Source organism: Perna viridis, chromosome 8, assembly GCF_037379345.1.
Source record: "Perna viridis isolate PV_CMFRI_1.1 ecotype Kerala chromosome 8, ASM3737934v1, whole genome shotgun sequence".
Lineage (NCBI taxonomy): Eukaryota > Metazoa > Mollusca > Bivalvia > Mytilida > Mytilidae > Perna > Perna viridis.
This window is the reverse complement of record NC_142452.1, coordinates 26,043,306-26,187,484: the sequence shown is the minus strand read 5'-3', so window position 1 is coordinate 26,187,484 and position 144,179 is coordinate 26,043,306. Positions and strand designations below refer to the sequence as shown.

General features: G+C 32.8%; 3 protein-coding genes, 2 long non-coding RNA genes and 1 pseudogene across 14 annotated transcripts; 2 read left to right on the top strand and 4 right to left on the bottom strand.

The window, feature by feature from the left end:
- Nucleotides 1-14,646: 14,646 nt before the first annotated feature.
- LOC148610003 (uncharacterized) lies at nt 14,647-16,301 on the bottom strand. Its single transcript, XR_015914700.1, has 3 exons — nt 16,155-16,301; nt 15,402-15,475; nt 14,647-15,083 (listed from the first exon to the last, which is right to left on the bottom strand). It is a non-coding gene; the product is annotated as an uncharacterized LOC148610003 (long non-coding RNA).
- Nucleotides 16,302-24,836: 8,535 nt separating this feature from the next.
- On the bottom strand, nt 24,837-34,750 carry LOC148610002 (uncharacterized). Of its 2 annotated transcripts, XR_015914678.1 has the most exons (7): nt 34,421-34,750; nt 31,520-32,968; nt 30,448-30,522; nt 29,809-29,901; nt 28,537-28,637; nt 28,022-28,056; nt 24,837-26,545 (listed from the first exon to the last, which is right to left on the bottom strand). It is a non-coding gene; the product is annotated as an uncharacterized LOC148610002 (long non-coding RNA). The 2 variants fall into 2 exon arrangements; XR_015914677.1 differs by lacking the exon at nt 29,809-29,901 and having other exon boundaries at nt 24,839-26,545.
- A 19,770-nt stretch (nt 34,751-54,520) lies between these two features.
- On the bottom strand, nt 54,521-74,769 carry LOC148610001 (uncharacterized). Of its 2 annotated transcripts, none has more exons than XM_088541813.1 (9): nt 74,637-74,769; nt 68,593-68,663; nt 67,983-68,318; nt 67,014-67,067; nt 66,598-66,702; nt 61,802-61,879; nt 55,705-55,749; nt 55,091-55,139; nt 54,521-54,870 (listed from the first exon to the last, which is right to left on the bottom strand). In XM_088541813.1, the coding sequence occupies exons 2-8, from the start codon at nt 68,633-68,635 to the stop codon at nt 55,099-55,101; spliced, it is 702 nt and encodes a 233-aa protein (XP_088397939.1). In that variant the 5' UTR covers nt 68,636-68,663; nt 74,637-74,769; the 3' UTR covers nt 54,521-54,870; nt 55,091-55,098. The 2 variants fall into 2 exon arrangements, with proteins under 2 accessions (XP_088397939.1, XP_088397940.1); XM_088541814.1 differs by having other exon boundaries at nt 68,001-68,318.
- LOC148610000 (uncharacterized) lies at nt 74,576-101,935 on the top strand. Its single transcript, XM_088541815.1, has 5 exons — nt 74,576-74,788; nt 75,735-75,802; nt 76,084-76,389; nt 99,800-100,151; nt 101,569-101,935. Coding segments are annotated over exons 1-4 (402 nt in total). The 5' UTR covers nt 74,576-74,786; the 3' UTR covers nt 99,826-100,151; nt 101,569-101,935.
- Nucleotides 101,936-113,734: 11,799 nt separating this feature from the next.
- LOC148609998 (uncharacterized) lies at nt 113,735-140,775 on the top strand. Of its 8 annotated transcripts, XR_015914664.1 has the most exons (8): nt 130,287-130,370; nt 130,794-130,967; nt 133,025-133,112; nt 133,952-134,281; nt 138,383-138,514; nt 140,140-140,211; nt 140,414-140,458; nt 140,735-140,775. XR_015914664.1 is itself a non-coding variant. In XM_088541789.1 (7 exons), exons 3-7 carry the CDS (start codon nt 133,034-133,036, stop codon nt 140,767-140,769), a joined length of 621 nt encoding a protein of 206 aa, XP_088397915.1. In that variant the 5' UTR covers nt 113,735-113,824; nt 115,582-115,684; nt 133,025-133,033; the 3' UTR covers nt 140,770-140,775. The 8 variants fall into 8 exon arrangements, 5 of the variants coding, with proteins under 5 accessions (XP_088397915.1, XP_088397911.1, XP_088397914.1 ...); XM_088541789.1 differs by lacking the exons at nt 130,287-130,370; nt 130,794-130,967; nt 140,140-140,211 and adding exons at nt 113,735-113,824; nt 115,582-115,684; XR_015914666.1 differs by lacking the exons at nt 140,140-140,211; nt 140,414-140,458; nt 140,735-140,775 and adding exons at nt 134,615-135,194; nt 135,936-136,506.
- LOC148609999 (uncharacterized) lies at nt 114,967-119,369 on the bottom strand (annotated as a pseudogene).
- Nucleotides 140,776-144,179: the final 3,404 nt, after the last annotated feature.

Genomic DNA, 144,179 nt, shown 5'->3' with positions numbered 1-144,179 from the left:
GTTTTTATTAAGCGCAGAAGGAATGTCAAGCTGCACGCGTAGAAGGGCAATTTCTTTTGAATGCTTTAGTCGATATGCAGATTGCGTGTTGTCATATGAGCAATTTGATTCACTGTGGGGTTCAAGTCTGGAAGCAAAATAATTTTTAAAACTTAGACAAAATGGAAGATTTGACACTGGGCGGTAGTTTTTGAACACTTCCCGGTCTAGTGTTGTTTTTTTCAGCATTTCGATTAACCAATAATTGTTTAAATTTTGATGGTTACAGTTGACGATGTGTATGATAGCTGGTCGCAATCCATTCGAACATGATGTCAACAAATGTGTAGACATGGGATCAAGTTTACACTGTTTTGATGGAGCAGATTGTACGTTTTTTTTAAAGTTCCGTTACAGATGTTGACTCGAAAGATGATAAGTAGTTGCCTACAAACTTCTTGTCGAATCACATTACTTCGCACATAGCTATCGAGTTGTGGTTATATGCACTAAGGTTAGACCGAATCGTTTCAATCGTGTGCAAGATCCTTTTCATTTTCATGTGTTGGTAAAATTGTCTGATGTTTTTCTCCTAATAAAATTTCTTTCTGAGTCCTGATAAGGAGTTTGTTTGCATGTAAACTAACATCCTGATGCATTTGTTTATGACTTGACAAGTTGTTTTGCGCATGATACGTTTCATCCTGTGCCATTCCTATTTGGCGCCACGGAGCTCTTCTCAGTGCCATTCGGAATTCGGTCGAACTTCTTGGACACTAACGGTGCATGTTTGTCGCTAAATTATTATGTATTCGTATCGTACACATTTATCAGGTATCGAGCGGTTCCGTCGCATTTAGTAATGGAGTAACAGATTCAAAAAGAGTAATCAAGGCAACCAAGGTTATAGCTGCAATCAAAATAATGTAATTCAGGGACAAAGACCAGACATTGAAAACAGACATACACAACAAAGAACATAAAGTAACTAAAATCATACATACAAAAAAGCAAAAGTAATGAGCAACTTGGACTCCACTACAAACTGGGAACATGGGCCAGATGCACCGATGGGTAAGCGTCTTCTGCTTTTCTTGAAATACCCGCCGAGTTGTATCCGGACTAGACGAAAGAAAAAAGGAAAACTATGACACGTTGTACAAATCAGTGTTCATGGTGCAGATGGAAACACCATGGCGATCTTCAAAATCAATATCTCGGTATTTCCGGTAAGTCAATTTTTTCGACAGTTTGGTGGTTTTGAAATTTGAAGATTCGCAATAAGAACAAATTTGTCACCGGCAGTCTTTCCATTTTTATCACATAAACCCGGATCTTCCACTACATGTTCATCCTTCAGAATCAGACTGTTTTTGCGTGTAATTATCACGTCTAGAGTGTGTCGTAGGTTTAATCTAGGGCTGTAACTTATTACACAATGTATGGTAGTACGGTTATATTTCATATAGCCTAGCTTGCCGAGTGGTCAAGGGCACTGGACTTTGAACAAGCGGTGTTGCTATAGATGTCACAGCGGTACAAAGTTCGAGTCTCGTTGACGGAACGACCAACAATTTGCTTCCCACTCGGCCAACTAGGCTATAAAAATGCAGCCTTTGCCGGCCTGGGTCATTCCTTCTCGTAGGATCAATATAGGGATGCGACGTAGTTCACGATGTATGGTATTACGGAAAAGCTCAATTAGGTGTTCTTATTTAGGATGGAGGATCAAATAAACGATACATGTCACAATCAATATACAAACGTCTCAGAATGTGACGACTTAATTCGCGTCACTGCTCCATTAGATTGAATTGAAACAGGGAATATAATTTAAGCACAGAGGGTTTTGAAAAAAAAATCCTAACAATGTTAGAACTGTCAAATTTACGAAGCAAAATTTTGGTCGTTTTCTCCGCGGGACTCGAAATCGTACCGCTGTGACATCTATGGCAACACCGAAAACACAAAGTCTAGCGCCCTAGATCACTCGGACAGCTTGGCTATATAAACATAAAACTTTCGCTGGCCGGGTCATTCCTTCCCTTGGGATAAATCTAATAATAAATGAGTCGTCACTTAGTACACGATGTATCGTAGTACGGAACAGCTCATCTGGGTGTTGTTGTGTAGGATAAAGGATCAAATTCACGATGAATGTCACAATAATGTAACTTTGATCATCGATCCTACATAAAATCACATTGACCTTCTATACTGGAAGCCTAGTTTCCATCTTCACAGTATGAAGACAATTTAGATATTTAAAAATGACAACAAAAAAAATCATGACATCCTGTGTATTTGCTTCTTCGGGAAAAATTATTTTAAAAAAATCAAATGAATGTGAATTAAATCTATATCATAGTTAGCTTTGCATCCCATTAGACATTAGTAATGTCCGTTTTTATACGCCATGACTTATGGCATTATCTATAGATACATACTGCAGGGAGCAATTCTCATTATTTATTAAGTCATTCAAACTAACATTGTTCGGATATTCATGGAGTTCAAACAAGGCTATAATTAACTTTGTCTTTTTTAACTATATCTTCCATAAGCAATTCCAATGAAAGTTGTCTAAGGAATATCTTTATAAGGAACAATCTTATAACCTTTTCTCAATTCCTCTTCTACAAAAAAGATGTATTTTCAAGTTGTAAATCAGCTGATATAAAGTTCTTACTATGATTGAATTTAATTTTCCTTAGCTGTGTTGAAATAATGTCTACGAATGGTTAGGATTCTGGTCGTTCTTACCACATTCGAGGACTGAACTGTTCAAAGCTCTGCACTCCGACTTAAGAATGGAAACGGGTCCCAAGAAGGTGAATGTCGACTAACATCATCTGCTTTTGTTTTTTTTTCAACGTTTCCTGTTGTTGCGAAATTACTATATTGGCCTCCGTTTCTTGATCTATTACGCTGAAGTCGTTTTTTCTTTCATTTACAATATATATGAATATTGTAAATATGTCAAAAAGACAACAACCCTACCGGAGGAAAAATGCCAGATCAAGGCCACCCGCGGGTCTTCAATGAACAACGAGGAAACCCTCAAACCACAGGACAGAATGCAGCTAGGCCCAAAGCAACATTATACACAGGTAAACCGACATAATTGCCCCTTCATTAACCAGCAACATAAAAGAAGACTGAAACTGAAAACGTAACAAGACATACAGTGATCAAAATTTATGACTTGGGACAGATCCCAAAATACAGCAGAATTAAGGAACTTTGGCCTGATTACAAACACCTACTAAATCTGGCCACTGTTGAAAAAAAAAAATATTACACAATTAACACACCTAATACCAGTTATTAAAAGTCTTAGGCCCCTGTTTAAACAGAAATAGAAAATAAATATTACACATTACACAAATAAAAGGACTACTAGCAGTTAACTGACATGCCAGTTCCAGACCAGTTTAAACCTACTGAAATTATGTCCTCATCGTACGTAAAGTTGTTAACTGTACCACATGAATTACTTACATTGGCCTGAAATGTCTGTACCCTGGGGGACAAACTCGATACCACTATGACGAATGTTTGTATCTGCTGGTGCCTATTATTGTTTTAAAATATTGGATTATTGCACCTCAACCCAAACACATTCCGAAATGATTGGGCTTAATATGAATTTGAATTGGATCTCAATGAAAGGCACCTAAAACTAATAACATTTAATATGGGGTGGGTATTGTCTAAATCAGCGAGCACCATGAGCTTTACCATACGTGTACAGCTTGTGCGAGACCCGTAAAATAATAAAGAACATGATAAAATGGGAGTATCAGATAAAGGTTTTTGCTTTGCAATTGCAATATTTTTATTTGTATTTAAGCAGCCAGCGAAAGGAACATTTTTTTTTGAAAATCTGCCTTGTTAACTAATTGGGGAGTTTTTTTCAATGAATGAGTAACCTCAAAAAAAAAGTTTTTTTTCCAAAATCAACCCTGTATCCCCCTTTCCCCTTGCTTTCAAAATGGTCGTTAACTTTATAGCACTTCGCAATATTTCACATTTTTAACCCGTGAAATTATCTCTAGCAACATCCTTTTCAGTGTTGGCCGGTCAGATCAATCTGATACCGGAAATATTACATTTCTCCACGGATTGTGGGAATATTTTACACATATTATGTGACGTAACCAAAAATCAGACGCAACAGACCGCTGCATACAATTCAATAATTGCCTTTCCTATCTTAAAAAAGTTATGCTTTGATTTGGATAATACCAGTTATATTTTTTTCCTAGGCGGGTTAGGTTCTTGACAACAGCAACAGTAAAACAGCGGAGATACATGTACATGTACTTACATCCACGTGTTTCCCGAAGTTTTTTTTTTAAACATCACATTCACATTTAAAAAAGTAAACAAAATAGAAAAAGATTAAAATACTATCAAAAAAGATGAATTTATTTTTACTGAAACGTACAACTGTAATCTTGACCTTTATTTTTTTGTTTGATTGAAGGAAATGATGAATTTTCTCCGTAAGGACAGTCACTTTTTTACGGGACATGAATTTTATTTCGTTAGTGTATTGGGGAACCTTAAGGAAATTTAAAAAGTATACGCAATAACCGTTCAGCTCACGCCGCTTCGTGGTGCACGCTATACACACATTTTTCACACGCAATTACAGTATAAGTTACATACGAAATGAACGTTTCCCTTTAAAATTCAGGTACTAGTGTATACTGCCTATCTCTATCAGGCTTTCGTCAAAGTCTTTACACGTTCCATTACTATTAAGTATATGTCCGATATTATTTCATAGGGACCTGCAAATCGTCTATGAATAAATCCCCAACATTTTGAAAAAATGGAAAAGTAGATTTTTTTAACAAGATGCAAATAACAAATAGAGCGTTTGTTATTGATTAAAAAGACATATTCAACCTCGGCATCGGCTTGAGGTAAAAGTGGTTTTCACGGAGTTATAAATTACACTATCAGTTTTACGTCGTTATGTAATGTAATGCTAATTTAAATCAATATGGTGGTAATGTGTTGTTGAATCATCTTACGGTAAAGGCTTGCAAACAGTGTCAAAATGTAAGTGTACACGACTTTTAAACTCAGTCAGCCATTGTACTTCTATTCACTCTAGAAAAAAAGTCCGACATCAATGCAGTATTTTATTCATATTGCTGTAGTTTTTATTAGTTTAAAAATGATCAGAAAAACTCGATATATATTTGTTTATTTTAGGTGCTTTGGCATTGTGTGGAATAAAAATATGTCTTAACTGGAAAGTTTCATCAAATACATTTACGTTTGTTTGCAAATTACATGACCTTCGTTTCTCGGTTTTATTCAAAGATCCATCAAACAATATAAAGGGAGCACTGTTGAGCAATATACAACAACAAATGAGACTACTCTTAAAATTATTGGTAAAATCAACACAACCGTAAATGGTTATTGGACATGTGAACATGGCACTAACACTGACACAGCGACTGTCGAAGTAACAGTATTCGACGGTAAATATTTTTATAAATGCCTAGCTTTGTCTTTCAATGCCAGTGTAGAAAATGGCATATGATAAACGTGATTCATGGCGCAGAAAGACCGTTTGACTTTTATAACTACATTGGACACAGAAGAAAGCTGTCAAACAAACTCTTTGACTAATGCACGTGTCAATTTTATTTTTCTTTGAATGGCTTGAGAGTATAGTACTTTTGTTTAACAATTCATACATTCTTTTCAATAAATTGAAAGAGTTACGTTTTCTTTCAAAAAATGGTCGAACAACGACTAACACTAACTCCTAGGAAAATATTATGTTATGTCGTCATATCACAAGTTCTACTGTCGTCACCAAGACCTGACTGACAGATATGAATTTTCCGTTTCAATAATAATTGCGACCTCCAATTATCTAATTAAATGTGATCGAATTCTGAAAAGAATATTTTTCAAATTCAGTGATTTCGAATATGATCAAATCATTTTCTATAAAATGTGATGAAGTCGAGACTAAATGGATATGCCAAATGTTCATCGGATGGGAAAAGATTTAAGTCGCCATATAATGCCTGTTCCATATACGATCAGCCATTTTCGACTTTCACAGATGTCTTTTTAAAGGTCTTGACCTAAAACAAATAGTAAGTCTGGTGTCTTCCCAAAAATTGGGAAAGTCAATTCTACCGCGAAAGCACTTATGTTCATCATACTGTTTTTTCTTTGTTTGTTAAGTTTGATGTTTACGGCCGGTATTACTACTTCTCATCAAGGTATTTTTATCATTGGCAAAGAAAAACAATCGATGCTGTATTGTATATTCCCAATTTTGCACAAACAGTATGTTCTAAGTCGATATTTGTCGTGAAATGAACTTGTGTTTGTAGTTGGTGACGGTCATTCTAAACGGATAAACACCACTGAATTATGTACTTTTGTTTCTAGAGCGACCTGAAGATAACTCGCAAGACGGAAAGCACGGTAAACAAAATTAAACTATGAATAATACAGAAAGTCAAGAAATTATTATATCAGATACTGGATCGCAGCAAACAAATATCGCACAATTTTCATAGTTCAGAAATATGAGGAAAATCAAATTAAAGATCCGATGATCAGCTCTTTTAAAAATAATTGTTGATTACTGGAATGTCAAACTATGGGAATTCCATACAGTCTGGACCTCTGAAAAAATAGGACGATGAATAACTCAAGCATTATATTTGAACTAAAATGTACACATAAAAAGGGCGGAACAAACCTCACTTAAGCCGGAATTTGTTACAAATGTTTGACGATCCATGTTCGGTAAAAATTGTAAAATATCTTTAAATATAAAAATGTTTGTATTACATGCAAAGAGTTCCCGAAGTAGACTTTAAAGTCTTGTGACAACGTATCTCTTTTGCAATATATTATTTTACAGAAACTTTAAAACGACTTGATACTCATAACCTATGACATAGCCTCAATAATTACAATCTGTAAACTGGTTATCCGTCTCAGTTATAGTTGCTGTATGCATTATTCCAGCGAAACACGTAACATTTTTCCAATATTTATGAAATAAGAAAAAGTGCAATGAGTTCAAAAAAGCGCAAAAATACATCTGAAAAAGTAAAAGGTCATTTACTCATGACCCAGAGCATATTAACAAACTTTTTCTGCAACGTGTAAAATTTTATGTACTACAGAACTTGTATGGGGAAGGGAAGTTAGGGAACGGGGAATAGGAATGGTGTAAAAGGGTTGAATTTTGAATGGGGAGGATAGTGAAATTGTTTTTTTTTAGTATTTGTTCATATGAAAAAAATGTATCAAATCTAGTTAAATTAACAGTTTGAATGTAGAAAAAATTGTAAATAAAATTTAATTTGACAATACTAGTATTTGATAGGAAATATGCAATAGCAGATGGAGATTTTCATTTGGGTAATTTGTAGTTTTCAATTGGGAATGGGAATAGGGATAATGGGGAATGGGGATGGTACATGGGTGTAGATGGGATGTTTATACCATTCAAGAATGGGGATGGTATATGGGTGTAGATGGGAGGTTTATACCATTCAAGAACCGTAGTTTGGTAAACACACATGTGTTCGACTTACCACAATACTAAATACATTTAAACTGATATAAATATACTTAAATGTGTCTGGTTTAGGCTTATTTTGATTTTTCAGGCTTCCTTTAAGGTAGGATTCACTCTATAACAGCCTGATGTTTTATACTTTACAGATTGCATAGAGCACACAGCAATAAATGGGATATACACGTTCTTCGTGTCCATGTTTTGTTATATTTTCTGCTTGAAAGTTCAGCCCAGTATATTATCTAGACTTGACTGCATTAATAAACGTATAAAAGGTTTGTTAGTTATCACATTTAAATCATATTAATGTTTTCCTCTGCCTCCAACTGCATGTACTATATCTGAAGATGTGTTAACCATTATTTCTTATGTATGATGGTATAAGTTAGAAAACCACAAGCAAACTAAAACATGCTAGTTCCTCTACATAGTGGTACAAAAAGTAATCAAGGGAACCAAGATTAAAGCGGTAATCAAAAGAATGTAATCCAGGGACAAAGTCTACACATGGAAGAGTAATCAAGGGAACCAAGGTTATAGTGGTAATCAAAAGAATATAATCCAGGGACAAAGACCAAACATGGAAAACAGACACACATAACAAAGAACATAAAGTAACTAAAATCATACATACAAAGTAACAAAAGTAAATGAGCAACTCGGACTCCACTAAAAACTGGGAGCATGGACCAGGTGAACCGGTAGGGTAAGCGTCCTCTGGTTTTCTAGAAACACCCGCCGAGTTGCTCATAAAAAGTCAAGTCCGGGGTAGACAAACGAAAAAGGCAAACTATGACCCGTTGAATAAATCAGTTTTCATGATGCTGATGGATACATCATAACGATCCACGAGTTCATGATATGAGTATGATGTTCATGAAAACAAACATTCAAAACAAAGAACAAAGATACAAATGCACGATAGTCTTGGCAAGTCTCTGGCATAACGTATGAGTTGTGATATGAACACTCCATACGCAGGCGCTGAAGGGATGTTGCCATAGATGAAAGGAATGTTGACAATTTTGAATGAAAAGTTATCACGTTTGTCGTAAAGTTTGGTCAATAGTTTTCCTTTACAAAAAATATAAACATAACATACAAAATCTGTTAATACGGTCTTATTGGCATTACATAGAAGATATAGTCACCCCAAAACAAGAACAAAGAGGTTTCTCCACTTTGAAAAAATTCTGGTCATATTTTATTTTAAATGTACGAAAACAGATTATTTGGGATATGGGCCACTTAACAAAAATTGTCAGCTTACTACAGATGATAAACAAAAATCTGATGCATTAAATAGCCAATTTAAATCCGTCTTCTCAACACAAAATAATACTTAAGAATCTGAATTCAGTGGTAAAAATTACATGACAGATGGACAAACTTATCATGTTATGAATGATATTAAAATTACTTGCATAACCAAGCTCTTACAGAATCTAAACCCATCGAAAGCCTGTGGACCTGACTAGAGCAAACCTCGTGTTCTCAAAGAAATAGCCATTGATATATCACGAATTCTCTGTCTTATTTATCAAAAATAATTAAATGCCGATGAAGTACCTTCTGACTGGAAAACAGCACATGTCTCTCCAATTTATAAGAAAGGGTCTAAATATACTGAAAATTATAGAGCAATATCCTTGACAGTCATTTGCTGCAAAATCTTGGAGCATGTTGTAGTTAGTGCCATCACTAACCACGCAGGTGAAAACAATATTTTATATCCACTTTATAGCCTTATATCTGGTGCACTTGGAAGCAGGGATAACGATTGCAGGGGTAAGAAAAAAACATTAATAATGAATTATTTTACACAATCTGTATTATGTCCGATTCAGTACAACAAAAACTGACATTATTTTCGAGTATAAGATGTTTAGTAGGTTTTATTTTGTTCAATATAAAATTGAACGTGTACGCCTCTTAACTATGGTTTAGAATTGGCACATACTTTTGTTAATGTTGATAAACATGCATATTATAATACAACATTCGTTGTAACTTTGGACAACATCGTAAATATCAGGGTATTAATTTCATGGAGGTCAATTTTGTTTATTTTTCTCATTAATACAGGTTCCTTTAACCTTTAATTGTTACAAGCATAGATACAATTAGCTGTTGAATTAGAGGAGATATATTTTGTATTTGACAATACTGAGGCGTTGACCGTGGATTATGACGGTGGCTTAGTTGATTTACTGGCGACGTGTCAATCCGAATTGCACCAAGAATTTGTTGCAATCGTATTATATGTTATTTTAACTTCTTTTAAGGTGCTATCGCTCACAATTGCATGATATCATAAGAACAAAACATATAGATTTCATGGGTCCCTATGATCGAAAATACATCGAACACTCGTCATTCGACAAGGCCACAATGAGACTCACTTATTGTTAGTTTTATCGTAAGTGTTATGGTTTGTTTTGTTTTTTTTTCAAAACGGAACATCTGACTGTGGATCCAGTGAATCTTTAGTGTATGTATTCATGTAGAAATTAAAAATGAATCGAAAGTGTTTTAATAATATCAAGTATTAATAACACCGACAAAAATATTGCAATTATTTTTTTTTAGAAAATTCTTTAAGTGAAGAGAAGATGTGTCTTGTTCAAATGCTTTTCAATCATGGAATAAAATGTTAACAAATGCATTCAGTATAATATATAATGTTTCTTCTGTTTCAGCAAAGTACGTACTACTTGCAATTGGAATTGTATTAGGACCTTGTATGGGAATCATTTTTATCAAGGCGACAGGTAATTTGATACAACGTAACTATGGTTTAATTTATTTTCTTTGAGGGGCTCAATTGATAATCCACTATCGTTTTTTATTACATCCCTGATGTCTGGACATTTGCGGAAATATGCATGACTTTCTTGAAAATTCACTAAATGCCTGAGTTCAAATAATCACTTCTGTCCATATTCATGGAATGCAAGCCATTTTAGGAAGATTTTCAAAGGGACGTAACAACCAACAAACGACAAACTTGTTGGCGGTCTCAATGGAGACAGGAAATACAATAAAAAATTTTATTTCAAACATTAACTTTTTTCACTTCCATTAGTACCTAAATGGTTCGAAATAAGTGTTTTAAAGTATCCAAGTACTTGCCGCAGCCCCAATAAATCAAACATTTGAATTAAAGTCTTCTCCTGTCCATTGCTCAAATCGACAGTCTGTTGTGTTGGAGAGAAACACCGTTTCCTTAAAAAATTAAAATCCGATTTGAAAGTCGGAAATATGAAAAAGGATTATTGCGTATCCATTCGTAAAACTATTTCATGTTCATGTTCTGGACCCTTTTTAGGCATGAAACGTGGCTGATGCTTCATCCTTTGATTTATTTTGTTAGTATTCAGATTTGTATGAACATAGGACAATCACTCGGTATTTTATCAATTTCCATAAAAATTCACTAGCAAGTGCATATCATAAGAGTAATCAAGGGAACCAATGTTATAGCGGTAATCAAAAGAATGCAATGCAGGGACAAAGACCAGACATGGAAAACAGACATACACAATAAAGAACATAAAGTAACTAAAATCATACATACAAAGTAACAAAAGCAAATGAGCAACTCGGACTCCACTAAAAACTGGGAGCATGGACCAGGTGCACCGGTAGGGTAAGCGTCCTCTGCTTTTCTAGAAACACCCGCCGAGTTGCCCATAAAAAGTCAAATCCGGGGTAGACAAACGAGGAAAGGAAAATTAAAATAGAAATAACTTCCAAATGTTAAATTGATTTTTATGAAATATGTTTTCATCTTGAATTTTATTTGAAAAGAAGTACCAATATTGTACCAATTGTAAAACACTATGCTTCAAACCTAAAAAAATCCACTTATTAAGATCATGATACGCATGTTTTTTTTGACACAATTATCAAAACTAGCATCACATTTATTCATTCAAATTCATTTTTAAATAGCATTAACACCGTTGAATATGAACATTTGTGGCTTTTGTTGTGTTGTTTATTTCATGTAGTAAACGTAAAGGTATTGGTTAAAGAATTGACGGTATATGTACGTCTACAAAAGAGTAAACTTTTAATCAAAGGTGATATTTCCTATGCTTTACATGTATTGTTTTGTTTTGGTGCGAATTCATGAAGTGTGCTTTGTATTAAAACTGTATACATGTGTAACATAACATACTAAGTACATTATTTATAAAAGTGATAAATTAAAGACTGAATTACTATTGTTAGCATAATATGATCATTTCGGATTACCTTTACATTTATGTTTTCTTATATCTTCGTTGATTAGTGTGGGGATAATATTGAAATTACTTTTCCGTTCGTCCGTATCACTTTTCTGTAGCAGACATTTTAGCTTCAGTTGGATGAAATACTTAGATACTTCGTATATTGTTTTTGTATAATGTATTGTAATGTGTACCCCCTTTTTTAGATTTCTCACTGATCTGTCTTTTTACCGGTTAACTAAGTAGTTGTAAGGTGATTTCTATTGGAGGGTAAAATGAGATACTCGGTATATTGATTTCGAATCATGACTTGTTCCCTAGCTGTCTTTTTTTTTCAGACAGAAATGGTTGAATCTGGGAAAATGAGGTGCAACATCTTGTTTTGTTTTGTTTTTGTTTTTGTTTTTGTTTTTGTTTTTCGTGTTATTTTTATCGAGAACTTATGTGAGTTTACTCCTTGAAACATGTGTACATATCGAAATTGGAAATGTATGTGATTGATTTATATTTATTTGTTTCGTTAGAAAAGTTTGAAAGAAAATATGTCTTGTAACGAATTGGTTATATGAATAAGAACTTTTTTTTCAAAGATCTGAATAAACACGTCATATTTTAACATTATAACAATTCTATTTTGTATTGGAGTCCGAGTTGCTCATTTGCGTTTGTTACTTTGTATGTAATTTACTTTATGTTTTTTGTTGTGTATGTTTGTTTCCATGTCTAGTCTTTGTCCCTGGATTACATTCTTGTGGTTGCCGCTATAGCCTTGGTTCCCGTGATTACTCTATAGCGACGAACTATAACTTAAAAAGCTGAAACCATAAAGACCAATTCAGTCGACGAATGATCTAAAACATTCCTTTATACTAGACTCCTGTGCTGTTATTGACTGATAAGTTAGGTATCAACGACATATTTTTTTGTTAATGTGTCACGGGCTGTCTGTCATAGAAATACAGCAAAAACGGACGAATTATATTGTTTTTTACCTCAATATGTCTTTTCAACCACTGTAAGTTTATCGAACAATGCATTACTACAAACTGCTTAAATTTGAGAACAAGCAATTTAGTTTGACCATCATAGATCGTTGATAGGTAACCAAGTTATTCCGTATTTAATTTGTATCAGAATTGCCCAACACCCCATCCCAACCCCTGTAGGCACAATATGTTGTGCTCAATATTATCAATAAAATCCTATTGAATTGTTGGAAGTTGTTTTATTGCCCCAAAACAACTGCATTAGTACTGTTGTCTATCCCATACTCAAACTCCTTTATTTGAGCAACTACCAATTTTAGTTTTGAATACCTGTGATCACTCATGCACAACAAAAAGAGGGTAGCGCAAGACGTCAGTTAGCAAGGCAATATCTACCGAAAGTGGTAAGCTGTCGAAATAAGATTCACATTCTCATAACAGTCAATATATAATGCCAAATGTTGTCTTGATAGAATAGGCTTCTATGGTTTGAATATATAAGTTGTTGACACCGACGACCAATACCTCCTTCAATGAGAAGGGTAATACAAAAGGCTAATTTAGCAGATAATACACATTTGGTTTAATTTTGTACCAACATTTAAATAATTACAGCATTTTACGTGGACAACTAAAATAAATATTAGGGTTAAAATATAAATGTTATTTATAGTGATAAAAAGAACAACAGCAACAGAGGATGGAGAGAGATCAGGAATATTAAAGGCTACAGTTGCGTTATGTTCTATCGTCCACTCAGAAACATTATTTCGATTAGCAGTGACATGCCAACAAATTCCCTAAATCGGAAATAAACAGTTGTGCAAATAAGAGGTATCATAAGAGGCATACACAAATCCTTGGCATTCCAAGAAGCAAAAAGTCGAAAGTCAAAAAAAAAAAAAAAAAAAAAAAAAAAAAAAAAAAAAACATATTCACACTACTTTCCATGCGTAATTTTATTTTGAATTAAAAGTAAGCGGCAGCGTGACCTATGTTGTGAAGGTTTCCTAGTCGTTCATTAAAGACCTATGGTTGGCCCTGAGCTAAATTTTATTTTTTTTCTCCCCGGTGGGGTTGTTGTCTCTCTGACATATTCACCATTTCCATTTTCGTTATAAACATGTAAGATAAATGACAACTGAATGGAGCTCGAAAAGAAATTGTTAACGGACTTGTAGATAGTGCATGTACCTGTATACAAGTATATGTACATGCGTATTGTAAAAAAAGATAATCTGAGTGATATTTTTGCTATTTACTAAAAGCTATTTGTACCTCGTTACTAGTTCCAGATCTATAATAGCTACAAATTGCAGTGATTGCAATAAACAAAAATCCTTCTACACTAATCAGTACTCAAATGCCCTCATTATTATATGCATTAAGTCGATAGAACGTACTTGAAAGATACAGTAGTATTGGGATGATTATATAAGTTTCTTAAGTAACATTTTTCAAATTCAATGTACACAAATGTATTTATTATGCATCATTTGTACCCTTCAGGTTAGATTGAAATAGATAGACAAAATGAATAAGTTTCTAATTTGAGACAATTTATATTTGCAAAACACTAAATTGCAAAGCTTGCGCCGCTTTTTCTTCAACCTACCATGTCATGAGAGTAACCATTGGATGCAGATTTGCATGGGATTTAACAAAATGCATTTTGTTTTACAATTTTTACTAAAATAAATTTGTAGTTACAATTTGAAATTCACGTGATTTTTCATTATCCCATTTGATTTAATGAAATCCCATGGGATTTTTTGGTGTCCCACGGGATTTTTTTTTTCTCCCATTGGATTTTTTTCTCCCATGGGACTTTTTTTCTCCCATGGGATTTTTTTCTCCCATGTGATATCTTGTGTTAAGATACAATGATAGTCATAGAGAGTGTATGCCTTACATATTCACTTAGTGCATTTTTCTTCTGTGCAGTATGAATAAAAAAGCTGAATGACTAAAAGAGATAGTTTTTTTGTATTGTTTTGGGATGTTTTTGAAGTTTTTAATCTTTCATAGCTTTGAAATGGAATCACTTTGAAAATTCAATTATCAACCACAAATGTAAAACAACGAAATAGAAAAAAAAATATTCAAAGACACTCTGACTATAAATATGCTGTTTAAGAATATAAACTTAGAATGCTGTATGAGCAGTATTTTTATCTTAGTATTTAAATAAATTATAAACATTCTAATGGAAGTCTAAATTCAGGTCCATAATCAGCTTTTTGGCACTTCTTTTTCTTCTTGGTCAGCTTCAACCCATGAAACATGCTTCCTTTCTCGTCTCTGTAAAATAAAACAAGTAAAAATCTTTATGCAAATAAAATATATAAAATATTTTACAATACCATTTTATTTGTAATTAAAGTGATATTATTTTTTTTTACTTGAAATATGTTCATTTCTAATATCAACAGCTGAAATTACTTGCAATCAGACATCTAAAAGATAACATGAAAAGACTACCAGACACGCAGATAAAGTGCTTTCTATATAAGTTTGTGGCAGCACTTTTGATTTGTGCAAAGTATGAAGAACTGATGGACAACAGTATGCCATAATACGTCCCGTCTCAAAAAGCAGGAGTACAAAAATTCTGGATACCTGATATGATTAGCTATCAATTTTGCATATACTGAATTAGTCATTCACCATAGAGGCAAGCAGGTGGCTGGTCCCTGAAATGGTGAAAAACAATTCTGCATGATAATTCATATGGTACCCTTCAATTTAGTTGAATTAATTTTCATTGCAAGCATCCTTAAAGCAGTTATCTTGTAATGCACATAAGTAACATTCAATGTTAAGTCCAACATGCTGGGGGTAAGTTTAATCAAAATTAATTACGAGATTGTGGAGAAAGCTGTCGTTGAACTTTCAAAAAATGTAACAAGTTTAGTGTAGTCTGATTTGCTCATTTGTTTTTGTTAATTTGTGTGTATGATTTTATTTACTTTATGTTCTTTGTTATGTATGTCTGTTTTCTATGTCTGGTCGTTGTCCCTGAATTACATTCCTTTGATTGCAGCTATTACATTGGTTCCCTTGATTACCTTTGAAACACGAGGTATGTTAGTGGTGCAAAGAGAAGAGCTTAACAAATAATGATCCAGTTCAACTATAATTTAAGAATAGGACTTGACAAACTCTATTTGCAATTGAATATTCACACAATAAAGATATTTGTTTTTGGCTTAATCATATAACAAAAGCATCTGTATATAAAAAGAAATATCTCCTGATAGTAAGTAGTAGTGATTTTTACAAGAACTTAACATCTAGCTAGAGCTTGTTTATTTTTCCTCAGACATAGTTGATTTAATATTTAATTTTGCAAGTTCTTTATACGTCACTCACCTTTTACGAGTCATTAATAAGAATCCTTTCATGTATCCTCTAATCTCTCTTGAGCAACATAGAGCACCTTCAAAACAAAATTATACTTATTATGCATTATTTCAAAATTAGATAACTTTCAGATTCTGTATATAGACAGTAAAATGGAGTTATGAACATGTAACTGAAACAGGGGCTGCACTGGCTTCCAAAACTCTGTCACCATTTTTTTTAATCAATGTTCAGAAATAAGAGCAAAAAATGGCGCCAAAAAATATTCCAATTTTTTAAAAATATGACAGTACTAAGTCCACTGATGAAAGTCCATGAGAAGAAAAAATGAAATCAGTACAACTTATATGCCATATATATACAATTTCCAAATCGTAACACAATTTCTCTACAAACACAAGAAATCTTACAACCCAATTCCCACTAATGAAAGCTTGCATTCAATCTTCAGTGTGTGATGGACAGGTTGAAAAACTAAACTATTATTTTTATATTTAAAAAAATATATACAACATAAACAAGTTACATTTGTACCCATAACTATCCATATCTACATTTTAACAAAAAAAAAAAAAAACAACATTTGTACTGTATCTTATGTGATAAAGTACCTACCTCTATCTAGTCTGTCTTACTGCGTGCACAGATAAACTTATGGAACATATACAAAATGTATTATCACAGCATTCAAAAATGTCATTGCTTATACTGTTTTAGTCACATTTTTCACTCAATATTTATTCCATCACTTGTAGAAGAATTATCATTGCAGTACATACATAAAAATCATTCCTTAAAGTATGTAAACTATAAAGTTTGACTGCCACATTTGCCCAAAAAATGGCAAAATATTGAAAAAAATTCCAACAAAAAAGGGGGGTCTATCCAGACCATAGCCTTTGAAAAGCCATGATTTTTACACGGTTTTAGTAAACATTGTCTGGAAGTGAGACCTGCTCTTGTTGTCCAGTACATGCAGCCCAACTTGTAGCACTAAAATGGTTATGACTCAGTGATCCTTCAACTCGCGTTTATTTCCGTTTAATAAACGACAATATCGAATACTCGGGAATGAATTATACTAACCTGTTTCTATCTTGGAAAGAACGAGTTTAAAATATTAATTGCATCCAAGATTTTGAAAGGAGTGAGAGTTCTTATTCTCGCGTGCTTATTCTCATGCGAAGAGTTTCTCAATGAGTTTGGAAATACAGGGGAAAGAAACGAATTATGGTGTAATGTGACAAGTTATGGTTTGATCACGGACCAAAAGGTAAGAACAGATGGAAACGTTCTATCGTGCACTACATTTTACACTCCTAGTATTTTAATCGTTAGTACATTTTTATCAGGCTTTCTAAAAATCAGACAGCACGTAAAAAACCAACCCAATTTAATTTTATTTCTTGTTTAGAAATAGTTACTGATTACATAACCAGTATTAGTTTTTTTTTATTTGTTTGTTGCGCTAAATAGAGAAAAAGTATGTACAAAAATGTAGATTGTAAATGAAATTTGCACAGAGGCATCGTTTGTTTGGTAGGTTTTTCTTCGCCGTGAATTACTTTTTAGCCAACATGAATCACTTCTCCATTAGCAGTGTCTGAATTTGATGTTGACTGGTACTTAACATTTGATCTAAACGGAACCTTTCAGGGCTCTCCTAAGTGTTTTTTGTACAAATTTGTTGTTGAATATGTACCAAGTCTGCAAAAATATTTAACAAAACGGACTTATTACAAAAAATGCCTTACTAGATGAAAACTAAGATAATCATCACATTCCTTGTTTGATGAAACTGGGGGTTACTATGGTATAGAGATGTCAAATAGATAGTGTGCTCTATGCATAATGTAGTATAAAATGCATATATTTCAAAATCATTGGAAATTTCAAGGTGATGCGTAATTTATGTAGGTTTCTTTTCCATGTATTTACAGTCTTAACTTAATTACTTTAATTATGATTGTGTATTTGCAATTGTAACGTATATTATCTTCTGTTAAGTTGTTAGAATACTGGTATATGTACTGTTGTTTGTTGTAACATTGTACTTACTTAACTTATACAGATATTGATCTGAATTGATCTTTACAATGAATTTAAAAAATCAAAAAAAGAGGTGTGTCATAGTATAATATTTCCTCATTTTCCCCAAAATTTTGCATGAAATTATCCACATTAATCCAATTACATCATTTTTAACACTTCTTTTTTTAATATAACAACCAAAGGATTTTGATAGGCTATTATAAAAGCCCTTGTATATAATCATATTTACTGAAAGGATCTTCTTACTAGTGAATGAGTTTTTTTTTCTTTTAATTTGTATAAGGTTTCTATAATTTTACTAGCGAATTAAAACCGTACATGTAACAGGGAGTTATAATGAATTACAGGTCTATGCGTGTAACTGTCACCAATGATTTTACAGTCCATGCTTTAATTTACATTACAAAACAGAATTACTGCAGCTCGTGAAAGAGGTTCGCTTGCATGGAAGTTATTTTCTGATATGGCACCATCCTATGGACGAACGGAAATGCCAGCATCTTATGTTAGATCTGGGTATTAAAATGTACACGTGCTATGTTTAATTAAGACAAAGTCCCGAGAAAGTGCAGTGTCATTCGTTAGCCCAAGGATTTATATTATATATAGCATTTACCTAAATTTAACTCCTTCGCTAGCTATGAAATAACTTTGTGTACAACTGTTTACTACGTTACTGGAATGCTCATCTTATGCGTTCCTGTATCGATAACCTAACAAGTGTTATACGAAAGGATAATTACAGAGAAAACCTCGGATATGTATTGTCAGTCAGTGGCGAAACGGTGTGACGAAATCACGCATGACACAAGACGCTTTTGTATACGGTTGATTCTCCGCTATGACCTCGTCACAGCAGCGAGGTAAGTTTTGATGCTGTAGTCGTTCAGAAACTAACTAATTCAATACAGCAATGAATGCATACGTCAAGTTCCGACTACAGTAAGTTAGGAGTTGTACTGCTCCCGAAAATCTGCATGATTTGCTCTGACTACCCTGCTCTTGAAACAGTCTCCTCCTTCCACAGTCACAGGTTGGGAACTACAGTACAGCTGAATTTTCGTGCGGTGTTTACCCATTATAAAATTAGATTTTTTTTAGTATTTTATTTGAAGGGGGGGAATATTTATTGTATCTGAAGAATCTTTCTTGAATTAGGTTCACTGTAATTGTAATATTTAATGATTAAAGTTACCGTGGTCAGGGAATTTATATTACAGGGACTGGTCACTCCTTACCAAGTTTATAATATGGGGTAGGCATTGCCTAAATCAGCGAGCACCGTGAGCTTTACTATATATGTACAGTCCGTGCCAGACTCGTATAAATAATAGTGGACATTACAACGCCGGGGGGGAGCGACCCGGATGAAAATTTTGGCTTCGCAAATGCAATATTTTTAATTATATTTCACCAGCAAGCAAAATCAATATTTATATTTGAAAATATGTCTTGTTAATTAATGAGGAGTTTTTTCAGCTATACTTATTTAGTGAGAAAATGAACACCCAGCCCTTTTTACAAATTTCTGGATCTGCCCAGCATATAGCTACTTATCTGCCAAAGAAGAATTAAAGTATTTGTAATCATATAAACCCCATTTGAACATTAATAACAAGAACAAGTCACAAGTTTTCAGTCAGTCGAATAGACTTACAATGTGTTTACTTAAAGTACAAAAAAGGCACTACCTTACAATTCTGCAAAAAGTTTTAACTGGCTTTGTTGCTTAGTATGTGTTCCTAATACATGTTAGTTCTTAAAAGTTCTTAAATAGAACTTAAAATAAGATATGATGTGTGCAAAGATTGAAATATGTTGATTGGCATTTATGTTTTTTTTTGGAGGGGGGAGGGTTCAATACCAACAAAATTTTTTCAACAGAACCATATTTTACTCAATCTTTACACATATGGCTGGCATTTTAATACTTGAACAACTATTTTTTTTTAGTTTTTTTAAAACAATTTTTTTTTATCCACAGGTATGCATTTTTTAACACAATCTTGGTGACATTGTCAATAGGCTGATATAGTTTTGCTTTGAATACACAGGAAGCTTTCATGACGAGCATTTTAATAGAAAGCACACTTAAACTCGCAAAATAGTAGTGGAGATGTTTGATTTTGTTTTTCGTTTCACAGACTATCAGAAACTTTCACGCATACTGTTTGAATGATTACAAAGTCATCTAATTTTTTATATTATTAAAATTGTAAAGTTAGTCTTTATGTAAAGGTATAATATATGCACTAGACCCATAAAGGGAGATAATTAAACCGATTGGTTTTAAATGTGAAAGCCTTGTTAGCACAGCTCCTCCAAAACCACTCAAGGTATTTAAAAAAAAATGTGAAGAAATGCATCAGTAGAGATTCAATGCAGTACTTTTAGCTTTGTATATTGTAGGGACAACCTGATAATTCCAGATGACTATTAATACATTGGCCAACTTGATGGATTGGATTTTGGATCCTGTAGTGAGAGCAATATGTGATAACTTGTAATTACAAGTATTCCTATATATGCATGGTAAAGCATTTCTTGTACATGATTTTGATGTTTTTTTTGGTAATCAGTTTACTTCAAATTGTTATTAATGTTGTACACTCTGTTAGTTAATTGAGCACAAGAAGCATATTACTTGTAGTTAGTTTTTCAACTTAGTAATAAGTAATAAGTAGTAACATTAATAATAAGTTATAAATATTTGTAAGAAACCTTTAAGAGTTGAAGACCTACAGATTGTGCTTTGCATGGCTTTGAAAAGTGAGGGGGTGGGTGTTGCCTGCTGAAACTGACCAATCACCCTATAGTAATTAGTCAGCCAGTAACACAAATCATGTTTACACTAGGTCGTTACTTTATTATCTTTCAGGGTAGGTTTTTGATAATTAGCATGTTGTTAAGCATTTGTAAGATGTATAGCCTTATACATTCTCTAGGGTTAATTACCATTGACCTTGACGCCACATTTTTGTGCTTTCTTTGCATGTTTTTTAATTAAAAATCTACCCAAGACTATGACATTTGTAGTTCTTAACTATTTTTAGGTATCATTATTGGTTGGGATTCTATGGTCAGAATAGCTACTGGTATACAGCAAAAAATTCCTGCAAAATTTTAGGAGGATTTTCACATTATGTTTTAAGAGCAACACTATCATGATCAGATCATCACTACAAAGTGTGCAGTACATAACATGAGCTTTTACTATTATTAAATTGAGAATCTTTTTTTGGTGTTACTGGAGTACAGTTGTAAAGAAATCATCATTGCTACCTAAATATGATATATGTACATACATGTACTTGTGACTGCTAATATTATTTCCACTGAAGCTAAAGTGTTCACATTCAAGAAATAGTTTAGACTTATTCACAGAAGGGTAAAATTGGAGGAAACTGTAGGGGTTTAGACATAAGCAAAATAACATGTAAATTTTTAAATAGTAATGTAGGTACACGTTTATTCATCAGAAGAAATCAATTCATTTTATTCAAAACCCCACCATTGCAAAAAAAGGTTTTAATTTTTTTAAATAATCATAAATAAATGTCTGCCGATTCAGAAAAAACTTAGAACGTACATTATTGTACCATACTACGATTTGATGTGCTGTAATGTGTATCAAGCATTCATTTTCTGTTAAAGTAAATTTATATCTGTTTACATTCATGACAATATTAGGTGTTTTTATTATGTCTATGTTAGCCAGATTGCAATAGTTTATATGAACTGTGGTTCTTGCCCATGATATAAGGTTCAAAATGATAAGTTAGACTTTGATTCAGACATTTAATTCCTGTCAAATTGCATGGGCATCTATTTCATATCCTTAGAAATTATGAAAGAAGGTTTAGGCTTTAATTTGCTCATTTTTGCCAAAATTTTGCACAAAATCAACCCAATTTTTACACAAAAGGGGGTGTATTAAATAAAGTTGATTTTGCATTTGAACACTTTTTGTTTAAGAATGGACATAAAATGCCAAAAAATACAGACACTTTTGTGTTGAATGTGGATATGGTTATGAAATGTTATGAAAGACTAACCTTTTTGTACTTCATCAACAATATCAGTATTTTTGCATTGCAAAAAAAAAAAAAAAAAAAAAAAAAAAATATATTTTGTTATAAAGCATGTTCAAGAAATAACACTTATCAAGATAATTTAGCTTCAATTCTTTTTTAAGTTGAATAATAGAATACATAAAAAAACATGCATATTCCTTATAAAATTTAATAAAGTAATAAATATACGTACTAAATGTGAGATTGCATTGGTTATTACTTGCTTATGACTAATAGAGATGTAAAATTATTTAAATTATATAGCTTCATTCAATCTACACACACAATTGTACTTTCTGGTATCTTATCATAATACCTCTTCATACAAATGTACCCATTTTTATATGTTTATAACTGTATTGATTTACAAACAAAATCCTATGGGACAACAAAAATCCCATGGGACAAAAATAATCCCATGGGAGAACAAAAAAATCCATGGGAGAAAAAAATCCCATGAGAGAAAAAAATCCAATGGGACACAAAAAAATCTCATGGGATAATGAAGAATCCCATGCTATAAAAAATATCCCATGATTTTTTAATTGAAACTATAAGTTTATTCTATCACAAATTGTAAAATACAATGCATTTCATTCATTAAAAGTGATTTCTTAGATGTACTTTTGTATAGTACTTACAAAAAGTATGCAAAAGCAATCGTAGGATACGTTGGTTCTTTTAAATTGATTTAACCAGTTTTTTTTAATGTAAGCCACCGTAATCTCCTCCCATATTGCCACTACTTCTCGGGACAAAATATTGTTCGAGTTTATTTATTTAAAGTTTTCTTTGAATAAATAACTATACGTTTTCAATAGTTTTTATGTCTGGGAACTGCACTGTGCAGGCCGACTCATACGTTTGATACCCTTTTCTGTCATAAATTCAGTTGCGACTCTTGCTCTATGGACTGCAGCATTTTGGTCATGAAATATCTAGGTGGAGTATTTGTGAATAATTGGGCAAAATGGTTTACTCTATAGACGAAAAAGGAAAAGAAAACAATGACACCGTACACATCGATTTTCATGGTGCATATGGATACACCATTTCTGCTCTACACCCGGAACGTTGTCTGATTTGTGGGACGCGGTTAAATCATGCGTTAGGGACGAACTATCGGTTGAATGAAAACAATGTAATCACGGGCGATTTAAGATTTGAATTCTGACTTACTAGTGTCTAATAATTACAATCTTATTGATACAATTAATACATTTCATTTAAAGAATACTATAAATAAAGCAACGCGTGGAACGGAAGCGAGTAGCACACACTTTACTTGACCCGATTATAATGAGCGATACAATGATCTTTATATTTTTTCTGATGTTTAAGATATACCTCACGATAGTAGTGACCATAACGCGACTGTTGCTTTTATAGAATGTCCATTAAAGGAGAGAACTGTATGGTTATATGACAAAGCGGACGAAGAGAACCTTTGATAAAAAATGGAGGCTTTAGATTAGACTGCACTCATCCAAGACGAATTAGATGTTGATAAAATGTGTCGCACATTTACTGATTTTTTCACGGGAGTGTATTCCAACAAAAGTTGTAACAGTTCGGAAAAATGACAAACTTTGTTTTAAAAATAACTTAAGAAGAGAACACGTGTACGCGACCGTTTACAAAGAAATGCGATTAAATCAAAGGTGGAGAAAGGTGTATTGAATAATAGGCGAAAGCGAAATACAATTAATGATATGAAGAAAATAGATAAAGAGCAATTCGAAATTGATATGAACAATTTTATTTTGGAAAATGCAGGAAACCCTTAAACACATTGGAAAACAATGAAAAAGCTACTGAAATCAGGTAAACTAGCACATTCAGATGCAGAATTCTGAATTATTCTTGTTTTATTTAAGAAAATGAATGACTAAATATTTGTGCAAATAAGATATGTGTAATCTATGGATACATCATATTTTCTGTAGGGATTCTACTTAACGTTTAATAAGCAAAATCAATAGGTACGGACATTTTTGAAATTTGTCCCTAAAATAGGGATATTAGAGATCATAAAATTTTCATCCATTTAAAAATTTCTTGAGCGAACAAGTTGTTGACATATAAAATGTTTTCAATGCTGTCGGAGTTTCATCGTCTATCCATGGAACTCAAGCATATCTTGATATATTTGACACCCCTGAAGGCGATTGCAAAGATATTTCCTCCAGTTAGTCATTTGTTTTTATAACAACGATATTCGTGTTGTCTAAAGTAAATTGTCGAAACCATTGATTAATTGAGTTTGGTCATTGACCACTGTTATCATTACAAGTATTTTGTTATCAATTGATTTAATTGTTATTATTTAAGCCTTTATAGTGGATATGACCATAGGCTAACACGAAATCAGAATTTGTTTTGATGAGTTTTCAGTCTGTTTGGCAATTACTTAGGAAAGCAGAAAGTGAATTATAGGCTTTTAAAAAGTTTGATCTTTTCAACATTAATATAATTTTATTACTTCTAGAAAGTACTTCGGTTTTTTTATATTTTTTTTCGATTTCATTTACATGCACATGAAATCGCAGTTATATGCCAGTTATGCCAGAGCTTGCCGAAACTACGCAGTCTTTTTGTATCGCGCTAGAACTCTAACAAATAGGTTTCTGGAACAGGGTTATGGTCGTCATTTTGAACTCGTGGATCGTTATGATGTATCCATCAGCATCATGAAAACTGATTTATTCAACGGGTCATAGTTTGCCTTTCCTCGTTTGTCTACCCCGGACTTGACTTTTTATGAGCAACTCGGCGGGTGTTTCTAGAAAAGCAGAGGACGCTTACCCTACCGGTGCACCTGGTCCATGCTCCCAGTTCTTAGTGGAGTCCGAGTTGCTCATTTACTTTTGTTACTTTGTATGTATGATTTTAGTTACTTTATGTTCTTTGTAGTGTGTGTCTGTTTTCCATGTCTGGTTTTTGTCCCTGGATTTTATTCTTTTGATTACCGCTATAACCTTGGTTCCCTTGATTAGTCTAATGATTTTATCAGATTTTGAATATTTCGAAAATTGCGTTGTATAAACTAACAGACTGGCAAATCTCATTTTTAAACGAGATTACATTTTCCTCCATGTCATTAAAGTAATGTTTTCAATTACTGGTTGGATTAAAATATAAACGACTTATGGTCGGTTTACGCTTAATAAACTGCAAAGCGGTTTATGTTACAGTGTCACCAGTTCAAAGTCGTTTATATCCCATAATCGAACCAACAATTGAAAACAATTTTTACATTTTAATTCAAAATTATCAGAAAACAATAATGAAATCACAATATCACAATATATATATAAATATGAAATCAACATTTATTTTAATGCAGATTGATACTATCGACTGCCAATCGATTGGGCTATTTGTAGTTTACATGTATGCTTTTAGTGTATTGAGATACCCTCATTGAAATATTTCCGTAGTTAGGGGCGCGGCTTAAATACCAAGTTTGGATATTCGAAATGAACGATATTGCACAATAACGCTAACATATTCAGAATTAAAAAAAAAATGAAATATTTAGATATAAATGGTGTTCATTTATCACCAAACCTACGTCCAAGGATAAAACCGTCCTTATTATTTTTGTGTTACGCAAATTATGTACGCTAGACCTACATTTTTGAGGTAACAGTTCTTCGATCGTCTTTTAAACAAACAATTGGGTAACTGACACATAAAACATTGTACCTGTACCAATTGTTACAACAGAAACGTCAAGGTAAGAAACAACCTCTTAGGAAGATTCAGCCAACAATAGACACATTACGATTTCAATAATTTTAAGTCAACTAAATAAATTGTGTTACAATTTTGGATATCAACTTTTGAATTCTGTTATATAGCAGAAATCACTTAAGTATTTTAAACGGTATAAGTCCAGAATAATTTCAAGCACTTAATCCAAGCTGCAAAGGTGTCATCAGAAATCCATTATTAAAGAATGAATGTATTCAATTTATCATTATTGAGTCAGATAATGAATACTTGTTTGTTAACAAATTCTAGAAAATTTCTATTATTGAAATAACATGTTTAAAATGTGCCATTTCTATTTTTAGAAGTAAAGATCAAACAGATCAGAATAAACAATCTTATAGTTATTACATTCATTCAAACATAATTATATATTCCTAGTCATGTGATCGTTCTCTTCCTTGTTTAGATTGTGATATAAATATGTTGCATTGTTCACCAAAGAGACTAATAAAAACACATGTCTTGTGAGTTATCTTTAACCTGCAGGCAACTTATACCCTGTAAAACAATTCATAATAGAATTAAAATATTGAATTCCAAGAAAAAAAAAAGAAACAAAATAAGAAACTTATGCTCGTAATGATTGTGTGATAATATGTTCTGTTTGCCTATGCAACATTTGCAAATGGAGTATTGTAGCATGCAAGGCGATAAACCGTCCACTACAATACTTTCCATAGAAAGTTGTGAGGTTAAAGTTTTCTATTGTAAATCAAATGCAGAAAGACCGTGTTTTGTTATTGTTGTTTAGCTCTGCTTTGATTTTGTTTATGTTTATGTTTGTGTTTGTTTTGATTTGTGTTTTGTAGGTTGTTTATTTATGATTTTCAATTGACATGTAATAAGACAATCATTTAAAACAATCATTATACAGTATTTCAAAATGAAGTCTAGTTATATCAAATGGGAAACTCTTAACATTGTTTACTATGTATGACTTAATAGATTCTATACATCTGGTCTAGTTTTTGAGGTACACAGAATAACATGCAAGGCGATAAACTGTCCACTTCAACACTTTCCACAAAAAGTTGTAAGGTTAAAGTTTTTTATTGTTCTTTTACATACCAGGTTTAGTTTATGATCTGAAGGGGTTGGCTTTTGTCGTCTCTGTTTGTTTTGATACGACAGTTGTAATCACCAACATTCCAGATGTTTTTTTTAAATCTTTGTTTTGTAAAGATATTTATGATGTAAGAGAGCAATCAAGGCAACCAAGATTCTAGCGGAAGTCAAAAGATTGAAAAATTAGGTAAAAAAAGACATGGAAAACAGACACACACAACACAGAACATATATAATCAAATTGATACATAACAAAAGTAAATGAGCAACTCGGACTCTACTAGAAACAGGGAGCACGGACCAGGCGCATTGGGAGGGTAAATATCATGATAAGAAATCAAAATGTATTGAACACATGGCAAGTTGTGAGCAGCCGTTTCAAATGGCTCTATAAATCTTTAAGGCCCCTTGGAGAATACGTGTGTATTTATCACAAAACAACAAGCTGCAATGTTCACCAAATCATTTGATTTATGCAAAAACGATTTTGTTTTAATGCATTGTTAGTGTGAATATTTAAAATTCTTAATTCATTTCTACATTTTTTCACCTATCCCCAAGGACCTTTTATTTCTTCTTAAAACTTCTGTCGTGGGAAATTTTTGTTTTTGTTTGTTTGTTTGTTTGTTTGTTTGTTTTTTTTTTTGGGGGGGGGGGAGGTGTTAAGGTACGTTTCCTCTGTTGTGGAAAACTCACAAAAGTGTATGATTAGTCATAATTTCTTTTTAACTTGATAATGCAATTGCTACATAAAAAATTTAGTTTAATTATGTACATTCTTAGTTATGGTCTCTGTTTGACTTCTAATACAAAATATACAATATTCTTCTTACCTTAAAGGGAGTTTCAAATCGTTGGTCATAAAATATATTTGTTACTGAAAATGGTTTCGCTTTCATAAACACTTACCAACGGTTGGTGTTTATCTAGGTTTATATTTGAACCTACAAAAAAGAAAAATATTGGTAAGTCCGCCTGTAATCAGTTTTGACAGGTTTATTTTGGCTATGTTCGCCGGTCTACTGCCATTACTGTGTCCAGATGTTTCATTGTTTAAGTTTGCAATTTAATAACGGCTTTTGTTTTTAATTAAATAATTCATGTTTATTCGTTCAACTTAATTCAAGGTGGTTTGACAGGCTCCTTGTACGTTTGCTCACCATTTTCGAGGTAATCAATTTATTAACATTTTTAAGTGGTCACGGATCAAGTGCAAAATGTTTATATATCGCTATTACAAAGAAAGAGAAACATGAGAAGTTTAACACATTACGTTTCAAAAGAAATGTCCAAACCTTTCTTACAGTTAAAATCATTTGCTTACTTTTGTTAATAAATTCTTTAATGGAAATGAAATAAAGGAATTCACATTTTAGCTATTTGTATTAAAAATGTAATTTAAGTTTAATAAAGGAGAACTTTACCGTTTCTCTTTTCCGAGTTTTGCAGAGTATAACAATGATGACTATTGTAAATGTGAGACATGCAGCTACAACTGTTGAAAATAGTTTGAGTTCACTGTAGCCTACAATAAATTGTGTGAATAAACCAATTAGAATGACACAACTATGTTTTACTCTTTTGTGTAAATAATGCAGCTTCAGCTACCTTGGTAATTTAAAGGCTTTTACTCTGATTTAAATTGTGTTTACAGATAACGATACAACCTATGATTGCATAACAGGCATCATGTTTTATTCAAATTACGTTATTTTTGGTACTAATCGAAATATTTCCTTTTCAGCTTATCTCAATATGATGGCAGTTTTCAATGTATACTGGGAAATTATACTTTTGAAATCTCAAAAGCTGGTGTTTGTCAATGCAATAAAATTTAGGCATCTTCAACGATACCTTTTTGTTTTCCTGAACATTGTCGAATTGCAAAAACTGAGGATTCAAAACAAAACATAGTTGTTACATGTAACTACTGCAAAAAAGCTATTTGGCCTGAATTTTGGCACCTTCAGTGAGCATTAACCCTTCACTTCAACCAACTTAAATTTTAGATTACATTTTTTTTAACCAACCAGTTGTTTATATCATGAAAACATTTGCCTGACTTACATTACAATAAACAGAGAATTATTGTTTTACCTGTCCATTATAGGGTCTACCGGTTCATTATGACTTATAAAAGGACCAGTTATTATTTTGGACAGGTAAATAATGACTTTTTTAAAACAGAAAAAAAGTATCATTATAGGTAAATAAAAACAGGTACAAGCGGTGGTTGTCAGTATCAATTTGCAATTTCCTGTTAAATGGTAAAGCAGTGAACGAAAATTTTTCATTTGAATTTGAACTGAGTATTCAGCAAATGTAATTGTTGATAGAATTCAAACACATATTAATGTAGGAATTAAAAAAAGCTGGCTAGTACAGTTTTTATATGAAATATATTCTTGAAAGACTGTAATAGTGTTTGGTATTGCATTGAACTATTGCGGTCTTTCTTTGGCCATTATAACATACCTTGGACATACGTGGTAACTCATCCTTTATGTAAAAAGTCATGTATAAAGTACAATAATATTAACTCTTTTGAAAGAGTTATCTAGGGACCAATATTCTAGCAGTAACCAAATGATGTAATCCAGGAACAAAGACCAGACATGGAAAACAGACACATATAAGAAGAATATAAAATAACCAGAATAATACAAACAAAGTAACAAAAGTCACAAATCACTTACACATCAACTGTGTCATTAGAACCTTTTGTCATAAGGACCACTTAAAGGGTATTGTAATCTGATACTAGTACATGTATAAAGCTTTACGAAACCCTGCAAAAGCATAAGTACCGTTAAAGAGTGCCTCATAATCTTGAATTAAAAAAAATCGTTTTTAGAATTATTTAAACAAAATGCTATTCAGTATTCAGTGTCTTTGTAAATCGACGAAATCAATCATAATCTGAATTAGCAATAATATTTAGCTATTGCCCTACTTTATCTCGTTGAAATTTTATGACTGTTCTTTTAGTGAAATGAAACAAAACTTTATGATTCCAGTGTATTAAAAATAGCAGAATTTGTCTTTTTGTAAATTGAATGATATGAAAAGAACAACATTTCTTATCTAGAAACTTTATAATTGAATGAATTCAAAATTGCAAATTCTATTTAGAATTTGTAAAGATGATTCATGAAAGTTGTACAACTTTACCACGACGAGCATAAACGATGATAACAATTTCTCACTGTATGTCATGATGAAAAAACACCATGGAAGCATTTCAACAAGAAGAAGAGAGGACTGTGTAAACTCATACAAAAATTCAAATATTGTATACAAATATAACAAATACAATTGTAGACGGCTTTTCTTACCGTTTTCCACAAGTGGGGTTTGCTGTGTTGTGTGTATATCTGTTGTGTTTACTTTGTTATCAAAGGTATATGTTCCTGCAAATAACATCCGATTTAAATATGATGTTTTACATCATTCATAAAAATCACGATCATTTAATATGAATAAAAATTAAGATATAACACTCCAATCGACATTCTGTACAGTTACAAGATGCATGAAATATCTGCCAAAAATAGTGGAGGGAATTAAAAACTTGAATTAGCTATATTTGTTTCATTCTTACTCAATATATTAATTATGCATATGATTTGGAAATCATGTAAACCGGGATCCTAACGGTAATTAAAAGCATATGATCCACGGATATTATACACACAACAAATAGCGTCAAAAAAGCAAATTTTCACATGCACAGAATAAAAAAAACAAGTAAAGGAGCAAGCCGGACTCCATAAAACATGGGAGCATAGATTATATACATCGGTAGGATAAGAGTCCTCCGCTCTTCAAGAAACACTCGTATAAAATATCACGACTGGGGAAGACTAAAGAAAAATAATAAACTATGATAGAGTGAACAAATCGGTTATCGTGGGGCAGATGGATACATCATCACGTTCTACACATTCAGTATGATGAAAGTAAACAAATTACAGATATGAATTTTATCTAGTCGCAGCATTACTCTGCTCCAGAAGTATAATTTTAAGAAGTCAATTCCGACATGCAAAGTACGCCTAGTTTCTGTAATGTTTGGAAAAACGTATGAGTGGTGAAATGAAAATTCCATACGTAGGTTCTGCGAAAAATAATACATTTATGTATGACTAAGGATAGACAAAAATAAGGTTTAAGGTCACACATGCAAGTTGCTTGTAGGGTATAGGTCTGGCCATTCTAAACCTTCGTGTGACTTCTCAATATTTCGATCCATATTGTACACAGTGTTAGCGTGATTATTTAATTGTATTTAATCGGATATGAACTGCCTGTATTGAATTACATGTTTCGTGCTTATTTGGAACATTAACAATGAATACGCATTAGGTCTCAATTGACTGATTATTATTAAATGTAATTAATACTCACCAGACCAGACTAATTCATTGTCCTTAATGACGGTTATAACGGTTCCCTTTTTTTTAAAACCTGCAAATAATATTGTAGTTGTTCAATAACGACAAAATATGTTTTCGTACTATTGACCATGTAATGTCATGTATTCTTCATACAAAATACTTATATCAATTAGAAAAGTCTGTCCATATTTAGAAATGCCTTAGCTCGCATGGACTAAATGTCGCAAATATATAAACATAAAGTCTAATGAGTTGAGGGTAATCTACCATCTCCCTAATAGTGTGCTAATCTATAGACATATAGAATACACGAATAAGGTACACATAGAATATTGATGTAATAAGGCACATACGTAATTATCAGCTTTAAGCTACCTCTTAAGTGTGGTATCAATCGATGCCAAACTGCAAAATTGCGATGCCAATGCCTTCTTTGCTGTAAAATCTCAGAAAAGTCTAACACTCTAGACTTCGCGGCCAAAACGGATTTCAAATATAGTTTTTATTAACCGAGTGATACTTCCTTTTCATTAAATCTAGAGATTGAACATAGACACCTGTTGTAACTGAATAGCATTTTCGATAGGTCAACCTCTGATTGTATTGGATATGACAGTAGAGGATGTTTAATACGATAGTATGTTCGACTAATAGCGATTGTGATGTCTGTTTCTGATTATAAGGAAAAACCCCGGTGTCACGCAAGGATTCGTTGTAGATCTTATTGTAAATGAATTTGTTTATTGTATGTTGCTTTGTGCAAATCTTATCAAATTGGTTATTAAATATATGTTATTCTGTTGTCCACATAGTGTATGTCCATTGTCTCCGTCTACATTTTTAACATTAAAAATATGGAGATGAATCGTTCTATTTTTCTTGCTTTGATACTTTTTACCAATATATATTAAAGTAATGTTAAGTACAGTTTATGTCTAGCCAATTAAATCTCAATTTTTTTTTCGAGTTTTTTAAATTTTGTATTGTTTTCTTTGTTTTTGTTTGTTTTTTTTTCTCTTTGTTTCTTTGTTGCTTTTTTTACCATATTGCCTAATCAGATCATATGAAATAATAAATATTTTTTGTTAAATTGTCAGTACACTTTTAAGATGTATTTTTACCACTTTTGTTGTAGTCCATATATGTAAAAACAGCATGCTTTCTTTTTCTAAAACGTTTTTACGACCAATCTCTTTCACTTCACTGAAATTGTGTACTTGTAGGCGCATAGCAAATGATTTTTTTTCTGCCGTACAGTTGCAAAATTTATCAGTACAAGTTATATTATGAAGATAATTGCCATTATCGTCTTGCCGAACGCTGGCTACTTTTTTCCTATTGATGAAAAATTCTGCAAATGGTCCATATGATGCTCTGCATTGAACATCAATGCAACTTGAACTGTTATCGTATTAACCGAGTTTGCCTTGTATTTTTAATACAGAGTCTGCCCAAATTCCTGAAATGTGCAAAATTTGAAATCTGGTAATTAAATGATTGAAAAATAAAAGAAAGTGATAATATACGAACATGTAGAATTATAAGTTTGCTTTAAATATAATGCATTCTTATTCAATTAAAACTTTGGAAACGTAAAAAGTGTTACGTAAATTTTATAATACAACGCGACATATATTTTTATATCGAAGTATAGTGGACCGAAATGACGCTACGCAGCAGCACATTTTTCACGTGACGAAAGTTGTCGAATAGGTAAATGTACAATAAAATGATCAAAAATGCAATAAATGGATGAACGATTAACATAGTGACACTTTCAATTTGGAACTCGTGCTCATGCGCTCGTCAGGATATTCCCCTTGATATTGTCAGCAACAAAATTGAAAGTAACTTTAATCGTTTATGTAAAGTGAGGAAAACAGTAGATCTTTATTTAAAACCGATTTCGGCAGCGAATTAAACACGTCCGGTTTGAGAAGCCAATATAATTTTCGTTAAGACGAAGGACAAGAAATTGTGTCAAACTTTAAGCTACACCGAGTTGATAATATTGCTTTGATAGTGTAGTTATATGTGTCCTTCATACTACAGACTCCATGTGCAAAATCATTTCAATCGGACAAAATATACAATAAAACTTGTAAACATTTTTCTTAAAATCTCTTTTCTACAGATCAATTCAAAGACACTAGAATTTCTCAATGACATTTCCGTTCTCCAAAGCAACATGTTTGTTGAAGATTATTGCAATTGTATCAAAACTTCTAAAAATATGTATTTCAGTTAATTTCTTTCTAATGAAGCATGGATATGTAATATTAAAATCACAATTATATTTAAAAGTGCGATTTTTTTCTAATGATAATGTAAATCAACTTAGATTGTATATTTATTTTGATAAACGTATTCCTGGGAAGTAATAGTGTAACTTCTTTTAGACTTCATTAAACATAGTAAAATTGCGTCCTCAGTTGGTTAAATAATTCCTTAAGAAAGAAAAAAAAAACAATTGATTTGTTCACAATCTGTTAGTTTTGTGATGATCATAGATAAATTTATCAAATATGATCAACACTTTACATGTTATATTTGTAATCGCACAATTTATTTCGTTTCTATAAATAAAAATAATCAAAATAAAAATATATGATTTGAAAGAAAAGGAAAGAGATCTTAAATAAAACAATGCACGATAGTACATTAATTTATCCATATTGTCATTTAGAACTTATGAATTACCGATGACGTAATCCGAAAATAAAATAGAAGTTTTAAGAAGTCAGTCGCTACATAGTTGTAGTAATAGGGCACAAAATCAAATTATGACAACACGTTCTTATCATTACTTGTTAATTGTCACTTTAGAATTAAAAACTTGCTGTTGATACTTGATTATAATTCTAAAACGCTGTACAATCCACATTAACTTATAAACAAAAAAAGATTATACCTCCTGTAATAGATACATTTGTTGACCGTATGCTTGGCCTTGTATGCAGGACCAAAGTCCACCAACATTGTTATCATTTTTGTCTACCACTAAAGTTATAGTAACTGCTTGTTGTGTCTTGGTAAAAGTAATTTCTTTTTTGGAAAAATAATAAAACGTTTTGTTTTGCTTCAAACATATCACATGTGTGTTTGTATTGTGAGTTAAGGTCACAGAAAGGGAGAGGTTTGGTTCAAGGTATGTTAATGTTAAAACACGAGAATCATCCAACCATGTCGTGCAATTATTAGAACCATCTTTTATATCTACAAAATATTTAATAAATACGTTATTACGGCTTCTACTTTTATTTTGTTTTACACATACACATGTTCTGTTACAATTCATTATCGCATTCTCAATCAAAATATCTAAACTTCTTTAAAGATATTGCATTGCACTTTTCAATGTGTTCACAGGGTGGTACAATTAGACAATAATTAACAAAAAACTAGTACAATAGATATATTTGCCAGTTCATTGAGTTACACATGGCTAGTTTAGTCAAATTTAAAAAGTTATCCACATTGTGAAAATATTACCCCCTCTATCAAGTATAATGCTTGCTGTTATATTTTACTAAAAAAGCCATAATCACCATTTAATCCAGTAATTTCATGCACTTGAGCCGACAAATACACCAGGAATAACAGAAAGAATGCCATGTCTGAAACTGCAAATAAACAATTAACAATAGTCCATATAAAGTAAATAATAAATAGATATATTGTATAATGTGTAATCCTAAGTAAGACAGAGAGCATTTTTCACATAAGCATTATTTCTATTCCTACAAGTCATACTTAAATCAGGATGACTGTTTTTGATTTACATTCAAAACTTACAATTTGCATTTTTCAAATGTGTTCAGTAAACATTAGGAAAACAATGTTAAAATAATATTTAACCAATAATACAACGCCTATGAAATATGTTACAATGACTCTCTAATAAATCAATGATTAGTACAAGTCATTATGGCATTGTAGAGTACTTCAGTGAGGTAGCCATCCCTTCCAGTTGAGGTTTAGGGCAATAAGGAATGGACATTGGTAAAGTGGACACGAAATTTAAGAAGGAATTATCCATAAACTAAGATTTCTATATTTTGTTGAAGATGAAATTGATAATAAAACAAAACACACATAATATAGACAGACCTGAAAATAGAACATGAGAGATTGGGAACGAAAAAATTGGATGTGCGATATTGATCAATTGGGAAATGGAAGAGTGCAAAGTTCGAAAGAAAAGCTTAATACCTTAACCGGTGCTTGAGTCATAAAAACTGTGTGAATTTATGCTGACTTAACTAATGAAATATTTTTACAAAAATACACAATATTAACAAAGTTTAATATAGTATCGCGATGCCATGGCCAGGTGTATTAGGTTTCGATATAGTAGACAACTGCAAACTTCTTTTAATAAATAATAATCATAATAATAATATATCCAACATATATAAATACCTATAAAACAAAAAAAAAAAAAAAAAACAAAAAAAAACAAAAAAAAAAATCATACCTCTATATATGAAAAGTAGTTAATCTGATATAACGAATTTTTAAAGAATTATGTAGTGCTGCTTTTTCCCGGTATTTGAACGACATTTACTGTAGTACATGTACTCTTTTTATAGATAATAAATATAATCACCGTAAGTTTGTTTTGTACTAAAACAGTGATTAAGGATGATGACATACCAAAGCGCGTAAGCCATTATTGATTTGATAATCATATCGAATCAGTACTTACTTTTTCCAAATGTATTTTCTGCGTATATTATTAAGTTCAATCATGCATTTAAATATGTTAAAAAGCATGCGCAATTTTTACGGACATTTAGCCTCAAATACATTTTTAAAATGTTTTAAGAACTTGAAGCAAAGACTTTAAAAATTATAGTTCGATAGTTATACAAATATTTTTTCTCACACAATGTATGTAGACAATATTGTTTGTCTTGAAATGGCTGATTGGTATTAATGGTAGCTTCATTCTACCGGTGGAAGAACGTTTAAAGCCGTCTGATCAAGCAGTTTGAATTACCCAATAGTTAAATAAAATGCCTTAGATATTTTCACTTTTGCATTATTATTTCATTAAATCTTACGAGAACTATGTTCATTGCGTTATTTTCTTTTTTGTAATACAACCTCAATTTGAAAATGACTCAACACACCACTCAAGAACTGGAAACTCTTAGAGATCAATTGAAATTCGACATGTTGTCGAAACAATTTAGTCGTCAGTTATATTAATACGGCGTGCTTTGAGCAGTATGAATTGCCCTCAAAATGATGAGTAACCGCATCCCCCATTTTTCAAATTGGTCTCCTCGCATGAGAAATCAACATGTAAAATGACACTGATACTGGATTCATTTACGGATTACAATTTTCGAGAAGATTCAACCGTGAACGCAAGACCGTCAGAAGTATGATAGTTATAAATAATAAATAAATGTAATATATAGAATAACTTCAAATGACATTGCTTTAATCATTTGCGATCTGATTTCAGTTTAGTATTAGCTTGATTATCATTTCTCATATCTAAGAAATCGCAAAAGATACTAGAAAAAAACCTTTTCGCAACAGAAATGGAAACTAACTGTGTTCCGCTACTTGCTGATATATCCCGTCACTCTTATGAAGCTTATTTTATAGCTGATTCATGCCAAACACATTACATTGTTTAGCCAGATTCATTGATCTCGGATTCACTGGCTATATATATATATAAACGTATAGAAAGGTCTGAAAAATTCCCAACGATGTTAGAACTGTCAAATTTGCGATGCAAATTTCTGGTCGTTCCCTCCGCGGGACTCGAACTCGTACCGCTGTGACATCTATGGCAACACCGCCTGCACAATGTCCAGCGCCTTTTTTTTTATCTTTATTGAATAAAACAATACTATATAACAATGCAAATCACAATGTCTATAAAATCATAATATTACACAATTGAAGACTATACAATTTATCACAGTTTGAATAACAACACATCTTCTTCTAACATCACAATGGGATTGTCTCTCAAGAACTTTTTATGAAAGACTGAAAGTCTGTTTGTAGATTTACAATACATATAAAAATAACCAATGTAATGTCTCAGTGTGTATTTGAAATATGCAATTAGGTTAATACTTCGTGTACCATTTTTGAACATTTGTCTTTGTTTCATTATACACAGTCTTCCAATAGACAGCAAAAAATTAACAAAGTGAACATTTACACCCTTTACACTGGATGATACACCCAACAAAAATAACGTCATATAAGTATGTTCCTGTATTAAGTTCACCTCTGATTGTACAAATAGTGTCTCTAAAATATCAAATACGAAATCATGAAAGTTAACAAGTATGTCACATGTTAGAAAAATATGAAATAAAGTTTCCTCTTTACAGTCACAGTTTTGACACACATTGCTATCTATTATTCCTATTTTACATAGTTTAACATTAGTAAAAATCTTATTGTGACATAACTTGAAATCTAGATCAATACATTCAGATGGTTTCCAGAAACTATGTATCTGTTTCCAAACAAAACAGAAATCACTTTCATGAATATCACAATGTTCACACCAAAATTCATAACATTTAGGTTTAATAAAACACTTTTGTAACAGTAACGTATAAAATCTTTTTGTTTTACACAACGACATGTCACACACTTTATTGTCAAACTGAACATAGAATTGAGACAGTTCATCATTTTTCACATTACATTTCGTCAAAACAACTTCTTTCCACTCGACAGGAATGTGATTCAATAATAACATATACAATTTTCTGACAATGTTAAAAGTAACATCTATTTCTTTTTCTCTCATCATATCAAAAATTGCATGAACTGGCAAAAATCCAGGTAAAGCTTCATATGAAATATCTTTAATTTGAACAATACCAGCTTTTATAAAATATTCCCATTCTTTACCAGACACAAACTTAGAACTATTATAAAACAGTGGTTGATTATAAACATCAGAGTCTCCTATATTAAAAGTTATATCTTTTCTAATACACTGCCATGCTTCCAACATTTCTCTGTACACATGCGGTAAACATAATAAATCCTTTTTGTTTAAAAACAAAAATAGAACAGACCTCGAAAGATTCATACAATGCACTCTTCTAAAAAAATAGCTAAAGGTACTTTTCCAAATACAATTGCATTCAGGATTTAAAAATCTCCCTACAAATTTAATCTAAATGATAACATTTTTAAATATATATCTTGAAAATTCAAGCCACCATCTTGTTTCATACCAGTAATAGTAGCATATTGTACTAAATGAGATTTAGAATTCCACAAAAAATCAATACATATTTGTTTCAAATCTGTCAACACATTTTCAGGTATTGGAGAAACAGCTAATAAATACCAAATTCTAGATACCAATAAAGAAGAAATTACAACATTTCTTCCAGATAAAGTCAAACGTCTTTGTTTCCACATATTAACAATACATCTTATTTTTCTTATCTTATCCTTCCAATTCATATCATTACATACATCAATATCTACACCAACATAAACACCAAGAACTTGAATACATTTTTCCCAAACTCTTAATCCAAGTACAGTCTTATCATCATCAGTCAAATTTCCTTTTCCAATACATAAAATTTCAGACTTACTTCTGTTAATCTTAGAACCTGATGCCCTACTATATAAATCAAATACATCAAAAGTATATTTAATAGATTTTTTATCACTCAAACATAATGTAGTATCATCTGCATGTTGAAACAAAACTGCAGTTTCATTACTATAAGGTATACGTATACCATTAATATTACAATCTTTCTTTATTGTCATTGACAGTGGTTCTGCTGATAAAACATACAATAAAGCACTAATAGGACATCACTGCCTAATACCATTTCTAACTTTAAAATATTTTGTTAAAAAACCATTACACTTGACAGTACTTTGCATATCAGTATAAAAAATCCTAATCCAATTAATAAATTTACATCCAAAACCAAAACCTTCTAATACTCTAATGAGATAATCATGACTCACTCTGTCAAAAGCTTTCTCTTGATCAAATTTTAAAATATACCCTTCTACATCATCATCATCAACCATATTTATTACATCACGTACACTTGCTATTGTATCTGCAATATCTCTACCAGGTATACAACATGACTGGCTGTTTGAAATTATTTGACAAAGTACTGATTTAAATCTATTTGACATGACACGTGCTAATATCTTATAATCAACTTGTAACAATGAAATCGGTCTATAATTCTTTAAATACCTTTTATCACCTTTTTTCTTATAAATAAGAGACAGTACACCATTTCTCATAGACCTTGATAAAGTGTTACTCTTTTCAACTGCCTTAAACACCTTCAGTAAAATATCCTTTAAAATATGATAAAATGTACAATAAAACTCCACCGTCAGTCCATCAGATCCTGGACTCTTATTTTTAGACATTTTATGTAATGCAACAAAAATTTCTTCTTCAGTAATATCACTATCACATACTCCTTGATCAAAATCATCAACTTTTACATCTATATTTTGCAACAAAACATCCATTGATTTTTTGTCTGTTTCCACACATGAATATAACTTACTATAAAACCTATATTGTAAGTCTAACAAACCATAAGTATCAGAAACAGTAGTATTATCATCAAAATCAATTAATTCTTTAATACAATTACTCTCTTGCTTGTACTTTTCTAAATTCAAAAAATACTTTGTACATTTATCGTTTTCTGTGGCCCAAAAAGCTTTTGATCTCAAAATAGCACCTTTACATTTTTCTTCTTCTAATACACTGAATTCTAACTTTAAGTTTTCATATCTTTCTACATCTACATTTTCTCCTTCTGCAATTCTCATACATAACTTTTGTATCTTATTTTGTATACAATAATACTCAGCATTTTTCTCTTTTGCAATTCTCTTACTAAAAACTTGAGAGAATTTCTTAATTCTATATCTTAAATTATCCCACCAAATCAATACATCATCATCAAAAAGAGAACATTTCTTACTGTCATCAATAATATTAAACATATTTGTTACATAATCGTCATTATCCAACAATGTATTGTTAAAAATCCATACACCTGGACCTCTTTCTACTTCATCAAACACAACTCTCATTTCCACAAAAGAATGATCGCTTAAAGAAGTATCTTTATACTTTACATATTGTACAAAATTTGACAAATTTCTAGTAATGAGAAAATAATCCAATCTTGATTGTTGTAAATAAAAATCACTAACTCGTTTCCATGAAAAAGTTTTATCACCAGGGTTTCTAGTTCTCCACACATCATATAAATTGTTATTTGACATCAAACTACAAAGTAAATTATAACTCATATCATTTCTGTGTACAGTTTTACCAGATCTATCCAGATTTGACAAAGTTGTATTCCAATCACCCGATAAAATAATATTATCATAGGAACTAATATATTGATTAAGAAATGTAAAAAACTCACACCTTTCTCTAAAAGAGTTATATGCATAAATATTCAATATGTTATAAATACAACCTTCATGTTCAAATTGGACATGTAAAAATCTACCTTCATCATCCTTTAAAATTAATTTTACATTTTGTTTAAACCTTTTATGCACAAGAATAGCAACACCTTGTCTTTTAGTACTACTATTAGAATATAAAACATGACCGTCGTACATTCTATCAATATTCAAAATAAAATCATCATCCCAGAAGGTTTCTTGTAGTAACAAGAAATCAATCCTACTATTATCAATAATTGATACATATTTCTGAAATTTATTAACGTCTCTCAACCCATTACAATTGTTGCTTACAAACAGCACCATTGTAAAAATAAAAATATTGAAACATACATTAAACATCTCCATTGTTAATATTCTTTTGGCTGGATTTGTCTTTCTTAATATTATTTACATTCGGATAAAATTTCATCTTGTTCCTTCTTTTTTTACCTTCTACTGTACAAAATTCAGAAGCACTTACATCTGAGCTCCCAGAACAAAAAAAACCAACCTCTGTTTCTAATGTGACATCGACTCCAGTGTTTTCACCACTGGAGATGGTGTCAGTGTCCATACCTTCACTAACAATATTATCTTCTTCAGCATTTTCTTTTACAATATGCTTATGTACAAAAACAGTTTCATCATCAGAGTCACCTGTTCTTGAAATATCATCTCTTTGTCTTTTCTGTCCTTTAGCGATTCCTTCAGTTGATCCATCTCCAGTAAGACCTTCACTACATTGTCTGTCAATGTTATCATCACATGTGGTCCCGAAGACCACATTAGAATCCTCTTTGGCCCCGAAGACCATAGTATCATCACCAACGCTCAGATCAAGCTTTTCACCATCCGTCATGGTCCTAAGGACCATTTCATTTCTCTCCTCTGTAGTCCCGAAGACCACACTAACCCTGTTTTTATTGGCCCCGAAGGCCAAATCATCACTATTTTTATTGGCTCCGAAGACCAAATCATTATTCTTTTCTGTGGCGCCGAAGACCACATCATCAACTTCTACATTGGTCGCGCAGACCACACCCTTTGTTGATTTTTTCTCGCCGACCATATCTTCCTCTTCAGTAACTCGATCTGTAAAATCCCCATTTTCTTTCTCGCTTTCCACTGAAACATCTGCAATTTCAACTTCGTAATTTGTTTGATCATCCTCAACTCCATTCTCATTTAGTGTTGTTTCCTTTTTTTTATCCTTAATTACATGATCACTATCTTCCTTTCTGCAAATACACCTCTCAGTTACCAATCTACATTCTTTGCACTTACATTTGCAATCTTCCTTCATCTTGTCACAAGTGAAACAAGGACAAACGCATGTTTCCTTGTTGCAGTATTGACATTTCTTTTCTTTGCAAAAACAATGCCTAAGTCTTTTCTTGCAATATTCACACGGAGGTATCTTACACTCATGCTCTTTATGACCATGCTTATCACAGTTGAAACAGACTAGTTGTGGACATTGTCTGTACTTATGACCAGGAGATCCACAATAGTTACATAACTGCCTCTGATGGTCGTGTTTAACTCGAAAACTCCTTGTTCCTAATCCTGTGTCAAATTTCATTGACCAGGGAAGGGAAGTCATCCCATGAGGAAACTGAACTCGGACATACCTTGTCCCATCTGCAACTTCAGTTCCAGGATGAACATGTCTAAAAACTTGAGATAATGGTTTACAATTCTTTTCTATCAGTACATTAAGAATTGATTCATCACTAACGTGAGCAGGCAAGTGAATAAATGAAACCACTACTGAGTTTTGAAAAACAAATAAACATTCATGAAATTTACTATCAATATTAACTCCCTTTGTTAATTTATCTGCATTTTCGTCACTGTCCATAGTTACACAGTACGAATTTTCAATTTCATCCTGGACAACTGCTAAAACCGTATTTTCACCACAAACCTCCTCAGCAGCCTTAATGATTTTTGCTGGAGTTCCAGGTGCTTTCGGAATATTCATAATCTTAACCGCACATTCCTTCTTATATATCTTCTTTCTATTTGTGTACTTTCTTGGCCTATCTCCTTCGTTGCTACCATATACAAATGGCTTTGCATTTGAAAAGCGAGTTCCAGAACTTCCTGGTGCTCTGTTCTCCATATTCCAATTTGGTTTTAGGTTGAATCAGTAAAAGCGAATCAAACGCACCTTTCTCCCCCCTATTTCCTGCACATAAATGGCAGGAAAAGGGGAAATATACGACAAAATTCGACAAGTGTCCTATCACTTTACATTAATGAAACAATATTAAGCATACAGAAATGTATCTGAACACATAGATATAGCTGAACTTACCAAAAAGACACATTCAACCGGAGCGGCAAAATGTAAACATCATCCCATGATATGTCCAACAACCAACCAATGTCTAGCGCCCTAGACCACTCGGCCAGCTAGGCTATATAAAAATATAGCTTTCGCTGGCCGGGTCATTCCTCCTCATACATCGTGTACTAAGTTACAGTCCTAGATTAATCCTACGAGTAGGAATGACCCGGCCAGCGAAAGCTATATTTTTATATAGCCTAGCTGGCCGAGTGGTCTAGGGCGCTGGACTTTGTGCAGGCGGTGTTGCCATAGATGTCACAGCGGTACGAGTTCGAGTCCCGCGGAGGGAACGACCAAAAATTTGACAGTTCTAACATCGTTGGGAATTTTTCAGACCTTTCTATATGTTTACATATCTTCCCTGTACCAATTTGATCCGATGGAGCAGTGTAGTGAGTCATCACATTCTGAGACGTTTGTATAATATTGATTTGTTGTGAAATGCATCATTAATTTGATCCTCTATCCTACATAATAACATCTAAATGAACTGTCCCCTACTACCATACATCGTGTACTAAGTTACAGCCCTAGATTAATCCTACGAGGAGGAATGACCCGGCCAGCGAAAGCTATATTTTTATATAGCCACGCTGGCCGAGTGGTCAAGGGCGCTGGACTTTGTGCAGGCGGTGTTGCCATAGATGTCACAGCGGTACGAGTTCGAGTTCCGCGGAGGGAACGACCAAAAATTTGCATCGCAAATTTGACAGTTCTAACATCGTTGGGAATTTTTCAGACCTTTCTATACGTTTACATATCTTCCCTGTATCAATTTGATCCGTTTGTTTGTTTGTTTGTTGGGGTTTAACGTCCGAGCAGCAATATTTCAGCTATATTCAGACAATGAACATGAAATGGATGATAAAATGAACATGTAATGAAAAAAAAAAAAGATGGGTCACAAGGATAATAGGGTCGACAAAGTTTGACTGCCACTGGAAAAAAGGGGGACGGGTAAGGTCGGGCAATTTAGCCTCCTGAAGCGGAGCGCAAAGGTTCCTTCTCCTATCGAATACCACATCAGGGTTCTTTACCGTGCGAGGAACGTGGCATCTTTCCCAACACAGTGCACCACTATGGTTTGCGGTCAGGTTTTCCGTATTATAGCCTGACAACCCCGGCACGTAACACGCCAGGGGTACCCCATTCCACCACCTGGGGCACACATCCCAGTTGCTCTGTTGGCAGAGCGCCTAGTCCCCGGCTAGGGTTCTGAGCAGTATTTAGTCGCCTTGTACGACAAGCTTAGCAATTTGATCCGATGGAGCAGTGTAGTGAATAGAGTCGTCACATTCTGAGACGTTTGTATAATATTGATTTGTTGTGAAATGCATCATTAATTTGATCCTCTATCCTACATAATAACATCTAAATGAACTGTCCCCTACTATCATACATCGTGTACTAAGTTACAGCCCTAGATTAATCCTACGAGGAGGAATGACCCGGCCAGCGAAAGCTATATTTTTATAAAGCCACGCTGGCCGAGTGGTCTAGGGCGCTGGACTTTGTGCAGGCGGTGTTGCCATAGATGTCACAGCGGTACGAGTTCGAGTCCCGCGGAGGGAACGACCAAAAATTTGCATCGTTGGGAATTTTTCAGACCTTTCTATACGTTTACATATCTTCCCTGTATCTATTTGATCCGATGGAGCAGTGAAGTGAATAGTGTCGTCACATTCTGAGACGTTTGTATAATATTGATTTGTTGTGAAATGCATCATTAATTTGATCCTCTATCCTACATAATAACATCTAAATGAACTGTCCCCTACTACCATACATCGTGTACTAAGTTACAGCCCTAGATTAATCCTACGAGGAGGAATGACCCGGCCAGCGAAAGCTATATTTTTATATAGCCACGCTGGCCGAGTGGTCTAGGGCGCTGGACTTTGTGCAGGCGGTGTTGCCATAGATGTCACAGCGGTACGAGTTCGAGTCCCGCGGAGGGAACGACCAAAAATTTGCATCGCAAATTTGACAGTTCTAACATCGTTGGGAATTTTTCAGACCTTTCTATACGTTTACATATCTTCCCTGTATCTATTTGATCCAATGGAGCAGTGTAGTGAATAGAGTCGTCACATTCTGAGACGTTTGTATAATATTGATTTGTTGTGAAATGCATCATTAATTTGATCCTCTATCCTACATAATAACATCTAAATGAACTGTCCCCTACTACCATACATCGTGTACTAAGTTACAGCCCTAGATTAATCCTACGAGGAGGAATGACCCGGCCAGCGAAAGCTATATTTTTATATAGCCACGCTGGCCGAGTGGTCTAGGGCGCTGGACTTTATGCAGGCGGTGTTGCCATAGATGTCACAGCGGTACGAGTTCGAGTCCCGCGGAGGGAACGACCAAAAATTTGCATCGCAAATATATAGTTTTTGGTCTCCAAGTAATCACAGATGTGGGGATTATCCGTATACCATGTTTCCAGAAGAACTTAGAAAGAGGACACTACGGACACTATGAAATGAGTCTTTTATCGTATCTTGACCTACTCTAAGAGGTCAATAAAAAGGGAAAACAATCAACAAAATATACCATTGATTGATTGAATGATGAATTGTTGGTGTTTAATGCCAAAGCAGTTATATTTCAGCTATATTTAGGCGGTGAACGTGTTGTGGAAGATGAGATGAACATTAAATGAAATGTTAACGGGATGGGAACAAACATAATTAGGTCGACATATTTTGATTGTCACTAGAAATATGGAGAGGTAGGTAAGGTTTGGCAATGTAGCCTCATGTGGCTGAGTGCAAATGCATAGCAGGGTTCTTAAACGTGCGAGGAACGTTTATCTTTTGTAGTCAGGTTATCTGTATTATGGCCTGATGACTCCATCATGTAGTATGCCAGGATTACCCCCATCAAACCACCTGGGACACATAACTCTCTTGCTCTGTTTTAAGAGCGTCCTAGCCTCCCTAGGGTTCCACTATTTGTTTGCATCTACGACAAGCTTAGCGATCGAGCGGCCTATTCGTTTGACACCCGGACCCGCACAGGGTCTTTAATACACGACAAATGCAATCACTTCTCCTTGCTTTTCCTTAACTTTCATTTTATCTTGGGCAACATCCATTCAACTCTCGATTAGCAAGTTTTCATATCATAACTCATACGTTATGCCAGAGCTTGCCGAACCTACCCAGACTTATTGTATCGTACTAGACTTTGTAATGATTAGGCTTTTGGCAGAGAAAAAAAAATGTTGGTCTTCATAATGAACCCGAGGATGGTTATGGTGTAACCATTTGCTCCATGAGAGCAGATTCGTAAAGTGTTTTATTGCTACATTTTCTCTCATGTCTGTCCCGGACGTGTCATAATATTAGCAACTCAATAGATGTATCTAGAATAGCAGATAATGCAGATAATGCTTACCCTACTGGGGCATTTGGGGCATGCTCCATGTTTTAATGGAGTTCGGTATGCTCATTAGCTTTTATGTCTTGGTACTTGTGGTTTGTTATGTTCATGTTTTTGGTGTATGCGTCCATTTCCCCTGTCTTTTGATTTACCCTTCTACGACAATTTAAGAATAATCAAGAGAACCAAGATGTGTAATTTCTTGGTAATCTGCGAACGCCTTGAGAGCTTATTTTAGTAATATACAAAAATGGAGAAATTTGTTTTGTCATTTTTTGGCTACAGAATTATGTAAGTGCATGCTTTATTTTCATCGTTATTCAAGACTAAATTAATGTATATGCTTATAAGCGAATTACATAACGGTAAATAGTATAGTGTAAACAATCAACGTCAATGTTTTAATTTCTTGAATTCATATCATGTAAGCGTAGCATTATCGTAAATATTGATCCCAAATGCAGTGAACTAATTATCGAGAAATCTCGAAAGTGTGGAAAGGAAAGAGTACGAATGCAAAAGCACTTGTTTTAATTATCATTTCTGCTATAACCTTAGTGGTAAACAAAATCAAGAAATAGTGATATTGTCCAATAATCAGATTACTGAATCCGATGATTTTCGTTTTGTTTGCGGATGGTTCTGTTGTTTTTTTTTAGTTTTAAAATTTTATATATTGGCTTAATATAATCTAGGACATTTGTGTTTTGCTGCCTGAATACCAAAATAGAAAAAAAAACAAGTTTGTTCAATGCAAGTCAATAGAAAAACGCTCCATAAACTGCGGTATTTTTTATTATTTTCAGTTAGCGAAATTTGCAGCTTCATTTTGTGTATGAACTGGAGGTTTCACCTACACGATTAACATACATATGGAAGACAAACTGTAGCTTTGAAATATTATGTTTTCTGATTAAAACATAACTGTACAAACTATATGTCTTTCTCCTATCACACTGGGATTGACAAATACCAGACATTCTGTCAAAAATGGATCACTTTTCTAAAACATCTGTACAAAGAAAACAAGATATTCCATCAGAAGCAAAAATAACGATCGTATATATATGCACAATGGACATGTCAGCATGAACCAAATCGAGAAAAGGAAGATGTTGAAGTTACAGTTTTAGAAAAAAGGTTGTAATTGTTTTAATATTTATTTTATAATTACGCAAATTTACATACATTCTGTTCATATTTGATATCCTGGAAAATCAGGGATGCATTCTCCGACCACGTAAATGTCCCATTTTTTTAATAACTCTTTTTTTCGTCATCTTAAATTTTCTAGATCTTTTTTATCAAATTTGTTGACCTCGTTGTATATGTTTTTTCATATCAATTTTCATATTGAAGTAAAGGTATTTTGGCAGACTCAAATCTGTACTAAGTACCTCATTATTTAAAGGATTTCAATCAAAAATATCTTGTAATGCCTAATAATGAAGTTTGAATACTTTTCCCAATATCAAAATTTCAATTGCACCATAAAACACTTAGTAATTCAAATATTGACAATAACATTTCACGCTTTAATTATTTTACAATTTTAGGTTTAACCTAAACCACTAATAATATTGTACAAATATTTGTTTTGTCTTGTATTAAAATTTAAATCGTTAGACTAAGTCGCTTGTTTACAAGGTATGTACCTTGCGTGCATGTCGTCCTTTTAAAGACAATAATAAAGGGGTTGATTGTGAATGTGATTACTATACCTCTATTTGGGATATCCAAAAATGGTCGACGTTGTTTCGGCTCGTGTTCTATCGCTGATTTGATCAAAATAATACATTACTATTGAATTAATTCATGTTATAATATGACATAAAAGGATTTTGAACTGAACTATTAAAAGAATTCTCAAAAGCCAATTGCTAAATGAAGAATCATCCGTAAAATAAATAACTGAAATGGAGACTATCCATAATTTGCATGAAAATTAATTGAAATATTAGATAAAAATGGAAAAAAAGACTGCCACGTTAACTTGATTTGGGATTCTGAATAAATTTATAGAAAGTCGTTTTATACATATGCTAGGGTAACAGTTGAAATACAGAGATATAATCCACATTTGGTTAGAAGAAACATGCTGCAAGGATTATAAGAAAAAAATACAGGATCGTTTTTTTTTGTGCTAATATATTATTAATAATGTATCAAAACAACCAATAATGTAGTATCTTTTTCCCTCAAAACAAATTCGAAAAAAAGTAGGATAAAATATTTCAAACCCTCTTCTAATAAAAAATGGTTGCTTTTTTTCTTTAATTCAAGGGTGAATCGTAGAAGAAGTATGGATACTTTGCTTGTGGCTCGAAAATTAGTTAGTATTCGATATTCCTAGCTATATCAAACGCTTTTATTTGGGACACATATTTCACTGTTTCTTACAAAAAAATGTCTTGATTCAGCTTGAGAAGGAAATGACATTCATCCTAAATTCTTTAGTGAAGTTTTACGTTAAAAATGTAGAATTGATCTGAACTTTGCTTTTGGGTCTCAATTGAATTCAAATCATTTTTCTGACGACCGCAATACAAAAAGTCTGTGTAGTTACAGCAAGCTCGCCATAACGTATGAGTTGTGATATGAAAACTGCATACGCAGTTCCCGAAGGGATGTTGCCACAGATGAAAGGAAAGTTGAAAATTCTGAATGAATAGTCATCACGTTTTGTAGTAAAGTTTGGTCATTAGTTTTCCTTTACCATCGATCTCTAAGTGTAGGCAAAAATATGAGGCTGACTCCACAGTGTCTGTAGTATCCTTTATTTCAAGTTCTTTTTGGAAGATGCAATTTATCAAATTCCCGAAACTAGGATTGTTTATCAATATTACGGAAACTGAGATTAAGATCTAGCTAAAGGATGTTTTTTTCTTTCCGATCTGATCAGCCATAAAGTCAGCCTCATAAGAGTGAAGAAATAGGTCAGCAAGTAGAGTAGCACAATTGTTCCCATTGGAATGCAGACCGTTTGTTGAAAAACGCGTCCACCACATTGGACAAATATGTGGTCGATCAAAAGTTCCAGCATTTTGAAAACATCTTCTTTTGTATATTTGGAAGGTGATTTGGAACTATGTTTTTAAAAAGTATGAGGAATCTACCAAGAACTTTACATCTGTCTCTGGGTGTACCATCTTTTTTTGAGAAACAACGATATATAATGATTTTGAGTCGGGATTTTATCTAAGTACGGGAAATAGAATTATACAGTGTTGAGAAATGATAGGTTTTAATGCTATTATATTCTGACAATTATTCATTGATCCTTTCGTTCATTGACATTATTATATCACATTTTTCTTTTTTATATTCATTCATTTAATTAGTCTCCTATTTTTAGTCTTTGTCTACTTTTGATTTGATTTTAATTTAGTTTATTGTTTTGCTATAAGTGTTTGTTAATGTTAACCAGAAAAAAATATCTATAAGCAAATTATAGGAAAAAGATTTAAATAAAAATCAAGCTAAAAGGGAAAATGATGATTTCATAATTGCTTGTGCATAAACGTTTACTTTTTACAGATATAAATAACTTTTTGACTCCTTTCTGTCATGTCTATTTGTGTGCTATCCTCGAGCAGGGATGTTTTCTTAGGACATGGAAAAACATTTCTTTTTTGAAAAACAAAAGAAAAAATACCAGTTATTTATCAAGTCATCATATTTGAAAACATTTTTCAAAATCATGGGAAACAAGTATCTCTATATTATGGAACTTCGAATTTGCCTTTCTTCCGTTTCCGTTCTTGTTATAATAGTGTGCTCAAGTATTCGATAGTAAACCTAAAGAATACATCCCCGGGACAAAGACTACGCAAGTATAATAGACATAAAACATGAACCAACCCAAACAACAACAACAACAACAACAAAATACAACAACAACAACAAACAAACAAACAAACAAACAAATAAAAAAAAAGTAAACGAGCAACCCGGACCCTACCGAAAACCTGGAGAATGGGGATGTCCAAGTACCTTAAGTGTCATCTACTTTTCGAAGAAGTCGTAAGAGGAAAGGAAAACACGTTGAACAAATCGGTTTCCGTGGTGCAGATGTATATACCGTGATGATGTACGAGTTCATAAAACTTGTGTTGTCATGACTTCAAAATTGTAGCAACAGAACCTTGTTCTTTAAGCCTGACTGAAAGAAGTTTTGCGCGATATAAAACATCTGCGAAGTTACGGCAAGATCTAGCTTAAAGTATGATATGCAATATCAAAACTGCATACGCAGGTGCTGAAGGGATGCTTCAATAGATAAAAGGAAAGTTGACAATCCGAAATACAAATCATCGCGATTGTCGTATAATTTGGTAAAAAGTCTTCCTTTTTCATTGATCTCTTGTAGGTCAAACTATGAGGCTGACTTCAGAGTGTATGTAGCATGTTTTACCTCACATTGTTCGGTGAAAATGTAGATGAGAAATTAATATTTTTTAACATCATAGATATGGCAGAAACTGAGGTCAAAAGGATCTGAATAAACGATGTTCCCTCTTTTGGATCAGATCAGGTATAAAACCAACCTCAAAAACGTGAAGGAATATGTCAGCGAATAGAGGACCACAATATGTCCCCGTTGGAATGCTGACCGCCACACTGGACAAACGACCAAACTTCATCTTTCAGAACTAGTGTTCTAGATACATATCGTGCTAGAATTAAACACAAATACTCTTATTGTGTCATAATATTGTTCATTACGTTTTTTTTATATTTTGTCTTGATTCGTACATATAAAGATATTTAACTACGTGATCCAAAACATTTGGAATGTTGTACGGGTAATATTTTGTACTGTGAAAGTACTTTTATTCCTTGGAACCAGTTTTTGTAGTTTACGAAAAAAATTATCAGTTCGTTGATTCTATAATTCTTGAATGTGACAGCTCCATGTTACTAGACGCATTTAATATTAATGTTTCTGATATAATTTCTGATTAACACACTGATTGGAAATTTCCTTTTTGTTGGTAACCAATTTTGTGGTTTACAATACACAAGAAAACCACAAAAGCTGAAAGAAGTATACTTTCACACCAACTCTTCCTTTTATTGCGAAAATTAAGTTTTTTTATGATTTCATCGTGGCTTTTGACACATTGTTGACAATGTTTTTCGTATGCAAGACGTAAATATCCTCGTATCAAGGTGAGACAAATAATTAATTTATTCTTGTGTATTTATAATCGAAGCGAGCGGAATTCTTTCACGTGCCCAAAAGAGACGCGACTCTAGAATATTTTACATGTATGTGTCTATATCCCACAATTGACAATATTGGTCATCTAAGTGTTAAGACTTATAATAAAGATACCACTTCAGTTCTTGAATAATAAATTGTCCTAACATGTGCAAATATATACCTGTTCTCCATATTATGCTTTAATGTTTATATTTTACAATTGATTCACTACGACAGAGCAAGTACAAACTATTATGATTTCCTTTAACGCCATTAAAATCTGCGAAAAAGGTCTCTCCTTTTACGTTTCTTCGTCAGATATCAGTTATCGGTTGAAAAATATTCAGTTTCTTCTAAATCAACAAGTAATGTTGCTTTTTGTCAAAATAATGTGACCACTGATTTATCGATTTGGACACAAGCATGCAAAAGCTATTTAATTACCACTGGACTACTGATGCCGCAATTGAAGAGGGAGTTTTGGCACGCTTTAAAACTTGATTTAACCCACCATTTCGTTTCAATGCCTATGGCAGCTACTCAAATGGTGTAATATCTATTTTGTCAGATTTAATTTGGGCGTTACTTGATTATGGATCGGATTAGTGTTCGGTTATTTGTTAATACCTTAAATGCATCACAATGCAATTATAGGTTTGCCTCTGATACCCTTTTTTCTTTATCTTAACTGGCGTTGGAAATTCGTAATTGATCGGTAGATCGCGATGAAACATTAGATTTACCACAGGTTTTTTTTTACTTGAAACAGTAATAGTAATAGTTAATCACATAAGCCTTGAGAGGAACCTAACCCGATCCACTAATCTGTTCCTTCAGTTTGGCTTGTATTTAAAACACTAGCAAAACGCATTTTTGTGTTCTAGAGAACTAATAGCATATTCAATAAATGGAAGCGGATGATTTGGTTTGTATGAGATCATGGGATACAATTAAAAAAACCCAAGGGGAAAAAGGATGCAAGTTTTGTTCAGAACCTTCATACTAGGACTAAATTGTATCTTTTGTAAGGAAGGTATTTGCACAACCGTCACCAGTTATTTTTATTGAGGACGAAGTATATCAACGGTAATCTTTATGTATTTCACTGAGTGCCTGATAAAATGTATAATTATTCATTCCAATCTGTTTGCTCTTACCGGATATTCAACAAGGACAATCAAATAGTTTCTTGTGTATTTAGGTCTCATTTACTCCCTAAATTGTGAATTCTACAGCACATTCTATATAATTTTGATCTCCTATAAACATAGGTTATGAGAAAAACCACACGTTGTTTTCTGCTTACTATGTCATTTTAAACAAAATATCGAAAATACAAATATGTAGGCTTTCCACCCATGAATCACATTTTGCATGATTTTTATGCTTATTGCTACTTAATGACATTTCCATCGATCAAGTCAATCTAGCATTCAATGTTCTTTACAGATTTCACCTACCTTATATAAGAATTTAAAAATGCTGTATAACGGAAATATTTTTCCGGAACATTAACTTACTAAATAATGATATATTTTAGCAATTATCCACTTTCAGGGATACATTGTCAAACAGTCCACTATAAAGTGGTAATCCAAGGAGTTCAATCGACATTGAATACCTTCAGAGTTGTCCGTATCAAAGAACGGATCCAAGATTTCAATTAAAGGAGGGAAATTCATTTGTTAATAATTTGTTTACATAAGTTTTAAGTTAAATACGAAACATTTGCATCGATTTTAAGCCGGGACATGCGCCCTACACGTCCTCGTTATCTCTGTAATATGTGAAAATCCGGTCTTATCGTACATTGCAACATTTCGTTCTTATATAGAAGACATTTTGTCTTTTAATATTCCTAGGTTCGGTTGGTTTTCACATTACATGAAATAATACTGGGATAAGGATACAACAAACACTACAAAGTTAGCTTCTTATCTACTTTTCGAGAACAACGGACAAAGATAATTCACGACTTGTCGTATAGTATCGCGATCGACAGTCTTTCTTTGAACTTATCAAGCCTTTAGCACCCGAATTTTTGAATTTTTGTATCACAACTCATAGGTTTTGCCAGAACTTCCCGAAACTAAACGGAATTTTTGTACCGCTCTAGACTACATATAGGCTTCTGGAACAAGAGTGAATGTTGTTTATAGATTATTGTCATTCTAAAAGTTTTATGGGCGTTATCATGACTTTTTGAATCATTATGGAGAAACATCTCTTTGTTCCCCGTGTCATAGTTTTATCATTCGTCTACTTCGGATGTGACAACTCGGTAGAAGCTTTTTCGAACTAGCTGATAACGTCATATTGGCCTATGCTACTATAGATTTGAACCAGGTCAATATGACGTGTTGGACGAAAATAAAGCCATATTAGACGGCTAAGGACCGTATTGGCACACTTTTATGTTTGTATGGCATTGGCAGATTTGATCATATTTAGGCTAATATTCGAACTTTAGTCAATAAATCGTCGTACAATGTCCGTACTAACCATAACAATTCAAATGACTTTTATTGTAAAATATGTCTGACACGACTCAGGCTTTATTACAGGAAGATATGGGCCATAAAAGGCACTTGTCACTTTGAACTTTTAAGTGTGAATGTATGTCTTACTTTTATTAAGTACAATGTTCCTATAGTACAACGGTTTTGCATTTATACAAATTTATATAGGTAAAACAAAGCCGTGAGTAATATAAAATTTCCCAACTAGCAACATGAACAAAGAGCTCATGCTTTTTATTTACTTCTGCTTTCATTCAAAATTATATAATAGCAAACAGTATTATCAAGCATTTTCTCTTTTATTAGTAGCTTCGTCCGTTCATTCACATATGTCTTTATTTTTAAAAGTACATATAACAACTACATTCTGACTGAAACTGTTAAATCCGTTCCTCCCACAAACACTTCGCCTGCTACAGCTGTTCAAAATAGAAACAAAACTGCCATAAAACGAAGGACTTACTTTGGCTTTTTGGTTCGTTATTTGTTTCATATATTCTTGATGAAAATCTTTATTCAAACAATACATACCAAATCAATTAATTCTTGCAATGGTTATAAAAGTTACACAAATATACGGGGTAAACATATTATCTAACAACTTTTTTCGTTTCTATTACTTTTCATGCTCAGGAATACCTTTTTACTTAAGAAGGTCCTTCAATTGTTCTTTGGTCATCGGATAAAACTAAATGAAAAAAAAGCTAAAATCATACACAAAATACAAATAACAATGAGGGTAACATACACAAGGGTCATATCAAGATGTTTTTTTTTCAAAATGCAATTGCTGTTTATGTATATGCAATAATTGTGACGTACGTTTCATTCCGACCAACTGTACGTTATTTTCTTAAATAGAAGAACTGTGTGTTGATTGCACCTGTTAATACATATTACTGTTATAAATCAAACCTTAACGACTTTGATCACAGTTCTTTTGACGAACGACAGTTTGCACTATTACAATTCGACCAATACATTATTTATTTTTTAAATTGCTTTATTTCATAATACAAAATCGTCAACCCAACCAATGAAAAAGAAACTAATCAATAAAAAATGCCAGTATCGATATTTTCTATCTGGACCGGGGTCCGATCTTACAAGAATTCAAAAGTAATGTCTTAACTTGTTTGTTTTGTATTAATTGGTAGGCTTTACGTTTTGATATTGTAAATACAATTTAATTTTATTAAAGACAATGCTACAAAGTTAAATAATGATTCCATACATAGTATTACAATACTTACGTGGTTGATTTACGGCACTTTGACCATTTTCAGGATCGACTCTTTCTAAAAAAATTACAAATATATATAATATTATAAATACTTATAATATAAAAATGCAATTACATCTTAAGCTTTGTTTTTGAGGTATATATAAATACACAAAAAAACATAAACGACAAATTTGATTTAATTTGGCATTTTAGCTCACTTCAATTGTTGAATAAAACTTCAACGCAATATTCAATTTTAATACAAAATATATTTGTTTTGTCTTTTAATTGCACACATATACACCACTGAAATAAGCAGATGACAGCATACAAAACAATATTAATTTACTTAAGTTTTCGTTGTATACGCACGTTTTGCAAGACAGGTCGCATTAAGAGATTGTTTTTCCATCCCTCCGTTGTTTAGCTTTTTTTGCAACAACTGAAGAATGCTTCTCTTAATTTTCACGAACATTTAAGCTTTGTTTTAAACTTTCATATTGTTCACAATAATTCACAAACACTTCATGTAATGTTCATGAAACTTAGGTTAATTTTGTTTGCCCATTTTAAGATATACATGTATTTTTGAAATTTCGTTAAATTCAAACTTCAAAACGTGGATTTTATTTATACAAGCATAAGGTAGTATATCCATTGGTCTAGCATGTGGAATTCACACCTTCTATATCATCTACTGATGCTTAAGGTTATGGTTTTCCTGAAGAGAGTAACGATACATGAGGTGTTATGCTTTGATGACATAAGTCGCTTTTATAATATAACATAAATTGCGTTCAATTCGATCGGGTACCTCTTCCATTTTTTTAAAAAAGTGAATATTGAACATAAGTAAGTTAATATTCGAACATTCTGCTGCAGCCATTTTCAATTTTCTACTGGTGTCAATGTTTCCTTTTAAAAACCCTTGATAAGGTAACTTTTAGGACGTGATCACCACTGGGATTTTCATGCTTATAGATGACATCGGGGCAAGATCACACTTATGCTTTTTCCAGTTCATTCTTTCTTTATTTTATAATATTGTAAACAGCAACACAGGCCATTCTAGCTTTAATTGTGTAACCAGTGCTTTGAAACCAATAGTAAAGTACAAAAAAAAAATATTATGTTTTGCCTCCATCAATCGATTTACATTAGAATTAAGATTTACAAAAATAACAACGAAAGAAATATATCTTTTTACTCCACAGAATCATTGTCATTTGTTCATCTCATATTGTGTTAGCATTTTCATTCAAAGGATTTTTCTGTTATTGCTCTTTTTCTTGCCCTGTCTAATGTAGTTACTGCATTTCCTGGTCTGTCGTAATGCAAAGAGTAATCAAGGGAACCAAGGATATAGCGGTAATCAAAAGAATGTAATCCAGGGACAAAGACCAGTCATAGAAAACAGACATACACAACAAAGAACATAAAGTAATTAAAATCATACATACAAAGTAACAAAAGCAAATGAGCAAAACAATAGCAATTTCTAAAAAAGTCTGTGTTATGCATGAGTTCCCTTGACATTTTAAAAAAGAGGTCACACTTTTTTTATAGTTTCAGCGATTATTGCTTTTTATTTTTGCCTCGGCAGCTAGAATAGAAAGGACGAGTCTATAACTGTCTTAAGTAAAAACTTTGAAACTCTCCACAGAATCACCTTACTGTCTAACAAACACAGTCACAGGAGATTTCGTATAACCTCGAACTTGGTGTTATGTAGGAAGTGTTTTACAACTGCTTTATTTCGATTATTTTTGGAATTTAACAGGATATATATCCATTGTTAATTTGGGTATTCCTGGAGTAACAGTCACATATTATCTTGGTAAGTTTTCTGGCAAAGAAAACGCCACATAACCTGAAAACATATAATATCTACTTTGCTGACAAATACAATATACTAATAGTATCAAATGAGTTGCATCATGTGAATATTATAAACTATATTACCCAATGCCATCAATTCATCTTTGAACCATTAATATTTAGTCTAATGTATCATTCCTCGAACAAAAAAAAAAAAAAAAAAAAAAAAAGAAGAAAAAACAGAAGAAAAAATATCAGTAGTCAATTAAATAAAAATATGCAGTTGATAAGTATTCTGCATATGCTGTACCGGAATCGGACCTTACACTCAAAACATGAATATGCCTTTCTACTTGATAAGTTAAACTCCTACACCGAATTAACAATGTACAAAAGTAAGTGAGAAATTGTATTTAATTATTTATACAGTTAGGAGGATAAGTAATAGATATACAAGTAAATCCTCGATTATTATCAAAAACGAAAAGACCACAATACACCCAAATACTCTATAAATTCTTTCGAAAACGAATATATGTGTGTGTGTGTGTTACAATATGCAAATTTTCCGTTGTCTATTTATGCGACTTGCGCATATAATAATTGCAAAAAACATTTCAACATTTCAGTAAAAACATTTCAATAACGCTTTTAGCTTTTAGCTCCATTCCACGTTTTTTCATTTGTTGTAGATAATGTTAAACGTCTGTGTTCCTGGACACAGTTTTAAAGACAAATACATGTACATGTAGTGATGAACTTTCAATAAAAGAAAAAAATCCCACGTCTAAAATATGTTTCAAAATTGATTGTATTTAAGCATATTACAACTTTTCTGCAATTGATATTCAATTACATATGCCTACCTGATTAACATAACAGTTGGGCATGTTTAAAAAAAACAACAAAACCTCACTGGCGAGGAATTATGAGGGCAAAGTTACTGTTTGGCATAATCTATGCATTGCATACTTCCATCAGCGCAGACCGACATGCACGGGATTGTCATATTTTGATATTTTCACATTTGATGAAATGTTTTGGGCAACAAATGCATGCTAAAATGTTCTAAAATAGATATTCAACATTTAACATAATAAACTTTAAATTTTATCTATTGTACCTAAGTCATGCATACATTTTGTATTAATTAATTTATTTGCATACTTGTTCAATGCAGAAGTAATTTGAAGCAACAATGAATACGTGTTATAAGCGAATGGCGTGTCATTTATTAATCATACAAGTCTTGAACATGTACGTATAAATGGATCGATTTGTAAAACTTTGTGATTTGTCTTTGGTTTTTTTATTTTTTATGTATCAATCAGTTTTAAAATGAGTAGGTGTTTGTAATATCACAAAATCCCACTTCTGTCTGGTTTCAAAATGGTTTCTATAGGTTAACTACAGTTCTTAAATATAAAAGCTGACCATGTACAAATATCAAAACAAAAGATATGATACATGTTTACGTAAAGATAAATCTTCCTTTTCATCATCCATTTATCTTAATAATTGTATCGTTAGGTTTGTTCTATATGTTTCATGAAATTATCTTGATTCAGTTTAGTAAATAAGTTACCTCTCAGTGCTTGATTCTCAGTCAACTTAGTTGAATTAACTCTGCTGTCCAGTTACTGGTCATTGTGATAATCCAAGTTCTCCATATCATTTAAATATTTTCTCCATATTTTCTAAACTTGTCTTCTTCTCCTTTTCTCGCAAATTTTAGCTTCATATAAGCCTCCATTGAATACTATTTGTTAGCACTGTTCTAACAATTTCTATTTTTTTTAATCTGACAAATTTTCTACACGTTACTGTTGTATATGTGCAGCCTTCTAGTATGACTTTAACTCTTTGCTGTATTATAGTTAAGTAAAATAACCTTAACAAATAATTTGTTTGGTAATCAGCCAGGCGATGAAACTCCGTATTTTTAAGAGCAAACTAATTAACAGCTTCTGAACGACTGAACTAGTCTTACAAAAATTACTTCAGACAGGTCAGACTTGTTCCGACCGAAATGGCCGTTTAAGACTTTAACCAAAGTACTAGTCGTTAGAAAATTCAGAATACCTCCTATATTTACTTTGCCAAATTAAAAGTTTTTTCCCTCAAATTAGTCGAAATAAATATTGTAATATCTCAAAATATTTTCAATATTCTCAAAATTACTGTCAATCCCATCAAATTTTAAACGTAAATTAATTGTTTGATCAGAGTACGAATTAGCGGGGTGATACATGTAGCTTGCCGATTAAAAAGCGATTGCCTGAAAGTTTATATTTTGGTAATGTAACAGAATAACTAATTCATTTATATAGTACATTTTCCCGTGAAACGCCAAGAAACCTTGTCTTTGTAGAATATTTGGCGCTGAGGTGAAATTCGAAAAAAAATCAAATACTCCTGGCCAAATAAGTGATTTAAAGATGAAATACGTACAGGTGCCGGTTTTGTGACGTGACAATACAATTAAATAATTAAAACGTGGAAAGGAGAAAAACCATCTAAATTATACGAAATAGATATAACAACAGGCAGTTTGGACCAAAAAAAATCGATAGGGTTAATGTTCGTTGAAAGACTTGAGGCTAACAACAGAAAAAACTCATACCAATGCAAATTTTAGTTATTTGTTAAAAATTAAATGTTCTTAATGATCGGTAAAACATCTGTTAAATTCACAAAAAGGTAACATAAATAATTATTGCAATTGACAAAAAAATGTTTAATCTTAGGGTTGAAGGAATCCATGGTACCATTGAAAACATAATTTTAAGAATGAAAAATAGTTAAGAACATTTATTATGATAGTAACTGACACATGAAACAAACTCACTTTCAAGAGGTATTTTGGGGATATTGGGCAGCTCGTGAATGTCCTCAGAGACTTCGTGTTCGCTGTCTAGATATTATTAAATAGAGACAGTTTTCCTGGTTCTCATGTACAATACAACACTTTGTCAAATGAGAGTTAAACACATATTTTCCCGACATTCCTCATCTAACCTGACGTTTCATAGGGAGAATAATCAAATCATGTCGCTTAGAACAAAGTGAATGAAATGTAATTTTATGACTTAAAAAAAAACTGTCACATGACGATGCAGAGAACGGAAGCATTAAAAGTAGTGGTGGTTCTTTCGTCTTCAGAGGTAAGAAGATATAATTTAACGTCTGAATCAATTTGTCCTTTGGCGGTTGTAATAAAAATAAAACGGCGAATCTCTTTAAAACTGGTGCCGACTAATTGCACTGGATTTACACAAAATCTATACATAATGAGTATTTTTTTTAAAATTTGATTTTAATTACTACTTTTACATCAAATATACAGATACTGTATGTATCGCAAATGGTCCCCATCTTATATGTCATGAGTATGATTTAAAATGTTGCATTCAAATTTTATAAAACATTGGCCTATACATGTTACAACATGTACACAAAAAAAGAAAAGGTTTTGCAAATAAATCGTCTTCAACTTGTCACCAACATTTTGTGTTCAAATTTAATTTAGTAGAGAAAATCATTTATTCGTTAATGATTCAATAGGTTGATAAAGATCATGATATTATCAACTACGATAGTTTCTGAAAACGATGTAATGTGGTGCGCAAACCTATTTTTTTCCTATTTGATTGTTTGTTTTGTTTATGTTTTACCTCAAAACTTCAAAAGACATAATTCACTTTATTCTTCACGAATATGTGTAAAAACCAAAGTAACTTCATTACAATAGCATTCAGATAATTGTAAAGCCTGTGTTGATATCTATTAAATATGTTAATTGAATTAATTTAATCATTCTTTTGTAGATCAACTGCATTTATGACATTGAATACATTGTACAGGAAAGGAACACAAAACATATAAAGAACATCAAAATAAATGCAACCGTGGTGAAAAAAAAAACAAAACATTAGGGAACATTTGGAAGTAGAAAACTTTTCGAAGAAAAGGAGACACTTGTAAAAGTATTGACACTGAAATATAAAAAAAATCCGTTTGGTGGTGTAGGTATATAAACACAAAATAAGCATATATAAAAAATTAAAGAGAAGGATTATCTTCCCAAGACAGAAGCAGTTTGGAACAGTTGCATTGACCGGTTGTTTTATCTGTGAACAACAAATCATGATGCAATATATTTTAAATTTAAAAATAAATACTAAAGTACCAAGCATATATACTGCAATTTCGATGTATTGATGAACAATACAACACATACGGGAAAATATCAAAAGGACGAAATATATACATTTTAGAATAAACACTGCATTATGGTTAATACTTACGTTGACTATGACGATTAGATACATCGGCGTTTACACGATCTGGAGTAGGAGGAGCGTTTTGGTCTCGTTCATGTGAATCTAGAATTAAATGATCCAAAGATTAAGCCAGCATATAACTAAATATTGTTTTTACAGAATCACTCTCATACCTTTTTTTCCTTCAATGCAATACACTACCGATGTGTGTATTTCTGTTTCCTAATACAGACGTTACTTATATGTTTGGTAATTCATGTTTTAACAGATATTTCTTGTTCTCTTTTTATGAGCATAGAGAATCTATACTTTGAAAACATAATCAATATTCACACCGGAAACTGGGGATGTGTAAAAAAGAAACAACAACCTACCCAGACTGCGAATAATAACAACAAAGGCAGTCTTAAAGCCCTCAATGCACGGTGAGAATTTAACCCAATCCAGTCTACCTTCGACAAGTTTGGTTTAAACAGATTTTATTTGTCGAATAACGTACAAAAGGGATTAGACACAAGTACATTTTCCTTAAAAATCTTTTCTCGTTAAAGAAATATACAATACTCTTATGAGCATGCGCATACAAAATATATGTTTTAATGTTACTCATACATTTGTTCTTTGGATAAATCCTCATTTCCATATAAAATAGTTCTAGAATAATTGGCAAATTAACCACGTAAGATCATTCATTAATTCCTGCCTTAAGAGACTGTATAAACGACTGTATAAACGACATTCGAAAAAATAGTGGTATTGAGTTTCTACTTTAAATCCACATCTGAAAGTTGGACTTCCAACAATGTTTATTATATGAAGGTCATAGTTAAGAAATGAAGCTCCGCCCCTGAATTTTGTTAGAACAGAATTTAGTCGTCTGGGTCCAAAAGCATAGTGTTATGGGATATTGGTTTTTACTTTACGTTTTAGTTCGCTTTTGAAGTTTTATAACGAATCCAAATCTCTTGTTGATTGATTTAGTTTATTCTAATGTTTTATCGTAGACGGGATAAATGATTCTGCTGTTATAGAAAGTCTGCCGAAGGGTAAAATTATATCTGAACCATTCGACAAGTCTTCAAAGCATTTACATTTCTAAAGCAGAATTGGTAGCATTAACGAAAGCAAAGAAATATAAACAAAACTAAAACAAGGGTAACAACAAAATCACCGAAAATTGATCCAATCAATAATCAAGTCCAGTAAAAACTGAATGAATCTGACAAAAAAAATACATCACCGGAGAAGGTGGTACCGCAATGGTCTTGACATGGCGGAGGCATTACGAACGAAATAGTATGTTAAATCTAGGTTTTACAGAGCGCAAAATTTCCCTCTTCCATTTCAGCGTGAATATATCGGTTGTGATTAAATAACATTTGCATGAAATATATAGTCTCATAATCAGTGGTCAAGAATAGCTTAAAAGGAGCAATCATTACTCTTGTTTTAGAGTATTTTCAACCAAGGCTGATTTACGCAAATGTTTATGGCGTTAAAAGAAATCAGAGTAATAAGTAGTTGCTCTAGCGAGCATAATTACCGAACATCGATTCGATCAATAACCAAGTCAAATCCAGTACAAATCTGGCAAAATAGATATTACAAAACCGCAAATTTCCCGACTTGGTACAGGCATTTCAAACAAATTGTGGGTTAAAAACTAGGTTTCTCTGACCTACAGCTTTAAACATTTTCGTTCATTACCGCAAGACTGTGTAAACCGCTGCAATGTCAGAGGGTTTAGCATTAATAATTGAAGGTTATACAGTACTGCAAAGTGGTCTGACTGATGGTCTAACAACGTTTTATTGAAACCATTTCAGAAAGAAACAACTTGTTGCATTTCATGTGATCGAACTGGATGCTCTACAATGCTACAAATGAGCGATGAAGAGGACCAAACCTTTCTATTAACTATTAAAAGGCCAACATGAACTCACAGCAGTTGTTTCTTTAGTTATTCTTGGACTCGTTTGACTTTTTGTATCGCTATAGACTTCTTACAAATAAGGTTATGCTGCTACAAAATTGAATTCATCACAACAGAGGTTTTATGGTCGTCATCATGAACTCGTGGATCGTTACGATGTATCCATCTGCATCATTAAAACTGATTTGTTCGATATGTTATGGTTTTCATTTCTTCTCTCGTCTTCCCTATACTTGAATTTTAATGAGCAACTTTGCGGGTGTTTCTAGAAGAAAAGAGAACACGACTACCCTACTGGTGCATCTGGGTCCGAGTTGTTTATTTATTTGTTTTTACTTATTGTACATATTATTGTGATTATTTTATGTTCTTCGTTACAGCATGTCTGGGCTTTGTACCTGAATTACACTCTTTTGATTTCCGCTAGAATTTTGGTTCCCTTTATAAATCTTTTATAATAGTTTTATTTGTAATTCGGCATCCTGATGATGACATTTATGAAAAACTACTCTTGAAATTGCTGCACTTTTTACGAACCGTCTCTACTCACTGTAGTTGAAACAAAACACATGTAATTTTAAAGTTTCTATAAACTGTTTAGAGTTATATTCAATATAAATTTGAAGTGCAAGATCTAAACTAAAATGTATAAATTACACTTTGATGTAAGGAGATTACACATTCAGCCATAGAGTGCAACAAGCAAAACGACGAAGTTAGGTATAGGTCTTGGCATAAGTTTCAGGGATTCAAGAAGAGATTTAAACTTCTGATGGCAAAGAATAGTTCTCATTAAATTTTCTGGAATACTTTCAAAGCTTGTTTTATGTTCATAAAAATGTATTTCTGCGTTTCATTTTTTTTTGCGGCATGAATTGCTTCAGACAGAAATTGACTGAAGTAATTCATGCCGATAAATGATCTGTTAGATTTACCTTGACCTCATTTTCTTGCATTAATAATCGCATTCCGATGATAATGGCTGCAATTTTGTATAATTGCTAGCAATGAGAGGAAGGAGCAAAACATTTAAAAGGCTTTTTGTAGATAAAAAGATTATTGGGTATGCTATCTTTGTATTTCTGATAGACAGTTTTATAATCAGACTCTTTCACAGCAGGTTCAGTGTTACATTTTCATGCTTAAATGGTAGCTTGATTTACTTAAGTAAGCCCTTTTCCGGGATTGGTCTACTACAATAATTTGACTAAATTCAATTCGTACATATTTACACTTTACACAAAAGAATCTGATTAAAGCTTAAAAAAAAAATAACAAAAACATTTTTTTTCACTTTATATGTATTGAATAGGGATAATCAGAATATAATATGTATACATCATGAAATATTCGACAAAAAATGATACTGTGCAATTATTTGCAACTATCACTTTCCCTTAAATTGTAAGAAAAAAATTGAAGTATTTCCTCCAAACAAAAAAATATATTATTCAAAATTAAATAAAACAAACGTATCATAATTTTGAGATGAGCGAGCGGACATTTTGTCACGGAGGAGAGTGAAATCTGGACAGGAAAAAGCTATGTTAACAATATGTTTTCATAAACTTTTTTTTTAACTTGAAAGAAGTTTATAAACATTACACTTACGCGAATTTAGTACACGCGTATGAACAATTGAATATTTTATATTTTGTTCAGGTACTATATGTACAATGGAAAAATAGATCATTATTATTTTTTTTCAAATCGTTCATATACATTTTACTTTTCTTAGGTGGCAATATGTTTTATAAAACCATATTATCTTGATTTAAATAGGTTATTATAATATTACGTGCAATGAAATAACTATCCTTTATATTCTCTAACATACTAATTTCTTTTGTAAAAACATTACCATGAACAATATGTAAACTTGCACTTTTAAGAGCTTTAGCAGAAAGACGCAACATGAGAAAAACTTTACGACAGAGCTTATATGATAATATAATGTATACTTAGTCATTTGGCAAAATTTAGCATTTTGGCATGTCGGCCATTAACATCAGGAAGTGCAGATTTGTTCCCAAACAATAATGTCAAATAACTAATGGGAACCCTCGTTCTGAATTTTGTAAATAATACACCTATTAAGCTTGGAAAGTATAATTTTACACAAAACACAACTTCATTCCACATGGCCCATTATTCTCCCAATATAAAAGTTTGTAATGCCCAAAACAGTCTCTACATTATCGTTTTTTGAAATCGTGTATCTATCTGCACCATGAAAACTGATTTGGCATAGTTTTCTAAAGGTAAAGGAAAACTATTGACCAAACTTTTCGACAAACGTAATGACTTTTCATTCAGAATTGTCAACTTTCCTTTCATCTGTGACAACATTCCTGCGTATGGAGTGTTCATATGACAACTCATACGTTATGCCAGAGGTTGCCGAAACTACGCAGACTTTTTGTATCGAGCTAGAACTCTAACAAATAGGCTTCTGGAACAGGGTTATGTTGCTACAAGATTGAAGTCATCACTACAGAAGTTTTATGGTCGTCATCAGGAACTCGTGGATCGTTATGATGTATCAATCAGCACCATGAAAACTGATTTATTCAACTGGTCATAGTTTACCTTTCCTCGTTTGTCTACCCCGGACTTGACTTTTTATGAGCAACTCGGCGGGTGTTTCTAGAAAAGCAGAGGATGCTCACCCTACCGGTGCACCTGGTCCATACTCCCAGTTTTTAGCGGAGTCCGAGTTGCTCATTTACTCTTGTTACTTTGTATGTATGATTTTAGTTACTTTATGTTCTTTGTTGTGCATGTCTGTTTTCCATGTCTGGTCTTTGTCCCTGGATTACATTATTTTGATTACCGCTATAACCTTGGTTCCCTTGATTACTCTTTCAAAATTTGTCAATTATCTTACCATGAGTACGTCTACATCTGGCCTTGTAAACCATCCAGGATATAATTGCTAATATAAGAAGCACAAGTAATAACATCAGTACTATTTCCGTAACGCAACTTGTCCCTGCAACAGTGAATGAAAGTTCAACTTCTTTTTCAAATTGGGTGTGAGAAATTGTAATCGTGGTAATATATGTTTCGGTTTTTGTGTGCTTTTGTTTCTTACATTTGTACATAATATGGTTTTTCATGTTAGTTTAGCATGAAATAAATTGAAAATACACGAGGAGCAATAAATACGTTGAAAAAGACAACGCAAAAAACACTTTTCAAAAATACATGAATAACTAATAGTTTCTTTTCTAAAATTTCTAGAAGCGCTTCTTTTTTAATTAGCTTCAACAATGTTTATGGCTATAGTACCCTAATTCATACCAGTGACTGTCTTGCATGATTTGCACGTCGAATTGTTTGTAGGAAACTGTGTATCTGAAATGAAAAAAAACGTACAGCTATGTATTTTGTATGAATGTTGACTGCGTTTTAGTTCCCAAAACCATTCCCTGGTCATTGTTTTCTGGTTCCATAAATCGTTGAATATTGAGCATTATTTTTCAAAAACGTAAGTTTATGCAAGTAATAAATTTAAAATGAATACTTAAAAAATGATTGATGAATTGACTGATGATGTTTCAACGTATTTTGAAAGATATTGCAAGCATTTCAGGAGGAGAACGATTGACTAATCCAACAAATCCTGCTTTGTTATAATAGTCCGACACGCTGAATCGGATCTTTGCTGTTCTAGCTCACAGATGCAACATCACTGCATTATTGATACTTCAATCCAATCATGCAGTCGTAATTATATCCTATCAAAATCCACATACTGAAAGATGTGACGATCATTTGAAAAACTTATGATGTGACTCGACCGGTGATCGAAGCATCGACTCTTACGCAACGAAAGAAAGCTACCCGGAGATCATTGCGGAGGTAAATTAAAAGATAGGTCCGCAAGGCAATTTCTATTGGTACTGTGTGCGATATTAAAGCATTCATTTGTGCAAATGAAATGGTATACATAATTTTATATGCTTTAACTAGTTTTTATGTGTCAATCAGCAAGTCTAGAGATTAAAATCTAATTTTTGATTAGTTTATATGTAGACAAGGCAAATATTTTTTTACAAAGAACATAGAGACACATATATTTAAATGATTATGGTTAGAAAACAACTGAATTAAATATCAATAGATCTTTTTTTCAAAAATGCTGTATACAAAGCATATCAAAATGAGAGACCTGTTTTCAAAAAGAGTGTGTTTATAGTTTAGTTTTCGGTTTGTAATGCTTTTGTTTTTGTATTTTGCTTCAAGTGTAAAAAAAATCATGTGTAGTACCTATTTGTAAATACTGTCGGATAGTGACTTCAACTTTGGCAACATCTTTTCTTTTCCCGTGACGACATGTCCAGTTCCCATTCAACCGATAATCTATCGATCCAGTCAGTGCAAAAACAGTTTCGTTGGTCATATGATTCAAACTAATGGTTTCATTTTCGTGACGTTTATTGCATCGGGCAATGGGAACAAGTGGAAGACAGTCTGCTTGGCTTTGACCATACGGATCCATTATATATATTCTGTGGTTAAGATTTGCTGCTCTACAAATGAGCGTCAACTTATCTAGAGAGTAGCGCCAGTTAAAACATAAGTTGTTGTTGCATTGATTGGTATCTACAAGCGACAAGTAAATGTTAAAAAACATGTTACTGTACTGAATGGTATAGTACATATTCGTTATATTAAACGGTTACTTTTATGTGAGATAAACAGAATATCAATTTCTGACCACGGAAAACAGTCTTTGCTTTGAGAAAAAATCGTACTTTTACATAATTTGTTATGCTTTCATGCAACTAGGAAATCGAGCTTTTACTATTTAAACAATCAAAAGATTACAATTATTTTCACGTTTGAAGGTTAAAGCTAATTAATTATTTCTTTTTACCTCGGACAAAAAGAAATACCAAAGCCATAAACTGTACATGCATTTTTATCAGTGTTTATATTCTCCTTCACCTGCAAAAAATGAACAAAACGGTTTCTTACTTTTTATGACATCCTGGGAATCAAATGTTCCATACATATATGGCCTGTATAGGTTCATGTTTTATGACGATTATATGGCTATTTTGAATTGATCTGTCTATTTTGAATAATATACCACCATTGCCGTACAGGACTTGTACGAGTAAATTTCCCATCCTATCGTATACGGTGAATAGAAATGAGGAATGATAAGAAATAACAGTTTGAATATCAAATAATCTAAAAATACAAAAGGCAAGCCGTTCAATATTTGGGTAAATAGATTTATTAAAACATGCCAATTTGACTAGTTTCGAATCCTTCAATTTGATTTGGGGAACGTTATCATAGACAAATGTCGTAAAGAATTAACAAGGTCCTCATATCATGTTTTCACTACATTTATTTTGGTTGTGTTTTGTATTTCTTGTTAGTTTTGTTGTTTTTTTCCTTTGTTTTTGATTGATTGTTTGAAATTATCTGAGAAAATGTTTTTAAAGCAAACGTTTTTTCAACCTTTGAAAACCTGTTAGGCCAGAGGCTTTGTATAGTCCAATTCAACTAATTTTATACACAATTTCTCTTCATTAGTTTGAAGTGCTGTAATGTCACAGTGTCATGTGGTCATACTGTCAAAAGTATTGTGAGGTCCAAACTTAATAGTTGATTTTTTGCAATGTGTCATCCTGATTTTATGTTTGTTCCAAAATATTGTATTGTGCTTTGAATTTGTATCCATTTTGTGTTTAAATTTATTTCCTGTATGTATTGGGGTTGTCAAAATATTCTAGTAAATTGATTACACACTTATTCATTTGTTTACAGTCTGTCAGGTTGAAATTTTCTTAAAAAATGTCTTCCTTTTAATGACTTAAACATAAGCAAATTGTTTTTTGATTCTGGGATGAAATGTCCGTGCGTTCTTAATAACACACGTATTATTCATAAAAAATAGCTTCTGGACGAAATATGTATTCTGCATGTAACATATCTCTCAAAAATATGAATTTAACATATTCGAAAGACACAAAATCCAACAAATTATGCATACGATCTGAACGATCAACGTGATGCACACATGCAAATGATACTAAATGTATGTTTTATCTGCATGTACCATGATCAAGTATGAACATCACACAAAAAACCTCTTAACCCTTTAAGTCGAAAAAGTTTTATCCTTTTAACATGAAGAAAAATGAATAAAAAGTACAGTTTAACAACGTTTTTGGGGGAAATAGGGGTAAGAGTACTAGTACACATTTCCTTTTTTTGCAAATAGTATATATGCCTGTGGAATTACAAACATAATTCTGCTTACCGTCTTACACAGTAAAATGGGATATGTGAATATAGTAAAACAAAGAACAGCTAAACGATACTGACGATCAAACAAAGATGTTGCATTTTTTATTTGCTTCTATTACTACTGGAAATAACGAGGTAAAAGATCAAGATAAGAGTAACAACAAAATAACTAAACCCACTAATAGAAAAATTGACGACGGCAAGAATAAACCAGGCAAATAAAAAAATGCCAAAAAATGTTATGAACCTAACTTTGTATGCGCTTTTTTGTCAGGAAATAGCATTAGTAGAGTGATCAAAGTGGTCAAAGATTTGAGTATTAACCAAAAGAAAATATTCAAAGGATAAAGAATTGACATGGAAAAAGGTAGAAATTAACATGAAATAGCCAAAATAACACGTACAAAGAAACAAAATTAATGAGCAATGAAACCCAGACGTGACACGCAAAACATGAGCCAGGACATCGGCAGGATAAGGAACCTCTGCTGTTCTAGTTACACCCACAAAATTAATCGCAAAATGTCACATCTGAAGTTGACGAAAAAGGATAGGAAAACAATGATAGTGATGTAAACCACTAGTACCACATCTAGCACTCAAATAATAAGAGCAACAATCATAAGGGGTTACATTTAAAATCAGAATAGCTGATAAAATTCATCAGGCACAAATAACATATTAACATTACTAACATTGAAGACCGCTTGCTAGTTACATTGTGCTTTTAAAACATAAAATTCGTGATCTCTTCAGAATCGAGATTTTTGCATCGGTTTGTCTTCGGATACAACAAACGTAAATGAGTTATGTTATCGGGTTTGTTTAGTAAACTGTTATGACATAAAGCTAAAGTAGCGTTTTTTATTGATAAAGTTCAATAAAGTTCATGCCTACCAAGTCTACTAAGGGCTAATAAAATTATTGGGCATATAGATACACATTTTGTCCTTTCTTACAGAAGATAATTTTTTTTATAGATACGCAATTTTGACTAATAGTTATTTCGAAACTTAATATAGAGTAGAGCAGAGGTTGTCGCAAACTATATAAAACGCGCAGTTTTATAACATTAAATGTATAAGCAATTTTAAGAATTTTTCACATATTTTATCAGAAGTTATCTATTTGTGTTGTAGAAGATTAATGAATTAAGTAGCACACCAGCTAAGAATCATGCAAAATGTGATCCATGGTGAAAAGCCTACATATTTTATTTTTGATATTTTGTTTGAAATGTGATAGTAAACAGAAATTAACATGTGTTTGTTTTATATAATCCGTCCTCTAAGGAGATAAAAATGCACTGTAGATTTCACAATTAAGGAGGATAACTCTGTAAATGACGCTCAAATACAATAAAATCTACTGGATTCTCATTAGTGATTATCTTCTAAGAGCAGGCAGATTTGAATGAATAATTACACATTTCATAGTATAGACTCATAAAACAACTTAATTACAAAAATAAAAATATGTAGCCTTTTTTAGGATGTATCACATTTTTCAGATTTTGCATGATTCTTACAAAGACAGCTACTTAATTTGTCATTTTCACATGTTCATTTGTGCGGATATTCGATTGACAAATGCATTGTTGATAATATTATTCTGAAATGTATGGATGGCAATGCAACAAGTCAATTTACAAAAATGTTATATCATGAATATGCTATGTTCTATCATAACAACATTACTTATGATCAACTTAAGTATTGCTATTTCACACAACCAGCCAGAGGTAATTCAATATATCTCAAGATCATCAATGAAACTATTCAAATAGATTTGTTAAAATGCTCCCAGTTTTTAGTGGAGTCCAAGTTGCTCATGTACCTTTGTTACTTATTATTAGTTTAGTAATTTTATGTTCTTTGTTGTGTCTGTCTGTGTTCCTTGTCTGGTCTTTGTCCCTGGATTGCAATCTCTTGATTTCCATTAGAATCTTGAAAAGCAGAGGACCCTTACTCTACCGGTGCACCTGGTCCATGCTCCCAGTTTTTAGTGGAGTCCGAGTTGCTCATTTACTTTTGTTACTTTGTATGTACGATTTTAGTTACTTTATGTTCTTTGTTGTGTATGTCTGTTTTCCATGTCTGGTCTTTGTCCCTGGACTACATTCTTTTGATTACCGCTATAACCTTGGTTCCCTTGATTACTCTTTCCTAAAAGCAACTCGTCCAATATTCATTACCTCGAATCTGCTCCTTATTGTAAAAATGTTTTTGACTGGTCATAGTGTAAATATTCTGGCACGAAATTTTCCCGTACTATTCTGTAAATCGAATGTTACCAATTTAAAATTGCAATATCTCATTTTGCATCTTTTATTTGCACATTTATTTTTAAATAAAGTTTCGATTTCTACTAAAGGAATTACATTGAAAAATATGTTTGGGATTAGGAAATGCATGAATCACTAGTCATAAGCTTCTGCATGGGTTAAATGCAGAGCTACTAGCTTTTATAAGAATCATGCAAATTTTGAAAAACGGATACACCCCCAAAAAGACTATATATATTTTTTCAAGTTGCTTTGTAGGTCTGTATGATGAAATGTATAATTATTCATTCATATCTGTCTGCTCTACGGATGTAATCCACATTAAAAATCTAACAGTTTCTATTGTATTTTAGTGTAATTTGCAAGAGTTATATATCTTAATTTGAATTTTATAGTGCATTCCATATAATGTATATCTTCTATGAACAGGGATTTTATGAAAATTCAAATGTTAATTTTGGTTTACTTTATCATTTTAAACAAAATATCAAAAGTAAAAATAAGTAAGCTTTCTAATCATACATCACATTTTGCATGATTCTCAGCTGTGTAGTATTTAATTGTTTTTGGTAACTTAAACTACATGTAAATTTTGGCTTACATTGTTTTAGTAGCCTTTAGACAGATTAAGACCTAAGAGGAATACATGATAGAAATTCATTGAATTGGACTTTCTTTTCTTAAAAAAAAAAAAAACATTTTCACATAGTTAACTTTAGCTATTCTGTTGAGACTGGATATCGTTTGTTCAATGAAAATAAATTTTACTTATTTTCTTGTCTTGTGCATACTTTTTTGTCAAAACTAGACAGAATTTAGAATATTTTGGCTGACCGCTGTTTAGTACCATGTGACTATGGCGATACATCTGGACTTATAAGTTATTCGATGTTTTTTTTTTTTTTATTAATTGTAAATCTTACTTTTAAATGAAAATTCGACCTTAAAAAAGTACAAATGTAATTTACATGTCATTATTCATTAGAACTTAATTCACTTTTTTAAAACTAATGATACTAATGAACATACTGAAAGGTTAACAATGGGTTAGTCATATTTGATTGCACATGTTTATAACACTTTAAGTTAAGAACGAAATACCAGGTAGACAAATGCATACGTTTAGTATGTTGTTAAGATATGTTATGGTGTAGGAAAGATCACATTGAAGTTAATTAGATTCAATTTGTGCACACTTAGTCATTTATTGTTTTGTCAAAATTGCCTACATATTTTAGTAACATACGTTCAGATTGGTAGATATGAGGATTTGTTTTATACTTAAGTACAAAAGAACGCCCTGATATACATAGCTACGGAAATGATGGTATGTGATGAACTTAACCCCGATATAAGTCTAGTGATATATATCTTAAATTTCGAGGGACAAAATCCATAATGCGGCGACTTAACACGTTTTCTCTAGCATTTCTGTTTGATATAGCTGCAAATTTGAGAAAAAATCACTCGCGTTACAATTAAGTGTCGGAATCTACCTTTGGTAGAACCCTGCAGGTACCTGAAATACCGGATTTATAATAGTAGTTTCTTAAAAAAAGATTTAATTGCCAGTTTTTGATGTTTATGCAAGCATAACGTCGAGTTCATTTGCAAACACCGGAAATAAATGCTTACAATTTGCTAACAAAATAATCAATTCTACTGTAGAAACAGATTTAGGAAAAAACATTTGACAATGCGTTATTCGTGTTGCTTGATTATGATTAAAGTGTTCTGTTGCTTGGTGTTGTTTTTGTTTTTTGTTTTGCTTTGTTTTGTTGTGTTTACTCATGTTCAAAAGATGAAAATCTTGTAATACATTTGAAACGGATAATGTGTTATTGCTAAAAACACATGACGTTCCATAAAAACATGCTTAGTTACGCCTGTATATATGGGATATGTGATGACGCTGTCTAACCCATTAGAAACCCTGACAATTTATCTAGTACGGTGATATTTTCGATTATTTTACATGAACAGAGTACATAATTAAAGGAGTTATTGAGCAAAACATTTGCATAACTATTAAGATTTTCTAAGATTACTTGTTTACATTATGTAAACAAATTTCGTATGTTTCTAAAATTACATGGTAATCATATGTGACATAGAGTATTGCAAGTGTATTATATAAATTGAGTTTATAAATACTATGACAAGTATAATACTTGTTAAACTGATAACCTAGCGAGCTCTCCTACAGTGTGAGTGCATACAATTGAAAATAATTATAATAAATTGATAAAATGAGTTGCCTTATGATGTCAAGTGACATTTTATAAACTTCATCGGGTGTTGAAGAAAAGAAGTGTTTTGTTCCAAAATTCGTCACATTTGCGAATTATCTACAAGCTGTGATGTATATTTACCTGAGTCTCTTTTGTAACCATTTCCATACACACATGTGAAACAGAAAATAACTTGACATTCTTACTTCCTTATTCGTATTTCGGAGCACTGGGCATGTGTAAAATCAAAGACACGAATATGGAACATCACAACAAATTTCTTCCAGCAGAATGTAAGTTAATATTTATTGAACATTACATATTATTTGTGAATTTTTGTATAGAGTACAATAAACATAATTTTATTGAAATCAAAAACAGAAAAAAAACCACTCATAACGCCGAAATTAAATAAAATAATTATATCATTCCAAGTAGTCTTATTGAATATTAGAATGAGATGCTTATTTATTTATTATAGAAAATAACACCACAGACTAAATTGATTAAATTTAGGCATTCGCAATTGCCATCAACTGAAGTCTTCAGTGTTCAATGATCCTAAGTCGATTTCAAGAATGAGTTACAATGTTGATTGCACCAACTCCAATTGAAATATGTTTTCTTGTTGAAACTCAACGTCTTTTTTTAACTTAACTTAAACGTTGAATCAAACTTCTTATTTCAATGGTTATTTTATTAGTCTTAACCAATATTTCACGTTGCATTATCGTTATAATTTCAACGTCTTACAGATAAACGAAAATTCAATGTTACTTCAATATCGTGAAATCGAAATCGTTGTGTCAGTGTTTAAAATTGTTTTTTTCCAAGGGGTGTCTTATTTCTGAATTTCTGTATTTTATTTTTAACAATTACGTAATAGTTTACGTGTTCGTTTGCTGTTTTGAATATCTGTTTATATATATATATATATATCTACATTCAATAACAAGGTATTTAAAACCAATTTTATATAAGTGTACTTGACTAGCGTTTATTGTATATCTATCTAAATCTAATGTCAATAGACAGATAGTTTACGTACCTATATTATTTACAACCGTTAGAATTTGGCTTTTCTCCAAGTTTACATTTTGTGAATGTTTGTAACATTAGAAATGCATTTTTTATGTTTTTTTTCCTTATTTTGTTGACTGATTTCGCAATATTTTAGTTATGATGATGTATAGATCATAGAAAATAGATTGTATTTCAATATTGTTCTCTCGTTTTCAGGAACTGTGAATTTGCATTCATTGTATTTATCGTTTTTTGCTCTACTCTGGAAGCTTTGATTCTGAAAGGTATTAATATTTACTGATCATATTATTTGAATATTGACATATTTAAAATTATTGATATTAAATGTATTATAACTATTCCTGTACACAATATACATATATAGTTCGAATTCTATTTATTGTGGCTTTCAAAATCGTCTTGTCGATTAGGTGCATTATCAGTGCAGTTTTTGATGATAAAGAATAGATTTCGTCACAAACATTCACCAGTTAAAAATGCATATGACCACACAAATAAATGAATTAACGCTGATGTAAACTTACAGTAATGGTATTTGTTACAGATTCCAATATATCGATTAACAATTGTATGACATGGCATGATGACCAGATGTCTCTTATTATAACCTGTCGAGTTGGTTTCCCTAAGTATCCGGTCAGCATAATCCATAAAAGCAGTAACACTAACATCACATGTTTCGGGGAAAATACGCAATGTTTACCCAAGGAGAAAAACGTATCCCTTCAAGCATATGATGATGCATTGACAATTATATTGCACGAAGATAAGTCGAAAAAGAACCTTGATGGAAACTGGTTGTGTGTACAAGGAAAGCAGATACTGACTACAACAGTGTCTTTGTCTAAAGGTACCTGTAATATGATATAAAGCAAACTAATGATTTAAACATATTTCCACATTATAGGAAATAATATTAAAAAAAATAATGATGTTAATACACTATAATAAAATATATAATGAGCAAACTTTTCAGTCAACAAGTGACCTTCTTCAGTGCCTTAAATAAACTAAGTGTGTATGACTATCTATACACACACCGTCTCCGAATGTGACCACACTGCTTCGGCGGATCAAATTGATACAGGGAAGATAATGTAAGTATAGAAGGGTCTAAAATTTTAGAACTGTAAAATTTGCAAGGCAATTTTGGTCGTTCCCTCAGCGAGACTCGAACTCGTACCGCTGTAACATTTATGGCAACACCGCCTTCACGAAGTCTACCGCTATAGACCACCCGGCCAGCTAGGCTATACATTAAAAGTCTAACACACGTGAAAAGTCTAACATACTTTCAACGTTTCAGTGGTGTATCCACTTTCTTCAAGGAATTTATTATTCTAGTACCACCGAAACAAAGGTTATGAAAGTTTTTTATAACATTAAAGTCAATAAGACAAATAAGATGGAAACTATGTTAACAGTTGTCTAAGAATAGAACACGGAAGTAATAATTTAGATTCTATACAAGGTATGTACGATTCGTATATAGAAAGATATTTAATGTACATATATAGCATTTAATCCATAGGGCTCTAAAGTATTCAATTTCTTCATCCAAAATGACTCTTTTACTTCTTGCAATGTTATAGAACCGTTCACCTTGCATGTGTTTTGCGTTGTGAACAATTTGAATAAAATGTTCAGCTATGGAATCATTTGTTGTTTTAGTTCACATCTTGACAAATTTAAGTTCATTCTCTGATATAAGGTGTCTTCTGTTTGACCGACATATAATTTTTCTTCCATTTATCGCAGTAAATCAAGGAAATGACACCAATGGTTTTACAATTGATATCACCTCGAATTGTCTACTCCTTGCCTTCCTTGTCATGGAATGCATTCATTATTACAATTAGTGTGCATTAAGCAGAATTTTTGCCTCATTGTTTACTGCTATTTTCTTTCTTGTAGAACAGGATCCGGCGTTTGAGGTTTTTTAGTACAAAGATAGTTTTAAATATCTATCTATCTATCTATCTATCTATCTATCTATCGATAATATTTCGGATAACATATATCCTTCCTCAGCATAAAACTCATACAACTATATGAGCATAAAACTCACAAAACTTAACTTAGGCTATCTTAGCTCCTAGCTGGCCGAGTGGTCTAGGGCGCTGGACTTTCTGCAGGCGGTGTTGCCATAGATGTCACAGCGGTGCCAGTTCGAGTCCCGCGGATGGAACGATAAAAAATTTGCATCGCAAATTTGACAGTTCTTACATCGTTGGGAATTTTTCAGACCTTTCTATACGTTTACATATGTATCAATTTGATCCGATGGAGCAGTGTAGTGAATAAAGTCGTCACATTCTGAGACGTTTGTATATATATATATATATATATATATATATATATATATATATATATTGAATTCATATGATCAATTTATCCGGTAATTGAAGAAAAAGAACTTTCAGGCGCCACAATGTGCTGAATTACCTCCGAATAGAGTAAACTTGCATTCTAAATATCTGTATTTTTTTAAAGTCTACGTTTATATATAAAAATGTGTAACATGTATTTTAAATGCTTAGGTCGATATGCAATCAATTCAGTTCCATTATTCAAGAGTTGGTGCTTATTCTCAATGCTTTTAATGGTACACTGCTATAAAAATCATTGATATGCTTCAATAGAACGTTGCATATAATAAAGCTGTATACTATAGACTTAAGAGTAACCACCAAAGAATCCACAAATTAATGAGAAATGGCATCTCTCAGAAATTTCTCATTTTCCTACTATATATTCCCCTTGGAATAGTAAATACTTTGAGCAGTATAATGATTTTTAAAAATATGTTATGTTACCATAGCAACAATATTAAGGTTTTTCCATTTGTATTTGCAAAATTTACAGAAAAAAAACACAATTTTTGCAATATTTCATTACTTTATTCTGTTCATATAGCTAAATGAATCATTAAAATGATAATTTCAATAAAAACATATATGTTTAAATATAAAACGTATGATCATTCACAGTGCTCATAATTATAAAAATTACTTAAATAGGCAAGGTCTAAAACAGGAATTTCTTAATTATGCATTTTACGATTTTTTGCTGAAATTGCAACTTTTAAAAGTTTCACCTACAACAAATGCGACTGAGAAAAATCTGGAAATTAATGTCAAATATAAAGTTGGTCCTATAGATCAAAATATTAAAAAATTGGCTCGAGTATTTTTTTTTTCGTTCAATAGTAACGGGTTTTGAAAATTTAGCAATTTCTCCCCTTTTGAAAAAAATGCATTTAACCACTTCACCATCGTATTTGGTTGCAAAACTTTTTGCATTTGGTTTAGATTTAAGTTTTATGACTTACATATAGCATATAAGAGTCTACTTTAAGTTTAGTTTTTTTTTATGTAACATTGCTATTTTTGTTGAAAAAACACAGATTTTGAGAAATAATTGATATAAAATTATAAAAAATTCAAAAAATAACAATGGGAAGATTAAAAAGAAAACATTATACTTTTGTTTGGTTATGTTGCACTTATATATTGTATATTAAACCTTGAATTTGTTTTTTGTTGTGTTTGTTTTTCTTTTTTCTTGGGGGGGGGGGGGTGGGAGGGATGGGTAAAAGTGTAGCCATTGTCCCCCGCCGCCACATGAAAGTTGGATATATAGTAAGTTGATAAAGTTCAATTACTCCCGTAAAAATTGTCAAATCAAAATGGCTGTAGTATATGATGAAGTACATATGGTGACAAATAATCTTATAAAATTTAAGCAAAATCTGTTCAATGGTTTTCGAAGAGTTGCTCCCACAAAAACATTCCTACGTTATCCAATAAAAAGTCCATAAAGTCCCATAAATCCCGTAAAAATTGGTTGAATAAAAATGACAGTATGATTTGATCAACTACATATGGTGGCAAACATTTATACGAAATTACAGCAAAATCTATTTAGTGGTGTCCGAGGAGATGTGTCAACAAAAAAATTCCTATGTTGTCAAATAGGCTAAGTCGATAAAGTCTCATAACTCCCATAAAAAATTGGTTGAATCAAATGGCAGTATATGATCAACTACATTGTACATATGGTTGCAAACAATTACATTGTATACGAAATTTCAGCAAAATCTGTTTAGGGGTGTCCAAGGCGTCCACAAAAAAACATTCCTATGTTGTCCAATACCCTAAGTCGATAAAGTCCCACAACTACCGTAAAAACTGTCAAATCAAAATGGCCATATTATATGGTCAACCACATAAGGTGGCAAATAATCCTACAAAATTTCAGTAAAATCCGTTCAGTGGTTTCCGAGGAACTGCGTCCATAAAGTGTTCCTATGTTGTAGTGTGCATGAAAATGATAAAGTCCCATAACTCCTGTAAAATTGTCAAATCAAAATGGTGGCAGATATGATCAACTACAATCCTTTCAGTGGTTTCGGAGGAGTTGTGGACGGACACAGACCATTACTTAGTCCCTCCGTCGCGTTGCGGCTGAGGACAATAAGTTGAATTAAACTAAATAATGTCTGTCTTACTCTCTTATTAGAACTAAGTTATAAACTACTTGTAAACTGTCAATTTTAATATATTTCTAAGAATATATTGTTGGGAATTTTTCATATTTGCCTATGATAAAGGTCACGTATTCAATAAAATTACTGTTAAAGTGTGTGTGATATCAGTTACAGTTTATACAAAGTCTAGTTTTCTAGGAAAAAAGGTCTAAAAGCAAATCATAATTTGCTTTGTGTGGCCTATTGCTAATTTGTGTTCCACTCCTTGACAAGAACAATAAAATGAGAAGATATGAAATCAATGCCAACCAGACACAAAATCCCCAGAAATTAGAATGTCATGAATAGAAACCGTCGTAAAGCCTCCAACAAGTATTTTACCACTGTACGCAAATCTGTGAACTGCCCCTGACAAAAAGTGAAAATTAACATGCGGACCAGGAATACACATTCCGGGCCTACCTAACGAAGACTGTGCTCAAAGTAAACACATAAACAAATAATAGACAACAACAAGTACTGACATAGGCTCCTGGCTGAGGACAGGACACACTGAGTGTATGGCAGGGTTGAACATGTTTCAAGCTAGCAACCTGCCCCCTTACAAGCATCTATGTCAGAAGAACGACCAACATATGGACAAACAATAAAATTCAACAACGATAAGATGCCAATTCTGTAAGACAAAGCTCAAGACAAGTACGGTAAATCAAAAAATAAAACATCATAAAGAGCTCTATCAACAGAATGCCCGCTGTTACTGACAGCTAGCATAGGCAGTCTAAACAGTTGATCATAAAAAGATCAAACACTGTAGTCCTAACTAAAGTACCACACTTCACATCAGTCTGAAAATAATGATTTAATGTTTTCACAGTCAGACAGGACCAAAATGTGAGATCCGGTAATACCCGAGCGGAAATTAAAGGAAACCAATTTCCTATTAATTCGTTTTTGCTTTTCTAAAAAATCGATCAAAGTGTCAACATTTTTACCAATAAACACCATTTGTAAAGATTGAACCAAAATTTCAAATTTATACCCCTGAATAAGAGATTTTTAAGTTAATTAGAAATATCATATGGGCTACTTTTGAATTTTGAAGCTTTATAAACAACATTACCATAAAAATTAGGATGTGCAATACCAGTAAATACAAGGTTTCTACAGGTACAGTTAAATTTTATAACCAAATGTCTATATTTGTGGAAAAAATTATAAAGGTTTTAACCAACTTTTGGTAACTGTAGCAAATTAGAGCTTGATCACTATGGAAAACATTAGCAACTAACTATAATTGTTCATAATTGAATGAAGTTTAATCAACATACACTCTTAAACTTATTTATTTATACTGGATTCGGAAACAAGTTACATCAACTTATATCAATCCCTCTCCAGTTGGCATACAGTTCAGCTAACAGTAAATTATATTCTATATAGATGCAAGTTTTGAATAGACATGGTTTACAAGAAAATAAACTGTTAACACAGAAGTGTGTCTCGCCTTGCGAAACCCCATATGGTCAATAAAAAATGTCAAAGTCGATGAACTGTGACTGCGGGGGCATAGGCCCAAAATGACAATAAATGTGAACCATACTGATGCTAATGCATCTACATACCAAATATCAATGACCTAGCATAAGTAGTTCATGTTAAATAGACACAAGAAAAAACTCTTACATTGGTAATATCAGATAAAACGGAAAAAAATGTCAAAGTCGATGAACCGTGACTGCGAGGGCATATGCCCAAAATGACAATAGATGTGAACCATACTGATGCTAATGCATCTACATACCAAATATCAATGACCTAGCATAAGTAGTTCATGTTAAACTTAATTACGCAGTTTAAATCACCTGTTAGTTTACATCTGGGTGTTGTCTTTCAACTGAAAAGTATTTGAAGTTAAAAAGAACTCACTTCTTTGTATGGGGAACATCTCAAATCTTTTACCCAACTTAGTTTATTTTTGCACCCTCTGCAGAATTGATAAAAATGCACAGAAGAATCAATTGAAGATTTTGATATTCTAAACTGAACATGAATTAAAATTTTAATCATCTATATGCAGCTATGCTTCAAATGTTTCCTAAAAGCACAGGATTGTCTGTAAAATTTGTGGTGTAATTGAGGCCATTATCGCAAAAAGGTTATGATAAACCTTAATGCTAATATTTAAGAGGCCTTTATAAATAATATTTAAATGCTAAAACTACTTACGAGTTCCAACAGGAAGAACAATGCCGTAGTTATCTCGAATGGTGACAACATTTTCAAACGTCAAAATTCTGTCCCTTTTCCGTTTAGATCGTTCCGTTGGTAAAATACTACATGCAGATGCAACATTAGCTTCAGGATGTGTGTTTAGATGCTGGGGTATTTCGCAATATGACCTTCTGCTTCGCTTATTATTTCTTTGCAAGATATTTGCAATATGTGAAGCACAAATTTGCCAATGACTTTCAAACAAGTTTTCAGGCAAAAGTCCACATTCAGTGAATATTATTTTAATGTCTTCCTCAGAATGCCTTTTCAATTGAACAAAATCCCCTGAACACACTACAGAATCAATAAGATATTTAAAATTACAAGTCATTCTTTTTTGTAAACAAACATTTTCTTCAAAAAGCAGACGACTTTTTATAGCCTTCTTTTTAGAGTGAACTAGATGAAAAGAAAGATAACTCTAATTTGAAACCTATGACTGGGCAATAAACGTAGGATAAGATATATAAATATTCTGTACTCTAAAATGTTAGAAAAGTACATTCTTTATTAAATCAATCCATAAATGTGAGAAAGGGGTCAGTTTAGGGTTAAGTTGTGCTTTTTGGCATTTTTCAGAGATAAGCAACATGCCAAAGGTGTCACACTACACCATCTGATTTTTTGCAATATCTTTTTTCATTTTAAAAATACCCATTCCGATTTTTTAAGATTACTTTTAAAACATATTAAATATTGTAAAAACAAGATAACATCAGGAATTTCCTTCGTTGCATTTTGAAATAAAACATGTCTCAACTTAGTGTCATTTCGACTCTACATTGAAAGTGATACAAAGAAATGTAAATTAATAAATCAATTGTATTCCTTTAGTTACTTAGTTAATTATATAAAGATCATAATAGAATACAAAAAAAAAATGGCAGATAAACAGATTTGGATGGTTTTTTTTATTGAACAATACAGATATAACAAATTTCACCAAATCTGTGAAGACCATACAGAATTAATGCCGTTGCTATGGTGACACGATTTTTTTTATAGCAATGCATACCATTTTTTAAATATTTATATGATACACTATCATTGTGCAATACTTAATTCCAAACTTGTAATGTACCATTTCTGCTTAATTTTGATGGTTACATAGAATAGCTCTTAAATATTGTTAAGGATACCAGTCAGTAATTTGAACTGATGAGAAGGATCTCGTGTCTATCTGTTTATTAACAGAGGTCTGACGTGGTTTATGTATAGGTGTGAATGAACTAACCATGATCTTATACACTTAGTAAAAAAAAATAGCAAAGTTTGATTTTTTATTTTTTTTCTCCTTTGTACACTATAACATTTTTATTTGAGTATATACTTATGAAAAGCCATGAAAAGCATCAATCTCAGTTGATCATAATTTATACTATCAAATTGGTATATCCAAATCGGAAAACCATACCTATATTTTTTGCACATTCTCGTACGCTAATATACAGGTAGTTTCCCCCCTCCCACAGACCGTATGCAGGCGCGTAGCTGCCGTTAGGCAAAAAAGCTTTTGCCTGCACTTAATTTTGCCATTTTTTTAAGATAAAATACATCCAGGGGAGGCATAAATGATGCTCTAAAACGCTATCTCCGCGGAGCTTCGAGGGGGGCTTCCCCCTGGACCCCCTATCAGGGCTCTGCCCTGGACATGCTGTGGGACTTAAGCGGACCCCCAGACCCCCTGCCGTAATTTTGCCTACACTGCAATTTGGCCTCAGCTACGCGCCTTGTATGGTAAGATACTAAAATACGAATTTTTATGTGGTTATACGTGTTTTAAGGAATCATATCCCTTACACTGGCATTCATACATATATATCTATTTAAGCGTTACTGATTTAAATGCTTACATGAATATATGCATGTATAAATGAACATGTAGATTGCAACAATAGGGGAAAAATCACAGAACTGCTCTACTTCCAAACCCTTAAAATATTATGACGCAAAGTTCAGAAAAAACACCGATACATATTCATGCAATTGAGATATATGTACATGTAGGTATGTACATAATTAGCGGTTGAATTAAGTAAGTAACTTCAAGTCTTTGTATGTATAGGCAGGAATACAGCAGCAGGAGCGGTTGGCATCGGGCCCAATAATTTTTATTGGTCCGGCACGTCGTATCTAGTATGCCCTTTTCGCCGTATCAAACGAGGTTTGAGTGCTAAATAACACCTCTGGGTATAGATATACAATACAAAATCATTCATGCAATTAATGAGAACACGCATGTATTTACAAGTTAGAAAAACAAAAACAAAAACATCCTTAAGTGTTATACTGACAAGATTGTTACAGGTGTAGCCATTATAGTCAAAGTTCACATATTGAAGGGACTAAATACATTGGACATCTATTTTTGTGACTCACAATCTTGCATAATATTGGTGACACTGAAATGTTATAATAGTATATGTATCTAAAATGTATCCCCATGGAACAGCATATACTTGTAATGTCTTTATGAACACCAAAGACTGCCTTTTCGCTACATTAAAGATCATTGTAAATCACGTTAATATTACCTCCAGATATTGCCAATGGGTTTATACAAACAGGATGTACCAAAATAATCTAATTTGAGAAACGTTAACGCAAAATGAAAGTATAATCAATTAAGACTTGAACTATGCCTTAATGACCTTTGTACCAATTTGTTCTTTATTCCGTGTAAATATTATCAGAAATATAAATAATCGTATAAGTATTAAAAATGTAATAAAAGTAGCATACATGTACAACAAACAAAAAGCTAGGATAGATTTGTTTCGCCAATCATCGGAGGTACACAAACTTTTCCCGGAAAACCAGTTTATTACTCGACTATATTTCAGTGAACAAATCTTCTCTCATAATTTGTAGGGGACAGTGTGAATTTGGTATAATCATGATCCAATGTCAAATTTTAATCACAATCCATGTTTAAACACATGTAAAGCTAGAATAGATATAAACGGTGTCGATTTAAGACGGGCTATGAACAAACATCAGCGTTAATGTGTATTTAACATATCTGACCCGTTTTAATAGAAAAAAAAGTATGATTACTTGAAGTATGTTAAACGAACCACGGAAAGCAGAGGCATACCAACTGTTTGAAATTTCGAAAGATATATTCAGATTCATGCACGTACGCAGAACATAAGAAACAATATGAAGTGCATTGGGCTGTTAATTATATCACATTGTTAATGCAGGGCTGTACATTTATCTAACTAAACCATATACATAGGCCCCTTGTGAATTCGCTTGATACTCGTATGTATTGTAAACCCGGCCGTAAATTGGTATTGTATTCAAGCTGCAAGAGAACATAATTATACGTCCATGGATATACGTGTGAATTGTCTAATAGTCCAGATATATTATTCTCTTATCTTGGCACCCCCGTATTCTTTATTTTATTTTAAGTAAATTTACCTCACTGTAAGGGTCGAATACAGGGATGATGAATGACAGTTAATAAAGACTTTTTATTTATTTATTTCAAGCACATGTACATGTACATATAAAGGGATCCCTGATCACATCAACATATTTTCAATTGATGGCTTAATTTAATATAAAACAGGTGAAGGAATTTTTTAATAACTTTTTTTTTTAATTTGAACTACGTAAAAAGTAGGGTAAGTAAGCCGATCGGGATAGCCTCAACAGGTAGTGTATATTGAAGTCCCTGGCGAAAGAAAGTAATGCATATTGAGTTATGGTCAACGTTTGCTTTGTAATATTTTAGTGCACAGATCCGTATCCTTTGTCAAATATTAATGCGCTTAATAAATCGGTTGTAACCAACTAACTATAAGAAATAATAAGGATGCCTCATCAAATTGACAACAAATATATGTAAGATTAAGGAAATTTTAAAGAGAATATAAAATACTGAGATCAAGTACGTTGGATATTCGATGTTCGATATTCGACATTCAAACTTTTCAATTTCAAACTGAATATCAAACGGTAAAATTGTACCGTTTGATATTCGTTTAATATTCATTTCTGGCTATTTTAAAGAATTTTAACTCTAAATGAATATCAAATGAATATCAAACGGTTATCTTTTTCTGTATGACATTAGTTTGATATTCGTTTCCGGTTTATATATTGAATACCGAATGGATTTGAATATCAAAATGAATATCAAACATGATTTTTTTCTGTTCGATATTCGATTGACATTCGATTCCGGTTTATATATTGAATATAGAATGGATTTGAATATCAAAATGAATATCAAACAGGATATTTTTCTGTTCGATATTCATTTGAAATTCATTTCCGGTTTATATATTGAATATAGAATGGATTTGAATACCAAACTGAATATCAAACAGGAATTTGGTCTGTTCGATATTTGTTTGACATTCGTTAATACAACAAGATCTTCTTTGAGGTCGCATTTGAAATTATGAAAGTTCAAAAAATGTGTAATGTAAATTTTTTAACACAAACTTCATTTTCTTACTCTTGCCACCTTAACCTACACAGGAAATTGTGGTTTCTATGGTGAAAATCCTATTTTGTCAGATGTAGGGTTCCTGAAAACTAGACTTAAGGAGAAGGGGACTTTTTAAGTGGTTTATGCCTTGTGATTTGTGGAAAGCTCTATTTGTATGGAATTAAAAAATACCAGATTCATTAAAATTGAACATAGGATATTGATTCTAGAGCACATCTAATACTTGGTCTGCTCCCCCAGATTGGGGATAATTCTGTCTTGTGTTCTGCTACATACATTCATATAATGAAAAAGGCTGTAAACATGACAACAATGAGAAAACACATTAAGACACAGATTGTTTTCACACTCTGGGCACTGAACACAGTATTTATTTGGTGTTTTTTATCTCATCATTTGTTTTCACACCCCAAAAATAACATATGGGGATGAATGTATAGAAAATCATAGAGTTGTACCAAACTTAGGACTAAGTACTAAAAGGCTTGATTTGACTCTCTTTTCTGCATTGCAATACGTAATTGCACAGACAAAGTTTGTTTGGTTATCTATTTTACTTATTATAAGCTAAAGAAGTAATATCTTATACTTAAAAGAGGTTAGAATAGCACATATTACAAGAAGATACAAAAATATCTTCAATGACGTCACATTTGAAACGATGAGACTTCAGAAAATCTTGTTTCAAAGGATTTACTTGCACTCAACAATTAACTTCTAAACACAAACTTCATTTTCTTACTCTGTGCACCTTAACCTACACAAGAAATTGTGGTTTCTATGATGAAAATAATATTTCGTAGGGTTCCTGGAAACTTGCTATAAGGTACTTCAATACAGTTAGGTAATTTTTTTCTGAAATTTGATTGAATTTTGTTGAAATCAAGCTGTTTTGAGGCAGTCCGCAAAGAAATGTCTAGTGTTTTGTCATAAAAATGCATATTTTTAAAATCCCTGGTGTGTGGAGGTTCATTTATAAGTAATTTAATGATTATTGTTATAAAATCCAGTAGCCATGGTAACATATTGAAATAAAATACCACTAAGTTTTAATATAAATCAAGGGTGCCTTTCCAAAACTAACAGCCAAATGTTTTATAAAATATCAGGCACTTAGACACTACCACAGCATGAAAGCATGTACAGAATAGGTAGAAGAAAGGTAAAAATAATAAGACCCTTTTCGATTCATTCTAGTTCCAAAATTTCATGATTTCATGAGAAATAAAGTATTTTGAAAATCAGCCATCTGATGGTATGAGATAATCAATTCCCCTAAACTTTTTTGTTGTATACGAATATAGTTCCTTTAATTTTAGCGTGTTTCTTTGGAAGCACTTTGGAAGTAAATTTGGGTTGAATAATTCTTTTTTAGCTTCAAAAAATGAGTTTTTATATAAGTACCCCTGCACCAGAAAAAATTGCTCTATTACTGCAGTGACATGTATAAAAACACATATTTTTGACTTTCATCAGATGGAAACCCGACTAGCTGGTGTTTTCTACGTCAGAAACATGCAGTGCAGTGGAAATAAAGAAAAAAATTGACGAAAATCTATCAAATATTTGAATTGGGGGTATTTAGAGGACCCTTCTTCACCCAATCTGCAAAAAGTTGCCTGGGTATCAGAAATTTTATTTGCTAGTGTTTCCTGGGGTAATTTGAACAAAAATGTTGCATTTAAAAAATGTACATTTATGCGAGTGCAGTTTTTATCCAAAGTGTGCATATTTACTGATCTAATATGGGGGTTGCCTGGGTATCAGAAAGTTTATTTCCGAGTGTTTGCTGGGGGTGATATGATGTTTATTTTCAAGAATTCAGTAAATCTACATAAAATATGAAGATTTTGGCCCTTTATTCTCTATTTTCTGAAATTAAAAAAAAAATAGGGTTTCTATGGTATTTTCCATTGAAACTGCACTTTTGTTAGGGTGCTAGGTATTATTGAATATGTAACCTAGAAACGAATGCCAAACGAATATCCAACAGACCAAACTCCTGTTTCATAGTCAGTTTGATATTCAAATCCATTCTATATTCAATATATAACCCGGAAACGAATGTCAAACGAAAGTCGAACAGAAACAAAATCCTGTTTTATATTTAGTGTGATACTCAAATCCAATCTACATTCAATATATAAACCGAAAACAAAGTTCAAACGAAAGTCGAACAGAAACAAAATCCTGTCTGATATTCATTTTGATATTCAAATCCATTCTATATTCAATATATAAACCGAAAACGAATGTCAAACGAATATCGAACAGAAAAAACATCCTGTCTGATATTCATTTTGATATTCATATCCGTTCTGTATTCAGGTACGAGAACACAATTAATTCCCCTTGGTTTTCGTTGTATACGAATATAGTTCCAACTTTGGTAGTAGGTACCTTCCACATTTTTTCATATTTTTACTGGAAACTTATTTGCTGAAGTTTTGCCTCTAATTGGTAGAAAATAGGTTAAAATTACTTGGGATTTTTTTTCATTAATCAATTCTGACTAAAAGTTGTGATTTGGTTCAGTGGAAGAAGGTTAAAATTTAGGACTTTTAACTCAGTTCATTTGTCATGTTTACCCCATCTCCGAATTATATGTATTAATTTCAGAAAATGATGGTAAAATTTTCTACAATTGATATATAAAATCCTGTTTGTACATATCTTTAGGCCAGAGAAGTTTTATTCAGTTTGCACCGGTGGAATTTTTTTAATCTGCTCAAATGTGTATATTGAAATGCACTTGAAAATTAATTGCGGTCTCGTGCCTAATAAGGGGGTTGCCAGGGTATCAGAAATTGTATTTGCTAGTATTTGCTGGGGGTAATTTGGTGTTTATTTTCAAGAATTCAGTAAATCTACATGAAATAATAAGATTTTGGCCCTTTATTCTCTATTTTCTGAAATTAAAATAAAAAATATGGTTTCTATGGGATTTTCCATTGAAATTGCACTTTTGCTAAGGTGCTAGGTATGAAATATAAACCTGTGGGGAAAATATTGTACAGCTTTGAGTTTTTCTCCTCTAACTATACACTAGGAACATCAAATCAACAAAAAACATACTTTATGAACAAGGTTTAGGCAGAAATCTGACAATTTAGTGTAATTTTTATGAACCCAGTCAATGAAATATGGCAAAATCAGGGGTTTTCACAGCCTTGTCTTAGGATCTATAAAATCACAGATATGTGTTTTATTGGTCTGAATCTTTTGTATTTGCTAGTAAATAATATAAATAATGTGAAAAAAAACCTAATATATTCATTCCATTGATATTCATGCATCTAATGTAAGTCACTACATGTATATACCTTGTGATTCTCAAAAACACCTAATTTTAGACTTCCGCATACACTATAAGGTTTCAAAAATGAAATTTTTTGTAGAAAAACTGGAAAAATACAGCTGACTGTCTGCTTATGTACCTGATAAGCTTAGAACCTTACATTATTTTACATTTGTTTCAGATCTTTCATCCTTCAAAACCCAAATAAAGGCTAACTTTTAATATCGGACACAATCACACTTGAACAAGCTCTGTAGAGGTCTGGTTTAAATTGATCTGGAGTGACAGTTTTAGTTTTGAAACCACTTCTTATTGTTTTCAATGTACATTTGATATGTGTAGACCACTTTATGTTTGAAGTTGATCAATTTAAGTCATTGTCAGCATCATAAAATGAGTTTTCATATGTGTACCCCTATACATGGTCTAAAAGTGCATTGACCATGGCCGCATGTATAAAAACCCAATTTTTGGCCTTAAAACAGCTGGAACTTGAGTAAACTGAACTTCATTGCATCAAATACACATAATATGATGCAACCAATGTAAAAAATCACAAAAATATTGCATTAAAAAAAAAAATGCACATTTTAGAGGGGCCTTATTTCCTTCGACCATTGGACATGCGAGTCATGCAATGTACCACTGATACTAAATTTGCTATAACTTATATATTTTTCAACTAATCATGATGAAACTTTGTACTTGAAGTCAAAAAAGGTTTATCTTGACATGAGTGCAGTTTTTATTCAAATTGAGCACATTTGTTGATCTAATAGGTACGAGAACACAATTAATTCCCCTTGGTTTTCGTTGTATACGAATATAGTTCCAACTTTGGTAGTAGGTACCTTCCACATTTTTTCATATTTTTACTGGAAACTTATTTGCTGAAGTTTTGCCTCTAATTGGTAGAAAATAGGTTAAAATTACTTGGGATTTTTTTTCATTAATCAATTCTGACTAAAAGTTGTGATTTGGTTCAGTGGAAGAAGGTTAAAATTTAGGACTTTTAACTCAGTTCATTTGTCATGTTTACCCCATCTCCGAATTATATGTATTAATTTCAGAAAATGATGGTAAAATTTTCTACAATTGATATATAAAATCCTGTTTGTACATATCTTTAGGCCAGAGAAGTTTTATTCAGTTTGCACCGGTGGAATTTTTTTAATCTGCTCAAATGTGTATATTGAAATGCACTTGAAAATTAATTGCGGTCTCGTGCCTAATAAGGGGGTTGCCAGGGTATCAGAAATTGTATTTGCTAGTATTTGCTGGGGGTAATTTGGTGTTTATTTTCAAGAATTCAGTAAATCTACATGAAATAATAAGATTTTGGCCCTTTATTCTCTATTTTCTGAAATTAAAATAAAAAATATGGTTTCTATGGGATTTTCCATTGAAATTGCACTTTTGCTAAGGTGCTAGGTATGAAATATAAACCTGTGGGGAAAATATTGTACAGCTTTGAGTTTTTCTCCTCTAACTATACACTAGGAACATCAAATCAACAAAAAACATACTTTATGAACAAGGTTTAGGCAGAAATCTGACAATTTAGTGTAATTTTTATGAACCCAGTCAATGAAATATGGCAAAATCAGGGGTTTTCACAGCCTTGTCTTAGGATCTATAAAATCACAGATATGTGTTTTATTGGTCTGAATCTTTTGTATTTGCTAGTAAATAATATAAATAATGTGAAAAAAAACCTAATATATTCATTCCATTGATATTCATGCATCTAATGTAAGTCACTACATGTATATACCTTGTGATTCTCAAAAACACCTAATTTTAGACTTCCGCATACACTATAAGGTTTCAAAAATGAAATTTTTTGTAGAAAAACTGGAAAAATACAGCTGACTGTCTGCTTATGTACCTGATAAGCTTAGAACCTTACATTATTTTACATTTGTTTCAGATCTTTCATCCTTCAAAACCCAAATAAAGGCTAACTTTTAATATCGGACACAATCACACTTGAACAAGCTCTGTAGAGGTCTGGTTTAAATTGATCTGGAGTGACAGTTTTAGTTTTGAAACCACTTCTTATTGTTTTCAATGTACATTTGATATGTGTAGACCACTTTATGTTTGAAGTTGATCAATTTAAGTCATTGTCAGCATCATAAAATGAGTTTTCATATGTGTACCCCTATACATGGTCTAAAAGTGCATTGACCATGGCCGCATGTATAAAAACCCAATTTTTGGCCTTAAAACAGCTGGAACTTGAGTAAACTGAACTTCATTGCATCAAATACACATAATATGATGCAACCAATGTAAAAAATCACAAAAATATTGCATTAAAAAAAAAAATGCACATTTTAGAGGGGCCTTATTTCCTTCGACCATTGGACATGCGAGTCATGCAATGTACCACTGATACTAAATTTGCTATAACTTATATATTTTTCAACTAATCATGATGAAACTTTGTACTTGAAGTCAAAAAAGGTTTATCTTGACATGAGTGCAGTTTTTATTCAAATTGAGCACATTTGTTGATCTAATAGGTACGAGAACACAATTAATTCCCCTTGGTTTTCGTTGTATACGAATATAGTTCCAACTTTGGTAGTAGGTACCTTCCACATTTTTTCATATTTTTACTGGAAACTTATTTGCTGAAGTTTTGCCTCTAATTGGTAGAAAATAGGTTAAAATTACTTGGGATTTTTTTTCATTAATCAATTCTGACTAAAAGTTGTGATTTGGTTCAGTGGAAGAAGGTTAAAATTTAGGACTTTTAACTCAGTTCATTTGTCATGTTTACCCCATCTCCGAATTATATGTATTAATTTCAGAAAATGATGGTAAAATTTTCTACAATTGATATATAAAATCCTGTTTGTACATATCTTTAGGCCAGAGAAGTTTTATTCAGTTTGCACCGGTGGAATTTTTTTAATCTGCTCAAATGTGTATATTGAAATGCACTTGAAAATTAATTGCGGTCTCGTGCCTAATAAGGGGGTTGCCAGGGTATCAGAAATTGTATTTGCTAGTATTTGCTGGGGGTAATTTGGTGTTTATTTTCAAGAATTCAGTAAATCTACATGAAATAATAAGATTTTGGCCCTTTATTCTCTATTTTCTGAAATTAAAATAAAAAATATGGTTTCTATGGGATTTTCCATTGAAATTGCACTTTTGCTAAGGTGCTAGGTATGAAATATAAACCTGTGGGGAAAATATTGTACAGCTTTGAGTTTTTCTCCTCTAACTATACACTAGGAACATCAAATCAACAAAAAACATACTTTATGAACAAGGTTTAGGCAGAAATCTGACAATTTAGTGTAATTTTTATGAACCCAGTCAATGAAATATGGCAAAATCAGGGGTTTTCACAGCCTTGTCTTAGGATCTATAAAATCACAGATATGTGTTTTATTGGTCTGAATCTTTTGTATTTGCTAGTAAATAATATAAATAATGTGAAAAAAAACCTAATATATTCATTCCATTGATATTCATGCATCTAATGTAAGTCACTACATGTATATACCTTGTGATTCTCAAAAACACCTAATTTTAGACTTCCGCATACACTATAAGGTTTCAAAAATGAAATTTTTTGTAGAAAAACTGGAAAAATACAGCTGACTGTCTGCTTATGTACCTGATAAGCTTAGAACCTTACATTATTTTACATTTGTTTCAGATCTTTCATCCTTCAAAACCCAAATAAAGGCTAACTTTTAATATCGGACACAATCACACTTGAACAAGCTCTGTAGAGGTCTGGTTTAAATTGATCTGGAGTGACAGTTTTAGTTTTGAAACCACTTCTTATTGTTTTCAATGTACATTTGATATGTGTAGACCACTTTATGTTTGAAGTTGATCAATTTAAGTCATTGTCAGCATCATAAAATGAGTTTTCATATGTGTACCCCTATACATGGTCTAAAAGTGCATTGACCATGGCCGCATGTATAAAAACCCAATTTTTGGCCTTAAAACAGCTGGAACTTGAGTAAACTGAACTTCATTGCATCAAATACACATAATATGATGCAACCAATGTAAAAAATCACAAAAATATTGCATTAAAAAAAAAAATGCACATTTTAGAGGGGCCTTATTTCCTTCGACCATTGGACATGCGAGTCATGCAATGTACCACTGATACTAAATTTGCTATAACTTATATATTTTTCAACTAATCATGATGAAACTTTGTACTTGAAGTCAAAAAAGGTTTATCTTGACATGAGTGCAGTTTTTATTCAAATTGAGCACATTTGTTGATCTAATAGGTACGAGAACACAATTAATTCCCCTTGGTTTTCGTTGTATACGAATATAGTTCCAACTTTGGTAGTAGGTACCTTCCACATTTTTTCATATTTTTACTGGAAACTTATTTGCTGAAGTTTTGCCTCTAATTGGTAGAAAATAGGTTAAAATTACTTGGGATTTTTTTTCATTAATCAATTCTGACTAAAAGTTGTGATTTGGTTCAGTGGAAGAAGGTTAAAATTTAGGACTTTTAACTCAGTTCATTTGTCATGTTTACCCCATCTCCGAATTATATGTATTAATTTCAGAAAATGATGGTAAAATTTTCTACAATTGATATATAAAATCCTGTTTGTACATATCTTTAGGCCAGAGAAGTTTTATTCAGTTTGCACCGGTGGAATTTTTTTAATCTGCTCAAATGTGTATATTGAAATGCACTTGAAAATTAATTGCGGTCTCGTGCCTTCAATATATAAACCGGAATCGAATGTCAAACGAATATCGAACAGAGAAAGATAACCGTTCGATATTTATTTGATATTCACTTAGAGATTACATTCTTAAAAGTAGTCATAAGTGAATATCAAACGAAAATCAAACGGTAACCTGGATGTAACCTGAATGACATGTAACAGTATATAAAAAAACGTCTTAAAACGTTCCTTTTCAAACTGGCGTATGGTGATTAGGTGTTTCTCTATATACTGTGCAACATTGTTTTTACCATGATATACTTATTTTTAAGACTGAACTGATATCCATATATGTATGTATTTATATTTACTCTATTTACAATTTGTAGTTACTTTCAAATGTTTATAGCAATGTTTTTAGCTAGATTTTCCCCCCAGCTTTCCATATTTTGATGTGTTTATGCTAGGTTTTATTTTAATTTATTTTTACCTTTTATTTTTTTATTTTTTTTTTTTTTTTTTTTCTTCTCATTTTTTATTGTTCCTGTATAAGGTTTTTATTTTTTAAGGTATTTACCTCACCCGGACTTTTTAATTTTCTGTTATTTTTTTTTTTATTTGTGTCCCAATCTTTTTTTTTCAATGATTTAAATGTACATTTTTTATTTTTAATGTTTATTTGTAAAGCGCATATAAGTAATTTTATTAGATATGCGCTATATAAGTATTTTATTTATTATTATTATATAATTATTTATTATATAATGCGTGTATAATGTAATCGTTGTGGTTATATATGATACAAAGTGATGTCATGATAGTTTATATAGGGGACACTGAATAACAGAATATTCCCTGTGTAACAAATTCTGATATTTCAAATTTATTTTTACTCTCGGAACTTCTCCCGCCAAAACACTGTAGAATTTAAATTTATTTGAAATTGCTGCATTGCATAAAATGTGTTGAAAATGTGTATAGTAAAAAAGATGATCAATTAGTCATTATAATTATGAGCTAAAATATACTGATCTACTATATAGTCTCAAAAGGTTTCAAAGCTAAATGAAAACCTAAGTATCAGCTTCCCCTAAGGCTTATTTTGCAATATTGAGTAAATTTTCAAGGGTTTTATTTTCTATACACCTCGCTCGGCTCCAAATCGTAATTTCATTTAATGATAACAAAAAGAAAATCAAACACAGAACAGAACTTTACAGGCAGACCAGTGCTTAATAAATAAAAACCTGAATGCATCATCGACTGTTATTAACAACCTATAGATACCAAAGAGTCATGGTCACGGTCAGTTACCAACGCCGACACGTGCCGGGAAGACCTTGCACAAAAGACTTTATAACTGAACGTTTTATGTCATTTAGAAAAAATAATTTAGTGCATTATAAGAATTTTTCAATGCACTTTCTACTAAGGTTGAGGTAGGAGTGTTTTTTAAATTAAATCAAATCATTCGAATTCTAAATCTAGAATCGTAATTGTGCAAAAAAAATTATGGAACTTATTACACGGGTCAAGGAGTGAAATATAAATTACTATAAAAATGTATTAAAAAATCAGTCAATACAATTATTTAAATTACAAATAAACCTTACATACTGTAATACTGACTTTGTCGTATGTTCTAAAGTTTTCTTGATGCCTTGATATACAAAAAGTTCAATCGGTACATGAAACACAGCGCCCTATCAAATTGCGAAAATTTCTCAAATTTGATAAATATAAATAAATAAAATTAAAAAAAATATATATTTTTTCTACTCCACCACCAATATTTGTCTGTAAATTTGATGGGTCTATTGTGAGACGTTCCGAATTCAGACCGACTTGAAGTGCACGGTGAAATTATTTATCAGTATCCCCAGAAATGTAATTACGCAGCAATTTATGCAGCTTTACAAGACACCCTGACTATCAGAGTAGAGACTTAAACCATCTTATCACATCTGATACCATCTTAACAACATTTTCGGCGCAAGTCTGAAATAGTCTGAACGTTACTGAACAGGTACTGGATACAAAAGACTGAACCCACTCAAATAAACTGAATAAGACTTATATACTTACGGCAGTCTTAACAGCTACTGGACGACTAAATTGGTCTAAACATTGTTTTCGTTTAGACAGGTCAGACTTGTTCAGACCAAAGTGGCCGTTTAAGACATAACCAAAGTACTAGTACCGGAGTGAGTGGTGTCGGATCTTTTATGTCGGTCGACATGTAGGAAATCGGTTGGTTGTTCATTCTTCTTCGATTTCGGTTACAATAGTTTCAAGCATATTCGTGGTAATACATGCGTTTCATAGAGTACACTTTATAGCCTTCTTCCGTAGACCAATTAAACGTTTCCAAAAGCCTCCAAAATACGGCCCAAAAAAATTGTTCACTCGGCTCCTTTGTTGTTTCTTGATTTCTACTGTTTGATTTTGATCAAGAAAGGCGACTGGCCGCCGCTTTGAAAATAGTGGCATTGTCCGAAAGCATGATTCCAGGAAAAGATCTTCTTGCACAAAATCTCTTGCAAGCTAATATAGCGAATTCATCGCTTAGATAGGTAAGATTCTCTCAGTGAACAGCTCTATATTTTGCCCATTCGTAATCATAGCACCTGTAAAATCTACACCGGTAACTGAGAACTAAAAATAATAATTTACTCTATCTTTGGGTAATGGTGGTGTATTGGGGGCTTAATGGGGTCCTTCCACATGGGGCACATTTTCAAATTACTGCTCCCACTAGTTCGTAACGCGGCAGTGAAATAGTTTTTACGGGTCTAACTCAAATTTAAGCCATATTGATCAGCGACTGGTTACTAAATAGCCCGATGCTCCATAAGCTGATTGACTGGGTCTGTCAATATGTGTCTTCAAGCAATTTCTGTTTCAACAGATTTCGTGGAAAACTAAAATAAGTTGCGTCATCAATACTGCAGCGATTTAATGCCATTTTTGTTGATATATTCTTGTAAAATGTCATCCCACTCTAGCCACTAATACTTGTTTTACAATATCTGTCACCCAAAATATTGTACTAAAAGCATACCATACAACAAGGTTCTCTTTTGTTCATCTGACGGTGTCAACAATAAAAGTCTACGTAAACTCAGTGTTTATTATTTGACATGCTATCAAGATCAGCCGATATGATCTCCTGGAATACAAAACCTAGAACCCCGTGCAGGTCCGGGTGTTAATAGAATAGGCCTGCAGCAGAACTAAGCTTGTCGTAAAAGGCGACTAAATAGTGCTCAGAACCCTTGCCGGGAGCTAGGGCGCTCTGCCCACAGAGCAACTGGGATGTGTGCCCCAGGTGGTGGAATGGGGTACCCCTGGCGTGTTACATGCTGGGGTTGTCAGGCTATAATACGGAAAACCTGACCGCAAACCATAGTGGTGCACCGTGTTGGGAAAGATGCCACGTTCCTCGCACGTTAAAGAACCCTACTGTGGTATTCTCTCGGAGTAGGAACCATAGGGCTCCGCCACAGGAGGCTAAATTGCCCGAACATACCCACCTCTCCCTATTTCCAGTGGCAATCAAAATTTCTCGACCCCATTGTCCTTGTGTCCCATCCCTTTTGGTTACAGACCACCAATTCAACCAATGAGCATTTGGAACGTACGCAAAAATAGTCCAACGCAGAAATTACCCCTGTTCCTCATAGAGCTGTGAAAAAAGTTCTCATCTTATTTTAAAAATTTAAACAGTTTCTGAAAGGAAAAACATTTCTGTACATTTTATAGGTGCATTTTGCTTCTTGTGATGTGAAGCCTAATCTCCATAATGATTTTTAAATATACCCCTATCTTGTGAAAACACTGGGATTTCCCATGCTATTTATAGACCCTTCACTTCCGGTGACCAGTACTGCACTGCAAGTCTGCTAACTCCACATGCCATTCTGAGGATTGTGAGCTGACATATGTAGAATCATGCTGATATATAGTCATCTGCAGGTTAAAGTTAAGGTAAAGTCCAGAGAAGCCATTGAATATTGTGAAATTAGCATAGAAGCCTATGGGAAGTGGAATTAGTGGTTTTTAGCCTTTTTCATTTCATCATCATTTCATGTTCATTTTATCATCAATTTCACGTTCATCGTCTGAATGTACTGAAATATTGCTGCGTTTTTGTGTGATGTTGTAAAACTGCAACCGTTACGAAATTGTTAGCTCTTAAATCTAGTTTCCCAAGATATCAAAATGTGAAACTCTCATGCTGACTTCATAGTTTGTTGTATTTACGGTTTTCTGAGAACCAAATCTATGTTTTCTTCTTCTCTATTTAAAGAAGAAAACTAAACTTTAGTTCCATGAAAGTATTTTTTCTGTAAAAAATCAGACAAGTGCAAACGATGACAACGAGCGATATCTATATTTGCATGACATAAAGTACAACCATCAAAGAGTAATCTAGGAAATCAGTATTCGACCTGAGATAAAAAGAGCGTACTTTAACGGCAAAGACCAGAAAAGAAAAATCAACATACACAACTAAGGACAAGAAACAATCAAACAAACATGCAAAAAGGAACAAAAGCAAAAAACCACACGAACTCCACTGAATACTGAGATCATGAACAAGGTGCACCATCAGAAAAGCGTAGTTTGCTGTTAAAGAATCACCGACCGAGTTGTTTATAAAATGTCTTGTCCGGGTTAGACAAAAAGGAAAAAGACTATGACACGATAAAAAGATCAGTTCTCATGATGCTGATGAATAACACCAATCCACCAGTTCTTGTGGACAACCATAGACTTTTTGTACTGATGACTTTCATCTCGTAGTAACAAAAGCCTGTCCCACAAGCCTTATTGTACAGAAGCTAATTGTAAGAAGGCTCGAACGGTACAAAAGTCCGCGTAATATACAATATTTTACTTTCTCTACTTAGTACAGCAATATGAAGTAAATGATGTAAATCAATTCATACAATTACAATTTTGCATTTTAATGCTTCTTTGTTGATTAGTGGATCTGCCTGATTTCTTAAAGAATAACTACGTGAAATGTATCTATTTATTTGTTATTAATAGGTATCTTGGTTGATGCTTGGGTGTAACTGCATGGTAAAACGATATTGACTAACGGGACAAGATTTAGAATGCAGTTCCTCCCGAAAACCCGACGGATTAGTTGCAGAGTTTATTGTCAATGACGAAACTTTTGCAAGTGTTTGGATGGATGACTATAACAATTGCATTCACAAGGGCGTAATTTGTTCTTCTGATAAGTGTGACTGTTCACCTGTTGCAAACATGTTTTCTATCAGATTGAAAGCAGACCATTTACATATAGAAACAGTTTTTTCTTGTGAAATGACATTTAAAGACGAACTGAGAGGAGGGAGATTTTTTATTAGTGCTAGAGAAATATACAGAAGAACAGGTATTTTTTATTAGAACGCGTACAAAAAGTATTGACACATGCACAATTCCAGAATAGCAAAGAGTAATCGAGGGAATCACTATTCTAGCGGAAATAAAAGAATGTTACCCAAGGTCAATAAAAAAAAAAGAACGACATGGAAAACAGACAAAGACAACAAAGAACATGAAATGGCCAAACTTATATATACAAAGTTACCAAAGTAAATTTGCAATTCGGTTTCCACTAAAAACTGGGAACATGGACTAGGTGCACTACGAATGTTTTAATGGATTTGTTTAAGATTTTTTTGTACGTTCTATTTTCCTAGAAATCAAATATATTTTTGTACACATAAATAAAGGAAAGCCAGGGATGATTTTATTCATCTGCGTGTATTGGAGATACGTATTTAACAATCAATATACATAATTATTGACACTGAAAATGCATTATGGCGAATGCACATTGTCCAGTGAATGGGAAAGATTTGTTGTGTGTAGTTCAATTTCATTCAAAAGCTGTATTCAGAACTGAAAATGCGCAACAAAAATACCGAAGGGTCAACAACAGAACAGTTCAGGTTCATCAAAATCAAAGTTCATAACCTTAGCGTGAAAACAGGAATCAGAAACAATCAATATACAAAAGTTAGCAAACCGAAAATAAGGAAAACAAGATCATGCATATGATTGATTGATTGATTGTTGGGGTTTAACGATCGAGCAGCAATATTGCAGCTATATTCAGGCAATGAACATGAAAGGGAGGATAAAATGAACATGAAATGATGATGACGAAATGAAAAAAAGGGATGGGACACAAGGATAAAAGGGTCGACAAATTTGGATTGCCACAAGATAAAAGGTAGGGTCGGGCAGTTTAGTCTCCTGTGGCGGAGCGCAAAGGTGCCTACTCCTACCTAATACCACAGCAGGGTTCTTTAACGTGCGACGAACGTGTCATCTTTCCCAACACGGTGCACCACTATGGTTTGCGGTCAGGTTTTCCGTATTATAGTCTGACGACCCCAGCATGTAACACGCCAGGGGTATCCTATTCCACCACCTGAGGCACACATCCCAGTTGCTATTTGTGCAGAGCGCCCTATCCCCCAGCTAGGTTTCTTAACACTATTTAGTCGCCTTTTACGACAAGCTTAGCTCTGCTGCAGGCATATACTGTTGACACCCGGACCTGCAAAGGGCTCATGCAGACGAATTTTTAAGCTGAATAACAGCGTGTTCGTTTAAATAAGTTTGTCTTATCAAAGTCTTTAAATTGGATTTTAATTACCATAAACATTATTGTTATACATGCAACATATCGTCTTCATAACAACAAACAAACGCATCAACAATTAAAAATTTGCAACTTTACACTGTACTAATGTGAAAGTTGCTTTTTAATATTTTTGTTGTTGTACTTTTCTTTGTAGATTTTTCCGTTAAGGGGAATGAATTTTCTATTATCAAAACGAAATGCAGTCCCAACAGGCGGGAATACAGCAAACACAACACGAATCAGCTCTGGTATCATTAACAAAATAGCAATCATTAATCAACACTCATTTACATAAAATCATATATAAGCAAATACATGTAAATATATCAAATTAATTTTATGAAACTACCCTTTACATATTTACTCGGCTAAATCACATTCTTAACGACATATCCACGATCTCCTATCCACTCCGATTCCGAAGGTTTGGAATTATTTTTCGGTGACGTAACGATATTGCAGTGCCGAGGACACAGGTATGGAATCTAGTAGTTACAGGAGTTTATATTATCAAACGAGTAATTGAACAATTGGTGATTGATTGACTCAAATATATCTTTGTTTTGTACCTATTTCAAAAATCGAAAAAAGTGCACGATTTGTTGACCGTGGTTAACACGTTTAGGTGTGGATTCCAATGAAACGTTGTTAAAAACAGTTCATTATTGCGTCTATATGTCACAATGTTAGAAAACTGTATTACAACTGTAGATTAATGTTTTTTTCTGTCGGTTCTTTGTCTCAAAATCTACAAGTGATGAGCGGTCGTATCTAAAAATGAGACAGTTGTATACTGTCTTGATTTGAGATTACGGTTTTGGATTTATGACAACTTTCAGTAATGTGCGGTTTGTAAAGATTTTATGCAACATGAGTGTACGGTTTCCATTATTTAAATAAACTAATCCCTCTCAGAGCATCCGGTGATGATTTTATATTCACACCAGTACATATTTTAAGCTCAAAAGTCCAAACAAAATCACGAAAAAAAATCGTGTGCGTCTCGGCCGCCATTTTTAAAAATGTCGTGGTAGGGGGGCTTGTGTGCCTCAGTGATCCTAAGAGCTATGCCAGTTGGAGTTTTTTCTCCTGGTAGGGTTACCCATGCTGGAAAGGTCAAAGGTTAGAGGCCAGACTAAAGCGATCCGAACATCGACCGTGGGCCCGGTGTTTAAAATAAAAATAAAAATAAAAATAAATAAAAAGTGGGTTCACCTACTTGTTTGCCGTGAGTTGCAACCCGTGAGTTATTGGTGGGCGAGGAGGTCCTAGTGGATGAAGGTCGTATCTAGACTCCAGTCGTGACGTAACCCCCGTGTCATCGATGGCTGGATGATCGAGGATACGGCTATATATGCCACTCGGCTCTTAGGTCATCTAAACGGGAGATCGGATGGACCCGGTTCGATCAATCGGCTGGTCACGCCATGCCCTTCATTTGTCCACCTGCTTTACTGATGGCATTTTGTTAAATCCAATGTTTCTAAGATTTTCAAAAGCTTACAAATGGCAAATGAAGAAGGCGGTGGCTCATAGGTCAATCGAGTAGTACGCTGTCTATGCGCCATTGATAGATACGCTCTGTTCGAGTATGTCGTCTCTGGAATCCCTGATGCTATCTGCTGGAAGTTCGTAGAGTCCTAGCATCGCCCGTGTTGGCACTCGGTGGCGGGTGGGGAACAGAGACGATGAAACTTACTAAAACTTAACATGGCGACAAAAAACAACGGGGAGTCCAATGTTTCTTATTCAAAAAAACGAAAAAGTGATGTCTGCAATTCTTCTGACGAAAGTGATAAAAACTGGCCAAGATTTATTGTAATTTCTGCAAAAGATAAAGACAAAAATGTTAATGAACTTTCTCCTTTTTTAATACAGAAAACTATCAAGGGTGTAGCTGGTGATGTTAAAGATACAAAGAAAATAAGATCAGGAATTTTAATTGAATGCCTCAGACCTGGCCAATCATCAAATTTGTTAAAATTAACCAGGATTGGTGACCTTGATGTGGTTTCATCTGCACACAAGTCACTAAATCAGTCACAGGGTGTCCTTAAATACCGGGGTCGAGACCTCGACGCCTTGACTGATGAAGAGATCTGTGAGGAATTGAAATCACAAGGCGTTAAGTCAGTGAAAAGATTTACTTCTCGACGTGCAGATGCAACCACACCAATGAGAACAATCCTGTTAACATTTAGTTCCACTTCAGTGCCATCTCATGTCTACATTGGTCCATACAGGACAGCTGTCAGTCTGTATATTCCTAACCCACTTCGGTGTTTTAAATGCCAGAAGTTTGGGCATGGAAAGGGCCAGTGTAGAGGAAAACTGTTTTGTTTCCGATGCTCTGAAGAAGAACACGAGGGAATCGACTGCAGAAAAGATCTGAAATGCAGAAACTGTGAGGAAGCTCACATGTCATCATCTAAAGATTGCCCTCTTTATAAGAAAGAAAAAGATATTTTAAAGATAAAAACTGAAAACAAAATTTCATATAGTGAAGCTCGCCAGAAGTGGTCCCTTTCCAACAATTTTCTTGCATCTGGCAAAACATCTTATGCTAGTGTTGCAAAGCGTGCTTGTCTGTCCTCGACTGTTGAGGTGCAGACGATCATGAGTTGGAAAGAGGATATCAATGGTCTTGCCAAACTGCCCACTGAAGTATCCACCAAAATAATGAAACCATCCAAAAAATGTTTAGAGGAAATTAAAAAGGCCAGATCTAAGAAATCTCACCAATGTTCCCAGACTCAGTCATCCCAAAATTCCGGATCATCTTCAAAATCATCTCCATCATCACAACAGTCATCGTCTTCCAAATCTCAACAGAAGAATGTCCAACCCCCAAAACAGTTGGGGAATTTCCGTGTGGAGGACTTGGAGAAATCCAAGTCTAGGCGACAGATTGTGTCGCCTGTGGTGTCAGACTCGGATTCCGAATCTGACATGGAAACAACAGATCATGGACTTTGTCCAGGTGAAAACTGGCTGGGTCCCGACCTTGATCAGATTGACCAAACAGATCCTGTTGCCATGAAAAAATACAAGGAGCAGCGCGCTCAGTCAATTCGAATTGACCTTAATGGTGGCACTCGTACTAGGAGGGCATCGAGTCGTGGTCGCGGATCCAAGTCAGAGAAAATATCCCCCATTCGTCACCCATAAAAATGGCCAAATTACTTCAATGGAATTGTCGAGGTTTAAAGGCTAATATTTTGGAATTAACTCTTCTTGTTCAATCTATTTTACCAGTTGCATTATGTCTCCAGGAGACTCATTTAAAAGAAACGGATCAAATTTCTATAAAAGGATATACAATGTATAGTACATTTGCTGAGGCAAATGAACGAGCTGCTGGTGGATCTACCATTTTTTATTAGGGACAGAGTAATACATAGTTCAGTTCCTTTAACTACCGATCTACAAGCAGTGGCCGTTCGGTTATCCCTTGATAAAACCATAACCGTTTGTTCCATTTACATTCCCCCAAATTCAATTTTGTGCAGAAATAAATTAGTTGATTTGGTTAAACAGTTGCCCAAACCATTTATTATTTTGGGTGACTTTAATGCTCATAATCCTTTATGGGGAAGTAATCATACGAATGATAAAGGTAAAAAAGTTGAGGAGCTCCTTCAGCAAGAAGATTTGTGCATATTTAATGACGGATCTTCAACGTTCCTTCATTCAGGCAATGGATCGTATTCTTCTATTGATTTAAGCATTTGTGATCCTCTCGTACTTTCAGAGTTTACATGGCGAGTTCATGATGACTTGTGCGGGAGTGATCATTTTCCAATTATTTGGAGCATTTATCCTCCAAAACGGAGGAACGTCAACCTCGTTTTAAACTTGAGAAAGCAGATTGGGCTTCATTTGAAGCCCACTGTCTTGAAGAATTACGATTAGAAACGATGAAGGATGTTGAAGATCCCATTTTATTATTTAATGAAAGACTGACATCAATTGCTAATAAAACAATACCTAAAACCTCGACAAATCCAAAAAGGCCTAGTAAACCATGGTTTACTGATGAGTGCGACAAAGCGATCGAAGAACGCAACAAGGCCCATCGCCGGTTTGACAAAAATCCTACACCAGCAAATCTGTCAAACTTCGAATATTTCGAGCAAAAGCTCGACGTACATGTAAACAAGCCAGACGAACCTCTTGGAAAAATTTTGTTTCTAGTATTAAATCTCACACTCCCCTCAATAAAGTACGGAATTTTATAAGAAAAGTAAAAGGAAAAAATTCGAATTCTTCAGTGAAACACCTTAAAGTTGGTAATACCACTCTAACCACCGAAAAAGATATCGCCAATAAGCTAGCTGAAACATTCGCTAAACATTCATCCTCAACTAACTACAAACCGGATTTTCAAAAAATTAAATCATCTGCAGAAAAGACAAAATTAAACTTCAAGTCAAATAATGCTGAATCCTACAACTCTCAATTTTCTATAGAGGAACTAAAATCGTCACTGGCTAAAGCCCACGATACCGCTAGTGGGCTAGATAATATTCACTATCAACTTTTGAAACATCTTCCTGATCCATCTCTACATACACTTCTTGCGTTAATGAACGATATATGGACTTCTGGTAACGTTCCGTCCATCTGGAAAACGGCTTCAGTAGTCCCTATTCCAAAACCAGGAAAAGATCATACGGATCCTTCAAATTATCGCCCGATCGCATGGACAAGCTGCGTCTGCAAGACAATGGAAAGAATGGTCAATGATCGCCTTGTGTGGTTCCTTGAGAAGCACAACTTACTCACTAATATTCAGTGTGGTTTTAGGCAAGGCAGAAGTACTCTTGACCATTTAGTCCGGTTTGAAACGCTCATCAGAAATGCATTTGCTAAAAATGAACATGTTGTGTCGGTCTTTTTCGATTTGGAAAAATCTATGACACGACGTGGAAATATGGTATTTTAAAAGATATATTTGATATGGGGTTGAAAGGAAGACTTCCTCTGTTCTTGTCTAATTTTTTGTCAGATCGTCATTTTAATGTGAGGGTAAATTCGACTTTTTCTGAGGAGAAGGAACAGGAAATGGGTGTTCCACAGGGAAGTATTCTTTCTGTCACTCTCTTCAGTATTAAAATTAATAGTTTAGCCCAAGTTTTGAAGGACAATATTGACGGTTCCTTGTATGTAGACGACTTTTTGATCTGCTACAGGGGACAAAATATGAGTAATATTGAAAGGCAGTTACAACTTTGCCTCAAAAGAATTGAGAAATGGGCTTTGGAGAATGGGTTTTAAGTTTTCTACATCTAAAACTGTTGGTATGCACTTTTGTCGAAAGCGAAAGCTGCATCCGGACCCAAATCTCTTTCTTTATGGTAATAAAATCAAAATAGTAGAAGAAACAAAATTCCTTGGATTACTTTTTGATAGTAAACTTTCTTTTCTTCCCCATATCAAATTACTTAAATCTAGGTGTCTTAAGGCACTAGATATTTTAAAAATGGTGTCCAGTACCGATTGGGGTGCTGATACCTCAATTTTATTAAATTTATATAAATCTTTGGTTAGGTCTAAACTTGATTATGGATCTATTGTTTATGGTTCCGCCAAAAAATCTTACCTTAAAATTTTAGACGCTGTTCACCACCAGGGGTTTGCGACTTTGCCTTGGTGCCTTCAGAACCTCTCCTATTGAGAGCCTTTATGCCGAGGCAAATGAACCATCCCTTGGAGACAGACGTTTGAAATTAGGTCTTCAATATGTAAGTAAATTTATGGCCTACCCAGATAGCCCTGCCTACGACTGTGTCATTAATCCTATTTATGTCGACATTTATCGAAAACATGAAAGCAAAACCCCTCCTTTTGGAATTAGAATAAAACCTCATTTGGAAGCAATTCATCTGGAAACCAATGCAGTGACACCTGTTGTTACTTCGAAATGCCCTCCATGGGAGCTTCCACATCCTTCTTTCACTTTTGATCTGCGTGAATATAAAAAGTCCGATACCAATCCTTTATTTTTACAACAAACATTTTCTGAAATTAAAGCAAATTATCCGGATTTTTCGACGGTGTATACAGATGGCTCAAAAGATGGCGATAGCGTTGCATGTGCTGCTGTCCATGGTGACAGAACTGTAACTGAACGGTTGCCATCGAGCGCTTCCATATTCACAGCTGAAGCTCGAGCCATATTGTTAGCACTTAAATTGATTACTCAATCTAATCTGTCACAGTTTATTATTTGTTCTGACTGTTTGAGCTGTCTTTTGGCAATTAAGAATCACAAACTGAAAAACACTCTTATTTTACAAATTTTGTATTTTATTCATCGACTTCGGGAATTTGATAAAGAGATTGTTTTTCTCTGGGTACCCAGTCATGTTGGTATTCAGGGGAATTCAGATGTAGACAGGGTTGCCAAAAAGGCATTAAATGAAATAATAAAGGACGTTAGTTTGCCATACACCGATTTTAAACCTTTAATAAGGAAATATATTTTAAAGATGTGGCAGGATCGTTGGGACAGTCTTGAACACAACAAACTCAATTCCATAAAACCCGATCTAGGCTTTCATCAATCCGGGTCGGGCAATCGCAAAGAGCAAGTGGTCATGACTAGATGCCGCATTGGACATTCTAGATTTACACATGGCCATTTGCTTGTTGGTGATTTTCCACCTGAGTGTATCCCATGTGATCGCCCTTTCTCTATCAAACATGTTCTTCTAGATTGTGTGGATTTTGCCAACACCAGGCAAAATTATTTTGACTGCGCCAATATGTTTGATTTGTTCAAGACCGTTTCATCTGAAAACATCATCGATTTCTTGCGGGACATCGGTTTATTTAATAAAATCTAAATTGAATACATTCCTTAGTTTTTCAATATTTTAAATGTTTTATCGAATTTATATTTCTATATGTATTTTATGTCTTAGGTTCACCTTTTATGTACCTTTTTATATTTAAATAGCTGCTTGTTTTAATTTCATTATTTTATAAGGAGACTTTGATCTTAATTTTAATATTTTCCTTGCATTAAATGTTCTTGCCGTGATATGGCCCTGGTCGCCGAAACGGCAATAAACAACAACAATCAATCAATCAATCATTTTTAAAATGGCCGCAAACGCGGTCGAAAATTCAAATTTGTCAAATTTCGATGGAAGTTGATATCTAGGTTCTTTAGGTCGTCCCGATTAAGAATCTGCGGCTCAGTTGGCAAGTTGAACTACGTATCGACCGGCATTTTCAACATGGCCGTCATTGGAGTCGAAAATTCAAACTTTCGGTTTCGTTGAAATTTGTTATCCACGTTCTTTTCGTTGCCTCGATTAATAATAAGCAGTTCCATTGACAATATGTTTCTCAAAGGACAGATCAGGAAACGGTAGTCAACTTCTACACCTTTCGTGGAAACGTAAATTTTAATTAATATTATTATTTTAATTATCCTGTCATAAAAAAATGTTGAAAGTGTCCGCCCTTTTTCTCGAAAGTGGCTGGTCCGATTGAGATGAAACTTTTAAAGAAGTTAGAAGTACTCTTCAAAGGAGCAGAACTTCGGTAAAAAATTTCCAGCTGCCGCAATTTTTTTTTTCAAAATGGCGGCCGGACTAAAGGTTCCCGTTTTTTTACACCGGAAATTGGAACATCAAATATCTCAAAAAAACTGCTGATCAGAATTTAACGAAACTTGGTATATATTTTCAGCTCAATGGAACAAACAAAATCACGAAAACAAATGATGTGCGTCTCGGGCGACATTTTAAAAATGGCCCCCGCGGTCGAAAATCTGACTTTGTCCGATTTTTATTAAAGTTGATATCTAGGTTCTTTGAGTCGTCCAAGTTAAGAATCTGCGGCTCTATCGATAATTTGAACTATGTACTGACCGCTATTTTAAAAGTGGCCGCCACATGGTCAAAAATTTTAATTTGTCCAATTTTGATGAAAATAAATATATATAGGTTGTTGAAGTCGCCCCGGTTAAGAATATGGGACTCAATTTATAATTTTAACTACGACCGCCATTTTCAAAATGGCCGCCACCGCGGTCGAAAATTTTAATTTGTCCGATTTTTATGAAAATTAATATCTAGGTTCTTGAAGTCGCCCCGATTGAGAATCTGCGGTTCAATCGATAATTTGAACTACGTAACGTTTGCCATTTACAAAATGGCTTTCACCGCGGTAAAAACTTCAAAGTTGTTTGTTTTTTTATATCTAGGTTCTATAAAAATATTCAAACCTATATAAAAATATTCTCCAATGGTAAAAAAAAACACATGTGTTACAATATTCTCAACTGGTAAAAAACACAGTGAAAAGAAAAACAAGAATTGTTCATAGAAAAGTCCCTGAAATCGATTATTGCTTAGTCGAGCAATGAATTTTAATTTGAAGCATGTTCATTGCTCATTATATGTTTTGAAAGGCTAAAACGCCAAGCAAAACTGGTACTGCACTTTAAACATCGGTACTGTTTAACACCTTCGTGTTTTCATTTGATATCATATGTCAACATGTCATACCTTGTAAATAAGAATCACACAAAGCGCACTTGTAAGATTTTGGCTTCTCTTTACTCTGTCGGTCACTGGTCTTTTGGTGCCTCAACACAGCCGATTTGTAGTAAAACTTTAAATTGCATCCAGTTCATTTGAAGGGTTTGATGTTATTCTGTGAGTTAACAAATCCTTCGAAATGACCTTTATTTGTAAAAGACTTTTGCAAATTTGACAATTATATTTAAGTTTGTTTAAGTAAGCATCTGCTTGCCTCTTTAGCTCACTGTTTGTATTGCATCGCCCAAAAACATCACAAATCTGGTATAAAAATTTGTTATTATTCTCGTGGTCCTTCGTTTGTGTAGAAAGTTGGAATGGATCATACACGACTTCAGAAAAGATTCGTTGGCGGCTACGATGCCCATCTTAAGATGTAGCTGTAAACAAAAATGATTTTCTGTGATCAAACGAAATAATTTTAATTGGTGTTGTATTTTTAAAAAAAGCGTTAACGAAAATTTGATACTAAATATGAACTAAATGTGACAAGTCAGGAAACAAGTCTAAATCCAATCTTGTATATACTTAAATCAATTGTTAATAGAGAAAAGCAGACAAGGAACATAAATAAAATTTCTCGACATAACTTGACATAACATTTATTGTATTCTTATGTTAAAAAGTCATTTCTGAAATTTCAACATGTCTCTCTTTGTTAAGGAATGCATTCAACATTTAATTATGAATAATCGGGTTAATAATCTTCCCTGGTAAATTGCTTTATCAGTTTTTTGAAGGCACAGTATATGGAATTTTCTTCAGTTAACAGACATGACTTTATGAAAATATACGTCCTTTAGAATTATGTTAAATTTTATTTTTTTGTCAAAAATGGAAACTGAACACTCGTGTAGCATAAAATCTTTACAAACCGCACATTACTGAAAGTTGTCATAAATCCAAAACCGTAATCTCAAATCAAGACAGTATACAACTGTCTCATTTTTAGATACGACCGCTCATCACTTGTAGATTTTGAGACAAAGAACCGACAGAAAAAAACATTAATCTACAGTTGTAATACAGTTTTCTAACATTTTGACATATAGACGCAATAATGAACTGTTTTTAACAACGTTTCATTGGAATCCACACCTTAACGTGTTAACCACGGTCAACAAATCGTGCACTTTTTCGATTTTTGAAATAGGTACAAAACAAAGATATATTTGAGTCAATCAATTACCAATTGTTCAATTACTCGTTTGATAATATAAACTCCTGTAACTACTAGATTCCATACCTGTGTCCTCGGCACTGCAATATCGTTACGTCACAGAAAAATAATTCCAAACCTTCGGAATCGGAGTGGATAGGAGATCGTGGATATGTCGTTAAGAATGTGATTTAGCCGAGTAAATATGTAAAGGGTAGTTTCATAAAATTAATTTGATATATTTACATGTATTTGCTTATATATGATTTTATGTAAATAAGTGTTGATTAATGATTGCTATTTTGTTAATGATACCAGAGCTGATTCGTGTTGTGTTTGCTGTATTCCCGCCTGTTGGGACTGCATTTCGTTTGATAATAGAAAATTCATTCCCCTTAACGGAAAAATCTACAAAGAAAAGTACAACAACAAAAATATTAATAAACTTTCACATTAGTACAGTGTAAAGTTGCAAATTTTTAATTGTTGATGAGTTTGTTTGTTGTTATGAAGACGATATGTTGCATGTATAACAATAATGTTTATGGTAATTAAAATCCAATTTAACGACTTTGATAAGACAAACTTATTTAAACGAACACACTGTTATTCAGCTTAAAAATTCGTCTGCATGAGCCTATTGCAGGTCCGGGTGTCAACAGTATATGCCTGCAGCAGAGCTAAGCTTGTCGTAAAAGGCGACTAAATAGTGCTAAGAAACCTAGCCGGGGGCTAGGGCGCTCTGCACAAATAGCAACTGGGATGTGTGCCTCAGGTGATGGAATAGGGTACCCCTGGCGTGTAACATGCTGGGGTCGTCAGACTATAATACGGAAAACCTGACCGCAAACCATAGTGGTGCACCGTGTTGGGAAAGATGCCACGTTCGTCGCACGTTAAAGAACCCTGCTGTGGTATTAGGTAGGAGTAGGCACCTTTGCGCTCCGCCGCAGGAGACTAAACTGCCCGACCCTACCTTTTATCTTGTGGCAATCCAAATTTGTCGACCCTTTTATCCTTGTGTCCCATCCCTTTTTTCATTTCGTCATCATCATTTCATGTTCATTTTATCCTCCCTTTCATGTTCATCGCCTGAATATAGCTGCAATATTGCTGCTCGGGCGTTAAACCTCAACAATCAATCAATCAATTATGTGCATGATCTTGTTTTCCTTATTTTCGGTTTGCTAACTTTTGTATATTGATTGTTTCTGATTCCTGTTTTCACGCTAAGGTTATGAACTTTGATTTTGATGAACCTGAACTGTTCTGTTGTTGACCCTTCGGTATTTTTGTTGCGCATTTTCAGTTCTGAATACAGCTTTTGAATGAAATTGAACTACACACAACAAATCTTTCCCATTCACTGGACAATGTGCATTCGCCATAATGCATTTTCAGTGTCAATAATTATGTATATTGATTGTTAAATACTTGTCTCCAATACACGCAGATGAATAAAATCATCCCTGGCTTTCCTTTATTTATGTGTACAAAAATATATTTGATTTCTAGGAAAATAGAACGTACAAAAAAATCTTAAACAAATCTATTAAAACATTCGTAGTGCACCTAGTCCATTTTCCCAGTTTTTAGTGGAAACCGAATTGCAAATTTACTTTGGTAACTTTGAATATATAAGTTTGGCCATTTCATGTTCTTTGTTGTCTTTGTCTGTTTTCCATGTCGTTTTTTTTTTTTTTTTGACCTTGGATAACATTCTTTGATTTCTGCTAGAATAGTGATTCCCTCGATTACTCTTTGCTATTCTGGAATTGTGCATGTGTCAATACTTTTTGTACGGGTTGTAATAAAAAAATACCTGTTCTTCTGTATATTTCTCTAGCACTAATAAAAAATCTCCCTCCTCTCAGTTCGTCTTTAAATGTCATTTTACAAGAAAAAAACTGTTTCTGTATGTAAATGGTCTGCTTTCAATCTGATAGAAAACATGTTTGCAACAGGTGGATTTTTGCTTCCACATCCTCTTGTGAGGCAGATGCTGAACTAGAAACGGCTTTTTCTGTTGAAAGATTTCCAAATGTAAATGTTCAAAATCCTGAGCTATTTAAATTTAGTTTAAGGAGATACTTTGTGGTCTTTGTAATTCAACACAACTGGTCTTATATCACTTAATATTATTTTTTTTATAAATCTCTGATGTAACTAGGAAGTAATATATTCTAGTGGCATCGCTTTTGTTTTGATTACACCAAGTTCACTGAATTTTATTAGATTTTTTTCTCTCCATACGTCTAATAAATTAAGTGATTTTACAAGAAGTTTAAGATTAGAGGCTGTTTTTTTATATGTTGGTTAAGTTATTTTATTTTTAGTATTTTTAATATCTTATGTGGAAAAGATATCGTTGTGTTCACCACTTATCACTAATAAACCAATGATTTTTTTTTACATAAATGGGACTTATTAAGATTGTAAACTTAGTTTATTTTGTTGATCCATATAGCCACACCCCTTGAATTACTGCACCCGTTACTAAGGTAAATATCAACCTCAAAGTCGGTATGTAATTTTGAATGTATGTTTTCAGATAAGTGTGGTTCCTGCATCATTAAGATATCTCTTCTTTTGTTGTTTTGACCATTTATTGAGTCTTTTTCTTTTTTCAGATTGTTGAAGAATTTACAGTTGTTACTGCATATGTGATGATTTTTTTTTTCAATGTCAATTTGAAGGTAAGACCATTTCAGAAGAAATAGAGTTGTCTCTCTTGGACGAATTATTTGTATGTGTAAATTGGTATATAGTATATATTTCTAATAAAAACAATAAAATTGTTTTTTTTCAAAATCAACACAACACTAACATATAATTATCTCATTTAGGTTATGAGTGGTCATCTTTGTGACTTTACAATCGAGCTCTGACAAGTTCAATGAACATTCAGTTCTTAGTTGTTTTTTTTATACAAATTCATTATAAATGTACATGAAATAAAACATGAAAAAACAGATTAACATTATTTACATAATACGCACTATGTTTTTTTCTTCTTTTCTATGTTATCTAAACATGACTTCTTTGGAAAGTGATATTTTAGGATAGCTTTTGCATTTTCCCTCTTGTTTTATTATGGGGGGTGGGTGGGTAATCGTTGAAAAAGGTTTTCCTTAAATTGATGAAAAGGATCGCCAGATTATCGGGTATGTCTTTAGTTAAATTTTTTAATATCTTTGTTTTGATATATTTCATGTCTCCAAATAGGTGTATATTGGGAATGAAAAGGGGATATTTGAGGATATTAACTAAACATATTGTATAAAGCCAGATTTTCTGTGTCAAAAACAAACATGAGTAGCTGACCTGAAGAAAGGACATATATACAACGTATACTAATATTGGTATTTCTTTCACAATATAAAATATATTAATAAATTCTATTGTGGTTCTATATTTAAAGAAAATGTCATTGTTGTTTATGACTTACTTGAAGATTTAACCATTATGTCCATTAGTCCATGTGGTACTTCATTCGGGGTAATTGGTGAATTTTTCCGGCCGATTATTAGCTGACGGTTTTGTAGAAGTCATGCTAATACCTTTACGAGATACGAAATCGGTTATCTGTTTTTGACCATTTAAAAAATCAAAGTGGGCACTTCACTTATTCATGTTAGGTTTTAGTTTTTGCCATGCACCTCCATGGCTGGTGTTACGGCCTGATGATTTGTCAGATCCCTGTACAATGTCTGCCCATATGGACTGAGATTGAATGGAGTCATCCCCTGATGTACCAAGATACCTATCAAAGTATCACTCACAGTTCTATTAATAGCTGGAGGCTGTGTATGATATTCAGGCTCCTCAGCTCCTTCTGAATATCCATCATCACTGCTTTGGGAGAAGATACCATTAGTGCATTCACTTTGTTTGTGTCCGATATGACCACACCCATACAACGCCAGTCATTGGGGCAATCAAAATAAAAAAGGGTGACCCTCGGATAAATACTTTGTGCAGTTAACTCGAACATTTGGTTTCGGTTGACCTCTGTATATTATGGTAGCGCTGTATTTTCCTATTTGAATCGAACGAGTAAAATGTCTTCAGTGAGCGATGGACCTTCACAGATAAAGATTTTATCCTTAGTTTGACAATTGGTGAGCATATTTTGGTATTTCAGTCTTACACGGAAGTGATAAATAACGAATCTTTGGTATTCTTCAAGTATTTGCTCATCCTCTGCAGATAGAGGAACATCTTTTACCAGAACTCTTATATCAGTTGACTTCTCATGTTTTGTTACTCTTGGGTTTCTGTCGTATATTGTTATGGAATTACCACTAATCTCAAGCGCAGACGTCAAAAGCGCATCTCTTTGTGTTTTGCCGTCTAGATATATTCTCCAGAGACCACAAATTATCTGTAGCCCTTTGATAAAGCTGCTATTGACTACTGTGCTTACTGCTTCAAACATTTTGTCATTTTTTAGGTACAGCGGTTTCAATGGATTTTCACTGAAGCCGAAACCATCTGGTCCAGTATAAATACTGGTTTTGCTGATGAAATTGAATCATTTCCTTCAAAAAGTTTTGGTAAAGTATTCGTTTTTGAATCAGCTTTTTTTTTCAGCGTAGGACGCTATATTGAATTGTCCCTCACTAGTATCTGATCGGGTCATAACAAAATAATAGTTAAATTGAGTAATATACTATAAAATAATTCTCTCAAAAACACGTCCACCACACTGGACAGAAATTGTCGATTAAAAATTCCAGCATTTTGTAAACATCTTCCTCTGTATATTTGGAAGATGATTTGGAATTATTTCTTACAAAGTATGAGGAATCTCTACCAAGAACTATATATTTGTATCTAGGTTTACCATCTTTTTTTGAAAAACAACGATGTTTTTAAGTTGGGATTTTAACTGAATATGGACAATGGAAGCAGCATGGCATTCGAAAATTGCTAAAGAAAATGATACGGGCAAATCAGCGACAGGAGCACATCTGTGGCTCAGTATTCCTGCTATGTAATACTATGTAAATTATATTTGCAGTCTCTAAAATACATTTTAAAACAGTCAAAAGTACCTGCATACCTTGTCCTACAAAGATAATAATCAGTAAATATGATATTCAATTATCAAATGAGATATCGACAAAACAAACTGCCGAATCGTAAAAATAGAAATGTCAAGGTAAACCATTTCCGTTAACCAAATTATTCGTTTCTTCATTGCATTGTAACAATATATATATAATAAATAAGACCGTAAAAAACATATGCAATATGTAAACTTTTTTTAAGAATTTGAATTGCATTGGCATTAATTCAACTTATAGGCAATAATATCTGTTTTCGGCTGTTACCGGTAAAACATTACCGACGGTCTACTAAGACTTATGTGCACTACCTAATTAATCAAAATACAGTGTTTTAAAATAGTTTAATCATAGTTTTACACAAAAAGTTAAGCTTTAAATGTGTTAAGTTACAAATCATATATCCGGTCAATCCCAAACCTCTATGCAATTTGATAAATGATAGTAGTCGTTAAATCAATGTAATTGAATACTTATGTAGCAATTGTGTTATCTCATAGTACTATTTTATATATTGTTGTTGAATTATTCTTGTACACAAATGCATATGATGATAGATTTGTTGAATACTTACCAACATCGGTTTAACTTCATGTTTATCTATTGGCACAGGAAACAATTTTATCGTACTTTCACCTGAAGTACAAAATATCAGTTTTCATAAATTATGTATATGACACATTCTCTTCTATGAACCAATAAAACTATCATTGATAATAAGATAAACCAAGATAACAAATGATGTTTGAAATAGTTAAAAAAAAGACGTGTCTGATGTAAAGATTTTTTTGTTATTAATAAAAATGAATATATAAATAAAAAAGTAAATACAAAATTAATAAAATCAGGCCATGACGCAGTTGATAGACAAACAACAAAAGAGCGATATTGTGTTTTTAGTGCTCTTTTGCCTCTAATGCCAAGGGTTTTTGTTAAACATGCCTAGAGTGTTCAATCTTGAAGTTGAAAATACATAAAAATTATACGCAATTTTAACAAGCATTTGTATTAAATGCCAAGGTCAGTTGAAACATAATTGTGTGCAGTGTTTTGTGTCGCCTTGTTTTCATGTTGGTCATTTTTTATGGTAACTAAAAAACCTTTTTTTCTTAGCGTTTTAATGAATTAAATAATGTGTGCAATCGATGTAATGATATTATGCCAAAATATCACCGTATTTGTAAGTTAAAATTGTCTTATTTTGACCAGGATGTTCAAAACAGTAACCATTTTTTACCTGTACATTTTCGACAGGGATAATTGAAAACTACATATATTTTATTTTCGAATATTGCATATGATATATAAAGCAGCTGTATATAAGGTGGATGCAATGAAATAAAAAATTATCATGAAGGACAAGGAATACAAGAAAATGATACAAAATTTGTCTTCATCCTATTTTTTGGATAAAGTTCAGATAAGATTTAGGTTCACATACCAATCATATGGACGAGACAAATTACAATTTAGCAATCCATATCATAGCATAGTTTTATGTATTCTATATTGTACATAGATAAAAGTATAAAACCCGGTACTCATGACCAATTTTGCATTTATGTAAATTTACTTTTCCACATGCGCAAATGTACATGAGCGGGAATTGTTTTTCTTAAATTATCTACATGTAAACGGATTGCTGATGGAGTTCCAATCCATTTTTAACGGACGTTTAAGAGTCCTCCCTAGAATCGTGGTTCTCTTAATTACTCTTGGACTTAACAAAAGTTGTAGTGACAGTACATTTACTAAGCAGCTGAAAAATGGGTATAACCTTATTAAATATAATTATATAACATAACATACCCGAGAGCGCGACATGATAAAATATTGGCAAAACAACCCCCATCGCCAAAAAATAAATAAAATCCAATAAACTAAACAAAAAACTGAAATGTAATCTGTTTATGTGCAGATAAAAAAAATATGATATATTCGCACATATACTTTTATGAACGCACACGTCTGCCAAAACATGGTATATTCCACAAAGATTTTATTGAATCAGCAGTGTATAAAGCAGAAAAACACCTCTTTCATGAACAATCTTTGCAAAGTCAAGTTATCCGTTTAATATTTTTAAAGTGGTATATTTGGCGGTGTACTTTTTCCGTTATTTTCGAATAAACCAGTATCCGCAAAATTAATTTTCAACACTATATAACCTTAATCTGTTCACTGAATCCGCAAAAAATTGAAAAACAGTACCGCGAAAATTAATACGTTTATAGTATGTAACATTGTCAAAACTACAATATTGTATGAAAATATGCATATGCCAATGTAGTATTTATAAAAGTACCATGAAAGGAGACAGTAACACATTTTCCATATGCGTATACAAAGTAGGTAAACTTGGTAATTGTAAGGTGTGTTGATATGCCTTGTCTAGCTCTTACTGAGAAAGGGTTGGTATAATAACAGACTAAACAGAAGAAGTTTTTTAATACTCATGGTGTCATGAACTGAAGTGCGATATATTGCTGTAGCAGAAAGGATTTGTCTGGAATTAGTTTTTAAAAAGCATACCTATTAAAAACATTATGTTTAAAAGAGCAATTCAAGTAGCATCATATGTTTTGTTCGTAGAAACATTGTTATTTTTTTCTATAATCAGCCTCGTTGTTTTAGGGGTTGTTAGCGTGTGAAATTGAAAATAAAAGCTATTGTGATTTCCTAGATAACATATTTCGTATTCTCTTAAATAGTAAAACATACGTACACGTAATTACTTTATAGCATCATTTATCTCTTGATACTTTGTGTTTTTTATAACAGCACAGAACAATCAAGCAGTCAATGTCACAAATCACTGCAACACCAGTAACTATGTCTACGATATCGGGTGTTTGTGACTCTACAAATATATCAATAATAAACAATAACATAGTTGACACATTTTAGATGAACCATTGATGCAATGCAAGAACTTTGAGGAAACACTTTCATACCTGTGCCTTATTTTAATACACTTAATGATCGAGAATACCGTAGAATGTTAATCTTAATTTTGTTCCTTTAAAACATATGCGCACCCGGTAAATCCATGTATTTTGCGATACATTTTACTTGTGATCATAAATTTATTTTGGTATTTTATCCATTTGTGTACCAAAATATATTGTCCGATACCTTTATTATCTACTTCTACAGGTCTTCCACTTGGCATTGTGTCTATAGTAAAACTTATTTGAGTCGTCTGAATTTCGTCTAAATGAAAATATTAAACTGTTGAATTATTTCTTGTTATATGTATAATAAAGATTTACATTGTTAAAGAATTAAAAGCGATTGCCGATAGCGTACAGTAAACAACTACTACAGTAATAACAACAACATGAAATTACAAATAAAAACGAACGTTCCATGAAATTAAAAAAAAACAAAACAAAAACAAAAACTTATGTAAAAACCCTGTTAAAAAAGTATTCCGCGAAATTATGCACCTGCAAAAATTATCCGCTAAACGGTATAATAAAACTGTCGACCATTGAGCTTTTTCCTTGCGCAACCATATCATTTCAATCATAACGATTGAAAGAGTTAGACATTTGTCGACCATGTTGAAAATATATCCTCCTTAAACGTGTAATTTTCCCAATTCCGTGTGCCTTTTTCGTGTGTGTCCTGTAAGGACTTCCATTAATATTTTGTTAGTCATATGGCAAATTAATGAAACGATTTTTTTCACAAAATGATGACCAATGACATGATTTTAGTGGAAATCAATCGCGTCTACGATATTATAGCTACTAGTCTTTCATCAAATGTCGGAGTCAAACGCTGAAAAAATGGAGGTGTTACCCAGGTGACAAGACGTTGTGGCAAAAGCACTGGCATTTGGACGGACGGATGTACGAACGTATGGATTGATACAAAAATGGGTCGACAACATTTAAGCCTCGCATTTTTGTTTAAGTTACTTAAATTGTACTAATAGTAAATGTTTTAATACCTTTTGTGATTTGAAAGACATTTCTTTAAGCAATATAGGGGCAACTCAACCAAGATTTTATATTTCAAAAATAATCAAATATGTTCTTGTGACGAAAACATAAGTTCTTTTTTTTTATATGGCAAGACAAAAAAATTAACACAACCAATAAATGAAGTTTTTTTTCAAAAGTATGCGTTTTTGTTTTAATTCCAGAGAACTTCTGCAAGTTTACTTCAAAATGAATTGAGGTTAGATTAAACTTGATTAAATAGCAGATTTATGTAATTCTGAATTATGGCTTCTTTTTAAACGACATGTTTCATTGGAAGTATTTTGATTTTGAAATACTCAATTTTTGTTTATGCAGTTATTGTAGAAATGTGACCACACCCTATGTTACGACTAGACAATTTTAAAAGTACAATAAAAATATATATTATATAGCCGTGTGATAGGTAGGTACATTAAAAAAGCTCCTTTATTCGATACTCGTTTACTTTGTATGTTTCTCATCAAAATGTTACAGACAACTAAAAATTTAAATGTACACGACGAGATATGTATTGCATTAAGTCAACAAAATTTATCTTAAATAAAAAAAAACTCTGGTTAATAACAACATCTGTTTAGACACCTTATGCAAAACAAATATTGCAGTATGTTATATTGAAAAAAGTGTCTAAAATAAACCCTGTATAAAACGAAAACCTTTCTAATACTTTTAACCTTTGAGATCTATTCGCATCAACTTGAGAGGGGGCACAGGACATGCTTACATTACTGAAGAATTTGATGTCCCTCCCGGTTTTTAGTGGAAATACATATATGCAACATATGCAAACATATTACGAAAAAGATTATTGGCTTTTTTTAAGGTAAGCATTTTCGAAAATATCAAATAACTTATTCATTTTGAGTGGAATAGACTTGCCTCAATAATAGGATGTCTATAAAAACTTCCGGGGGCACGTTGAAGTCCCCATGACTTTGCATAAACATTTCCTCGTTGAAAAACGAATCCCACGGATTATGAAAAAGGATAATAGGGAACCGTTTGTCCTGTTAGAAAATTAAAATACCCCTATAAGATTCTAATCAAAGTTTTCAGACGAAAGTGACAAATGCAATGGAATAAAAGCTTAAAATGAAATCTGTTCACTAAAAATCTATTAGAGAATTCAACAATATTTCGGATTCCAACTGTGTTTGGTAATGACTTAAACATGGAAAACCAAAACGGTCAAAGGCTTAGTTTGAATCTTCCATTGTCCATATCATGTTCTTTTTGTTGTATAGTTACAGAGCTTAAAATCTCAATAACTATTACACATAACTACCAAACTAACGAATAATTTTAAGAACTTTAAATTTACCTGTTAAAGCAAAGCATGTAATTAATATTTTTAATATAATAAAACCGCCACTTCATTAATGAACTACCACAAGTTTGTGGAAAAAGTATATGGCAGTTATGCTGTTTTTGTCTGTAAAAGACAGTGTATGGAACATTTTGATATATCTCTGTATACATCAGACGACATAATATTACTGAAATTCAAGAAGCGAATTGAAACAGTTTTCGGATTTTCATGACCCGACAAAACTAATTAATGATCCTGTGACTCCCTAACTCATGGTTGGGTCTTTATGATCTAATTGTAACTTTTAAAACAGATATAGCTATTATATCAATGAAACATCACTGCACGACAGCTCCTTTTAAACTCTTTATATTTATTAAACACGTATCTACAAGAACTGTATATTGATGTTCAGCCTTTTGTAAACATTTTTGTTCCAATGACACACGGCTAGGTTTAAACGAAATGTATACTGGTCATCACAAAAGCAAATTCTTTCGTTTTGAAAAAAATATATATCACATTATTGAAACTTTTCTCCTTAAAAGTGTTTTAGCTAGGACATAATCTGCCGGATGTTTGTAGTGGATTGGTAGATGACATTTTGCAACATTTTTTTAAACAAAACTTTCCTATTAGGTATAACAATCCAAGAATGTTTTTAGTTTGCACCCTTTGAAATATTTTAATTGCTTTCTTTACAGATTTAACTGCATGCCACACATCATATTTCTTGTACTTGACGTTACATACAGCACATTTTCGTATTGAAGCTCTACTTTTTAAACTGTCAGGACTTACAGCAATAGTTGTCTTTCTTTTATTTATTCTGAAGATAGTTCGCATATATGCATGACGTGTTAGTGATAACGAGTCGCTTATTGGCTTAAATCGTGCTTATCAAATCCTAACGGGAAAATCCCATACTAATATCCGCCATATTAGTTTCTACGGGACGATTTGTTTACAAACGAAGTTCGTAAGTTCCCATCAAACTCCGGTGACATTCGTCTGCTTGATAAACTTCTCTGTATTGTACTTTGTTCGCGTAGAATAAATCCGAGATATCCGAACTAACGCCAAATTGCATTTTGGGTTCTTTGGTTTTTGTGCAAACCATATAAACGTAAACAGCATCTCCTAACAACCCGATCAATGCAAATATGGCCGACTGTTGACAATGTAAATATTAGGACCTAAAATTAAAAACTCCCCGGAACTTAATGATTCAATTCAAAGGGAGAAGCCATTTGGCTTAACGAATGAGCAAGTCATTTAAGACAATTTAATTGACGGTAGGTGTCAATAAAGTCGTAGAAAATATTTTTATTCAAATTTTAACAGTATATCATCTATGTGACGCCGAGTATAGTTGTAAAATAACTATATTACCAGCTATTTTTCAACAACAAGGTGGTATCCAATTGTCATTACTTATGGTCCTCTCCTAGCCGGTTTTTGTATTCGTACGAGACTGGGTTTTTTTAAAATGTTGTAGAAATTACTAAAAATGCGAAATCCTTTTGTTTCACATACAGATATATTGAAGATGTGTTGTCCATTGACAACTTTATTTTCTTGGTAAATGGTTACGTTCAATATATCCACCGGAGTTTGAGATAAAGGACACTACAAAAACAGCTTGTTCAGCATGTTGTTGTGACCTACATCTCAAATTCGACAACAGACAACTGATTCGTTACGCCAGACCAAGTACTAACTACTCTGATATCATTCAACGCCACACATATCTGTGTAACAAATTTATGAATCAGGGATATGAGAAAATACGTCTCAAAGGGTATCAGTCTTTCATTGAAAAATACTCATTTTCTTGTAAAACAATGACTAATGATTATTTTTTGTAAATATTTTTTGAACTGATATGACCACTGATTTACCGATTATGACACTATAGCATGCAAACTACTTTTTAATCACAACCGGTATATGCACGTCTTAGTGCAAGAGGGAGGTCTGGCGCGCTGTAAATCATATATTTAACTCACCATTTCGTTTGAAATGACTAGTACTGTACCAAGTCAGGACCATTGCGGTACCAGCCGCGCCGCTGATGTAATATATATTTCGTTATATTGATTTTTTTAACTTGATTATGGATCGGATTAATGTTCGGTAATTTGCTGTTACCCTTATTTACCAATTGATTTATTGATTTACTGCGGTCTTGTGTATGTGCCATTATTTAAAAACACCTTAAAATGCCTTATTGCTATAACTGTACCAAGTCGTTCATACCTCTGTGCAACATTATCTTGAAATTTAGTTATGTGTTAACAGTTCATATTTGTGGATTTTCTCAATTAATGCAACAAATGATGTGCCTTTTGTATTTTTCTTCCACCCAGACAGTTATGATATTCATATCATCTAGTTCCGCTTTAAGAGGCAATTTCAACACTTATAGCATTGTCATTGAACTATACACATTCATTTTATGCATTTTTGTATGTTTCTAAAACATTTAGATCTATTTTCCGTTGTTATGCACCCAATTCCTGCCGTATAGACAAATCTTGTGTAATGCTTTGGCAAAAGTCGATTTTTTACATTAAAATTGCCAGGAATTTTAAGTCTGAAATTGGGAAAATGTTTTTGAGAAGAATTTGATGTTTCAAGAGCTGTCATGATAGTAAAATAGACTAACCAAAATGCAATCAAACTAGATAGAATAAATCAGGATAAAACTGAATCTATATTTTGTCCCCAAATCAACATCCAAAAGATTTTTCAAACTGGTCTTTGAATTTGATGGCTATTTAGTACAGGACGCCGCATTTGTCAGAAACCTCGGTATGTACTTAAATATACGATAAAACATTGTCAATGAAGAAATTGGTGTGTTAAATTTCGAAATAATAATACTTTTAACTTCTTCATACACGACAACTTTGATTATTCATTTCTATCATTAGTTACTTCTCGCCTGAACTACGGGAGTGTTTTTCTTAACAATCTACAACGTGTGCAGAACACACAGCGGCTTGCCTTATCACTCGAACAAGTCGACACTAATAAATAACACCTGTACTCGCCTCGCCTCATAATCTGGTCGTAAATTATAAATGCTTGTACACAATATTGATCGATACGTTCAAATCACTTCAAAAAACTAATACTATGGTATGAACTACCTAGAACTTAACGACTACAAGCCAAAACAGAGTAAAGCGTTCGTTAAAACGTACCATGTGAACACCCTCCAAGAGTGTGGTAAAAATGTATGATGGACGAAATTAACAAATGCTTTTAAAGTACGTTGAACTAACGATATACGCCCAATTTGAATAAGTGTTTCGTGCTGTCATATTTGCTTCAATTAGATTTCTTTACATCAAAATGATTTAATTGAAACGAAATCATATATTTTTCTTAAACTTAAACTTATACTTAAAACATATCCATCAAACAGTTTGTTTGTTTGTTTGTTTGTTGGGGTTCAACGTCCGAGCAGCAATATTTCAGCTATATTCAGACGATGAACATGAAATTGATGATAAAATGAACATGAAATGATGAAATGAAAAAGGGATGGGACACAAGGATAATGGGGTCGACAAATTTTGATTGCCACTGGAAATAGGGAGAAGTGGGTAGGGTCTGGCAATTTAGCCTCCTGTGGCGGAGCCCTATGGTTCCTACTCCAGGAGAATACCACTGTAGGGTTCTTTCACGTGCGAGGAACGTGGCATCTTTCCCAACACGTTCCAGCACTATGGTTTGCGGTCAGGTTTTCCGTATTATAGCATGACAACCCCAGCATGTTACACGCCAGGAGTACCCCATTTCACCAAATGGGGCACACATCCCAGTTGCTCTGTGGACAGAACGCCCTATCCCCCGGCTAGGGTTCTGAGCACTTTTTAGTCGCCTTTTACGACAAGCTTAGCGCTGCTGCAGGTCTCTTCTTTTGACACCCGGACCTGCACGGGGCTCAAACAGTTTGACAGATATTCGAAACACAGTCCAGTACATAACGTATCCACTAAATTGACACACAAAACCGGTTGATGTGAACAGGTAGGTGAATGTTCTGAAAGTCAGACGACTACAATTATTGACAGAATAGGGAGTCTATATGTCGGTAACAATGACGACAAATCCAGATAAGATATATCATTAGTGTTGCAAATATCGTTCAATCTGTATATAGCTAAATCATTATTAGACGTATAACAAAATTGTAAAAAAAAATCTATTTTTTGTTATTTTTGAATGTTATAATCTAATCTGATTAAATTAAGTATATCATTTGTTTTATTAAGTCCCGGCATGTAAGGTCTAACACCACTTTCTACTTTCTGTGTAGATGACTTTGGAAAAATGCTTTCAAAACCATGAAAAATGAAATCCGATTGGCTGATCAAGAAGGTTAGCAGGACAGAAAGTAGAATGGAATTGTGTTATATCCTACATGCAGTGACTGAATGGAACAATTGAAATGTCTTATTTAAATTTAATTAGTTACAATCATAGACACTTAACTCAACTAAATGTAATTCTGGAAATAGCTGTTATCCTAGTACGTCAATGCGGGAAATTGAAAGTCTAGAACGTAGATATTACAAATCAAGCTACGTATATTTCAGCAAGTCTGAAAATACACACATGGAGAATTATAATCACAACAATAAAAACCAGAGTGAACTCATGTGCAACGAAGAGCAGTTCTTGCTTCGGGTACACGCCATACCGTTACTAGGTGATGCCATTCATTAAGAAAAAAGAAATATTTTTTGTGAACAATGAAGGCAATTAAACAATATTGAACCTGCCACTTCACAACGTTCAATCACAAAAGGGGCATCTTACTTTCATGAGCAACATTAGCTTCTTACAAATTGCATACGATACTGAGCATAATCCAAAAAGTCGAACATTATTCGCAGTATCTGGGAAAATGCTTTGAAAACGATATAAAATGAAATAGTTGAAATACTACTGCAGATTCAGGGTTGGATACAACCAACAATGTGAATACAATCTGTGCGATTATTAAATTTAGAATTAAAACTTTTGTTTTTGTTTCGATAAACCAGACCATTATGCTACAATCTAAGTAAAAGAAATTTGAAAAAAACATATTACTTAATTTACTTTTCAAAACACCAACAAGATTCAAAGCAAACCAATTTTAAAGTAGAAAAACCTTGTAATATCCCCAATAAAAATATATTTTTACCAATCTGATGCAAATAGAAAACTAGGTTAACTCATATTCTGAAAGAAAAAACATAATGAAGATCCAACTTCATAAAATGTATCAGATTTAATATACATTTTTTTTCTAATTAAATGCCATTTATGATAAAATTCCATTCTATTTTTACAACGGAAAAGTAAATGACGCGCTAATTTAGATATGAAATTGTTAGTATTCTTCTCTTCTTAATTTGATATCGTAGTCTATCCAAAACAGTTTGTATTACCGCTGTAAACATTCATTTATTGCACATTTTAAATGATAAAACTGCACATTTGGTAGCTTTTAACACAGGTAGGGATAAATATTAAGGGGTTAAATATACACATTTATAGCATGTCATACTTGTTTGAATTAGAGAGTATACCACATGCAGAGTTTATGATTAAGACACAACAAAATCTACTACCAGTAAATTTATCTTTGTTATTTATTCAAATATATACAGTCCATTGTCATGCAGGTAACTACTGACATGCAATTGAATCTCCAATTGTGCAGCATATGCAGTTAACAGAGTTAATCTTAAAACAAAGTTTTAAAAAAAGCATTCTTTAAACAGTCTAATACGTATGAACGCTATATAAATTATTCAAATTATAAGTTGGTCATTTACATGTAGATTGTCATGTTTCGTTAGTAGGCAATTGCATATTTCTATTCACTACCAAAATATTACACGCAATTGTAAAATACAAAAAAACGAATCCTTCTATTCTGTGCCTAAACGAACGCTTCTATCGTGCGTTTATCGTGCGTTTAAACGAACGCAAAACGAAGTGTAAACGCACGATAAACGATGCACGAACGCTAAAATGTTAAACGTGAACGTTTCAAGGAGGGCATATTTTTACACGCATTCTGTCACAATCTTTATCATTTTAAGGCATCCTTAAGATTTATTCTAGGCAATACCAATCACTGAAATGGACATATATGAAATATTATTTAGTGTTACAATAACTTAACCATAGCATGTACTTTTTGATACACCATGTGCATTGCACTTTATATCAATTACAAGTATCGAACTTATAACATGAACCATTGTGTGTGTCACCTGAGTAGAGGATGTGTTGAAATGTGGATGTCAATGTAACCACCCAGACAACATTCTTGTGAGAAACATCATACTATGCATATAGCTTAGTGACAATAAGACTGTTACTGCTCATGAATTGAATAAATTTCTCAATTACACCATATACATGTAGCATTCCCCTTTCCTTATCCTGTTTGTCCCCATTCCCACCGAAAAAACCCAATCCCCATCGAATCACAATTTCATTTTTTTTGTCTATGAAGAAGTAACCTCAATTACGTGATGCCTACTCAATGACATTCATAGTGGGTTATTTTTAAGTGTGTACCACGGCCATTGAGGTTATTTCAAACAAACCAGAAATATAAATTTGTCACTCTTTCTGTTTTGGTTTTAGTTTCACAATTCAACGAGTAAATCATTAAAAAGGTTAATGAGGTCATATTAAAAAAAAATTGGGCTCTGAGATAATTTACCAATGTTAATATGCAGTTAGAATGCATGCTACTTCGGAAATTAAATTATTATCAAATATTTGTTTTTAATTCCTCAATTATTTACACTGTTATTTTTAATTGAATGTTTCTATATTTTATACAATGCTTTAAAAAAAACCAAAATAATTGCTCCATACTCTCTATTACATATACCATTCCCAATTCCCCATTCTCAAGTTTCCCAATATTTCCTAATTTATCTCTGTAAAATATCCGTGTCCAACAGAATCCTTATTTCAAGGTTAATTAAAACTGAGATCGATAGATGTAAGAAGTATGAAATTCAATAAGATAAAAGTGTGCAAGAGAGAATATGGAGAAGATAATAACAATCTTACCATGTACATGGAAGTTATGTCTGTTAATCGCAAGGTAACGCAGTGGTAGTTCAATATATACACTTAAATACACCCCAGTGCATCTTTGTATGACGAATCATTTAAATTCAATAGTGGACACTTTTTACAACATTCGAACATCCAATCAATTTTGACTTGTAACAATATACAGGTAGGCATTACTTGGTTACTTATACCAGACAAATAACATTACCTAGAACATCGGTTTATTTAAAAAAAGAAATAGTTAGTAACCTAATAAATGAAAGAGTAATCAAGGGAACCAAGGTTATAGCAGTAATCAAAAGAATGTAATCCAGGGACAAAGACCAGACATGGAAAACAGACAAACACAACAAAGAACACAAAGTAACTAAAATCATACATATAAAGTCACAAAAGCAAATGAGCAACTCCGATTCCACTAAAAACTGGCAGCATGGACCAGGGGCACCTATAAAGTAAGCGTCCTCTGTTTTTTTCTAGAAACAGCCATGGAGTTGCTCATAAAAATGTCAAGTCAGTGGTAAACGAAAGAGGAAAGAAAAACTAAGACAAATCAGTTTTAATGGCGCAGATGGATACACCGTAACGATCCACAATTTCATGATGACGACCATAAACCTTCTGTAGTGATGACTTCAGTTTTATAGCAACATAACCCTGTTCCAGGAGCCTATTTTTTAGACGTCTAGTGCGATACAAAAAAGATAAAAAAATGTGGAAAAAAAAAGCATTTTTGAGGGTTTATTTTAACAATTTGATACATCTTGGTGTCGGTACAATGTGTCTATATATGATTGTTTTCTTAAGAAAAATGTCCTTATTCAGTATCAGATTTGTTGTCTCAAGGACAATCTCTTTCTACATTAGCATGATGTATTTATATATATATATATATATATATATATTCAATCAATAATAAGACTAAACTTAGATTCTCAAATCAAACACACCAGGAGCTTACATTTCCATTGTCAAGTACCACTGAGGTAATTTTTTTTTTGAGGTATTGTTAGATTTACAATGTATACCCTTGTAACACGTGTTGTTTGGAAACGAACTTATTTACTTATTGATAAGAACATGTGGATCAAATTGGCTATGCTATATCAAAATGATATATTAAGTCTCGTTTGCATTTTTGTTTTCCCAAATAACTGATCGGAAAGAGTATATATATATATATATATATATATATATATGCTTTCTTTTCTATGGAGGACGAACGAAATATCATTTGAATTTGCTGAAACTTTTGCAACATCGCCAGTCATGTCTTCACCGATGGAAATATACGGTGCTTTCTGTAAAAAAACTGTGTTAAAAGCTTAACCAATCACTTCTTAACGACAGTTTAATTATCAAATGTTGTTTTTGAATACCCTTACTATAGGTTAGCGTTTTTTTTTGTTTGAGAATGTATCATATTTGAAGGTATGAAACATTGCTACATAATGATATTTAAAGCTCGAAATATACTTTTCGAATTGAATACTTTATTTACTGTTGATAAAATACTTTACAAATAAAACATATTTGTTGGGATTTTTGCTAGTGGTTTGTTATCTCAATGTCTTAGTTTCTCAACTTTCAAGGTCTTTATATCAATATGAGTTGTAAACGTTTTACAATAAGCTATTACTATAAATAGATTGAGCTTTCAATGCGCATGTCCTGATATAGGTATTGAACGACCCCAAAAACAAAAGTTGTGTCAGTGGATATTCATGGCGTGTTAGGTAAAATTTTGTAAAGTGGTTTTGCTGACGTGAGTGTATTTTCATATTAACATTGATTTACAATAATATTGATATTAACAAATCACAGTTATAAAGGGGCAGCATGACAAAATGGCAATATTATTGACTTGATCCAAATCCGATGATGGTCAATTTCTATTAATGCCTAAATCTATTTTGATCAACTATTGCATGATTCAACAGTATATGCCTACAATTGTGTTGTAGCATTAGACAAAAAGAAGGCTTCAATTAAACTTTTTAAACGATGCCACTTTGAGTTCGCATTTACCTAGCAAAAATAATATATAATAATAAGTGTCATTGTCTCTCATATCACATACCACGTCTATAAATTGTGACATCATACAAATTTCGTGTATGATCATTTAACAATTCATCAGAACCCTTATTCAATTTAAATGTTCTATATTACTACATCTTCTCAGCAGATGCCTCGTTGATGTGACATGTTGATGTGACATGTCAAGAATCATGTCATAAAAGAATAAAACAATCATTAATAGACGCGGCCAACATACGTATAGAAGGTACAGTTGGCTCGGTTTCAGGATTACCATGCTCGAAGTTGATGACATATAATGACAAACATGTCACAGTTAACGGTAAATTTTGCTTGTCTTTTTTTATTCTATTAATAGTAAACATAAGATAAATTAAGGCCAGGGCTAACCCGAATACAAATACGGTGGTATAGCAGTTTTATCAGAAGGTCTTCCTTATCTGTGCGTGTTGTTATATCATTAATGACACCCTGCATGCTTGATAATAACAGAACAACTAATAAAGGTAACTTTCGTGTGTCTTAGGATCAAATTTGCATTGGCGAACACTCCACTAATGAGGGGTGCATTTGGTTTCACTTTATCATTGACTTTACTCTTTGTTCAATTTGTGATTTTAGCCGCTGTTTGTTTATTTGTTTCTTTGTTTGTTTTCTTTTATGCTTCTGTAACAGCATGTAATATGTCATTTTGATTTGTTGTTAAATCTATACAAATATATTTATTAATAAATTCCTATCTGGGGAGATTTGAAGTACACATCCCATCTTGTTTAACATTCTAGATTATGAAATATATTACATATTGCAAATGAACTTTGAATTATCGTCGAATACCACGTGTTCAAATGATACAGAAATCAGTACAAAGTTGAAGCATATTGAGATATTATATATGATTTATAAATAACGCATATGCTCGAAATTGCCATATTCAACCTACATCGACAACATATATACTTAAGAAAGCCTCCTTTCGATATCCTTTATAGTTCGCATGACTACACTTATTCGTCCCAATCGCAAACTAAAAAAAAACTATTATTATAAGAATACATGTATTTTTTTTTTTAAATTATTTGTATTAGGGGGTCTTAAAACAGGGCATTTTGTTATTAAAACTTACTTTAGAAAAGAGTAGGAACTACAAAGATTCATACCTGTAAGGATTGGAAGAAAACACAAAATATGTATGTATGAGCTAAAAATATTTAAACAAAATCTGAAAAAGTAAAAATAAAATAAGAACAAGTTATACATTGCAAAATAAACAAAACGTGCGCACATATGGTATAAAAGCGCATATTCTAAATAAAAAACGGAGGCAACTCTTGTGCACTGACAGATTGACTGGGCAGATGTGCTGCTCGCATGCCATCAACTGCCTTTTGTGTTATTAAACCAAGAGAAAGTGCATGCATACATGTAATAGTAGAAGGTAATTAATCATAATAATATTGAAACACCACAATCAATCGGGTAATGATGACGGGTGTAGAAAAAAACACTTTTATATAGATTATATGGAAGCCACTGAGTTCACTTTCGTGGCTGCTTTTTCACTATTTAGCAAAATATTTAAAAACTGATATATGCCATTTCTAATACATTTATATAAAGGAATTTTAATTGATATTCTGTCATGTTTCAATTGACCCGCCGATCTTGTTCTTGTAGTATTAAAACTTAACAAACGAATTTCAGAACATTTTCCCGCCAAATTTTTCTCATAATGAAAGAGGCTTTTTACAATTAATTTTGTAATTTTACCATACACATTTCAGTTTAAGAAGAAAACTTTTAAAATAACTAAGGCAAATTATTTTTTTATCATTTTAAACACATTGATAAACTGAAAAAAAGATGTATGTCTGAATGATATTGCAGGATGTCAGACAAAAATGCTCCGTGAAATAGGTTTGAATTACTTAAATGTGACTTCAGATTTGGCTTTTTTTTTTAACGGACATATTTGTTTTGAACGTCAACCTAGTACATTTAGTAATAAACATACATTCCAAATCGGCTATTCTCAGTCGAAAAATTTCGAAAGAAGTTTGAAAAAAATAAAATTACAGGAATAATTAATGGTCTTAAATAGATTTCATACATATATACGATTTGTGATACGTAATCACTACTAATTGTGATAATTACATAAAATTAAAACAGAAAGAAGTTTAGCGGTCATGATTTAGATACCACGGATTTACAGAACGTCCGATCGTTTTGTTCTTTTCTTAGACATTTTCATCTTGCGTTTGTCATTTCTTTCGCTCTGTTTACCTTGTTCATGGTGAACCAAAATATATTAGGTTCGAGATTTTTTTTAATCATTTATAAATGTTAGAAATCAAATATTATTTTATTATTTTGCAGTAAAGGATCATGATAGATTTGAAAAAGAAAATGCAATACCTGAATGTTCTACACATTTTGGTATATGTTCTCTGTTTGAACCAAAAAGGTAAGGTGGTATGTGCATCAGTTGTTATACATCAACGAAAAAAATATAGACAAATTCTACACCCTTAAAAGAAGGATTCAACTGTTCAATTTTGAACAAATAGCTATAGGCACTTATATTGTTTGTGAATTGTTTACCAGTAAAATTCTCTTGACCGTTGACCTCCTGTACTGATTTCAATTTTAGCATGGCCTGTTGATGCCATACAATCAAACAAGGGGACTTGTGAATGTTTTACAGTGGTCCTAAACGCTGCAAGTACATTCAGTTAAATCGAAAGAAAAAATCGGTATAACAAATGGCAATAACAGGGCAAAAATCGGAAGTTAGAAAACCACAGCAATGGTCCTGACTTTGCACAGGTATTTCAGAATGAAATGTGGGTTAAACAATGACTGCATTTACAACGGATGGTAGGGCACAAACCTAGAAATGACAAGGCAGAACATATCCTTCTTATTGCATGATAGAAATATTTGGCTTGAAACAGAATTAGTTTTCCTAGAATCTGGGTTTGAAGAAAAATGGTGTCAATGTAGCCCGGGAAACCGAACAGTTCTACTATCAAATGTTGAACCACATTCTGCATTATATCAAAACCACTTTTTGTATAATGATAATACATGTGAATATTCTGAAACTATCTACAGTAGAACAACATAAAGGTTATGCCTTAGTCTGTCCCTCGGGATCCAGAAAAAGGTGGTGAAATATTACAATCGCATTATCATACTTTAGTGAAGTAGATTGGTAAGAAATTTAGGTCTTGCAGTTGGATGTATATAGATGGCTATGATACATGTAGTGAGTACATTCGTATATTCCTTTTCTTCATACAGGTTTTTCACAGTGTCGTATTAACCTCTGTCTTACCTGGCGGGTATCAAAGAATAACTTAACATTAGTCTGTAAGGCAGGATCACTATTCCACAAGGTGCTAATAATTGACCCAACCGGCCACCTTCAAGCTGATTGTCTTCCCCCTTCTCCGGAAGTACACTGCGATCCATTCTACAGAAACGGGACTATAAGCCAGAATCCACGAACAAATGAGACTACATACGTGGTAAGAGGAAAGATTGACAAAACCTTAAATGGCGTGTGGGCTTGCCGTCATGGAAGGCAAAAATATGTAGCTAATGTTGAAGTAACTATTTTTGAATCAGAAGGTAATGTCATATCAGGCAAAAAGAAAATTTCTTTCTTATTCAAACTAAAATAAAATTGTATACATAATTAATTTCAGACTGAACAAAGACTTCTTTAGAAGTAAAATTATTTTTTTTCAAAACTGTCATTAAATAATGATAAAAGTATAACAGGAAATATATTCACCCTGTTCAATCTCATCATTCTGGTTTCCATGTACAGAAAAAGGACTGCTTTTAGCAAAGAGTCTTATCTTGCTGAAGTTCAAAATTATTTTTTTTTGTCATAACACATTGTTGTATTGTTTTATGCTTAATAGATTGTTTATTTATTTGAATTTTCATAATTTAAAGAAATAATAAGAAGACTTTCCGGATGCAAAAGAGAAAAAAACTATTTAATGAATGTGTGTAAAATAAAAAGGAGATTTGCACAAATGTTTCATACTGCGGGATAAAACTAATAGAAGTGATTCTTTTCAACATTAATACACTAATATTACGTTTATCCTGCAAAAAGTCAATTTTGATGGTTTTGTGTTGTTACGAGTATTTAATTCAAAAGTAGGAACCTATCGAGGGTATCGAGGGCCCCAAACATTTGCTGTTCAATGAAAACCCGCGACAAAAAGTAATAGATGGACATTATTTGATGAAATATTGTAAATTGTAACATTTATTTTTAAACAAGTCATAAACATAACATAAATATTCAAAATTTGACAAAGTTATTGTTTTGTTGGAATGTGTGTGTACACATTTATAGCGGCGATGTTCAAAGTTGCGCCGTAAAACATTGAAATGGCACGGCTAAACATGTTTGTTTGGGAGAAGGATGACACAATGTCTTTGGAACGCTGTTACGGACAGATTGACAGAGGAGATTCGACGGGACGCGTGATTGTGCATGTTCTTTGAGCATATTGTTGAGAAGGTAAGAGCACCATTTGATTTTCCCTTGCTCCTGTCGTGTCGCTCCAGATGTTTGATATTCCCCTGTATTGGGTCTCTTTCATAGCATTGTAATTGTTAATAGATGCAACATTCTTACGTCCTGAAATGTGCATGATATCCGTCTCTTGTACATTGTTCTTTGGAAGTTTTTTTTCAAAATATTCTCTTGTGGTTTGTTAACCTTTTGTTTGCATCCAAATTACCATTTTCTTCATCCCGAGTGTCTTTTCTCCAATCTTTTGGCGACAATACCATATATTATTTCTCGTGTTATCCAATGGTAGGATACGAAGCGCCAGATAAAAAGGATTATTAGTGTTACTAAATCCTTCTGGCCGTTTAGAGGAATAAATATCATAAAATCTTAGTGGATTATGATCCCCTTTACACTCCTAGATTTTAGGTGAGACCTCACGCACATCTGATATATTGGCACCTGTCCTAGTTTTAGCCTGTCGCTCATTTAGCTCCAAATACCGGGTGCCATCAGCTGACATGTGGACGTATACGTCACCTCATCTGAAATAAATGATAAAAGCATCCGTCAGAGATATGTTTCATTTTTTGGGGAAAACATATTACACTGTTTAAAGCAGTTCCGGATTAAACATGAATTTTGTTATTGTAAATTTTGTCCTTTTATGGTATTTTGTTCCAATGTTTTTATTATTATCAAATTGTATTTAAAAAAATATGTATAATTATTGCATTTATATTTCAGGACGGTGACAAATTGGATTGATGCATCAGCAAAATCAGCTCCAGACTGTACCCAGGACTGACGACTGTTTTTGAGATATAAAAACGCAATAATCCGTGGATGATTTCAGGACAAACATTTTAAAGATGGATAAATACAGGAAAAAAAATGCAAATAAAACCCTGATGGATTGATATGGGACACATGCTGTAACCGATGGATGAATATGGACAATATCCAATAGTGTATAGAAGAAGAATGGACAAACGCAGTAATGATTACTTGATAACATTCAACCGAAAATTGTTGTCAAGCTATTCAGAGAAATTGTGTATGCAAAAGTGATGCGCTATCGCTATGTGGATAAAATGTTTGTGGAAAAGAAAATTCATAATAATAATAATTTTTAAACCAATTTTTGTTGGAAATACTAACCGAAGAGTGTAGTGTTCATGTACACCACAAAAACCAAAGTGAATACAGTTATTTAACCACACTGTGCTTATCAGAGCTTCCGAACTGTTGTCCCCAAAATGTTTCCTTTCATAGAGGAGGTTGATCTCATTGTCAGTAATCGGATCTGCCCGTCGAGGTTTGTTTCCCTTGCCACAATGCTTTAGAACTTTCTGCTTTTCCAGACGAGCCTAATGTATGAGGCGAAATGTATCATCATTTGTAGATTTGTTGATGATAATGGTGTGTCCATATTAACGTCTTTTGAGTTTTCTATCGTTGCTTCTGACGATGGATCTCAAAGTACTTGGTTCAAACTCGCTACCGTCTTTCTTCCTGATTGTTAGTAGATAATTGGCCAGCTACAGATCAAGCTCATCTGTGCTTTTAAGTTTGAAAAATGTTATTACTTGAGCAATTTCTCAAGCAGTGTTCTTCATGGTGTTTTTTGTTTTTATTGGCGATCTATGTAATGTTGAATATCATCTGGATTCATGTTAATGACATTTCTCTTAAATTTGTTGCATTTGGAGATACTTGAGCTTGTTCTGGTGGATTAGGATTTGCCACAGTATCTTGGGCTAGTTCAGTAACATTTGCAGGGTAGTTTTGTGTAGAATTTGATGCGTCTGCAGCTGGAACGTCAGATTGTTCATTTTCTTGAATGTTTTCGAACAAATTGTCAATAGTTTTAGGTGATGGACTTAGCATTTCCAGATACATTAAAGTATCGTTGGTGTCTTCATCAGTTTTAGGTGAGTTACAGGGAGACCATATCAGATTAAAGTGTGACACTTCCACATCCCCTTCTAATTCTAGGCCTATTTCTGGTCTGAGTATGTCTGATTCATCCATATTTATATTTGTACAATATAGCAGACGAATTGTGTTACAACAATTGAAAGGTGTCAAAATGCAACAAATTTCCAAGCATTGACACAAGATAAACAAAAAACAACAACATTTTAATATTCAATCATTTATTTTCATAAAAACATTTTCCTTATAACTTTGTTACAACCACTGAAAAGAAAGACCGCGCTTGTTGACATAATTGATATGTTCAAAGGTAAAAAAGAAGTCCACCTTGTGACGTCATGAAGATGGGCGGAGCTTAATTGCTAAAATGTATTTGACACCCGTTATTTGCCCTTTAATGAAATCATTGCAGGATCAAATTTTCTTATTTGTAATACAGAGAATAAGCTTCTGTTTTAGTGTTTATTTGTTTTTGATGAATAGTCTGCGATAGTTAAAGTGCGGAAAAGAGTATTTTTTATATACAAAAATGATTATATGAACATTATTAACATTGACATCATAGTATTTTAGGATTATTCAGGACCATAGCATTTACATGTAAACGTACATCAATAATACATTAGTAAGTTTTATTCGACCAATTTATTTTAAACGTATTGATTAACGAAATATCTTGTATTTCGCTTATTTAACAATTGTTAATGAATGATTTGATCATAAAGACTTGATCAAACAATTTACAGTTTTCTTGAAATATATAAACATTTTTTTTATTAATATGTTGATATTTCTAAAATAGAAAACGGTACTAAACCAAACAGAAGAATGGTTGAATACAACAATGCGGCGCCTAGAAAGTTATAATGTAGACTAGTTTAGAATAAGTTCAATTATATGTATATATATATATATATATATTAATATCGGCATACCAATATCGAAGCGACAATTATGGAAAAAATTAAAATACGTCAAAAAACAAATATATATCCTAAATATGAAAACAAGAAAAAAAGACGATCAACATAACCGAATAAAGCATAATAAATGTAAAATATAAAAATAAAGGAAAACAAATATGAAAACGTAATTTCTACTTGTATTCAAAATATAAACACCAAGTATTTCCAAATCATCATATGTTTTTTTTTCTTCAATCATTTAAAAAAAACGCATTTTATATAGTTCGTTTGTGTAAACGGTGACTTTTTCGTATTTGTTGTATGACTTGATAGTGATTGTTATCTTAACAGAAAGAGATTGCATGAAAGAAATCTTGGCATGGACGTCAACAGCTGTAGTCTCATTTGCAGTTATTGCATGTATTGCATTTATTGCAGTGATTAAACGCACTCGTTCAAAGTTACGTACATATCATACTAATGGTAAGATTCAAGATTATAACAAGTTTTGTACATTGGATTTATCCGCTGCAAATCGTCTTCAAACATGGCAACTTATCGATATAATATGAATTTCTGGTTACAGATAAATTGTGCCGTTTATATTAATAAAAAATTATTGTCAAATTAAAATTTCACTCCTACTGCTTGATTAAATTGGCTTATTTAAAATCTATTTTCTGTTTTGCACTTTAATTAAGCTATACATGTATTGTACAAATGTACTTATTATTAATATATGAAAATGTCAATTAAGTTATAGTATTCACCATGAGCATGATGATTTCTATCTGTGGTCAAATTAGAGTTACTCCATTTAGCTATGTTGGAGTTATTGCATTTTTGTTTTACATTTTGTGCTATTTTTTATGTTATTTCTTTCAAAAATCTTCTTCTCTGAACCGAACTTGGTATAAATGTTCCTTGAGGTATTCTGCATGGAACTGATTTTGGGATTTTTTATTTTTGATTCGTTGAACAAAATGGCCACAATTACTCAAAAAATAAAGAATAATCAAAAGAACCAATTAATTCAAATTATAGCGGTAATCAAAAAGTATATAATCCAGGGACAAATACCAGACATTTAATACAGACAAACACAACGAAGACGAAACATAACGAACACATACCAAGTGACAAAAGCAGATGAGCAACTTGGACTCCATCAAGGTCAGACGGGGGTCAGACAGTAGTTTTTCGCACATATCTCCAAAACCATTAGGTTCAGTCAAATTGTGTCGATATGTATTGTTTATGGCTAACAAAAGTCGACAGGGAAAAAAGTTGTCTGTCAACTCCTTGTAGGAGTAATTTCCCTTTAAAAGTGAAACTGACATTTTGTTTTTTTTTACAATTTTTAGCCAATATCTTACAAACTATGGTAGGAACTTTCAGTTGTTAAAATGATCCTAATGAGAAGTCCTACCAACGTCTACTTGATTCAAAATATTTGGTTTATTTGTTTGATTGTTCGGGTGTAACGCCCGAGCAGCAATATTTCAGCTATATTCAGGCGATGAACATGAAGTGGATGATGAAATGAAAAATGGGATGGGACACAAAGACAATGAGGTCGAGAAATTTTGATTGTCACTGGAAATAGGGAGAGGTGGGTAGGGTCGGGCAATTAAGCCTCCTGTCGGGAAGCCCTATGGTTCCTACTCCGGAAAAATACCACAGTAGGGTTTTTTAACGTGCGAGAAACGTGGCATTTTTCCCAACACGGTGGACCACTATGGTTTGCGGTCAGGTTTTCCGTATTATAGCCTGACAACCCCAGCATGTAACACACCAGTGGTACCCCATTCCACCACCTGGGACACACAACCCAGTTGCTGTGTGGGACGATTTCGTGTTAAATTAATTGCCTTTGAAGGCAAAATTCAAGCAGGTGAGCGATTCAGGCTCCTGGGAGCCTCTTGTGTAAACGCGTCGTAGCGTTTGTCATCTTTTGTGATCATGGACTTAACTTTTTGCGAGCTACTCGGTGGGCAAGTGTTTCTAGAAAAGCAGAGTAGGTTTTCTATGTCTGGTCACGTCCCTAGACTACATTATTTTAATTTCCCATATATTCGTTGTTCCCTGCATTACTCTTTATTTTCCAGTGTACTTTCGTCTACACCAGACATCGCTTTGACTGGTTGTTTGTAGAAGAGCAGAGGACATTTATTGAGCAGGTACACCTGATCCATACTCCTAGTTTTTAGTGGAGTCCGGGTTGTTCGCGTGCTAATTTTTGTTACTTTGTACGTGTTCGTTTAGTTATTTCACGTTATTTTTGGTTTCGTGTTTGTGCACTGTCTATTCGTTGCCTTAGGAAGTTATTTTTTTGTGTTATAATTGAATATAGGTACTAACATTTAAATGTTTTTACAATAGTAGGCAGAGAACGTACAACCGAAAACAGAGAGGAGGGAAATAGACGTAAGCATATGTTTTTCTTTAAAGAACCGTTAATGGCAATGTAGATCATTGATGAAGACTTTATTTGTGCAACATTTTGAAATGCAAACAATCAATGTTTTATAATTTAAAAAGAAACAGATAGATCGGAATTTTTTTAAATATTTTAATATACTCCAAAATTAACTGAGCGTCTTGACATATATTTCCATTTAAAATATTATTAATATGGTATTCGTAATGAGTTTAGCTAACTACTATAATTTAGTTAAAATATGTATATATTTATTGTTTTAGTGACTAATGGATCAGAGGAAGAACCACAAACTTAAATAAGGGTATTTAAAATTATATTTTGGCCAATACAATCAATACACAATGTCAGGAAGCATATTATTAAGCATTACCTATATTCTGGATATGAATGAAGTTTGAATTAAAAGAGTACAAACTCCGACGGACAAGTAAAGATGCAAGAATATGATACCTTCTGCATTTAAATATATGCAGCATTGTCAAATATCAATTGATACAAATTCCGAATGCAATCAAGTAAATTAAATGTTTCTATTGATATTACGTTTTAAACAATATTATGCGTGTCCTTTTCAATATTGATTTTTTAGAATATATTGAATATAACAAATATACTTTCTCCTCTCTGTAATTTCAGAAAAAAATTCTAGAATAAAACTTGTCAAATAGAAGGCTAACAAGTTGTTTTTTCTTGAACTTGGATAGATCGGATGATCCAGTAGAAAGCAGTTTATGCCAGATTGTATGCTACATATAATTAGGATATAACTAAATTTTATCGTGAATAAACCACATTGATGCGCAGAAAATAAGCTTTTGATGAGGCTATGAATATTGTAAACGACAAAAAAGACATGTAGTTTGCTTTGAAAAGATTTTATAAGTCTTATAATCTTGATATTGGTTATCACTTTAGTTTTAATGACTTTACTTGTAGTTTTTTAATTGTTTATGCTGTATTATAGTATGTGGATATGTACCTGCATAGAACAATATGCTCATGTATTATAACTCTGTATAGGATAACTACAACGAACTCTAAAATGACACTATGAAATAATAACAGCTTTGATTATATCATATGCAAATATCAGAAGGCGAAATGTTAAATCTTTTATCTGAAAATTGAGGTATTGTAACCTTTATTTACTTACAGTTGTTCAGTGATATGATCATGAAATGTCCTATTTACTAAACTATAACGTATCTCACATGGTTTAAGAACAGGGACACTCTTCAACAATAACAGTTGATAGATGCATCTTGAGGTATAAAAAGGGGGGTCTTAGCCATGTGTCAAAGACCAAGTTTTTGCAGTTTTTGTTAGACTCTTATAGCCTTATGCAGTACTTTAACATCTAAGTATGAGGGAAGTATTGTTATATGATATCTATTATTTTATCAAATGTGAAAACATATTTGGGAACGTGGTTGCTAGGGAAGTTGCTAAGAACATGAAACTGTCATATTATTTACTTTCAGGTTTTTAATTTTCAACTATATCAAATGAAATGATATGATTCAAATATATTTGTTGTATAATTACACTTAATTTTTGATAATGCTTTAAAAATGTAGTTAGGATATATGGTCAAGTGCCATCTAAAATAACTATAACCTTTGATCTTGAACCCAATTTTAGATGTAAAAGCGCACTGTAATATGCAAATTTACATATGCAGGCCAATTTACTTTTAAAGGCGATTTATTTTGCCAGAAAAAACATAGACTTTGAGTTAATGATCAAAATTTGTGTATTTTGCTTTCATGAAGTAAATTTAGCATATATCTGGTTACAAAAGTTTGCAATTTTAACCTTGGACTTGGCCTTCTTTGTGGTTATATAACAAATGGTAAAAGGCTTTTTGGATCTTTTAGTATGGGTCTACACTTTCAGGAAGAAAAGCAGTTGCTAGGATGGTGATTTTTTTAAATGAAGTTTAACTTTGTGTTTATTTTTACTTTTGTAATGTAACAATTCATTGCCTCTGATAATATTTGACAATTTTAGATTTTGAAAAATTTCCATCAGTTATTGTTTTAATACATGACCAATGTGAAAGTCATTTCAAAAACTCTGTGTTGTATATCATATTTTTTTATGGCACATCCTTCAGACCTCTAACCTGACACAACAATAGCCAAGTGAAAGAGGAGGTTAACAGGGTCATTGGAAATTCGTTCCATGTAGAACACTTTACCAAAATGCTTGTTTATTTTTAAGTTCGACTTTGGTATTGAAGATTGAAATTAAAGCAAAAAAGTAATCAAGGAAACCAAGGTTATAATGGTAATCACAAGAATGTAATCCAGGGACAAAGACCAGACATGGAAGAGGAACCAAGGGAACCAATGTTATAGCGGTAATCAAAAGAATGTAATCCATGGACGAAGACCAGACACGGGAAACAGACACACACAACAAAGAACATAAAGTAACTAAAATCAAACATACAAAGTAACAAAAGCAAATGAGCAAATCGGACTCCACTAAAAACTAGGAGCATGGACCAGGTGCACCGATAGGGTAAGCGCCCTCTGCGTTTCTAGAAACAGCCGCCGAGTTGCTCATAAAAAGTGAAGTCCGGGGTAGAAAAACAAGGAATGGAAAACTATGGCCCGTTGAATAAATCAGTTTTCATGGTGCCTATGGATATACCATAACGATTCACGAGTTCATGATTACGACCATAACTTCTGTAGTGATGACTTCAATCTTGTAGCAACATACCCCTGTTCCAGAAGCCTATTTGTTAGAGTTCTTATGCGATACAAAAAAGTCTGCATAGTTTCGGCTAGCTCTTGCATAACGTTTGAGTTGTGATATGAACACTCCATACGCAGATGCTGAAGGGATGTTGCCACAGATGAAAGGAAAGTTGACAATTCTGAATGAAAAGTCATCACGTTTGTCGAAAAGTTTGGTCAATATTTTTCCTTTACCATCGATTTTTAAGTGTAGGTCAAGATATGAGGCGGACTTCACAGTGTCTGTAATATCCTTTATCTCAAGTTCTTTTGGGTAGATGCGATAGAGTAATCAAGGGAACCAAGATTATAGCGGTATTTAAAAGAATGTAATCCAGGGACAACTCGGACTCCAATAAAAACTGGGAGCATGGACCATGGTAGGGTAAGCGTCCTCTTCTTTTCTAGAAACATAAAAAGTTGCTCATAAAAAGTGAAGTCCGGGGTAGACAAACGAGGGAAGGAAAACTATGTATCAAATGCCCAAAATTAGGATTGTTTAAAGATAATACGTCATCTATACAGCGAAAACGGAGATTGAAAGATCTAACCAAGCGATATGCTTTCTGATAAGATCAGCTATAAAGTCAGCCTCATAAGAGTGTAGGAATAGGTCAGCAAGTAAAGGAGCACAATTTGTTCCCATTGGAATGCCCACCGTTTTTTTGAAAATCAGGTCCACCACACTGGACAAATATAGTGTCAATAAACATCTTCCTCTGTATATTTGGAAGATAATTTGAAATTATTTCTTTCAAAGTATGAGGAATCTCTACCAGGAACTATATATTTGTATCTAGGTGTACCATCTGTTTTTGAAAAACAACGATGTATAATGTTTTTCAGTGAAAATCTGAATGAAAAGTCATCACGTTTGTCTTAAAGTTTGGTCAATAGTTTTTCTTTACCATCGACTTCTAGGTGTAGGTCAAGATATGGGGCTGACTTCACAGTGTCT

Bases quoted from the DNA above. Each gene is read 5' to 3' on its own strand.
- LOC148610001 (XM_088541813.1), bottom strand. From the start codon at position 68,635: ATGCATGTACAGTTTATGGCTTTGGTATTTCTTTTTGTCCGAG. The intron at 68,319-68,592 runs GTAAAAAGAAAT...TGTCGCTTGTAG, and splicing joins GGTATTTCTTTTTGTCCGAG to ATACCAATCAATGCAACAAC. The intron at 67,068-67,982 runs GTACTACACATG...TTTTCATTTCAG, and splicing joins CCGACAGTATTTACAAATAG to ATACACAGTTTCCTACAAAC.
- LOC148610000 (XM_088541815.1), top strand. The intron at 75,803-76,083 runs GTATTAATATTT...TATTTGTTACAG, and splicing joins GGAAGCTTTGATTCTGAAAG to ATTCCAATATATCGATTAAC. The intron at 76,390-99,799 runs GTACCTGTAATA...TGTTATTAATAG, and splicing joins AACAGTGTCTTTGTCTAAAG to GTATCTTGGTTGATGCTTGG.
- LOC148609998 (XM_088541789.1), top strand. From the start codon at position 133,034: ATGATAGATTTGAAAAAGAAAATGCAATACCTGAATGTTCTACACATT. The intron at 138,515-140,413 runs GTAAGATTCAAG...TTTTTACAATAG, and splicing joins ACGTACATATCATACTAATG to TAGGCAGAGAACGTACAACC. The intron at 140,459-140,734 runs GTAAGCATATGT...TTATTGTTTTAG, and splicing joins CAGAGAGGAGGGAAATAGAC to TGACTAATGGATCAGAGGAA.